This window comes from Chroicocephalus ridibundus, chromosome 5 (genome assembly GCF_963924245.1).
Source record: "Chroicocephalus ridibundus chromosome 5, bChrRid1.1, whole genome shotgun sequence".
Classification (NCBI taxonomy): Eukaryota; Metazoa; Chordata; class Aves; order Charadriiformes; family Laridae; genus Chroicocephalus; species Chroicocephalus ridibundus.
In genome coordinates this window covers 13,556,736-13,700,914 of record NC_086288.1, presented here as the reverse complement: position 1 = coordinate 13,700,914, position 144,179 = coordinate 13,556,736, and the positions used below count along the sequence as shown (strand labels likewise).

At 42.2% G+C, this 144,179-nt stretch overlaps 1 protein-coding gene across 1 annotated transcript; it reads right to left on the bottom strand.

Moving 5' to 3' along the window:
- Window positions 1-46,906: 46,906 nt before the first annotated feature.
- Window positions 46,907-109,856, bottom strand: SLC7A11 (solute carrier family 7 member 11). The gene is made up of 12 exons (XM_063336858.1): window positions 109,580-109,856; window positions 106,412-106,538; window positions 102,005-102,120; window positions 93,422-93,547; window positions 91,107-91,206; window positions 87,966-88,010; window positions 61,600-61,723; window positions 60,301-60,404; window positions 59,706-59,802; window positions 56,436-56,585; window positions 54,533-54,710; window positions 46,907-48,870 (listed from the first exon to the last, which is right to left on the bottom strand). Exons 1-12 carry the CDS (start codon window positions 109,854-109,856, stop codon window positions 48,803-48,805), a joined length of 1,512 nt encoding a protein of 503 aa, XP_063192928.1. The 3' UTR covers window positions 46,907-48,802.
- Between the last annotated feature and the right edge of the window lie 34,323 nt (window positions 109,857-144,179).

Below are 144,179 nucleotides of genomic sequence, written 5' to 3'. Positions count from 1 at the left end.
TATGAATTGCCGTTTCTGAAGCACCAGGTCACTGTTCTCACGTGCTCCCACATTAACTTGTAAGATAACCCTGGGTGATCTGAAGACATCAGACATGCTCTTCTCCATGACCTTGTCCTTCCCTGTCGCTCAGTATGCGACAGCGCAGCTCTTTTCAAAAGTTTGGTAGAAAGAACTCATGGATGTGTGGGCAGAAGGGCAGGTACTGTCTTCCGGGACAAGTATAATATAGGCTGAATTTCTTGCTTTTCTAACAGAAATGGTCTTTCAGAGCTGGCACCAGCAACATTTTTTTCCCCCAAAATCAAAAAGCTCAAAGTATTACGAAAATATGAGTAAGAATGAAAAGCCAGTCCTCTTCCCTGAAACTTAAGATATCCTCCAAAGCAAAGAAAGCTTTTCTACTCTTTAGCTGCGTTTGTAAAAGGCTTAGGGAATACAGAGTATCCAGGCTCACAAAACAGCTGCATCAGTTCTCTTCATCTAGTTGAGTCGTTACTCAGCCCCCCTCAGCACAGCAATGGCCAGCCTGACAGGTGCTCCAGGCGGGGAGATATCTAACTGCTGAACACAGAAACGTACCTTCAGCTTTGTAAGTGAATTCAGCCTAGGTCAAGTTTCGTTTCCTGGGGTTGTTGGAGCACAAAAGGACTTAATAAATGTATTTGAGAAAATGAATGGAGTGTGAGGAAGAGTCTGGGCTTTTTACTCTTGCTAAATTGCTTCCCCCCCCCCCCGTCTATTTGAAAGACAGTTTGTACTTTTTCAATCTTTTGACTTGCCAGTTTGGACACCATTGGTGCAATATTAATCCATCATAATTAGCAACACTCGTCCTGTTGGAGCATCTCTTGAATTGCGAGTAACAGGAGGAGTCAGTGTATTATTCATCTCGCTATTAACAAGAAAGATTAAAACAGTTACACAGCAGAAGTTTGAGAGCCAGAATTTCGCCGTTCCACCCTCAGTTCTGTGACAACTCATTACAAAAAACTCACGTGGGTCAATTATTTCCCCCCACCCACCCTTTTTTAAACTGTTCAGAGGAAGAGGATGCAACACTAAGCTCAGCTATTTATGCATAATTTTGGGCCATTCTGCTCAAGTTTCATAACTGTAAAATGGTAAATATAGTAAATGCCATTAAATAACATTGGACATCTGTTAAGGGTAGTAACCAGTGATGTGCATACGACAAGTGAATTTCTAAGTAGGCAGTATCATGAGATTGCAATTCATGCATTTTATAATAATAAAATTACTCATCTAGGTTTTTGTAGTTTAGGATAGGCAATATCCTCTGAGCTAGCCTACTATGCATGGGAGAAAGTTAAAATTTGAAGAGAGCTCCCTAGGAGCAATACTTTACATTTTTATCTGGGCTGACACTTACTGATGGGGGTGAAATCCAGAGAAATAGCAGCAAAAGGAAAGATGCAATGAGCTTTTAAAAATCTAGCTGGACATTGAAAAGATAGAGACAGACAGAAAGCCTATCGGTCTGTTTGATATTTACAAACAGCACTAGGCAATATTTTTCTGAAGTTATTTTACTTCAGAAATAGTTTTACAACTCACGTGTCTACTATAATCAATGTAATTAGTTAATGTTTGTCATCAGTATTTTAAAGTTCATGACTAGAACTGCACATTCGATTTCTTAGCTGGAAGTAGAAGGTAAACTGTACGAGATAAGGGTGTGCAAAGACGATTTGACAAAAGCCAGTGAAAAACTAAAGGAGACAAACACCTCCTTCTCCAGTTCCTTCTCTCCCTGGAAAAAAAAAAAAGGAGGAACTTGTCAGGAAAGCACAGGAAGACACTTCCCTAGGACTGGATACATGGGATACACCTCCAACAAAACTTCTCTGCTGAGACTTCCATTTCAGGTTCCCTTTCCCTTACACCTCAGTCGGGGGAGGGGGGGAATCAAAGTCTGGTAAGAGAAATAGAACATGCTGTTTCCCTGATCTAGCAGTGTGTGTGTGTGTGTGTGTCTCTGTTAGTCACATCAGGATGATTCATTTCTTGCTCACTGAATAGCAAGGGTGAAGTTTTCAGCACTCCATTACTTGGCAGCACTGCTTTAAACTCTCCCACCTGTACAAAGCTTCCCCCAGTTTCACCACCTGGAGGTCTGAGAACAGGTATTATGCACAAAAATAGTCAGACATAATCACATATCTCTCGATTCAGAAAACAAGGATGTTGCTATGGAATATGTCAGCGACCTCCTGTTCTGCTGTTTGCCCTACAATAGTGGCCATCACATCCATATGATAAAGCCCTCAAACAAGAGCCAAGAGAAATAGAACTTAAAGAAAGCGACCACTCTCAGTAGTGTCATCGCTCCTTGTTCCTAGGCAATGTCCTAAATCATCTGGACACTGAGCACGTACTCAAGAACATCCCTACACATCTTAACATTTAAATATATACCACGAAGGACCTTCAACTTAAGTCTGAAGGTAATACAAGATGCCAGTTTAGTGCTTTTAAGATGAAACAACATTATCACTATATAATCAATCAGAATTATAATAGTTCACACCCATAACCTTATACTAGCACCTTCCAAACACTGCCAGTTTAGATCCTCCAAAAGATCCCTATCTTGATCCTCCAAGAGGTTAAAAAAAAGGCAAAGGTCTTAGATTAATTAACACTGTTGTCTGAATGTCTACATTAAGCCCAAGATAAGGGCAGTTCAACAGAGTGCAACTACTTAAGTGAGCACCAATTTTGTTTTAAATCAATACTCAATTAAATATTTCCTGCAGTCTTAGCCATTAATTGCTTCACAGTAGAACAAATAACACTTTAGCTGCCTGTAGGCCAGTAACAAACCAGTTTCCTTATTTTTGTAATTGTTTCTCTTCCTTGCACCCTCACACTTCTTCCTTGCTCCTGTCCAAACACATTCAAGGAATGAGGGGATGATACCATAATGTACTTATAGAGGTAGAAAACGCATCTTTTGAGCGCAAAAAGTGTATTGGGATAAATAATAGCCAATAGAAAAAGCATATCTGAAAAGGGGATAATTTTGATCAAAAACCACGTCTCATGTTGTGAGGTTTTTTTCTTTATCTGTGAAAGTATCTCAATCTCTTTCTTCTTTTCCTCAAAATTAGGAAGAAAGTTATCCAGTTTTCATAACCAGCAGATTTTCTTTTTTTTTTTTTACTATTTAATCTTTATAGATATAGTTTGTAATTAAACCAGGATATCGGTATTATTAACCTCAAAATATTTGAGGGAGTAACACACATCTATCATCAGCCATAAAGTAAATGCTTTGTATCTAAAGTTTCCCATACCCAAATCAGGAAAGAAACTGCTTGTTGGCACATTATTCCTGCAGCTCACAGAACGGCAGAAGCCAATACATGATGCTGCACTTCACGCACATCATACGAGAAGCATTACAATGGTTGTGACCAGCAGATTGTCCCCCCGTACTCAGCACTGGTGAGGCCACACCTTGAGTATTGTGTCCAGTTCTGGGCACCTCAATATGAGAGAGAGATCGAGGTGCTGGAGCAAGTGCAGAGGAGGGCAACGAAGCTGGTGAAGGGCCTGGAGAATAAATCTTACGAGGAGCGATTGAAGGAGCCGGGACTGTTTAGCTTGAGGAAGAGGAGGCTGAGTGGAGACCTTATCACTCTCTACAACTACTTGAAAGGACTTTGTAGAGAGGTTGGTGCTGGTCTCTTCTCACAGGTAATTAGCAATAGAACAAGAGGGAATGGGTTCAAGCTGCAGCAGGGTAGGTTTAGGCTGGACATTAGGAAAAAATTCTTCACAGAAAGAGTGGTCAGACACTGGAATAGGCTGCCCAGGGAGGTGGTGGAGTCACCATCCCTGGATGTGTTGAAGACTTGTTTAGATGTGGTGTTAAGGGATATGGTGTAAGGGAGAACTTTGTAGAGTGGAATTGATGGTTGAACTCGATGATCCCAAAGGTCTTTTCCAACCTAAATGATTCTATGATCTGCTCTTCACAGAATCACAGAATCTTAGTGGTTGGAAGGGACCTCTGAGATCATCGAGTCCAACCACAAAAAAAAACCCCAAAACAACAACAACAAAAAAAAAACCACCCACCTACTAAACTCCACACCCACAACCCCACACATAACACCCCACCACAAACAATAATCTTGGGCACTAGAGCATGCCCTGAAGAGCCATGTCTACACTTTTCTTAAATACCTCCAAGGATGGTGACTCCACCACCTCCCTGGGCAGGCTGTTCCTCAAATGAAAAGGACTCGTTCTTCATTTAGAAGCTTCATGCGCTCCCCGTGCCAGAATATCACCTGCACAAGCCTCTGCCATCACTTCACTGCTGCAGAAGGCTCGCATGGATGCTTTCATTTCCTCTTTCCCGGCGTGGTGGAACACCCTTCTCTGGTGCCTTCTCTATCCCAACTGCCCAGGCTTCAGAAACATGTGGGCTAGAGGACCACATCAGCCCTCACTTCCAGGCATCTCCATTGCCCCCCGCCATTTGTTGAGATTGGTTTGCTCGCAGGTTGTAAAGCCTGAATAGTCTCGTTTGCAAGGACAACGGCTTCTGTGCTTAATCCCTTACCTACCCCACACTCCCCGAAAATCTGCCTACGTGGCATTCTGCAACCCTTGTCGGGAAGAGCCTTTCCACAAGTCTTCACTTGACTTAATTACATTGATAAAGGAGTTGCAAACTGCCTTTCAAAAACACACCACCACACACTACTGCTGTTCCTTCACTTAAGTAGCCCATAAAAAGGTAGGAAGAAACAGATGATTAGAGCTGATGGCACGATTCTACATTACAAAGGGTAACTAACTCTGGTAATGCTGAGTGCAGTATGCTATTTAAATCGGTTTTATTAGAAACCATGATAAACAAATCAGGGACCTTAATCTGATGCTCAAGACCAGGACTTCAACAGGTAAACTGTGACCAATACTCTCAGAACCCCAGCAAAGACTGAGAACTCTGAAAACACAGTTTATACTATTTAATTAATTAAAAATGGGCTACAAGTGGTCACACTGTTGCAAGTGCAAGCTGCAGCACATGTGAAATTCTTCTGTCTTCAAGCACTCCTAATTAGGACTTTGTAAGTCTTCCCTGCATCTGACATTCTTAAAAATAAAAGTTCTACGTATCTACAAAACATTCTTCCATTAGTAACCACCAAGTAATTTCCACACAAACATGTAAAGAGAACTCACTGAGACTGCTCTCAGAAAGATGACCAAACCTAACTATTTTTCCCGACCAGCCTAACTTAATTTGCTTAAATCAATTTTTATGCGGTTACCCAAACCTCTCCTGTGCCCTGCCCCAGCCCCAATCACATCCAAGATGAGAAAGGAAGATTTGAGATCAAAACACACTTGTTGGGAAAACAGAACATTTTCGGTAACTGAAGAAAAGAGAATTCAAATTTAAATTGGAACCTCAGACTTTCTCACACTTTCCAAGACCATAAGCAAGCATTCTATTTAACCATCTGACCTGTAAAATGCAGCTAGCTCTTCATAACTCTTAGTTCAGGCAGCTTTGAAAATACTGTTATAGAATAGAAATTTTATAGAACTATTTAAGCCATTTCAGAGAATGGAAAAATTGTTTTTAAATCACCACCATAAGCACATCGTGTACTACGCCATTTAAAATAAAAATGACGGGCTGAAATATAACAAAACATAAGACTGACACCTAGCACAAAGCGCACACAAGTTGCTTTAAAAGTAGTTACAAGTAGGTATTTTGCAAAGATGTTTTACCTTTTCATTTTTAGGGCTATTTTCCAATTATTATGCATGAGAAATACGCACACATGTACACAGTGCAAAAGAAGAATAATTATAGTAAATCTGGAAAGAGGCTTCCGTATAAAGCGACTACAAAGAAGAAAGTTTTACCTGGAATGCTTCAAGTGAAAACAATGATTTCAACACAACTTCATAGCTGCTAAGTGAATGTGTCCTTGTGTAAAATTTAACTGGACAGACATTCGGACTGGAGCTCTCTGAAGCCGAGCAGGAGGGACAGCTCGGGCAGAAAAAGCTTCCCATCAGGACAATTCAAGCTCCTTCTTGGGAAAGCCCGGACAACGTGCCATACAGGCGGATCTCTTCCGACCAGAACAGAGGGGCAGACGCTTCTTTCCTCTGGAAGATTATGGATCAAAATTCTTACACAAATACTTCACATTCAAATGTGTTAGAATTTTGTTTCCGGTAATATACATATAATTCCAAATAAAGTTAATTTCCCTCAAAGGTTCTCAAAACCTATTAAAAAGTATTCTCAATAAGCTGTTACTGAGAACATTTATAAGTTCCTTCTATGCTATTTGTTTTGACAATCATTAAAAAACCAAACAGTACATTATCATGTAACTACCTGGCTATCCTACTGAAGTATCAAGAACTGAAAGATTGAGTCACTGCATTCCAGTCACCTTAAAAGAATGCTTCTGAAACAATCTAATTGTACTGAAGGAAAACTTAAATACTGGGGGCTTTGTTTCTTTGGTTTGGTTGTTGTGGTTTTTTCTACATGAAAAAAAGAATCTAAAAGTCCTGAAGTTAAAGAAAAACGTTTTTGTTATTTCAGCCTAAACAGGCATCTTAATTTTCATTGTCAAAACACGTCCTTTCGATATGAACTGCCACAGAAAGCTTTATTTCAGTACTTTCCACATTTTTGTGGTGCAGCGGTGCCCCATGGGAGCTGTGGGCTGGAAGCCCTGCGCTTTGCTTGCACCACATCTCCCACAAAACATTTTCTACTTCGCAGCCCCCCACAAACTAACAGCTTTGCTCCAAGGCCGGAGCTGCAATAAAGGGCCCAGCTTAGATGAGAGGGACCCTCCCATTACGTCCCAGCGTTAAGATGGGCATCACAGAGCATAGCTTAACTCTGTTTTGCAGGCATGTTCTCCTGGGAGAAAAAGAAATAAAAATCATTCAAAGTGAAAATTGCCAAGCACTTTCGTTGGCTGAAAAAGATATTTTTCATGTGTCACCTGTACTATATTTACGCACTTCTCCCTCGGGATAAACACACCTGCAGCTTGAACATCATAGCCACCTTGTAAAGAACATCTTCTATTTAAGAGTTATGCAAGTGAAAACTTTTCATCGTAAAATAATTTAACTTGTGGTTCTTTGAGACAGAAGAAAAATATTCTGATTAAATCGTACGCATCACATGTGTAGGCCCAAGCACTGCTCGGAAGACAATCTAGATAACTGTAAATAATATACAAGCTAAAGCAAAAAGTTTTCCTGATAATCACTGTCCTGGTCCCATTGCCTTTCTCTGGCCCTCCACAGGAAGGCAAATTAAAATTCCTTTTGGTATAAAACTTGCTGGATATCCTGCTGGTGTCACATTAGCTCCCTTCTAGTCTATCAGATCCCCTGTGATACATTAGAGATGAGCTTCCTTCACCCTTTGCCACCCCTTCCAGCAAACTGACCACATGAAATTAAGTATTTTTGCTTCCTCAGAACTTGGCTCATCATTTCAGTCCTTCTCACCTAGTGTTTGTAAAGCATGTCCATCCCACCTTCCAGCACGCCTGATTCTGTTCAGTGATGGTCCTTAACGGTTTGTCTGTCAGTATTAGTTAGCTACACGCTGGATCTTTAGACAATGGGTTCAGCTGACAGTAGGATGCATATATTGTCGTCACACATAACACAATGGCTTTTACTTCCAGGACAGAAAGGTGATTTTTCCCAAGAGATTCTCCAGCCCAACACAACTGCCCAGCCCGTGTGACTCTGCTCTGCAGCAAGAGTGTGACAGCTCTGCTGTGGGACAGAGACACACCACTTCCGTTCTCTTCACGCTTGCCTCACGGGTATAATTGAGGGACAGGGCCCTCTGACACACTCCCTCTGATCAAGGGCCTGGTTTAATTGTGTTTTACAGCAAGCTTTCATAGATAAAGGAGGACCAGGCTGTTTTGCAATACATTTTACCCAGTTAGAACAAAGGGACAATAAGAAAAGTTAGGACAGATTTGCCATCAACACCAAGTTAAGAACAAGGCATACAATCTTTCTATTAAGAAACTAGACTTGAGGGTTCGAAAATCAGCAACATTTACACACAGTGTAAGAATTTCCATGTAAATAGCCATCGGACCAGTTACCACTTCATCTTCAGAAGGAACAGTTATCACTCCAACTTCAAAAGCCACAGTGTGTTCCTACAACATGCCACTCATTGAGATAAATTTATTAGGGAGAAACACCTCCAGTATCTTTCTAGATGGTCCCACAAGGGACAGCCATCACACTGTGTTATTACAGAGTATGTCCACAAAGCACAAGCAGCACCATGCACAAGACTTGATCCAAAAAAGCCAAGCAATACTTAGAAGTCAACATTCTGGCTGTCTTTGCATTGACAGGTCTTAAAAGTCCCTCAGATCAGACAATTCTGCCTCATGCTGAATACCACAAACCTGAAAGCCTGCCACTCATAATTAGCCTTGACTCTGGACACTAGAATAAGTTGACAAGATCAAATGAAGGTTATATTCACATCCCAACTTCTCACAAGTTAATAGAAATAGATAAATGCTAAGTTACACAATATATTAAAGCGACTGAAATCAATGAGGATACACACTTTAAAATCCTGCCCAAGCTTGATACCAAGTCCAGCCTTAAGGCATCACCAGCACCTAACGGTTACTAAATGTTAGCAGATAAGAGCTTTTCAGCTATCATCACTCTGGGGAGCAGTGGCTACAGTTTCATATGGCCCCAGTTTGATGCCTTGCCTGGTGACCTTCCAAGAACTTGGGAACTCTCTCAAAGATTTTTTTTTCCTTAACAGAACTAACATTACAACAAGCCTAAGAAACAGCCCAGTGATCTTCTACTCCCCCTCCTGCTTGCAACGCTGGTGAAATCTATTCCATAACATTACTCACCTCTGCCCATCATCTTGCCACGTGGCCTAAAAACAAGGATCTGCAGCTCCCACAGGTTACTTCTTCTGTCTGGAACAGCAACACACCACCCAAGCAGAGCGGCTTCCTCTGAAGTTTTATGAACTCCTTCATTTACATCAACAGCCAGGAACCATCCACCAAGTTTACTGATCATTTCACCTAACCAATTAAAAAGCAAAGAACATGTACCCTTTTAATTACTTAAAGCTGTGCAGGTGGACCAGGCTGGTGGATTTAGTCATTTCAGCTGTGGATGGGGGAGGATAATTAGCCTACAGCTGATCAGCAGAGTCCGCCACTGCTGCTAGAGAACGCGCAGGAATCACTGATTTAGCTTAATTATGCTAGGAATCTTACTACTGATGGAAAACTTTTAATGAAACTTAAAGAAAAAGAAAAAGAAAAAGAAAAAGAAAAAGAAAAAGAAAAAGAAAAAGAAAAAGAAAAAGAAAAAGAAAAAGAAAAAGGGATGTTTCCATGTTCTGTCTGAACTTCTGGTCAGCTGTGTTCCTGCTTTTCAAATAGCAAAATTCAAGCAAAGTGCTAAAACATAAAATCACTGATTTCAGTCCCCTATGTCACTGTTCATCCTCACAACTCCATAAAGTTCTGATCAAAAACTTACAGGAAACCAGTGTTTAGCCTGCAGATTGTCCCAGGAAGGGGCACACAGAGGAAGTGACCTCCTCGACCACCATTATAGTCATTACCCCTTAAAGCTCACAAGTCTCAGAACATATTAGCTCCCTCTGGAGTGACAGACAAGCTCTGTCAGCTTGTTGACACCTTGACGTTGCCTGCAAATACCCCAGGTTCTGGCTGTCAGTGGTTATTTGTTAGAGCTGGCAGTTATCCTGCCGTTTTTTGGATGGGATACTCTGTTTGGATACTCTTCTCAGTAACCTTTCACCAGTACATTCACAATTACTCCTTCAGAAGAACAGTGGCATCTGCTCCTCACGGAAAGCAAGAGTAGATTGGGCAATGCTGTAAAGGCTCAGCAATTTTTTCTTCACTGATTGCTAAAACAAATTGTTTTAAAAGACAATTTAAAGATAAAGGGGAACAAGAATAATTCCTAAAATAGTGGGCACAACACCAGTTTGGAAACCCCACCTTTGCTCTATTCTTTCGTTCACTGCTTTAAAGTTCATTGATTTCGCAATTACATGGAGAGTCAAATTAGGAAACATATTCCTAATGGAAACATTTCACTTGTTCTTGTAACCTATGCCACCTAGTGTAACTAAAATAGAGAAAAAATAATAAGAAAAGGAAAAAAAGTAGTTCCCCCTCCCCACTTTGTATAGGCTTCATATTTTTAAAATGTTTGCACCGTGTCCTTCAAGCTTCAACTTTTCCACTAATGTGGATTTCTCACATAGTTAAATTTCAGGTTACATGTATGAGGACAGTTAGTTGTCATCAGTGAACTTTTGCTAAGTAAGTGTCTTGCTTTTCAGTGGTGAATGCAACAATTTCAAGATTTCTGTTATTTTTTGAGCATTGATAAGCCATTGATTGCATTCTCTTTACCTAATCTGAGAAAAATCCATCTGTGTTTTGCAGACATGGTGAAGTGAAAGAAGACCTTTCTCTTTTCCAAATAATTTTTTTAATGATAAGAAGCAATCTCAGAATTGTTATGGACCCTTTTCTTTTTCCACCCCCATGGAAAAATCCATTGAGGATGTTCCCATGTTCTTTCTTCTAGACGTCCTATTTGTTCCGTTCTGGATGGAAGCCACCTATTCACCAGGACAGCACTTAGGATCCAGCCGACATTGAACTTTGTTTACCCACAAAAGCATGAGAATAAACTACATATAAATAAATCTAGACTGCATGGTGACAAAAAGCACTCAGTATGGATCAGTTAAGAGCAAATACGTCCAAATAAAGGTTAAAATAAATTTTTGCTTGTGAAGAAGCTGCAGACAACAAATAATAAATGTATCTGCTAGGCTGAAAATAAATAAATCTGAGTGGAAGATAATGGGAAGGAAGGTTTCCTACAGGCAGGCTGAGGAATGTTAGTGTCAATAAATAGTAACGTATTTCCATTCTGTAACATCTATTAATACTCTCCCAGGAAGTTAGGCATGATAAATTAATATTCCCCTTTTTCTAGAAAACTCTGAGAGGAATCAGTGAAACTCAGATCATCTGAACCCAGTCTTTTTAATTCAAACAGGAACTGTTATGCAGTTACACAGTCCCTGTTTGAATTCAAATAAAAACAATACTTAAGTCTGGACTTTTACTAAATGCATTAATCCTTTTTTTTTTTTAGGTGATTAGGTCACATGAAAGGATAATGGCTGAGAAATACAATGTATATTAAAGAACACAAAAAGCCTAAAATGATGGTGTTTATGGCACAAAGGAACCAAGCAAACCAAAACACAATAAATACATAACAATAAATAAAAATAAAATAAAAAAACCAAACCAAAGTTGTATCACTCTTCATTACGAAAAAGAGTTTTCTAGGATAAAATGGGACTCTGGCTTCTTTGACTGTGTATTAGTTTGGGTAATTACGTACTGCCTCACTATAGCCCCTAGAATCTATATTCACTAGGTGGTCATTCACTTTTGTACTGAAGAGTTGTCATGTTTTACCCTGCAGAAGGCCACATTTCAACAGGGATGAACGCTACTTGTGTGTTGCTTGCAAATCATTTTGAGTTTTCAAAGCTTCACAGGGCTACTTGGTCATTTGTTCCTCACAAAAGACATAAGGAACCGATATAAGGAAAGATACACTTTCTTTGCTCAGGGATCATGTGGGAAATGTTCCCTCTACCACGATGACCACTGCTATATAATGGTAAAATAACAGGTTAGTTATTCATTCTTATGAAGAACTAATGTTAAAGCTGCCAATTGAACCCTAAAATCCCCCAAATGGGAAAGGTTTGGAAACTGTCCAATGCTCTTTGTTTTTTTTAAAAAATCATTTCCTCAACAACCTTTCTAATATAACTTGTGGTAAATTAATACAAATAATATAGCCTTAGGATTCGAGTAGTTTCATAACAGTCCATGCCACATCAGATCACCTGCAGCGAGAGCAAACACATCATCGCAATTTTATTTTTTAAATAAGCCCTTACTGCTCAACAACAAAAACAGCAAAAATTTTGCTATCCCGCATTTTGCAGAAAGATCAAATTCTGACGCTCTGACTCCTGCCAAGAGCTCCTTCCTCCACAAACATTTACTCTGACTTAAATGTGGCTATGCAAATCCTTGAACCAGCAGGCAAACTTGAACTCTGGCATGTAAAGAAACCCCACTCAAGTCAATTGCCATTCATAAATGTAAGCAGAGGCATAAATTGCCTGTTGAATTTTCCTTCAGATGGTAGTCAGGACTGAAGAAATCCATTAGAATTTTATTTGGACGGATCTAACCAGCCAGAAGGAAAAATATCTTACTCTATCACTGTGTTTCAGATGAATAATTTGGTATCCAAGGACAATGCGCCTGCACCTGGTTCTGACAAAATCCTGTGATATAGATATGAAACTCATTCCCCATCTCTTAACTATCCTTTGAAAATATCATTGTAATTCCAAATTTACACAGAATCACAGAATGGTTTAGGTTGGAAGGGACCTTAGAGATTACCTAGTTCCAACCCCTTGCCACCGGCAGGGACACCTCCCACTAGGCCTGGCTGCTCAAAGCCCCATCCAGCCTGGCCTTGAACACTTCCAGTTCCAGTGCCTCACCACCCTCACAATAAAGAATTTCTTCCTAATACCTAATCTAAATCTCCTCTCTTTCAGTTTAAAACTGTTACCCCTCATCCTATCTCTACACTCCCTGATAAAGAGTCCCTCCCCATCTTTCCTGTAGGCCGTCTTCAGGTACTGGAAGGCCGCTATAAGCTCTCCCTGGAGCCTTCTTTTCTCCAGGCTGAACAACCCCAACTCTCTCAGCCTGTCCTCATAGGAGAGGTGCTCCAGCCCTCTCATCATCTTTGTGGCCCTCCACTGGACCCGTTCCAACAGGTCCATGTCCTTCTTGTACACTGAGGGCTCCAGAGCGGGACACAGTACTCCAGGTGGGGTCTGACGAGAACAAAGGGCAGAATCACCTCTCTCAATATGCTGGCCACGCTTCTTTTGATGCAGTTGAAGAGGTACTTCAACTACTACAACTTTTAAAATGAAGCCATCACATCCTCCAGCCTTGGTACCTAACCCAACGGTTTGCTTTTCTTTACAGCCAGAGCACCCTGCTTCTTATCCCCTTAATGCCTTAAATACTCCTCCATCAACCAGCACGTACCAAAGGCTCCTAAATTTCCACAATGCCTCTACTAGCAGCGATAGCAGAACCAAGGGTGATAGCGTATGTACTCCGTTTCAGAGTCACACACTGTTTCTTTCTCTGAGTTTTGACCTTCAGGCTCCCCATTAAAACTGTTGCTTTTGGCAGAAGCAAAAGCTCTTGACCACAAAATAAGGAGGAGGAGGGAGAGGAGGGAGCAGTGATGAAATGGAAAAAAATCGGGCATCTGACCAGAATTCAGACTGTTGGAAGAATAATATTTCCAAGTCATTTTTCCCACCAGAAATAAGGGAGAGAAAGGCCGTGGCAGCTTTTGAAACTGTAAGCTGCAGGAATGGTGGGATTTGTGGTTAAAAAAAAAAAAAAAAAGGAATGAGCAGTACTCATATTTTGTCCAATGCTTTCTAAACTTTGTATAAAATGGAGAAGTGCTACCATTCCCTTGGGTTTGCTGAGGGGACGAAGTGGTATCATGAAATGAGTCTTCCAGGCAATTTTCCTTTATGCTTTCCCCTTTCTCTCTTGGTCCTGCCACCCACCTCCAGCTCTTCTGGCAGCCAGGTGAGCTCATCCAGGGAGCCAGCACAGGTCCCTTACCCCTGCATGGAGTCTTCCCTTCTCACCAGGGTCTCCCCCAGCAGGAGGGCTGCCTTCTGCAAGAAAAAAACATAGCTCTAAGTAATACCTTATTCCAGCCTTGTCGTTTCTTGACTGCGTCTGATTCAACAGCAAGAGTCTCGAGGATGATCTTGTAAAGATTGTATTTTACCTATTGTGGCCCAAATACGAAGGGGGACATCAGTCAGCACCTGGTTGGTGTAGTCAGATGGGTTTGTACCTCTCAGAGGAGAAAGTGGGGAAAGATGGAGGGAGGGAGGGAGGGAGGGAGGGAAGGAGAGAATACAAGCGTGATTTTAAAAGGCTGCCGGTTTGCCGTCGCAGTCATTATTAGCCTGTTTCGCTAACCTCCTCTGACTGCTGCTGCGGTGGGCTTCCAGCCAGTTTCTTCTCAGCTTGTGCCCTGCCGGGGCAGACCTACTGCTTGGGATGGGACGGGAGCGTGTCTGCGTGTGTCCACACGTGTGTGCCCGTGTGTGATGGGTGTGCACGTGTGTGTGCATGTAGCTTCGCCTTTTGCGCCATCGGGGCAAGCCACCAGGGCAGAAATCCGTTCTCTCATTTTCAAGCGGCGTGGGGCTGGGATACTTAGCAAATAATAGTAGTAGTAGTAGTAATAATAATAATAACAACAACAACAACAATAGTAATAAGGTACCCGCTAAGGAGGTGCATCAGAAAGAACAGCTTTGGAAAGGAACGGGCCATGCGCTTCCTTGAGTCTGACGCTGCCTGAAGTTAATAGCTCACGTAAGAAGAAAAAACTGGCGGTGCTGTAATTGAATTTTTATGGAAATAAACAGGTGGCAGATTTACTACGGCTGCGGGGATAGCAGGGGGTGAAATGCTGCAGCCACATTAACCTGTTTAATTTAATAGCCTCTCTACTCCAGGAGAAAAAAAAAAAAAGAAAAAGAAAAAGCTGATACTGTGCAGTTAGTTCAGTCAGCTGGATGCCAAATGTAAATAACTACAATTACCCTACTATGCCCGTGTGCTGGATGGGAAAGGGGCTTTGTGCCAACTCTCACTTAGTTGTCATGTTTATTAATTAAGCTCCGGGAAGTTGAAAAAGCCCAAAAGTTTTCGTGCAAAAATCAAGACGCGGGGGAGGAAGGAGGCTTAGGGCAGCGAGCGCGTGGTTTACCTGGGTCCTCTCTGCAGTGTCTCCTACCTGAGCCCGCCACCGTGACCCAGTCGATAGCTTTGTGCCAGGCTACCGCCTACCGGGCTATTGAAAGCCGGTCGGCATTTAGCAGCAAATTTTAATGCTCACAGGGAGCCTGCATCAAATTAGCACATGGAATCCAAAACCATTATGTATTTATAATCAAGGTAATTGTATGGGGAGGGCTGGAAACGTTAGATTTAGCTTCTTTCCCCTTAACCGCTGTTGCGAAACAAAAATAGGCTGAGGCATTAGTAGCGCTATATTTGCATCCTGGCATGTACGAGGTGTATGAAAGAAATGCTGCAATAATATTGGAAGAGGGCTCCAGGGCAGCCCTATAAAATTACATGTGAAGGGAATGGGGAGGCTGCACAGCTAGGCAGCCGCCAGCCAAAAATGAGTTCCAGGGCTCTGCCCTTGCTGCATACGGATGATGATACAGTCTTTAAGTATATGATCAGTCTTTAATGGTGAAATATAATAAAAACACATCTCCCAGTGCGCTGCTCTCGGTAAGTTTGTGTAACCCTCTGCACAAAGTAGCCATTAAAATATTTTACGCGTAGCACTTCTTTTAATTCGAGCAAATGAATGTACTTCTCCAGGAAATTGCTCTGTTCAAGAAAGGGAGTCACATTCTCCGTTAGTGTATACTGGTCTTAATAAAGCCACAGCCATTTATATGCATTGAAGACCTGGTCCAAGTGATCATGTAATTAAAAACTGCAATGCAATTGCATCTCATTAGTATGGCTGAGATTAAGCTTTAATTTTGTGACTACCTGCCTTCTGAGCAAAATACCTGGGTTTTTAACATAGTCTCACTATTAGTCTTCATGGAATTTCCTAGCTATCTTCAGAAAAGTATAACTGAAAACAAGAAGATCCCCTAATTTGAAACACTTCAGCGAGACATGACTGGGAAAATGCACGTTGGCCCATACCCATTCGCTATGCTCTGTGCAATATACAAGCTGTGCACACAAGAATCATTCCTTATTCTTCACTAATCTTCAGTAAATTATTGCCTTTTCTCATTTATTCATGGACAAGAAAAGCCTCAAACAACCCTGCCTTCCCCTCTGAACATTTAACAGCTGCTGCTCAACTTAGTAGACATCTTCAAAACCCTTCTCGTCATACTGTTTTGCTATACCTGCCACTCTAAATGACCTAAAAAGGCTGGGAGGAAGGACAGCAAAAATGGAAAGGAGTTCTGAAAGAAAAATGTCTTTTGAAACACAGCAGGTAACGTTTGGCTTGGGAAACTGCAGTCCATTTTTCTTTTGTTCTAGGTATTCTCCAAATCCAAAAAAAAGAAAAGCAGGAGCTTGAACTCCTTGCTCCATTTTAAAATTGTGCTTTCTGAAAGAACACTGATTTTGAGTATTTATGGTGATAAAAGTATAAACCAAACGCAGAACAAGGGTCAGGTTTTCTATCCGCAATGATGCATCTAAGCAAACAGTAAATTTAAACGCCAGTAAGGGTTGCAAGTTGCAAACCATTAATTGCTAAAATACGACTCTTTCTGAGACATTATTAATGACCCTGCTCTTAGCTGTGATCTACCTTAAATATCGCAATACACAGTTAGGGTATGCTGAAGATACAAGGTAGTGAATCTGTGAACCGAGGGTAAAAATAATAATAATCTGTTGGAGAGATAATTCTTCTCTCTTTTACTTCTCTCAACCCGATCCGCGTGAAGTCACTGTGGGTGCATCCTTCGTCCTGAGAACCAGTTCACCCCCTAATAAAAGCTAATATCACCTTTCATGGTGAGACACATACACACACCGCAGCGAAAAAAGGCAAATGACCACCTTAGCGACATTTTGAAGGCACACCCGGGAATGACCAGGGGAGCTGGGATTTGCAGCTGGGTTGATGCTACCACCTAGTGGGTGTTGCTGGGGAAGGAAAAGCAGCTCCGATGAGACCAGCTGAGCAGCAAATCAGTGCAACTCTCTAACAAGGCAGCGATTTGACTGAGAACACAGCGAGAAGGGTGTGAAAAAAAATAAATTGGGCTCCCGATTAGCAGTCTCCTGGTGTTTGCTCCTTCTCAGAGAGGTCTGCAACCCAACAGTAAGACTTGCTAGAAAATGTTTTCTTTGAGGAAAAAAAAATAAGCAAGTCAGGACTCTTTAAAAGCAGTCAGTGCTCCGTCATCCGCTGACAGCAAAGGATGCTCCATGCTCTGTGTCTTTGGACTAGAAGAAACAGCCCCAGGTCTCCAAGCTGAAAACTCGGTATTTCTTGGTATTGAAGCTACCACTAAAATTCTGAAATGTTATCGCTACAATTGCAAATGAAAACAATATAAAATCACCTTATTGGCATAAAATCTGAAATATTTTTTAAAATAAATGAATAAATAAATAAACAAAGTGTTTCTCCTTTTTTTTTCCCTAAAGTTCTGTTAAACTTCGGGAGTTCCGTTAAACTTCTGGAGGGTTGCTGTTCTGGAAGAAGTATCTTCAGGCTCCCCAGTCCTTCACAACACTGGGATTTAGCACGCAGGGAGAAGACATTTTTACGGGCAAAATATGCAAAATATAGCTCTAAGGGGGATCTTCTTCCTCAGAAACCTGTGCCTAAACTGGCCACTACAAGCCATAAATGCAGGAAAATTATGTTGCTCCTCACAGTGGTACAGGCTAATGAAAGTGTTGAAACTAGAAAAATATGATACAGGTATATAAGTGTCTTGGGAGTCTGAAGATACCATAAACCACTCACGCTTTTCTCTTTTTACTATCAGAACCCCATAACGCCTACATAGTGTTTTATCACCAGTTTTTCCTCAGTTGCTTCTTTACATGTAATGGATACAAATAACTCCTATAGGTAGCCGAGGTGTGTTCAGTTATGTAGTACTGGTAACTGAAATACTCTCATTTTATTTCTTCTTCAGGGGAACAGTTTTTTCTTTAATCCAGGTTGCTCTTTGGCACACCTGCGTGAGAAGTTAATATTCCTTTGAATGAACAAAAAAATTGAAGTAAATCAAATAGCTATGAAAATAAATTTGAAAGATTTCCCCCTCCCAGGGTGATAAATATCCCAAGGAACGTGGTTCAACAAACGTACAGGAATTTTACAGCTGTTCCGATATGCATTCAACAATCTAAGTGTAAAAAAAACACTGTTAAAACAAAGGCCAAAGAATTTTTTTGTGTAGATCTGCTTATGAAATTCCCCATATCTTTTTCCATCTTTTGTGCTGTTGACTATTCTTTTTCTGGCTGTCTTTTTTGTTGTTTCTGTGTTTGGTTATTGTCACTCAAGCGGTTCATGTTTATTTCCCAGAGCAGTATTTTCAACCCAGAATAATCTGTGCAACTTATATTTAGATCTTTTGATACTGATTCTTGCTCTGTTTGTGGGGTTTGGGTTTTTATTTTATTACCTCCACAGTGGCTTCTTTACAGCATTATGCTGCGATCTCACTTTTAGAAATACATCATCTTGTTTACATTTTTATGGCTGCATGAGCTCCATGGAATAGTCTTCATTCTTCCATTGCAGGAGCGCTAAAAAAGCCCTTGCTTTTGGTTTCACAGAGCTTTGGTTTGGTTTCACAGTTTTACATAAACTATTCCTTCAACTCTTACCTGAATGAGCGTGATATCCTTGATTTTCACTGTTCGCAAGCACCTAAGTTAAATTCTATCCGAACGTGAGTTTAATCTGAATTCACATCACCTCTATGCAAACTCTTTTTTTTTTCCCCAGATATAGTTGTCCAAATTTTAAGGCCAGAATAAGTCCCATGCTTCTGAAACTTATTTCACGGTCCAAGTCTGAACCATCACAATTGAAGCACCGCTGCAATTTGCATGTTTCCATTTGTTTGCAAATACATCCCATTCTATTAAACCAGCCCAGATGTGTGAATACGAACATGTGAACTCAAAGGGCCCAGCATCCCTGCTTATGAAAAATCAGTTGACATCAGTGGTATTGGTTAATTTACACCATTTAGCCATCTGACCTTCCGGCACTTTCTATCAAAGACAGCTAGAATAACAGCCGAGTAGCTAAGCATAAACTAACAGATAGTGACCGTATGCAAAACAGTTGTACATTTTGTAGTCGGAAAGTAAGAAATATATTTTCCTGATGAGACTCAGCTCTCTGTCTGGCGCTGAAAGTGCCCTCATCTGAAATTTAGATGCTGAAAATACTGAGCTAGACTCTGCCTGTTGGTAATACACAGGCTGGACGCACACGGACCTACCCAGTGTCTGTGCCATGGCAAATCCCCTGGAGCACTCATGAGGAGGCGCTTCCCTCACACAGAATCACAGAATGGTTCGGGCTGGAAGAGACCTTAAAGATCACCTAGTTCCAACCCCCTGCCATGGGCAGGGACACCTCCCACTAAACCAGGCTGCTCAAAGCCCCATCCAGCCTGGCCTTGAGCACCTCCAGGGATGGGGCAGCCACAACTTCCCTGGGCAACCTGTTCCAGTGCCACCACCTAGGGACATGCTGAATTTTTCCTGATGAAGTGGCTCTGCTTGCAAAAAATGTTACAATATTAAATCGATGATGGACCCCAGCCCTGTGTTCAGAGAGTTAGCATCTCTCTTTTTCATGGTAGTGGTAGAAACCAAAATCCCCTCAAGCCCTCAGAGAGCTTGGAGGGACACTGGTGGCTGAATGTTCATTGGATGTTCTTTGATATTAATTTGATGGTTTTGATGTGCAGTTGACTTCTCCGTTCATTTGCTTGTTTGGAGGGGGAGGCGTTGTCCAGCCTTCGCCCTTATCTCCTCGCCAGCCTTCACACTTGTGCGCCCTGAGCGTACACAGAGACCTTTCCCTCCCTCATTTCAGGATAAGGTGTCTAAAACCTCCTCTTCCTTTTTGCTGGTATGGCTAAACAGCTCCATGGTCAACATGCCGGCTTTCGCAAACCCTCGTCTTCGTCCTTTAAGGTGTATCTACAAAGCCGGGCAGTGGTGTCAAAGGCTCCGTCTATGTCAGCGCAGCCCCCATCGGTAACTGGGCTGTGCTGTGTGTGCCTGGGTAGATCTCTGCCTCCACTGCTCCATCCAGCTCGCAGAGCAAGGCAAACTGTCCCTCCCTCGGCATCACCCCCGGGCCTGCAAGTTCCATATCGCAGCACTAAGGCAATCTAATCTCATTTTTTTCCGGGAATTATTTGGCTGTTGACTTGGCAGTAATAAAACTGGAATTTTTTTTTTTCTGTTCTCTTTTGGGGATCCGAATCCAGACCTAAAAACTTTCCTCATACTCCGATCACCCCCTAAAATCCGTTCCACGTGTCTGCCGAAGCTGTTTTTCTCTGCTTCAACAATGACACCAAAATAATGCAGTCGTTGCCCAAACGCCAGTCACTGCCGTCTCCTCAGTAGGGAAAAAAAAAAAAGGATCTTTGATCTGAGCTAGTTATTCATCCTGCCCCACACCTACTACTACTGTTAAAAAGCATAACACACTGGAGGGAGATTGTGCTATATTTCATGAACATTCATTGCTGGCGCTAAGGGACATACCCATCTGTTATTTGCTCTCAGCTTCGCTTACTGATAAAACAGGAAAGACAGCTTGCTGATGGGCTCTTTGAAGCAAAAGGCTTCTCTCTTTTTTACAATTAAAGTCCATAAATTATTTTTTCAGTAAACGATATGCAGCTTACCTCAAATTAAAATAACTTCTACTAAAGTAAAATTAAATATTCTCTACATTTTTTTTGTATCACGTGACTTTGAATGATGAAACCCTGCAGCAGTGTGATGGTTCTTAAAACACATTGAATTGGACTTTTTCCCAGCACAATCTAGCTTTGTGTTATCTGGGTTTCAAACATACCCTCTAGTGTGGTTTCCAGCTATGCTGGCATATAAAAATGTGTGAGGGGTTTAGCGCGTTCTGGCTCAGCGACCCAAGAGGGAATGAAGGGCAGGGGCAGGCAGGAGGACATAGCTGCCTGTAGGACAGAGGCTGTGGCAGATAGTGCGCTATGTCCTTTCAGGGGTTCCCTCTGCTCGTTTTTATGGCCATCATAGATCTCAAGAACATCCCGGTACTGAAGACAGCCAGCCTGCTATCACACTGGGAGTGACCTTAGCTGTTGGACACACCATCTAACTCCACTCCAGTGGTTACTGCATCCACCAGAACCATTGGAAGTCATCCTCCGCTTTGGGCTCTCTCAATGCAGCCAGGGGCACTGGGGTAGAGAAGGTCCTGTCAGAGAAGGTCTGTGCAGGGACTTGGGTCTTGCCATGATGAGCAGGCACTGCTATCAGTCCGTATCTAGGCATCTTGCTGACCTTTCCCGTGCCAAGTTTCTTCTCATAAGGGTGTAGATCCCTACTGTGCAGAGAACAAACATAAAGGCATAAAACTGATGCCAGGAATACACCTCCAAAAAAATCCATTAAAAAACACCCTTGTTGTTGTTGTGCTTCTACTCTTTGCTTGCTCAAACACTTCAGTTACTCATGCTTTTTCAAAAGGGCAGTATCTGAAGATTCCAGCATTTAAACAGGGATGGTTTTCACCTCCAGGAGCATGTAATCAGGGATAAAGCACACATTACGCACATGGGAATTGCGTTTTCAGAATGAGAACTGGTCCCTCATTCTTGTTACTCAGAGTAATCACAGCACTGCCAACCACCATCAATCAGTGCATCAGCTCAGATTTAACATCTAAAAGTATTAAAAGTCCCCATGAGAGCTTCCAGTTTTGCCAAACCAACCCATAACCTAGCAGCAACCCATCTAACACATGGTAACCTGTGCCACCCTTCAAGCCCCGTGGGTGGACCACTGGCCAGGCCCTGGGTTCCTCTTTGTTCAGCACAGGAACATTTGGCCGTGACAGCTCTGAGGAACGGGAGCTGCTCGATGGAAAGGAACACCAGTGACAAGTGATATACAGTTTCTTTTGATATATAGTTCAAAGCAACATTTAAAGCTTTGTGATGGAATGTTAATTTTCTGACATTATAATGCCTGCTGGTATTATACAACCAGGAAGCATAGGAAGAGCGATCCTCTATGATTCACAGTCGATGAGTTCTGAGCTTTCCAGATTTAGATGCACTATCTAATGAAGTGCAACAGTTAGCAGCATACACTTCTCAAGATATCTGAGAACAACTCATTGTTCTGACAAGGTCATTTCTATTGCTTGGACCAATTAAAGCTCTTAAAGAGAAAAAAATAGGTTGCCTGTTAGCACAGAAAATTCAGCTGTAGATTCAAGATTTTTCAAAGTGCCTGCATAGTTCAGAATAAAAAAACCCACCCTTATAATATTGGAGCAACTTTGTTAACACAAACATCTCTGCACATCCATTTTCACTTTGCTAAATGTGATGAACATACAAATGCCCATAATGGAGTCCTATGGGTGTGCAACCCCTACGTACGAGATGATACCCAAATAACTAGACCAGCAATCTTGCCCCATTCTTCTTCCCCACGTATCTCCCCATTGTTCACAGGAGTGAAATCTGAGGAGGAGTGTTGACTGGTGAATCCCTATTGCTTTGGGAGGCTGCAGCTCTGCGTAAGCTGACCTACTGTGCCACACGTGTCATCTTAAAATATCCTAGGAAATCATTTAGGGAAGAATAACATTGGTGTCTGGTTGGATTGCTATTCTACCTTTCCTATATCAACAAGCCCTCAGAGAACGCTGGCAAGTGCTAACACCAGTTGAGGGTTTTGAGATCCTCGATGGAAGGCATTGCTGCAGTGCAAGCCTCACCAGCAGCGAGAGGCTTGAGCCACCAGAGGTTGGCCACCAAGCGCAGCAGAGCAAGTCCAACCCCCGAGCACAGCTGGCGTCCATCGAGGAACTTTGTGTGCTTCATGGAGGGGCAGGCATCACAGCTGCAGTGTGAAGACTCACCTGGTTTATGCTTAAGAGGCGATTTAAGATGGAAAGCAAATGCCATGCCAAGTGCAATCACCCCCTTGTGTGCCTCAGTCTACTTGAAACAAACCTGGTTTGCCCGAGACATGCTGTATTGGTGGGTCACTTGGGCTCAGCTGGACTTTGGGGGATCCATCGGTATGTGCAAAGTCAGGGTAACCTCACAGTGGAAAAAAATCTCAACTGTGTTACTGCTTTGCCTGCAACAATCGCTGTTATCTCTTCCGTAAGCATATCTGTCACTGTTGCAGCTGAACATAATTACAATCGCAATTTGCCTACACTTTGAAAAAAATGCGTACTTTGCAGTGCTCTGAGCCCTCTGTCATGGACCATCTTGGCTCTGTTGTTCTCCTCCATACAGCATGTTTGCCTTGTGTTTTTTGGGGGTTTTTTTCCCCTCTTGGGAAGAATAAACAAAAAAAAGCATGTAACAAAACCTCCGCCAGTCCTGAGGCCCTTAGTCTTTACTCAAGCAAACATGCCTTTAAAGCTCAACTGATATCTGCCTCTCTCAGAGGGACCATCCCCAAAAGGGCAGGTCTGGTTTCTCCCCATAGACTTCCCCATTCAGGCCTTCACCTGGGAGCACCGGAAGAACAGCATGGGTATGCTCGCTCATTATGAAGAAGATTGTCACCATTGACCAGGAGGTCTCCTTTCCTGCTCCAGGCAATGAGGACCCTCCTCTTGAGACTTTTTGGGACTACAGTACACAGTTCCTCTCCCCAGAGGTAGAAAGGACCATCTCTCTCTCGCAGTCCTGCAGCATTTCTGAGGCACCTGAACAGACAAAGGACTTAAGAAGCATCAGGTCATGAAACCTGGTGCCATGTAGAAAGGGCGGTCTCCTATGCCCTTTTCCTTGCTTAAGAAAATTAAAGAAGGGAAAGAAGGAAGGACATACACAATGGAAGTGAAAAAACGTAGGTTAAAAAGTAGGCAGGAATACCTGTGCTTGTGCATTATTTATGATAGATTAACAAATGCTTTTAATCTCCGGTCATCTAATACATCCAATCCTTGAAATATACCTACATGCGTGTATGTATATATATATATTTGCTAGCATAATGAGGTCATTTATTAGTCTGTATTTATGCTGTCGAGAGCCTTCTGGAAGAAATACTGGGGATTTCATGGGTAGTCTGAACTTTTCATTCTTTCCTTTCAAACGAGGTCTATGGATTATTTATCCGTTCCCTTCGAGTGTGAACACATTCTGCCATACATTATTACATGAACCTCCTTAGGGACTATATAATGCAATTAGATCCCCTTCTGTCACCTTCTTTCTAGGCCTGGAGATATTGTGCTTTCCAAACCTCTTCTCATCCATAACACATTCATTTAGTTCCCCGCAGTACGCCTTTTGCCCTTCTCTGCATTTCCTACAGTATTTAAGTGCCATCTTCAAACTTTTGTTCTGAGCCCAGACAACAAAACAGCGCACAGAAATTAGTCCAATTTTTTGGAGATGCTGTGGAGATGTTTTCTTTTCTCTGACTCATAACAGCACTCTTCCTGGTCTTCTGGCGGCTCAATCCTTTGAGAGGAGGAGCCTCAAAAGCAAGCCATTTCTAAAAGTGAGCTGCAGCTTCTTGCTTTCTCTGGTGCACTTCAGTCATTTTCAGGGCTGCGCTGAGTATCCTGGGTTATATGATTTCCTTCTGCTCAAGCGTGTCATCAGCATCTCCAGTCTGTTCTGGTGGTGTTACAGCCAGCACACAAACAGTGCAAGCAAGGAATTTCAAAATAGATACGCTGGGAGCTAAAGGGCATTTTCTTTAGTGTTCAAAGTGTTGTCACAACGTGCTAAAGCCTTGAATACCCATCAGAAAGAATGAAACGTCTGCTTAGGAAAGGAAGGTTATAATTTGTAACAGCAAGAGTTTCTATTCTAAAAAAAAAAAAAAAAACAAACAAAAAAACCTGAGAGAACCAAATACCAATCCCTCATCAAGCGCCCCTCTGGAGAAATCAGCTATCTCCTTACACGCAATACCACTTACGAGCAAAGCATTCTCCGTGTTTCTTCCTCAAACGAACTTTGTGTTCAATAAAAGCACGAAGGTGTGATTACATTATGCTTCTTACAGTTGCCAGTGCCTAACTATATTTAGCCTGCTTCTAAAGCCAGTCAAGTTTACACTTTCCCTATTGTTAAATGGACTATTTTGTGTCGTTTGCTTCTTCTGCACAATAGCGAGCAGACTGGTATGTGTCACTCTTGTACTGTCTTTAACAGCGGACTGGAACGTGGCCATACCTTGCTGGAGCAAAGCCAGACCAGAGAATTGTCTTAATAAATGCCAAAGCTTGTCCGAGAGAATACTCCGAACAGAGCGAGCCAGAAAATTTCCAGGAAAACAAGCTTTCATTGAAAGGCATCCGGTTCCTCAAACACAAAATACTAAAGAGAAACACGCTGATTTCAGTGAGAGGGACCCTGAGAAGTGTGACTGGTTTCCAACCAGGTGGAGCAACCCTCCGGAACACCAGGATCTGTCCTGGAAGCGTCTTTGCTGTCAAGAGCCCAGCAGTTATTCCACGATTCATAGCCCAGGAGCAGATCCCGCTTGGAGGCTGCCACAGGTAAGGGGTTCCATGAATTTCTCAAGGAGGGTTTTTTCTCTTATTTTGTTTCATTGGAAGTTTCACACATATACTTCTCTTTTCCCTAAAAATTTAAATAAATAAATAAATAAAATAAAAAAATAAATAAAATCCCAAGCTCCAGGGCTTCTGAATACCTCATGACTGTGAAAAGAAATCAGTTTTCCACTAGCCCTGTTCTCCGATATTGAGTTCTTCAGAGAACGCATAGTAAGTTTGAAATGCAGGTCCACACAATGCAACACTTGGGATGAGCATATGCTTTAAAATGTAATTGCTTTGGTTTCCCTACAGGTAGAGGAAAAACACACTAGTAATGGTGTAGTGTTGCCCGCTCTTATATGCTTCTCATATTTCTTTCTCTTTTGGTGGGGCACGCTATATTTCAGATTTTTCACCGGAGTCATCAGCAACGCTGTACAGCCTCATCGTATGGGAATTAGGCTCCTTGAAGAGTTAGCTTGGATTTTATGGTGGGTTTAATGGTCGAGCTAGTGTGCTTCCGCTCTTAATCCAAGTGTTGTTACAACTCACCTGTGTGAAAAAACATGAAGATCCAAACCAGATGAATCGGTACTACGTCTGCAAAATGAATATAGCATTGAACTCTGGTCTTCTCGCTAGTGTAGTGCAGCGCGACTGTAGAGATGACTTATGAGGCAATTCCTCTATATTAATTTAGATGACATGCTCTTCCCCTCAAAAATAACTTAGGCATTCTTCTGCCCGTGCCGCGAGTACATTTTGCTGAGTCAGCCTTTAGCTAGCTCTTTATTTCAATGCCATAAATTTCAACAACTGGTGATAAAATACACACTTTTTTCTTGCTGAGGAGCACCAGAAGTTTAAGGTCTACATTTCTGTAACCCTGGAGCTGGGTTTGGTCATTATGGTGGTGCCTGTGCTTAAAAGTAATTAATTGTTCCTGACCAATACTTCTCCATAGAAACAATTCACCATTTGTGTAGGTAAACATACATGTATCTGTGTTGGAAAAAAGCTCTTAAACAAGGGAAAAACTCAAGTGATGTGAAAATTTGTCTTATAGTTGGGGGCAGGGGTGGTGCTGCTGACAGCCATATTTACAAATAAAACTACGCTTTTTTGTGTGTAAGACCCAAACTTGCCTTAACTATTCCATTAGCAGCAGCACCTTTTTTTTTTTTTTTAGAAGATCACTTTTACATGCCAAATCCTAAAAGTCAGGTTTTATTTCGCTATCATCCTGAATCTGATAGAGGTCTGGTTTGCTATTGCTGCCATTTTAATCCTCTTATTTGCTGGCCATGTTTGCCTGGCACATGTGGTGTCATGCCACGTGGTGGGGGAGAGATTTGCTTTCCCCTGGAGTTCTGCAAACACTGTCTAAAGGTCCACAGACTCCTAGCGGCAATAATTCCTACCGTCCCCAGTTCCCTGTCCTGCTCACACGCTCAGGATCAGCCTGTAAGCCAGATTTCATGTCTAGACAGATTTTATATCCTTGGCAAGGACAAAAAGATGAGGGCTTTAGGTCTCTATTGTGTGGAGTACAAAGTGATCCCCAGGCTCAGATGGGGCATTCTACCTGGCAAAATGTTGTGCCATAAGACCTAGGACAGTGGTCCATATATACACATACACGTGCATAGAACCTACCCTCAGTCTTCCTCTGTTTTTGTCTCTGGCTTCTCTCCGGTGCCGCTTCCTGTGGTTTGTTATTATTTTTGCCTTTAGTTCACTTGCTGCAAGTCTTACGTTGATTATTGTGTATCATCAGAGTGATTTGCGACCTGTGGAGGCTGGTGACAAGTGGAATAGATGTTTTGCAGAGCCTTCTAACCCAGACATCAGTAGTATGGCTGTCTGTGATAGCGATCAGATGATTCCCACGTTTCTAACATATTGGAGCAAATGTTAAATGCATCCTGCCCCTTCCTTGCCGTTGTTTTTCCTCTTAAAGTGTCATTTGTAGAGTTAGACTTGTGAGACAGAAAAATATCTGAAATCTGATTTAAGGCTAAATTTACCTTTGCTCATGAATATCTACCCTGTGGAGGAAAGGACTGTAGCACCTTTGGAGGAAACACAGGAGTGCCTTGGAGGAAAGAGAGAGCATCAAAACACACATTTTGAAGAAAATACACACCCAGTTTCACGTAAAATATGTGAAGGTGCTGATGGGTATGTTGAATCTCACATTTGACTTAAGAAGGAGAGGTTACTTTGTTTTGCCTGTAAATACTATGAAGGACCAAGCCCAAAGGCACAGATTCAGCTCAAAGGTTGCAGATGCCCCTCTATATTGTATCTCAAGCCCTATAGGGGAGGTGGCTTGCTTGTTCTGAACCCCACCACTGGAAAAAACACCTAAGCGTAGAAGTCTATAGTTAGTGTCTAAAGTTAATCTTTATGAGCATTCAAAGGCTTCAGCCTAAAGTAGAAACTTCAAACAATTGCAGAAGTTGAAATTAATTGAATTGAAAAGCTGAAATTAGGATATTGTACTGGAAACCATTCTTTTCTTCAGCATTATGTTTCTTTCTCTCTAGTAGTTCCAATTTAATTTATCTCTAAAGTATTAATTTCTTCTCTTCCAATGCGAGTTATCAGTATGCTCTTGTGGTGACCACAAACTGGGCTGTACTGGTAAGACTGGAGGCAGCAACTCAAGGAAATGATTATTCTCTGTTTAGCACTTCTGAGACCACAGCTGGAGTAACATGCCCAGTTTCGGGCTTCCCAGTGCCATCAGGCCATGGACATCCTGGAGCAAGTCCAGCAAAGGGCTACGAAGGTGGTTGGGGATCTGTGAGGAGAGGCCAAGGGAGCCACTCAGGGTGGAGAAGTCCTCAGCTGTCCAGTGAGTGGCTTTATGGAAGAGAAAGCCAGATGCTTCCTGAAGAAAGAACAGTGAAAGGACAAGACACCAGTTGAGACAAGGAACAGAATTTCACCATGGGAGTGGTCAAACACTGGAGCAGGCTGCCCAGAAAGGCTGTGCCACCTCCATCCTTAGAGGCATTCAAGTCTCCACTGGGCATGGCCCTGAGTAGCCTAGTCCAGTGTAGAAGTTTCCCAGCTCAGATAAGGAGGCTAGACCAAAAAATCTGTGGAGGTCCCTTCCAACCCAATTTTTTTCTGTGATTCTGGTCTGCAAATCTAAAAGTCCTACAAAGACATGGAGCAACATGCAAATCGACAGGCAGAGATATAACGAAAGAGAGGAAAAGAGGGCAATTTTAATCCTGAGCTGAATTCCTCTGTCATTTGAGATGGTAAATTATTTCATAAACGTAACTAGGAAAATGTCCAGATCCTGAGGCCCCTTTATAAAATGCGCTGACATTGAAAGAAGTCTTCCAGAACAACGTCCTTCCCCCTCTCTCAAAATGTGCTGGGATTTTTGATGACATTTCGCAGAGGGACAGCCAGCCCTGAGAGAGCTGATTCATTCCACTCCCTGTTCATCGGGGGTAGGTTAAAAGCTGGAATGCAGACATCTAGCCTAGCAATACCAATTATAATAGTAAGATGACTAATGAGATGAGTAATGGAGGATATCATGGCTTAAAATTTCACCTTTCCCAGAGATGAAAGGTTGAGGGACATAGTTGTATTTATATTCTAATTCCTCCCATATAGGGACCAGATGGCTTTTAGAATTGATTCCGTTGATTTTCTTTTTTTTTTTTCATTTGCTATTCCAGCAAGAGAGCTCTTCTTTCATAGCAGCTGTGTGACTTATCTTTGCATAGTCCTACAACAGTTCTTCCTTCCCTTTCCTTTTCCTAATCTGTGCTTTTTTTCAATAACCAAAAAGCCAATTTTGCAAAGTTTAAATGCGGCAGCAGTGCAAGACGGACACATTATTCTCTTGCTTGTTATTAACATGGTTTGTCACTTATGCTAAACAAAAATTCTGTCCTCAGAAAAAAGGTTACATGCAAGAGAGATAAATGGTGGCTTACTGTACAGCATGTTAAAGTGTTTTGCCCTCTTCTAGGCCCGCGCTTTGTACAATGTTGTGTGTCTAACTCACACCTGGAAAAGCACAAAAGCACGTACCTATTTGTAGGTGGCAGAAGTCATTTGCGAACTGGGAATGGACTACTCAGCTGGGGACCTGCATTTGCAAATTGCACATTTATCAGCAAATCTGAGTAAATATTAGAAGAGGAACCGTCTGAATAGCACTCACAGGGTACAGAAATTGCCGTACCACCAGAAAAGAAATATACAACGTGGCAATGATAATCACTATTATTAGTATTTTAATCAATGGAAATGATGTGTAACTAGTAACTATGTGCCCCAGCGTTTTGATTTGGAAGTTTTTTTCTGAGCGTAGGAGTTTCACAAAAGTTTGTGCTATGAAGCAGGCAGGCTTCTATTTTAAGAAAGAAGGCAGGCTTAATGCCATGTTTAAAGAGCTCTGAACATCAGGATATTTCACCAGTTCAGGTTCATCCAAGCCTGATTTGGCAGGGCATCATGAGGTGGCACTGCTAGATCCCAAGTCAGGAGGTCCCCTGCTCCCTGTGAATCCTTGACTGGTCATAGAATCATAGAATCATTCACATTGGAAAAGACCCTTGGGATCATCAAGTCCAACCATCAACCCCACTCTGCAGAATTCTCCCCTACACCATATCCCCCAACACCACATCTAAATGACTCTTAAACACATTCAGGGATGGTGACTCAACCACCTCCTCACTGCGCTCAGGTCTGCTATTCAGGGTCTGTCCAAGTGGAATGCAGGTGTTGGAAAATCATGTTATTTCAAGCTCTGCTTTAGACTCTTCGTCTACTGACAGCTATCGAGGTTAGTCAGTAGCTTCCAAAGAATTTAGCGTCTCCATCAGCGTCAGGCCCTGCTGAAAAGGGAGGAATCCGTACATTGTTTTACAAGCTTTGCAGTGGAGATTGGAGTAATAAACAAGTTCGTTTCACAAGGAAACTCTGGCCTTTATATCCCCAACTTCCGTCTGACGAGAAGACAACTTGCAAGACTGTAACATCTGCTACCTCTTAGAAACAGGATGATGGTATTAGCTCAGCCATGTTGCAAGGGCAGGATACTTGCATTCACGGAAATGCTGAGAGCGGACCACAGGGAGTGCACTGACCTCCCGAGTCATTTAGAAACTTTTGACAGTCTTGCACATAGGCTCAGATCCACCAGTCCCACCACTCGCCTTTTGCCCCAGTGGAAATGGTGACAAATGTGTTCACAGTTTTTACTTCACAACGCGAGACCATGCATGGAGAGTGCCAGTTGCCTTTGCTAGGTGACTCAGAATCTTCAAGCACCTGGTCCAGAAGTCTGTCTCTCAATTTGGAAGGGGTTTTTTTTATGTTTTCAATTTATTACTCTGAGTTACTTTCAGTTGAATGGGAGATACTTGGTTTAATGACCTGAATTTATAGGTCTTCTGCTAATAACTTAATCTGACTATGGAGTGCAAACAACAATGGTAAAGACACAGAGTAGTCTTATAGCAAAATAGCTTTTGACAAACTGAAGTTGAATTTATGCTAATATAGCTATAAATAAATGGAAATAGTCTATGACATCTCTATGGAGAAAAATAATGCAGTGGGGGTACTTCTTACGGCCTTTCTCACACCTCTTTTTGCGATTATTCAATGACTTCAACTTCATGCAGTTCAGAGAAGTGCAGCGATGCCTAGTTGCCATGGCAGTACTAAAAAACTGTTTCAGATTCACCATGAGGGCAGTCTCTTGCCTGTGCAGTTTTTTTCTCGTGGTATTGGCAGCCACAAGAGGCCCAGTACTGATGAACGTATTGCCCATGGGAAATGGGGGGTATTTACCCCATATGAGTGCGAGAGGTGAACCTCCATGTGGGCCAAGATCTTGTCTCTATTCCACACCTCCAGGAGCCATTTCTGTTTTCACAGGTGTAACCACTGGCAAGATACTTTGGAGAAAGGGACTTTTCTCACAGCCCTTCCTTCCCCATTCCCCTCACTTGTGGGCGTTGCCTAACATACCTGGTAAAAATCGTATAATCGTAGAGCAGTTTGAGCTGGAAGGGACCTTTAAAGGTCATTTAGTCCAACTCCCCTGCAACGAGCAGGGACACCTTCCACAAGATCACGTTGCTCAGAGCCCCGTCCAACCTGACCTTGAATGTTTCCAGGGATGGGGCCTCCACAACTTCTCTGGGCAACCTGTTCATTGTAAAAAATTTCTTCCTTCTATCTAGTCTGAATCTACCCTCTTTCAGTTTAAAACCATTACCCCTTGTCTTATTGCTTCAGGCCCTACTGTAAGGTTTGTCCCCATCTTTCCTGTAGGCCCTTTTAAGTACTGAAAGGCCGCAATAAGGTCTTCTTGGTGTCTTCTCTTCTCCAGGCTGAACAACTCCACCTGTCCTCACAGGAGAGGTGCACCATCCCTCTGATCAGTTCTGTATAGAAAAGAAGAAAACATCCTCCTTCCTGACAGCAATGACTTTACTTACAGTTGACATCAGACCTCACACCTACCTGTCGCCTTCTCCAGCCACCCTCCGCTCTCTTTTGGAAACATTAAACCTTTCACTTGCACTGCCCTTTCTGACTTGCAGAAGGAGCTTTGACTGCAGCTGGACTTAGAAAAGTCTCTGTTACCCACTACTTCTCCCTTTCCATACCTATATTGCAGTTCAGCCACCAAAGTCTGATCCAACTACAGCATCAGGAACGGAAGAACCAAGAGGGGAAACACAAAGCATCATAGAATCATAGAACCATAGAATCGGTAGGGTTGGAAGGGACTTTAAAGATCATCTAGTTCCAACCCCCTGCCATGGGCAGGGACACCTCCCACTAGATCAGGTTGCTCAGAGCCCCATCCAGCCTGGCCTTAAAAACTTCCAGGGATGGGGCTTCCACCACCTCTCTGGGCAACCTGTTCCAGTGTCTCACCACCCTCATGGTGAAGAACTTCTTCCTAACGTCCAGTCTGAATCGACCCGTATCTAGTTTTAATCCATTCCCTCTAGTCTACCATTACCTGACATCCTAAAAAAGTCCCTCCCCAGCTTTCTTGTAGGCCCCCTTAAGATACTGGTAGGCCACTATAAGGTCTCCTCGGAGTCTTCTTTTCTCCAGGCAGCTGCACTACATAAATATGTATGTGTGCATAAGTGAGAGAGTGAACACACACACACACCCCCCAATTGCTAAATCGTACTTTTTTCATAACTTCAGTCCGAGACAAATGAAATTCCCCCCCCAAAAAAATAATGAAAGCCAAATTGATCTCCTAAGTGGATCAATAGAAGCTTAACTGAAATAGATAGGGGAGTTTATCAGACCTGATGTAGCAAAACACTAATAAGATCACTTCCAATTCACACATATAGGACTAAATTTTCATCACAAATTGATCTCATTGCCAAGGATGAATGGGAACCTTTAGTAATGGATTAGGGCTGTAGAGCATTCCTTTTCTATACAAACAGTAGATTTTCACCTTATCCTTACCGATCACATGTTGTTAGTGCTGCCTTTCTTCTGCACAAAACAGTAGATTTCTCTCTGAAGTGCTTATTTGCTTCAGCAAACAAACTATGGGGTCAGCGTCTGCACCGTTTTGCACCAGGTGGTGCCCGGGAGAAAGGCGATAGGAGTCAAAACCCACTTCTGGCCACGAATGCAAAAGCGTCCCCCCCAGAGCGACCCCCTCCTGCAGTCCCCACCGCAGGGGTCTGGGTGGAGCGGAGCAGCCTCAGGAGAAGGGAGGGGGTGTCCCAGCAGCTCTGCAGAAGAGGGACGGTTGGAACCGGAGTCTCCCATGGCTGGTGCTGACCACTGGGTATTCGGCACCTTCTCCTTTAAATTTTCGGTTTTGAGGTTGCCTGCAAGAAGGAAAAAAATGACTTTTTCCCTAATTCCTTGGCTATGAGATCTGCAAAAGCGGGTCACTCCCTCTGCCCCAGGGACAGGCACCAAGCCACTTTTTAAAGTGGGGCTGCAGCCCCCCAGCCTTCTCTGCATCCCCCCCACCCCGGCTACCGCGATGCTTTCCTCCCTCAGCACGTTATCTGCTCACCCAGGCGTACGTCCTGCTGGTTGGATGGATCAGCTCATTGGGTTTATCGCTTCTACTTCAAAGAGGGGGCTTTACCTCATCTATTTGCAGCTGCCCTGGAGTCCGAGGTGCAGCTTAGATTCTTCTGTAGCCTAAGGCTGTTCCTCCATGGTCAACGGGGAAAAACAGACTCCTCCAGAGGGAGGGATAAGAAAACCCACCGTTCTCGAATGGCCGTGAGCCAAGATGCCTCAAGGAGTATCAGTGTGAAGGGCGGCAAAGTCCAACAGTGCCGGAGACACACGAAAGTACAACTCCACTAAAAGCAGAAGGCAGGCGGATAGAAATCCATCCCGCATATGCCAGAACAGCTCAAATCGCCCCCTGGACGGACCAGTTTCTCTCCAGTGGCTGCAGACATCTTCAACACCAGCACCGACTAAATGCTTAGTTTTCAGATGGTTAGAGGCAAAGGAAACGAATACAGCTTTGAAGATCCAGCATCCACAGCTGTCAAGTTAGCTCTTAATCTCATCCTAATTTTTTTTCCTGAAGGCTGTTCCTGCAGCTGCGATATAACTTTTTTTTTTTGCTGCAGGTTGATTCATTTAAAGGGGAAAAAAATATTGGGCAAGAGTAAGCACTCCCCTTCCCATTTTTAGTTATATATGTAAATAAATGTATTAAAAAGGAGACAACCTTGCACAGCTTCACCTTTGTCTGTCTGTCTCCTAAAATATAAAGAGAGAAAATAAAAGGAATATTATTTTTTTTTTAGCCAAGAGAAATCTTCTTGTGCTATAGGAGATAAAAAAAGAAAAAAAAAAAAAGACAATAAAGTATGTAGATGAAAAAACAAACCTGAGTTTTGACCATGTAAAGTTTTGGTAATGTTAAGTGTCACTCTCCGTACCAGCAATTTCTGACCCACTGTGTGTGGGTTACAGAGTTCTGACGTAATCCAGCCTGAAGCTGTCGTACCGTCGGTGAAGTGATACCAATCATTGCGATATGGAGACATTCAGTAAGGAGTTTGGTATGCTCCGGGATCAGAGGATCCAGAAGACTTCCAGCACCCCAGAGGGAAGATGGCTGAGTATTTATATCCCAAGGTATCACATTTAGAATAACTTTGAGGAAAAATAAAGGGATGAAATTATAACACAGCATAATAACAGGGCTTTCCTAATGTTGTTATACAGAGCAATATTTAACAGGATCATTCATGCTTTATAATTGTAGAATCACTGATATATCATTAAAAAAAAAAAAAGGAATTCATAGATAAATGCATTTAGAAAAGTATTATACCAAGGAAATAATCTCTTTGCAAGGAAACCCTGGAGCAGTGAACAAGAACAAACACTGTCTACCAAGGAAAGAAGAAAGATACTGAAGATTTCTGACAGTAGGACAACCGGAGAGCAAATGCAGGACTCTCAGCATTACCAATTACTACCAATAAACTTAATGAAAACCAGAGAGAACTGAAGAAAGATAAGGTTTCCTGGACCAGAACTTCTGAACGTGAATTGTTGTCTGAAAGAAGCATGCTGGAGGTGGCATATTGTAATAGATGGGCAAACCAACTAAAGTGGAGTTACAATCAATTTTTGAAATAACAGAAACATAAATAAAAGAGCAGCAGTATCATGATACCCATCGGACCTGAGTTTTGTTAATGAGGAGAAAAGGATTTCTGCAAAATAGGCTGTTAATGTAAAATCCATAACTGTGCCTAGGCTTCAGATAGCTGTCTCTGGAATGATAACTCCGGGTCTGCTCCTACCATTGCCAAGAATATAAACTGTATCCAGAGTGCAGACAATAAAAAAGCACTTTTTTTTTTCTTTTTTTTTTATGAACAAAGTCTTTTAGTAATGGACTTGAAATGCAGGCTTTGCAGGCAAAAAATTTCCAAGCACTTTTAGAACCCAATGAACAATATACACATTGTTCAGAGGAAAAAAAAAAGCAAATTTACTACTCCAAATAGAGTCCACAACTTCTAAATTAAGGCTTTGGAAGTTCCTCTTAAGTCTGAAAATTAAGTTCAAAATATATCAAATTAGATGCTTCAAAACACCCACAACCAAAATCTGTTGCTGTCTTTTAATATTATTTTTTTTATTACTTCAAAGGCATAATTGTAACTGAAGCACTTTGTGCGTTCCCTGTCCATTATCATTTGAACCCAAATGTTTGGAATAGGTGCCCTAGCACAACAGAAACAATATTGTGTGCCTCTCTTAATCAATTATCACAACTGTTTTATAGATACAATTCCTCAGTTGTAGACTAAAGAATTCAAAACAGTATTTCTCGGATACACTTGACTCTCAGGGAGCCACAATCTGTTAGTAGACACAATATCAGCAAAAAATAAAAAAACGAGATGCAGCTGTCAAAACAATCATTGAAAAAATGCTTTGACCATGTATTAGTAACAAACCGCATCAAGAAATTAAATTGTATTAGATGCACGAGTGCTGGGGACAGGATGGGGAGCCACAGATCTTACCAGGCGAAATCTTTATGGTGAAGAAAGGCAGGAGAGAAGCACCTTCAAACAAGGAAGGCGCTTTTACAAGTGAAGAGAGAGGCGATTTGCGTGCCTCTTCGGAAGCAGCTGCAGAGGAAGGTGGTCTTGGGCCATGTGTCACCTTTGTCATCGGAACTCGGCAGGACGGGATTTGTGCTGTTGCCTGCTGAGGGTTCATGTCCACCTGTGAGGGCTTCTTTCTTCAGCTCTTGCCTGAACGTTTCACAGGATGAAGCGACCGGCTCCGGTCACAGCTGTGGGCAGAGTGACCTGCTGTGGACCGACACATCGTGAAGTTCTGCTCAGCCATTTCGGAGTCTGAATAAGAACGTTTTGGTGGGAAGGTTTTAGTGGGAACCCGTTAACACTTGGTTATTTCTTTGAAGTGCTTCGCATATGGCAGAGCTATCTGTTAGTCGTCTCTCCCTTAGCCAGGGCCAAACTCGCATCTATTACACAAGGTATTAAAAAGTATTGCTGCTTCTCGTTGGAAATATGTGGTGAGTCCTAATGATTTGTTCCGACCTGGAAGAAAATTAAAGTGAAAGAAACCAAAACGGAAACAAAAACCAACCCCAAACCCCCAAACTACTATTCTTTAAACTACAGAGTCACAGCGTAAGCAAGAATGACTATCTAACTTTCTTCCTACATAGGTTCAAAAAGGGAGAGAGAGCACATTTTTTGAGGCTGTTTTCCTCACACCCTAGTCCAGATGCTGTTGCTGGCTCAAGGACTCTCATTTCCCCCTCCAGTCACGGGGAGGTGAGCCAGGGAAGCTCACTTTCTCCCTCTTTCTGGTACTTTTTTGTTCCCAGAAGAAAAGCCACAGGCAGGGACAGGACACTGCATTATATGGACCTTTGTTCTCAGCCGATACAGCAACTTCTATATTCATAGACCTCTATCATCTACTCAGATTATTGAGAGGGGGAAAAAAAGGAAAAAAAAAAAGAGTTTAGGTTGCACAGAACACACAGAAACCCCTGGGTCTCAACTTCTGGCTTGTTTTGGGCCCATCTGGTGGCTGGAGGCTCTTGGGACACACACATAGAGCCGAACCAGGCCTCATAGTGGAAGTTGCCGAAACTCAAATACACTTGTTGCCTGAACATAAATAGGGGAAAAATACAGAAGGTAAATCAGAGAACTTGAAAGGTTTATATGCATCTTCATTCTATATTCGTACAAATGAATGCCAGAACAGCTTCGACCTCATTTCAGCTCTGTCCTAGGCAATATAACTTGTCCCAGGCATCTTTGACCTGCCCTCAGGTTTCATCCATCAGCCATCGCTTTTCTCTGCCAAGAAGAGATATGTCTGTCTCTCTGGCACCCTCCTTTAAGAGGACTTGAAGCCTACAGTTGCCTCTTCAAGTCACCGTGACTTGAAATTCACGGGGACAAAACTCTGCCCGTTCTTTCTTACAGGCAATGACTCCATCAGCATATTGCCCTGATCCTCAATTTAGCCTGTCTCCCTACTGTTAACTTTCTTCTTTTCTCCAGCCTCCTAAAATAAGCCAACTTTTGCAACTGCCCTCAGGAAACGAGGCTGGTTGGGTTTGGTGGGTTTTTTTGAGGTGTGCTTGCCTCTCCAGGGAGTTGAATTAATTATCCCCCACGGAGACAGGAGCACAGAAAATACGCACAACACTGGCAGCACTGATATGTTCAGGATTGGGGCCTATTTCTTTTATACGGCCTATTGTAACTCGATATAAAAAGACTTTGTGGTTTGCAAGCTTCCAGTAGCTTACTTTTGTCACAAACGCTGGTTTCTGGGTGGGCTCTCAAAAGCCACCTGTTTCCCCCTGGAATTTGTTCTCATTAAATTGAGTGATCCCCCCTGGGCACCGCAAGAGCCAAGCGCCGCGGGTCATGGCCACCACTCCGCAGGGGCTGGTGGCTTTACCAGCCGCCTTCCTTCTTGCCGCTGATGCTCTGCAACTCATCCCTCCCGGTTCCTCCACCCAGCCAGGAAAAAAAACCAATCCAGCCAAATTTCCCCATGGTGGCAGCACCTGAAAGGCTGGTGCTCGGGACATGGCCGGGGGCCAACAGCTCAGCCTTGGTACATAGGGCACCGCTCTTCTGCGCAGCTTCCACCCGTAATGCTTTATTCCCTCTCTCTCACACACACACCTCTCCGCTTTTATTAGAGCGAAAAGGTTTTTATATAAGTCTGGAGGATTGGGTTTTACTTTTAAAATGTTTGCGGTAGTACTTCTGAAGCATCCCTATCATCTGGCGAAAAAGGGGAATTTAATGCAAAACCATATTTCAGTCGCTCTCCCCACGCTGCTGCTTCCCCTACAGAAATTGTTTTATTGAATCTGATTTTTTTGGAAATGAATTTGGTATTCATGAAAGATTGATAGCTTGGAAAGCGATGGCCAGGTTTCCACGCAGAACCCAGGTAGCACAAGTGATTTCAGACCCGGCAATAACTGCTGGAAGAAGCTCAGGTTTTAAAGGGGTTCAGCTGAGGTTCTGGTTCTAATCCTCAGAGAAAGGTTTCACCCATGCGCACAATGTCATGCTAGGCAGTCTTCCCGCCGACTCCCAGATTTCTTCCCAGGCTCATTTTAAAGGCTTGCCACCGGGATTGGGCTCTGTCAGCAGCAGGCTCCGCGTTTGGGGCCTTTGGGAGGCAGCGTGGTGACGGACAGTGACCAATAATATGGTCAAACAGTGGTTCAAGTAGCTGATCCAACATCAAAAAGCTGATTTATTACCTGACAGAGTCCATCTCCTCTCTCATCAGTTTAGTTAGAAAGAAAGGAAACGGCTGTATTTTAAGAGCAATGTTGAAAAATATGGTACGGATGAAATATGAAATAGAAAACTTATTTCTTTCTTAGAGCATCAGAAAAGCCTACCTGAAGCCTTACAGTAGCACTTAATCCTCCAAAGGACTTCAAAGTTTGCAGCAGCGTTTGTATCTACCCAAGAGCTGTGCTCACACGGCCCGATGGGCACAGCCACTTTGATAGGAGTAAACACAGGTGCAAATTTGCATCAGTCAAAAAAAAAAAAATTAAAAAAAAATAATCTGTGTTATGTTCTTCCAGTAGCTCCCTTTTATTATCTTTTCCATTTCCATCTAGCTTTGTTCCAAGTTCAAAATAACAAGCCTTCACTTCATGCACAGTTGCAGTGTTTGGCAAAGCGGGGGCTGGTACGATCCCTTACCAATATAGATGTTCCACATGTAAGGAAAAGAGGGTCCGTCTTATTTTGTCTCATTTATACTGGGGGTGTGTGTGTGTGTGTGGAGGGAAGAGATCCTGAAGTACTGCAGATTTATTACAGGGAGCTTGAAAGAACCTCCTAATTATTATTCACTGCTTTATAGATCATTGTTAAAAGTGTTAATTTCAATTACCTAAATGTTTTTCTGGCTTGTATGTCATGTGCAATAAAATTACTAGGGCCAGATTTACTGGTGTACACCATTTGCTGTGTGCAATTCCAGCCTCGGGTTTACGACTGCTTTGTGTTGCTGGAGTGGTGCGCTGAGCTTCCTAATGATTCTGGCTTATTGCCTTTTCCTCACACATTCTATAGCAATTTATTATTCCATGGTGGATGGTTATATGCTTTCTGCAATTTACTTTAGAAATAGTATTAAAAATGAAGTCGACATGCATTAAATAATACTTTATTGATTTTCTTAAACTCGCAACACAGGAATGCGCACCTCTGCATCGCTAGCCCTAAACCATACATACATATGTATGTATATACAGAAAACCACGTGTGTAATATGAGAGAAAGCCAGATGAAAGCCACACAAGATGAATATAAATACATCTCAAATGACACCTTGAAAAATAGCGAGGGGGAAAAAAACCACCCCAACATCATGCTGCACCAGGCTGCGTTTTGTACACAGGCACATTCATAACATGAACAAAACACAATTTCTCCAAACGAGCCGCGCTGCTACGACGGCCACACAACCCGCTCCCCAGCGAGCCCAGGAAGGGGGGACGGCCACATGCTGCCCCCGCTCTGCCCAGGGAGGTTGTTGGGCTTCAGACCCTGTTTGAAGCACCGAGTTTTGGTGCAGATGTCCATCGTCCAGAGCCAAACAGCAACAAATCAAACCCGAATCTGTGGGACTAGATTGCCTCTGATACCTGATTAGGCAGAATTTTTTCCGAAACAGGGATGAGGGGAGCATTTGGGTGACCGCCTAACCTTTTGACTAACGTATAATTATTTCATTTCTAAAAGCAGCAACCCTAAGTGGGCGCGGAGACTAGGTATTTTATTACCCACACGTGTCAGCTTTAGATAAAGGCTTCACATATCCATTTTGGACAGGATTTTGAAAACAATTTTTGTTTAAAATATGGGTAAAGGAAAAAAAATGGGTCAAGGTGGATTCAACACAAGAGATAATTATGAGCATGAGCTACAGCCTGAAGCATTTTTTAGAGTACACATGCCGCTAGATAAATATGACACTGGTGCAGCGCTGTGTGCTACCTTCTGAGCTAGCGTGCTTTTCATCATCCAGATGCCTTTGTAGGATCTAAAGTAGGGCTGCATGAGACTTGCAGTCAAATGCAGTGCTGTCAGAAAGGCATGATCAATCATCTCTGCCGAGCTGACAGCACAGGATCTGATTTATCCCGCCTCTGACTCTTATATTTATTATAGAATCAAAGGTAGCTAGAGTTTAGCATCAGTACAAAGTGCTGGAGGTTTGTTCAATCGGGAGCTATCGCATGTGGAACAAGCATCAAATCTCCTGACATTTAATGATTCATTTTAAATATATCTGGCACACGAATTAGCAAACAGAGCTGTGAAATACTAACAGCAGCCAAAAGTAATTTATGAATATTGAATCGCACTGTGCCGTATGTCAAGTAAAAATACAGCGAGAGCTCCCTTAAAAGCTTCTTTGCCTGTCCCAGCTTTCTGGTAATCAGAACACCTGAGAGAGCTATGCCGAATGCAATGCTTCAAACATGGAAGAAAAATAAAAAATTAAAAAAAAAAAAAAAAAAGAAAAGAGAAAACAAATCCAGAAAACACAAACCGTCCCCCTGGAAATGGATAGCAGAAGCTGTTGGTAGTTGAAAACATGCAAGTAATTAAGTATATATAGATGGCTAATCAAAAATTTCACTGCTGTGCACATAGTCTTTCAGTTTGTCCAAATCTATCAATAACCCCACGGAGCCTTCATAACCCTCCGGCAGGGTTTGTCGTGTGCCCACATTTCCTAGCACAAGTTGGCCGTGTCAGGACCTCTAACGGGGCGTTGGAGCGCAAGTGCAAGGATTCTATCAGAACACTGCAGCGCAACCGAGATACCCCAGAGGAGGCGAGTATTTGATGTGATAAGCTTTAAGATCCTCCGGCTGCAATCCGCAAACAAAACTATACGAGCCTGTAAGGGAGGAGCTGTTTGGAAAGGCTTTAGATCCTTACGTGACCATAACTCGCAATCGTGTTACTTTTAAAAAGTAGTTACAGCCTGGAAAACTGGTTTTCTATGACATGACAGTTTTCAGATGAGGAAAAATATGAGGCTTAAAAAAAAAAATTGAAAGTGGATGGTCAAGAATAGCACCCAGCTTAAAATTAAATACAGATGTCTCAAAAAGCTGGCTTGCAGAAGAGACACTGGAAGGAAATGCTTTCAGTGAAAAGCTATTTGTAACCTTCAGTCAGGGTGAATGTAGGAGAAAGCACCTGGGAAACGCTGAGAATCATCATCTGCCTAGGAGTTCGTATTTATGCCTCTAAGGTTTTTCCCATTTTCGCCCAGAAATTTTGCCAAGTGCGGCAAAACGCACGCATACACACAGCCTAAAACACCTCAGGCTTTGCAGATGATGTTTCCCGGCTGCGTCACAAGCCCTTTTGAAAGCCCCCTTCCACTGGAAGCCAGAGATCCTGCCTTGATGCTTCTAAACAGCTTGATACGCAGGCACCGTGAAAGCCCAAGTTCTCATGAAGACTTACTCGTCTGAACAAGTCTGTCCACTATGCTATGCATATTCATTGATTAGTATCCTTAGAAATCAGCTGGATGTCATAATTAAGACAAGCCAGCATTGCTAGCAGCAAATTATACATGTCCTTTAGATCCAATTACGCCGTAATGACCGAGTGGCAAAGAGATATTGGCAGCTAAAACTGCCTCAAATGGCTTTCTTGAGGCAGAGCCAGCGGTACGGGGCAAAATTGGAAAACTGTCCCGTAACATTTAAACTCCTCATAACAAACAAGGAGGGGGAAAAAAATAAATAATAACCCAAACCCAACAAAATTCTGGGTAACATTTTTATAAAACATTGTAAATACAAAGGGTGATGGCAAAAGCCAGATATTTTATAAAACCTGGGACTCCATCGTCCCTGGAACAGAAGCAGCTCCGGGCCCAGCGAGGCACCTGCCTGCGGCTACAGACACTTGTTAACATCCAAAGCACTGGCTCCGGGGGGTGAGGTGTACCCCAAAGGAAGGGATGGCATTTCCCTTTCCAAGGAGAATTCCTGGGAGCAGAAAAAGGCCTGCAGAAAAACTTAGCAGCGGGAAAGTTTTGTAGCTCTGCGTTGTGAGAAGGGAAAGACCTACAGAAGCCTCGAACCGATTGTAGCCACGGCGCTTTTATGACCATGTTGGATCATCACCAATATGATACTTAGAAAAATATCAAAGCTTTGGTTTAGATCACAACACCGCAGACATTCTTGTTACAGGGAATGTAAAGAGGATCCAAACTCCCTCTTTATAAAGTCAAGCCTTTGTTGAAAAAGGTGTTTTATCCATTCGGGTCCTTGCACTTCAAGGAAAAAAATATTTCAAAAGTTCCTCTGAATAAAAAGGAAACAAGAAAGCAAATGTAAACAGAATTGGCGTGTCAATTGCAGACATGGTCCCCAGCAGTTCCTTGGCAAAAAGACAATAACAGAAATCAAATTAAACATGGACTAACATGCAAGAAAAACACAGGCTTCTGAAGACTAGCAGGAAATTCGACAGGTTGCCAAATTTCAATGGGTCACCAGTAGGTGTTTAAAGGCAAGGAGACTTTCCTGAGTTACTCCAGATTTACCACTGCAGAGAACTGGATAAAAGAGTGCAGGGGGGACGCCCGAGGGGAAAAAAAACCCCACAACAGCCATCTTCTGCAGACAAGAGCTCTTCTCTGGGCACAGGGATACCTCCACTCTGCCATCTCCCTTTGGCAGCACCCGCCTTCCCTGGGGACTGATCCTGCCAGGGGGGACAGCCAGGCTGAGGGCAGTCCGTAGCACCTCAGGTGGAACACAAGCTGGCACGGGCACAAGCAGACTTTCTCAGGATGGTTGTCCTCACTCCTGTTATGAGATTTGCACAAAAACACCTTTACGGACTATATATAGAGCATGACTCAGCTTAAGAGAGCAAGCCGGTTCGTATGTCTGAAGGTCCAGTGATGCCCCTGAACTGGCGCTTGGTACTGGCCCTATCTGTGCCCACAGCCATACAGACGTGGCCGTCACTGCGGAAAAGCCCCCAGCGTTGGGAAACAGGCCTATAACCAAAGAGGGGTTATCACACATTGTCCTGCATGTCCCCCTGACCACTCCTTCCTGCGTTCAAAATGCCAAACTTTGTCATTCACACCCTTCCCAGAGATAAATACAAGACTTTCTGCACCGGATTTCAGTGTGTTCCCTGCTACTGGCTCTGCTATACGAGCCATCTGGGCTCTGCTGGTCATTAAACACAACATTTGATAGCCATATATACGGTAAAAAACAAATATCTGCTTCCTCCTGAAGAAAGAGCAACATTCATTTTTCTAAGACCTATACTGATTAAAATCTGTTGGGATCCTGATATACGTCTAACGCTTCAACCAAAAATTCTGGAAGTACTGAACATTATGGAAAGTCCTTTCCACCTTCTTGCATCAACACAATTCGCTACCTACCTTGTGGATATAGGTAACTTCTATCTTTTTCCATAGAATAATGTTTGAAAAATATTCTTAAATTGAAGGCTGATTTTCCTCTGAAAACCAAAAAGCGGGAGCATTCACATTCAGCCAAAGTGTTATATTTATATATGCTTGAAAGCAAAGATTTTCGGTTTGGTTTGGTTTGAATTCAGATGGGTAAATCTGGAAAAACGCAGTGTGTTCTAGTCAAAATAAAAGTCTATTATAGTTGAAATTAAGTAATTCTTAGAGGGTAATTTTGATCCTCAGTGTCAATCAGTGCAGAACATAAGGGCTATCAGTGATTTTTTTTATACTGTCCGCAGTAACTTACGGCTCATTTCACCCCCGCTCAGCTATCTAACAGGTTAAGCATGCCTGAACTAGTCCTTCAAGAAAAACAGAGCTGTGAGCAATTCCAGAGATCAGTTCATCTCGCCTACCTTAAATACCTGTCTTAACACGGGAGGCATCACATCCTGGGGCAGCTTAGTTTTCTCAGGCTTGTCTTTCTCTAAGCCAGCTTGGCCCTTGGTTTATGATGTCAATCAGATGCGTGTTTATATCAAATCAGGCTAAATGCCTTTGTTACAGTACAAGACAACTTTTGAAATGCACAAGCCAGAGTAAAAATAAGCACGAATTTCTAAGTCAAGTGAAAAACGTACTGAAAATTGAAAATTGTGGCATAAAAGTTATAAGAGTTGCTTCATTTTTGAATGGCTTTTCCAAAAATACTTAGACATTTTCTCATAAAAACATAATTTTAACACATTATGGCAATATATACAAATGCATAAATATACAAACTCCCATAAGATATTAGATGTTTGACTGATGAAGCGGCAGCTCTGAGCTACCTACCTCTCTCCGCTGCGGCGAGGCTCCCAAGCCAGCTCCTCAAACACCGTGATTGATGGCGCGGTATTTTAAGGCAGACCCAAATCAATGCAGGTTAACTTAAAACACTACACAGCAAACTGCCGCAGGCCTGGGAGCAGATTGACAAGGCAAGGAGCTGGGGACAGGCATGGCACTAAAGCATCTCTGCTCCCCGGCCACAGCTGGAGGCCACCGTGTCCCTGGGAAGGTGCTGCCCGTCGGCAGCGTATTGGCACTACTGCTTCACAAACCCCACGCCGTCGCGACAAAAAGCACCCCTAAAAACTTTGCAGCTGCCAGTCACATCAAAGACCTCCGTGTATTTTGTCTTATATCAAAAATGTCCGCATACAAGGGTGCCCAAAGAGCACGATACCTGTGAAAAGCTCCGTAGGGTGGATCTGGCAGTACTTCACACAACATACACAATCCAGATTTTATCAGACCACAGGCACCTTGTTTAAAAAATGAGATTCTCTCTCACAAGCTTTGATTCCTGTGTATAAAAGAGGAGCAGAAACGAATCGTGAAAACCCCAGGTCATGACAAGGAACGTATTGCTCGTGTAGGGAAGGAAGAAGGGACCCTCTGGCTCCCATCCGATAGCCCCTTGAGAGCCACGGCACACTCCTGGGCTGGGAGGGGACGGCAGGGACAGACCTGCAGCAGGTAGCACCAGAGAAAAGGTTGGCCACGCTGTGCCCATGCTGAGCTGGGAGCAGACTTCAGATATCAAAACGTGCCCCTTTGATAAAATTATGCCTTAGGCCACACAGCAGCCCAGATCAGGAGGCTCAAAGACAGGTCAGCATCTCTGGAGGCTTCAGATGCTGAGCTGTTTCTCTAAGAGGGGTTGTACTGTGCCTTGTCAGGATTTGCTACTCACATAAAATGTTCATTTCTCTTGCCTTTGCTGACACTTCTGCCTACGGCCCGGAAGACCAACAAGGTCAAAGAAGAAAAACAGCAGCACCCACCTAAAGAGAAAGAAATAAATGTTTTGACAGAGTCTAGTTGATAAAAAGGTCCAATGGGGGAGGGAAGACAAAAACATTAAGGATCACTAAAATTCTCCACAGAAGATTCTCTCATTGGTCTGACTACTACAGGACCTACTAAGAAAAATTACTTATAAAGTTTATCCTTTATTCTAGAATTATTTCCTTCATGACTCGGAAGACAATAATTTTAAAAAGTCTCAAAAAATAACACAATGCTTTTAAAAAAATTTTTTGTAACCTGTTTTTCCTCCATTTGTGAGGATGTGCATCACTTCCAGGTGCAACAAAAGTCCTTAATACTGACTTTTATAACACACTGGAAACCCAATTACAGTGTTTTGCGTCGTGATTGTATGTGCTAAAGAAACCCAGCCTGAAATTAGAATCCCTGTGCGTTTTCCAAAAAACCAGGTTTTTATTTTGCAGGTACTTTTTTTTTTCTTTTCCTTCCTAAAATATACAACTTCACAGTCAATAAGTCACAGTATTACCCTTGGGACAGATGAACCCTTTACATGAAATAAGCCTAGTAAAATGTGGTCATTGAAACAGGTTTCAGAAACATTTCTAAACTTTAAAGTCCACGACGGGAAAATAAAACAACATGCAGTTATATTTACAGATCCCATTTATTTCCACAAGTTAACACTGCTTACATTTAAACTTTGGAGGAATGTGGCACAATAGGAGTGAATTCATGGAATGAAACGGTTGGTGCTGAAAACCTGGCATCCGCACCATCAGTGTTCCGGAGGTTTTGCACCCATGCACCGAGCATCCATTAGCACAGGAGCGCCTTAGGTGCACTCCTGGAGGGCGCCAGGCAATTTATTTTTATCAGAGGAAAAAAAAAAAAAAAAAAAAAAAAAGGAGTTTGTGTACTCTGCAGATGCTCCACGATGACACAGGCCAAACCCTGGTGAACTGGGATGGCAGGAGGTGGCCTCAAAAGCAGAGCTCTGACCCAAATGTAAACACTAATTAAACACATGCACTGTCAACGTAAGTGTCTCCCTCAAAACGTTTGCCTCAAAGAGTTTCAAATAACACTTTGCTACTGTAAACAGAAAACACTTAAAGAAGAAAAATTGTTTGCAAAATGTTTTCTGTGTCTTAAATTATTGCTCTTCTACATAATGAGTTACTCACGTTTCCCTACTTCTATGAAATCCCACCGTAGAAATAAAAGAAAGAAAAACATGTATAAATTTAAGACATTTTACCGTACACCCTTGAAAGGGTAGACATTCTGGATATATACAACACATATACAACACACAGTCTCCCTTTACCATAGTGGTCTGGCTACTAGTTGTGCTTCTCTCCCAATTTAGGAAGTTTAACGTTGCTTAGTTCCATAAAAGTTTTCATGAAACACATGACTTGCTGATAGCAAACAGCTCAAAAAGTAGTGCATTCAATAGTTAAGCATTGTATTCTTAACGGAGTCATAACAAACCTTAATCTTAAGGTTGAGTAGTCTTACACTAAAAATATAAAACTGAACTTCCAAGCGTTAAAAAATTTATCTACAACTATCTTTAAAAAAAGGGCAAAACTTCAGCTCATATTTGAGCCAAATCTCAGCTCAAACATCATTCTGAAGATGAATTTCATTTGATTTTACCAATTTTGATGGCCTTTCTCTGTTTCTGCTGAAATAAAACCGGGAAGAAGACATTGGCAGAGCACCTTTTCCTTGGTGTTTCAAAGCCCAGTTAATTGGAGAGTGCTCGAATGAAAAGCCCACAGATTAGGCACATATCCTACCCAAATCAACAAATCTGTTGTAGCTTGCCTTATACCTTATTCATAAAAAGGTATTGCATTTATTGCCACGTCTATACAGTATTCCCACCAGTGACTATTTTTCATTTCTGCCCGCCAGCAATGATATAAAACTTTAAAATCAGGAATTGCCTGACTGGTAACTGCAGGTCCGTATTCTTCCAGATAGAAAATATTCACACAGCAACGGAGGTCGCATTCAAACATTTTGACTCATTTGAAGGTGATTACTCAGTTGCTGTATAGCCTATAAATATGTACACAGAGAAACATCCGTAAAAAACAGTAATCATTTCCAGACTGGTAGAAATTTTAACATGTATGAAATCACTGCTCCCAGGGTAAAATCCTCCTGCCCTGCTGGCAGAAATGTTAATTCTCAGAAGATGTTTCTATCGGCTATAGTACAATAACTCTGGAATGAAGAAACCTTGAACTTGCCACCACAAAGGTGTGGAAAACACATTGTGCTTCTGCATCCCTGTGCTGGTGCTCCCAGCGAGCCAAAAGAAGTCAAATCTGGCTGCCAAACGGAGTGACGGGAAGAACATTAGTAAGTGAAACTCAGCAGCTTTATCTCACCCTTTCTCTGGTGAGAGTTGGGTCCTTCAGGGACAGCAAGCAGGATACATTCTTCACAGTACACCCGACTATTACTTACGCATCGCTTAAACCTATTCGCAGTGAAAACGCAACCAAAAATCCTAGTTTGACAAATCTACAGTTTGTTAAAATATGACACTGGAACAAAAGAGATAGTGAAGAGATGAGTTCCCTCATAGCACAAGTTCTGGCTTTCTACACATAAACCATCCACATTAAAACAAAAATTTTGTAACGTCGTAAAATACAGTTCTGGTAACTGACTCGCTCGGTATCCATCTCAGCTGTGACTTGTTCCTCCGGTTCGCAGAACGTTAGGTAGGGGGAGAAGTCTCCCTACGCTTCTTGCTCAGGTTGAAATGAAACACCAAGCCAAAAGCTGTACGTGAAGATCATGATTTCTGGTCTTCCTCTGATGGGACGACTTCCAAGAGGATTTGCAATGTTACAGTTACCCTGTCTGCAAAGATAAAAGCATACACATGGGAAATTTTGGTGGGGATGGAGAAGGCAGAAGCAGCCAGGAAAATTATCTTAGCTGCTACACAGCCTGCTCACACACAAGGTTCACAGCGGTCATATACACCAGGTGCATGTATCATTTAAATATCTGAGTCAATTTTATTTTTTTTAACTATGTTTTCTTTGTCTGTGATCCAAGGCTATGCATATACAACAATAACGGAAGGGTATGGAGGTACAAACGTGTTCAATAAAGGTCTGCATGCATTTAAAGGCTACCTTAAAGCATGACTACTTTGCTCAACTGCTTAGTTTTAATGAAGTTGCAACAATGTTGAAATAAAAGCCTGAAAGAATTCAAAGAAGTTAATTCAGCTGTGCCAAGATCTGCCTAAGGAAACAGGGGAAAAAAAAAAAAAAAGGAAAGAACGATTACAAAGCTTCACAGGTCTAAGAATGTCACACATCCAAAGGAACTTCACACTGTCTTTTTGTCACTCTGGACATTTATTTCCTCCTGGTGTTTTTGCTGGTTTTCTTTTTACGGTACTGTTTCATAAATGGCAGAGTTAATTTACATATAGAATAGTAAAAGAACATTCTCTTACCACTGCTTTCGCTTGTCACTTTTTTTCTTCGTAACCCACTTTAAACAAGCAGGAGTTGTTGTAAGAGAAAGTTCTGATTTTCCTTGTCTAGCACAACATGTCGGCATCTACAGCAGCGCAAAGCGAGGAGGGTAAAACAGTGCAACTCACAGAAGAGATGAACCAAAACTATTTTCCTGCTCTCCTGTCTAAGGCAGACTCTGCCAGCTTTTGCTCTTCTCTCTGGAGTTCACCAGTTCAGCCCAAAGCTAGGTTGCCCTTAGACTATAAACTGATGGGGTCAGAGAGGCTGAGAGTCAACAGGGACTGCGTTTTCCCCCGCTACCCGCAGCGGGGACTTCAGAGCTGGGCTCAGCATGGCCGGGGTGAAGGGCAGGAGGAAAACCAGCAGGAGAAAGCCAGCAGGGCTTCGCCCCTGCCATCCCTTCCCTTCCAGGTTGGAGGCTGAGCAAAGGAAGAAGAAATAAAGCAGACTTTCTGTCAAGCTGAGCTGTGGTGTAACGGCTCTTGGAAAAAGGCAGGGCTTCAGAGGGAAAGCCTGGGCATCTTGAGAGCTGGCTGTGATTTTAATATTTTAATAAGTGGAGAGAGCCGCCTGCAGCAAGCCCGTGCCCTCGCTGTGGCAGGGGATGGCTGTCACCCTTCCATTTCCACAGGGTAGTTTTGCTCAGTGCTGGGATGAAGCCATGGAGGAGTAATCAGAGAAGCTGGGCGGGGCTGGGGTGCTTGCTTGGGTTTTGTGGTTGCAGTATCCTCAGGATAAGACAGCAAAAGGAGTATTTTCCCCCAAAAAATGTTCCAGGCTGCCTCCACTGAGTATCTACATTGTCTGCTCTGAGCAGTACCTGGAGCTACAGGACTAGCTTCACATTTGTAACGAGACACTTAACACATCATGACTGTAAAGACGACTTACACACACACACACTTTAAACTCTAGTTTTCCCTTTCAAGAGAAGAATTCACTGTAAATAAGTCCCAGAGGACAACCTTTATAAAAAACCTGGTATCTGTATAAGCACCACATAAAGTCTCGGTGTGGAAAGCAAGCTGTAATTTACTGCATATTTATAAGACCGAACATGAAACCTGCAACAGCAAAATGCTGATTTCCTGCGGATGCCAACATCACAAACTCAACAAAGAGAAGCAAACTGAGCATTTAACTCTATGTCCTGAGTGAGCAAGTGTCATCCTCTGGTGTTTGTAAATAACCCTGAAAGAGACATTTTGGTATACAAACAGCTCTCTTTTCCAGCATGGGCTCAGGCTATGAAGAAAGCAGGATTCAGCTTTTCAGCTCCTCGCAATTCAACCCACTGTAAAAGAATAGATGTTTTAAATATGAGTCTGAGGCTGGGTTTTCAACTGAGGAAGCCCAAATGGAAGCGTTCTGGTGCTGGTGCCGCATGCTTTTATACACTGATCTGCTTTGTAGGATTTGCTAGGCTTGACTTTTCTCATTTTCACATTAGCTCTACAAAAAGCAAGAAAGGAGAGGTCAAATGAAGCCTGCACTAGCTGAAAATGATTTGTCCCACCACATCTGGTGCTACAGCAAAATTTCTTCGGAAGAGGAGAGAACAAAATGTTAGTCTCACTGCAAAATACCACCCACACCCCATTAACCCCACAAACTGTGAAGTTGCCTTTTGTTCAACACAGTGATTTGGTAAGGGCAACGTAAATGCCATTAAGGACAGTCAAAACGTACAGAACTACGAAGTTCAGCATTGGAGAGGATTTCATATAATCAGAGAATCGTTTTGGTTGGAATTGACCTTTAAGACAGTCAAGTCCATCTCTTAATCTAGCATTGCCAAATTACCACTAAACCATGTCCCTCAGCACTACATCTACATGTCTTTTAAATACCTCCAGGGATGGCGATTCTACCACTTCCCGGGGCAGCCTGTTCCAACTCTTGGTAACCCTTTCAGTGAAGAAATTTCTCCTAATATCCAATCTAAACCTCCCCTGGAGCAACCTGGGGACATTTCTTCTCGTCCTATCCCTTGTTATTTGGGAGAAGAGACCGACCCCCACCTACAACCTCCTTTCAGGTAGTTATGGAGAGTGATAAGGTCTCCCCTCAGCCTCCTTTTCTCCAGACTAAACACCCCCAGCTCCCTCAGCTGCTCCTCACAGGACTTGTTCTCCAGATCCCTCACCAGCTTCGTTCCCCTTCTCTGGACCCGCTCCAGCACCTCAGTGTCTTTCTTGTCATGAGGGGCCCAAAACTGAACACAGTCTCCAGGTGGGGCCTCACAAGTGCTGAGTACAGGGGGACAATCACTTCCCTAGTCCTGCTGGCCGCTCTGTTTCTGAGGTAATCCATTTGAGGGCTCTGCTACGGTAACCAGCTTGAAACCCCTTTCATAAACGTACTCATCTTCAGGCTGGCTCTTTTATCCCACTGCTCATTATGGCTGTTTAACATCCCTCTCCTCCGATCCTTACAAAACCAATTCTGAATATCCAGTCTAACGTCCCGTGGGGCTGGTCTGTACCCATGTGGTTTTGCACCAGTGCTGTCCTTTACTGAAACAGCATATGTCCCACGTGGGGTTTATGAGCAGCAGCCATCTCTCACCTCCGAAGCGCGTCTGGGGAGCTGAACAAGTCAGGTTCCCCAACAAGGTGGCTTTGCAAAATGGGTAAAGAGAGCCCCGCACCACTCTGTCGGTGCGCTGAGCTGCGCAGACGAAGCAGCCTGGGAATAGTCTTGTTCGCGGGGTGCTGTGCTCAGCCTAACAGGCCCTGACTCCCCCTGTGGTACTACACGAAATGCTTTGTTGAAGTCTAAGCAGCTTGGATCTGTCGCGTTCTCCTTTGTCTAGGAAAATCAGTTATCTTCTCAAAGAAAGTTGCCCAGTTAATCCGGCAAAAGTCTGCCTCTTGAATGACAATCCCATTTTTTCACGTTGTCCATTTACCGCCTGTCTGGAATGACTCTTTCATGCCTATGGTACACCTAATGCATATTGTTTCAAGGTTGGAACATCAAGCTTGCAGCTGCCCAATGACTATTCTTTTCTATATCTCACAGAGGTATCTTAAGTGAATTTATCCTCTTCAACGCCTTTGAAAAATGCTCTCAGGCTATACAGTGGGGCTCCCTTAACGCTCACAAAATAATGCCAGTTTAATGACTCCACACAGAAGGTTTATTGCTTCTTCTGAGGAGAAAAAAAAAAAAAAATAAAAAAATCTTTATATTTAACAAGTAAATCTCCACTCTGCTCTACCCCAAAACTGTCAGAGTCAGTTTTCTGTCACTACCATTGTTATTTTGGGAATAATAATTACAAAGCAAACAAGCTGTTTCACCCATGGACTGGCGGCTGCTGCTTTCCCCTCGCAACCGGCACACTGTGTCCATCCATAGCTATTACACAGGCACCAGGCCTTCTTTCTGGGAGGAGAATTTTGTGTTATCTGGAAAGCTGGAAAATTCACCTTCGTTGTCACAGCTGGCAGAATAAGCTTCACATCTACCCAGTCTACCTTAAAGAGAATATTTTTTTTTCTCTCACTCACGTAATGTAGTTCAACACTGGCATCCTGTGGCCAGAGATTCAAGTAACTGTATTCCAAAACCTCTGAGACTTCACAGAAAATGCGAAAAATCTCCTGGGTTTGATAACGGAAAATTTCCTAGTCCTTAAATGTCTAGGCTGAGAAATTTATAAACAGAGAAAACCCCAACTATTTAACAGAATGTCCTTTTGCATATAATTGTTTTTATTTGCACTGGAGCTTTCTACACATTCCCAGCACGTTGCAAGTAATTTACAACTTTATGAAGATAAAAGTAAGAAGACTAAAGTGTGCCAGCCTTAAACTAACATCTTTTTTCTGGAAATACTTTCTGCCCTATTGTCTATGGACTTCCCAGATTGAATTGAGAGGGAAATTCATAGATCCTGCAACAGATAGGATAATAACTATATAACCTGTATTTATATAGTGAAAATACAGAGAAAAGGTTATAGTATAATAACATACACATAAACCCTACATTTTTTTTATTGTGAGAAGCTCATTTTAAATCATCTTTTAAGGCTGAAGCACAGAAGACAATATGCATTTTTGATTCAGCACTTATGCAAATAAACTGCTTTTAGTTGAAAACTTTCATGGGTTGAGGTTTTCTTTTGCAGCAGATTTTCTTTTAGTTTCCTTTAATAAATTATCCATTATTCCTCAAATATTTTGCTTATATTCTTGTTTCACGTTTTTAAAATTTCCTCCATTTTGGAAACCTATCATGCTCAGTAACAAAAAAGAGAAGAATGGGGAGCTGTAATAAGTGATACTGACTTCTTTCTAAATTAAATGCTCCAAATAACCCTTCTCCAACATATCAGAACTTCCACGAATGCTTTCAAAAACTTTCCGAAATGGTATAAAAATGATTCTCAGTGTATTTTAGGTGTGAAATACTACAGGCACGTCACTTCGAAGTCATTTTTCATGAAGCACAGAAACAATTTCCACAGAGGTGTGTCAGGCACAGTATATTTTGCTATCGTTTTTTTGGGAGCCACCACTAAGGACAATATTCCCACACCAAGCCCGACGGAGACTGTCCCATTCCAAATATCCCACAGACGCGTGGTCTCAGCAGGGGGCACGGAGCCCATCCTGTCATCACAGCTGTGACATTTAAGTTTCCAAACTGATTCTCCCAGGAGCGAAACACTTCCTCCATTAGCGTAGGCCAATGGCAAGGGGAGGGAGATGGGTGATTTAAAAGGAATCAGATGTTTGTAGGGGAGGGAGGAGAAAAGGGGACATGGGGAGAGGCATCCAGTCATTTAAAGTCAATCGCTAGCTGAAGAACAGGCTTGCTGCAAACATATCTCGTTAGTTAGCAGGCATTGATTGTAACTGGCAGAGCAATGCTATAGCATGCGCCGAAAAGAAACTTGCACTGTCATCCCCAGCTCAGAGCAGCCGAGAGGATCGATCGGAAGGATGTCACAACATGGGGAGCCCTGAGAAATTCCCGGGATCAGCACGAAGGAGAGGAGTCCCACCGGGACTTACCTAGGAGCTTTCTGAACCACTTTGGCTTCTTGTCCCACACAATAAAGAGGTAGTAGGCAGGAACTCCAGTCAGAGTTATTGCGAATCCAATCCCTGTATTCACTGGATCAGAGTAAAGTGACAGTGCAACCATGAAGAGGCAGGTGAAGGAAAACAACGCTGGAATAAATAGCGGCACCTGAAACATAACCACACAAAGAACCATTACTTTACATTGACCTTGCTGTTGAACGACTATGGCATTTAATGTTCCATGAAACGTAAATTGGATAAAACCCAGCAGAGGACAGGATAGTTCTGGGGAAATATGGGTATCTAGAACACGTACGCAAAATGTCAGTGACTGCAGAAACCAAGCTATGCAGGGTGCTGCGCAGTGAGTACCACAGAAGTCTTTTAATTACATACTAAAACACTACAGTGTTTTACGTCCTTTAAAATGTAAGGGCTGTAAATAAGTTACATTGCAAAAGTCCTTTCTCTAATTCCCCAGTAGATTAGTAAGGAGCACTAACCGCAGTAAAGATTTCCTCTTTGATAATTACCTATTAGAAAACATTTTAAAACACAACCAGGAGCTCAAGTCACCTTTTAAAACTATTAAGACCATATCGATTTTCTTCCTAAGGTAAAAATCAAAATCTAGCAGGAAGAGAGCAAATTAAACACCAATTTGACTAGTGATAAAGATATTTGATAGCATTATGCAACTGATAGCTACTGAAAAAGCACTTTCTGACTGTATGACTGATAACATTATCAGTGTCACTGCTGAAAGTACAAAAAACAACAATACCATATTAATTCCCTCAATTTTCAAGAACACCACTACAATCACTATGTTAGCACCTCTCTGACGGAAACGCCTACAGGCATGGCTTGTGAGATGTTCAGTGTAACGGAGAAGGGGAGAATTCCTTGGAGATCGTTCTCTTCCGTTCATGTCTTGAAGCGTTACTGCGTTCCTCTTTTGTGCACTGTCAAAGCACTTTTTTTAATCAAACCAAAATAGGTTGTGCTGTTGACTTTCTTATTTACAGATATACCTACAAGAATGTAACAGCACACACCCTTAGTTCTTCACAAAATAGGCTTCTTGGCAATATATAAACAGGGATAGATTCCTCCATTTTTTTTCATGATGGACCTTATCTTTCTGGATACAAAATGGGACAACTTACTTTGTAAGATGTTACTTAAAACAACAAAGAAGAATGGCAGAACCAAGGCCAAAACAGCCACTGTTTAACGGGCCAGACTACTAACGTTTTCCTCCCGGGTTCGCAATAACTGAGTCTGCAAATCCGTTGCGCGACCCAGATATCATAAGAATAACACTACCAACTTATGTGCACATCAAATTGGCATATTCAACACTGGATAGGCAATTAAATAAATGTTTAATAGTAATGCTTACGCTTGACATGAATTCCCGTTGCAAAACGATTCAGGCCTTTATCAAAGGAGACATTAAATAGAGGACTGGCTGAAGAATCGGGTTGGCACACGTAACCCCAATATTTGCAGTTTGAACCCTACGTGAGCACACAGGACTAGAGATATTTTCACCCAGCCTGCATCCCACACTGCCTCCATGCAACAGATGGGCAAAACTGAGCAAACGCCTTCATTTTGGCACAGCAGCTTCAGTCGCTGCCCCCCAAGCAGCAGGGAACAGGCAGGAATTATCATTCAGAAGGGAACACAGCTGGGGTGGTGCTGGGGAGCTTGTAGGAAAACACTCGGGAGACCCTTCAGTGCAAACAGCTATTTCCTATTAACTCCATTTTTCAGGAAAAAAGAGGTTAGGCTTTCCACATCAGAAAATGCTCCTTTACTGTCTGACTAAACGATAGATAGGAAGGAGAAGGATTCACGTAAAACAGTAGAGAGCGGAGGTTACCTTGAAAGGACGAGGCATATCAGGACGTTTATATCTGAGATAAATCAGCCCAGCAACTACTAGCCCAATAAAAAGCCACCTGGCAAAACTGAGGAAATTCAGGAGGCTGTAGAGATCCCCGTTGAATAACATTATCATTGTGAGAGGATGCTGCAAAAGAAATTCAGAGCATAAGAGGGGTTTAGTGGATTGATCTCTATTATTTTACAGCAGCGATGTCAAATTTTTCCACGGGGACAAGCAGCGCAGCCTTTCCCTGAGACACCTGTGGGCCACAGACTTTGGCTCTGCCTTTCTCGTGCTATTCAGGTGTGTGATTGATACCTAGCCATCCCCTGAGATCACGTTTGGTCAATATATATCTGTCCCAGGTGGCCACACGTGATCAGCACATATCTGTCCCCTGTGACCCGGACAAACAGACAGGCACACAGCCTACTGCATCATCAAAATGCTCGAGCATCTTGGGCACCATTCTCATGGAACCTGAGAAATGCATTACCCCACTGCAGTTTTACTTGCTCATCACGGATGCAAATGATAAGAGCAGTTAAATTTTGGTCGCATCTGATCACATGAAAGCGGAGTTTTCTAGGCATCTTGTGGAAGGAAAAAGTCTTATGGTCCCCCAGGCTGCAACAGGGGATCTCAGCAGAGCGGGCATGGTCAGGGGTAGCTACACACCATGGGACGCCAGCTGGGCACACTGGGTTGCCTCCAGCTTGTGTTTGCAGCACGCCTTTCAGGCTTGCAGGGTGTAGACACATCGCACATCGCAAATGCAAACATTTCTAAGCAGAGAGAAGCATTTAGCTGTCATTCAGGTGGCTACTGAACAGCAAGAAGGAGAGAGGACGCTAGAATAAATACATTTCCTCATTAAAAAGCTGTTCTGAGACACAAGGCTTCTGTGAGGCAGGCAAAAGCTTATGTATAACCTGGAGTGTTGCACCTTGTGTTAGGTGATTAGTGTGGGCTACAGGGATTTATTTCAGGGTAATCTCTGGACAAAAGCAGGAGGTTTGTAGCTTGAATCCACTCCGCAGGGTAGTCCCCGCTTCCTGCATGAGACACCCTGTGCCCACAATGACACAGCCCTTGCGTTCGAGGATGAAGGAATGGGTCAACTTCACTGGTCAACTTAAGGTCAACTTCCTTATTGTTCAGCAAGAGGGAACATCCTGGCAGCAATGGCTTCTCTGTGTTTATAATGAGGCAACAAGGTGAAATCAACTGCAGGTGCAGTGAAACGCAGGGCTAAATCTTTATGTAAGGAAAACTAACTTGTATTATTTATCAAGACTCACAGCCTCTCTATTTTTTTTTTTTTTTTTTTTTTTAAAAGCAGTGAAGACAGCATGGATTTGAATGAGAAGGATCAATATTTCAAATATGGGTCTCTGGCTTCCAACCTCTAATGACTTACAAAGTGCTTCGTTCTTTACACACAGATATTAAGCAAACTCCTTCCCTGCAAAGGTCAAAGGAAATTTTACCATGGAATTATATTTTCTTCTATATAGACTCAGCCCCTAAAAGTTAAAAATCTTAGTTATAAGCATGATAATGCAAGAGAGGGCCATGGACAGTGAAGGGGAGCCATGAAGAAAAAAAAATAAAATAGGATTACAAGCAGATTGTACACACACATCTGTGTTTTTTTTCATCTAGGCTTTGAGCAGCCTGGTCTAGTGGGAGGTGTCCCTGCCCATGGCAGGGGCTTGGAACTAGATGATCTTTAAGGTCCCATCCAACCTGAACCATTCTATGGTTCTACGATCTGTCAAATACCAGGACATACATCCATAAACAAATTTCTTAATTCCTTAAAATGCTTTTTTTTGTTTACCAAGGCTCAAACACTAAACATGCTCATTTTCTCATTTTCTCCACAAGAGCTCTTTCCTTTCTTACGGTGTGTAGGCCTTGGGAGGAGAAATAAAATAAGAAAAAGCTAAAATGCAGGCTATCGATGCAGAATATATCCTGCAACTACTCTAATTGCAATAAGGTAAGAAAAAAATTACAATCTCTGAAGGAAAGCCATCTTCATGTGAGAATCTGATTTTTTCAAAGGAAATCAATGCACTGGTGTAACAGGACCAGATGCAAGAGCAGAAAATGTCCTTCGGAAAAAAAATAATATATTAATATATTTTGTGTGTTTCATTCCACGGAAAACAGTCAATGCAATTTACTCAAAAGGTATGAATACTTCAGCCCAAAAAAATAAAATGCAAAGCAAATGCTTATGTAAAATAAATCTCATTAGAACTTTTCACGGTAATTACATTGCCTAATTTTCAAAATTTGGATGGCCACAGTTGTATGTGCACGTGTAAAATTCCACACTTCAGCTAGCACTTCAGAAGTGAGCTTATAGGCATCTATAGCAAAAACTGATTTAACTTCCCGTACAAGCATCTGCTCTGACTAGCGCACGCCCCCAGATGCACACGTGTCTTCTGCTGCGGCTAGAACCCCCCACGGAGGCAGAGGTCTGTCCAGATACATTACAGTCATTGGTCCCAAAAGAGGGGCCGAACACCCACGGTTACAAAGACTGCCAGTTAAGTGGAAATCTTCTTGGCACTATGCAAACTGAGGTTTGAGGTCAGTATTTTGACATTTTGTCCTAACATTTTACTATACAAATTAGTCTGCAATGCAAACACATGGCCAACATTTAGCTCTGCCGCTATTTTAGAAGTCAGTAATAGGATTTCCACTATAATACTGGTGGTTTTCCTTTGACAATTCACAGACTATTGCCCAGGCACACGTTCTCTCATTTTTTAATCACCGCTACACTGCACTGCTGAGGGTTCCCCTTCCATTATCTTAGTGCATAATTGTTTGCATTTTTCACTATAAGGTGGTATAACGAGCCTTTGGGGTGCTCCCAGATGCTGGTGTTTAGCTGCACTTTCAGTTAAACGAACCCCTTTTTTGTTTGTTTGTTTAAACGGAATTTGCTTCTCTGAAAGGGAACTAGCTCATCACTAGCAGGTCCTTAGAAATAAAGGGCAGTAAGACATGAATTAGGCTGCGGCAATAGGCAGTCGTGTGCTACCGACAAGATGGCAAGAAGATGAAAGAATAAGAACAACTCCCAAATCTCATTCTTCTCTTTACTGTCCTCTGCCCTGCCCAAAGCCCACGTACACGTTAATAAATGAGACTTAAGCAGTGCCCAAATTCTGTTCGAATCCTCCAGAGCGAGCCCGTAATATGAATTCTTGTGCGGGAACATTTGTTTGTATGATTTACCAAAACAATGACAGCTGGCAGAGGAGTGTGCTTGCGGACATGAATCATGGAGAGAATTTCCGGAAGGTGACCCTCGCGGGATGCAACGAAGAACATCCTGGTGGGAAATAAATGTGGACAGACTTTAAATGTGCTCATTACTGTGACTAGGCAAAGCGGCTCATGAAAGTCACAGAGCACAGCATCACTTCTTAGGCTTGTTTGAGGTATTCTGAATGAAATGTCTAGCAGGAGAAGCCCATACGCAGAAATCAAAGTCATTTCTGAACGTGTCCCCTCCTTACCTTACACTATGATCAGTGTTAGGAATTAGTTAATGTTTTCCCTCCAATTTCCCTCCTTCGCATGAAACAAAGCAGCCGTTAATTAAGTGCTACGCTCAGAGGGATCCATTTCCAAACCATTCAAAGGGTTTTAACAATAAGACAGTAAATTCAAAGGGAAAAAAGTGAGAAAAAGTCCCACACCTGGTAAACTTCAGAGTAATTTTTCATTTCCTGCTAAAGGAACGAATCCTACTCTCCCTTCCCATTGCTTCCTCACTTTCAGGATATATCCCATGCCCTCTACCCCCAGTAATGTTAGCAATGCTCACCTGGAGACTGCAAAAATGCCCCCATTCATAGATCCAAAGCAGGAGAGAGCAACAAATACTGGTACAGCTAAAGAAAAGCTTCCCATTAGTCGTTCGGCGAAAGTCTGTTAGAGGAGAGAGAAACACACAGTGATTTTTCATAAAACAGGAAAGTAATTTTACTCTATTAACCAGTTATTAGTAAGTATGGTGTGTTTTATTTATACCCCTTTTCTGCCTCCCTCACCAAAAGCTGTGCTGTGCGTTTGTTATCTCTCGTTTTGTGGCACCGAGGCTACCGTGGACGAGGTCTCCCACCCTCACTCCTGATTGCGCCTGGAAGATCGCCAGCGGAGGCAATGCTGTGGAGGTGGCATCAGGCCCTGGTTTATGTCAGTTTAGACCGTCATGACTCCCAAAAAGACGACCCAGTCTGAATGGATCAAGGTCTGACCTGCATGACCAATTTATTTTATTTTTTTTCTACAGCCTTCATTTTACTTAGCTGATGCTTGCCAGTGGAACAGTCCAGCCATTCACACTTTATTGTCCTAGGTTACTGGAAGAGCCTTAATTGGGGTTTTGCGCACCACAGGAGACATGCACAATTTTCTTCAAGTTTGCAAAACGTTTTTATTTCTAAGTCTGCCATGAACTACAGAATTTGGTCATTTTTTAAATGCCACATCAATTGAAATAGCCACAGGCAGTGTCACTACTGAAAAGTAAACAGAAATTTTTATTTCCTCATTGCGAGTCAGATACCATAAATATAAAAATCAGTGTCATCACTACAATTCAGCAAGAACAATCAAAGCAGTATATCCGAGCCAGGTTGCCTTGCAATTCCTTCCCAAATGAACTCCAGTTTTCACAGCAACCCCTTTCATAAGTACTCAGGTCGCTCATTGTGCGGAGACAGCGTTACCGCTTCTTGCTACAAAAAAATAGTTCAGAGCTCCCACTTCCACAAATATCTGTGTTTTCTGCTTCCCAGGAGTTCGGCCTACAATTTAGCAAAGAATTTTTCAAGCATGTACTTGGCTATAGAATTTAAGTCCTACTGACTTTGTTATATCAGGTCAATAAATACGGTCTAACATTACGTTTACAAATGCTATTGATGGCCCTAAATGCAATCCCACTCATCAGCCAAAAATCAGACTAAGTTCACCGGGACGTTAACATGTGGTGTAAAAGAAGAGCCACAGAAAAGCCTGATTGGATGCATCCCCCCCGATTTTTTTCCCCTGGAAATAATATATCAACAAACACGACTGCAGCAGGGATATAGCTTTGTATTTTTCTTCTGTAACTTACCACTGCTACAGCTTTTGAAAGCAGCAATTCCCCAGCACTGATTGTAGTGAAATAAGCCACGTTTGTTAACACATAGCCAACTGTGACGATAATCATTGAAATGCATATTGCGAGGGGTATGTTTCTGAAATACACAAGGTAGCTCATTATTTTGCAATCTGGTAGCTATTCCCTGAACATGAAACAAATAACATGAGAAGAAGCCACTAATGATGGCGAATACACATTTGGTGATCCTGAAATATCATCATTAGAAACTACCAGTAAAAAAAATAACTCATCTAAACAAAACCATCTACACAAAGCAAATAGGTTCATAATGAACAGGTGAGAAACCATTTGAAGGAGGAGTCCTTTGGGGAGGCCAAGAGGTTGTGGTCCCCATGTTTCCCATTCCAGAAGTATGGCCCATTTGAGCTGCCTACCCATGTTGACTTTCAAGCTGAGCCCACCAGGAAGGCAGCAGGTATCAGTGCTTGAACCAGCAATAAGGCAGATGACAGTTCAGGTGGTTCAGCTCTCTGTCTATCAGGAGAGCAATCACAGTGGCACCTCCAACACAGAGGGACATTGAAGCGCTGGAGCGTGTCCAGAGGAGAGCTACCAGGCTGGTGAGGGGTCTGGAGACCAGGGCATATGAGGAGAGGCTGAGGGAGCTGGGCATGTTTAGCTTGGAGAAGAGGAGGCTGAGGGGAGACCTCATTGCCCTCTACAACTACCTGAAAGGAGGTTGTAGAGAGGTGGGTGTTGGCCTCTTCTCCCAGGTGAATAATGACAGGACCAGAGGAAATGGTCTGAAGTTGTGGCAGGGGAGGTTTAGATTAGATATTAGGAAGAATTACTTTAGTGAAAGAGTGGTCAGGCACTGGAACAGCCTGCCCAGGGAGGTGTTGAGTCACCATCCCTAGAGGTGTTTAAGAAACGTCTAGATGTGGCACTTCAGGGCATGCTCTAGTGGCAGAGATTGTAGGGGGTTTTTTGTGTGTGTGTATGGTTGGACTCGATGATCTCAAAGGTCCCTTCCAACCATGAAGATTCTATGACTCTATACTCACTGGCACTCAATGATTGCCAAAATGTCGAACACATGAAATTCTGCCCTTTCCTCCTCTGTGCAGTTCTTCCCCTGCACGCCTTACCATATTCCAACTATCTCACTCGCTATTCAGGGGTATGTGAGGGCAGAATATGACACAGAAATAGGCACAGCACAAATCTGCACTGTTAGCACAGCACAAATAGCACTGAATGGTACAAACCCCCTGACATCTTAGCCAGAAGACAGAACAATTACACACAAATAAATAATAACTTCAAACTTTTACGTAGCACGCCCTCCCAGTCAGCAAAGTAGAAAGGCAGAATTATTTCTATTTTAAAGAAGAGGAACAGAGGTACAATGAATTTATCTGAAGCAACACTGCAGGCAATTGTTCCATTTAGGAACAAAATCCTGATGCTTCAAGGGTTACTCTTGTATCCTTCCACTTCATATCATTGCTTGATTTCATTGACATCTGCATCACACCCAGAGGAGACTCAGATCTGAAAACAATGTTTAGTCCTTTAAGTCCAAGGCCAAGAGTCACAGTTGGAAAAACGCAGTACGTGCGCTCCCTCTGAGGAGAGCTGAGAGCTCCTGCTTCATGGCCGGTTCCCTCCAGCTGTCTATATTGAGGTTGCTTTTGAAGAGATGCAAAGATTGACACGTTTAGAGAACTTTGTTGTGAAGGTCACCCCATCAGATGGGAGAAAGGAGAGACAGAATGAGGAATTCTGGTGTCTCAGAAGAGAACAAAAGCACAGTCCTAAAGGACTATTGCACGTACCTCAAAGGAAAAAATGTTTTGAAAATCAACACAAAGTTTCATCATTTTCTGATTTCTCTCTCAAAGAAACACAACTGGGTCAGAATTTAAGGATCCCCTTCACTACCAGTCCTTATTTCTCAAAGAAATCCTTGACATCACTATGCCTGTATATAGAGCTGAAAAGAACCTCTAAACTGAGACTAAGTAAATAAAGCAGGACAGTAACGCTGCTGCACATCTTGCCTACCTTAGAAGCCATGGTGTCAAACACTGTCATTAACCCAGGCACACGGGTAGGTAAGAGGATCACGCTGTATTGCAGCACCAAATCTGGGTAGACATGATTATTTTGCATTAACCCACTGCTACCTCACACACACGGTCTAAGGTGAAGAAGCTGGAAGGAAGGGAGTCAGTCCGCTTGGAGGATGTGCTGGTTGACGGAGAAGGTGAGGACCAGACCAAGCAACCCAGAATACAAGTGCTGTATTGCTGGAAAAACCACAAAGTTACTGGCTCAAGAAATACTGCAGAACTGTATGTTGATAATATGCCTGTGAAAAAATGTTTTTGTAGGTCAGTTGCGAGATATTTTGCAACCAGTTTGGCTAAGCTTCTTACCTGACCTGGGTGTAAACTGAATCCGATCCACTTAACACCTGATTCAAAGTAGGGATACATAGTTTCAAAGTCTCTCAGAAAACAAATTTTAATTATGTCTTCTGCATCATCCATGAATGCTTCAACCACCAAGCTATTGGATAAATCAGCACTTACTCCAACCTTAAAAAAAAAGTTTCCAGCCAAAGATAGCAAATTTGCGCTATTTTCATAAATACTATTTGAATGACTGAAACCACATTGTTAAATTTAACAACCATCTTTGTCCACTCTAACTCCTACCAAATACCTGCTTGCCGTGTTTGCTTCTAATTTAAATCCCAGTCTAATTTCCTCTAAAACAAAACGGCAGTGCAAAACTAAGAGGCAAAAAAAAAATAAAAATCACACTTCCAAACATCACCATTTTCTTAGCACCACAGGTCCTGCCTTGTTATGATGAAGAGCACTAGCTCCCTTGGATAGTAATACCAAAACAACATTAAACAAGCAAACAAACAAACCAACCAACCCAAACCACAAAACAAAACCTCAGGAGAAGACTAAAACCCAAAAAACAAGCCAGAACCAGTCAGGAAGCACTATTCATTAAAAAGCCTACAGATCATGACTCACGCCTGGAGCAGCACAAGGGATGCTGTGACTTCTAAGCTCCCGAGTCCTCATCTTCTGAGGGAAGCGAGCGCTCAGGTTGCACCTCCTTTTGTCTCCCGGCAGGAGTGGACATTCACACAGCCCCTCCGAGTGCTGCTTATTAGCCACTGCTTTCGGTGACAGATTTAGGTAAAAAGGAAAGGCCAGTTTCAAGATTTCAGGGATGAGTAATATGGTATGGTTCATTTCTCACTGACACCTCAGTTCAGATTTACACTTGGTCCTTGAATCATCTGAAAGCACAGACAGACAGGTACGAACCATATGTAAAACCACTAAGTGAAAGTTTTAATCATGTCTTTTGTATTCACCCAATTTAAGAGGCAGTTCCTGATTTGCAACACGATTCCATTATCAAACTCTCTGCTATGAACTACTGGCACTGCACTGGAATAAAAACTGTAATGCCATTAGCATTAAAGATTACCTCCTTTCCTTAGAGGCTCACTGTACCAATTTTCTTGTATTTTAGATATTCCCCTAGACTTCCAAATCCTTTCTCTAAATCAGTAAAAATCATACCTAAGTCCTATTCTCTGTTAAATTGCCTCTACTGATTTGCCTCTAAAGATTTCACCTTTTCACTTCTGCATCCTATGAATCAAACACAACACACAAGTTGTTAGCACACCGATAAGCCATGGTTCTGATATAATGCGTGTTCACAACCGCCACACAGTTAGCTGAAAGCTTTGGACTAGAGGGAGTCAGAAAATTAAAAAAAAAAATAAATATATGTTTCACTTTAAGACTTTGATTCATTGACGTTAAAGCCTCTGGTGGGAAACTTGATCATTTCCGTATGACATGTCTTAGGAAAAAAATCTCAGAACAAAGACAGAAATCTTGTCCAACCAGTAAAGACCTCAGAATGGCCAACAGCTTAAAAACTATAGCATTGTGTGTGCTCAGAGACAATATTTTAGTTACTTCAAGTAGACCCAGGACTTGAACTTGCATTAAAGTGGCTACTGGTTAGTGTAGGGCAGTGCTTTTCCTTTTGCGTTTCATCTCAGAGTGAAATCTCAACGGATTTCAAGAATCAAGAAAAACTATTTTCAAATCAGTGTTTTTCTGAGTAGACCTTCAGGTGCTGATGTTAGCCCCAAACCTATACAATGATCGGGAAGTATCTTTTGCGTTACTGTTAAGATGATATTCAAGCAGGCTGCTCCTTGGGTAGAAGGAGAAGTTGCTGCCAGCAAAGTCTTTTGCAATATTCATCTCTTCTCCCAGAACTTTGAAGAAAAACAGTATAAAAAGGGGGGGAAAAAAAAAAATCTGAGGAAACCCGCCTCAGGAAAATATTAACAATATAATTAAAAAGTCTTTATAAACTCAGATGAGACACAATTAGGATAGCTTCTAAGCATCTGATGATGAAATGTTTTAAGATTTACCCATCCCTAGCTACTATTCAAAGCCAAATCTTCCCCTTCTGCCCTATATACAAAGCAATTGTAACGAAGAATCACAGCGGCTTAAATGAAGAGCACATCTACCTTGAGCTCCCCAGAAAGAAAGATGCTGAGGAATCTACCGTCGCAGAGAAATTCAGCATTAGGAACGCTCTACAGGGCTGAAATGCACTGCCAAGCTGTGCTGTATAGGGCTTGGAAGAAAATTTCCTCCTCCTAGAAGGAGGAGGAGGCCCTTTCCTCCCGTAAAGGGCCCCGGAGCCAGGGCACGGGGTTCAGTTAATCACGATATCCACTGGGTTTTGGATTTGACCTTCAGTATTGCAGAATCGTAGATCTTCTGATAATCTGCTCCGGTGCCGCGCTACCTCCTACAAATATTTTTGAGAGAAAAAACACAGAGCAGACTGAGTAAAAGGGAGGGGAAAAAAATAGTAAAAAAGGGGAAAAGAAAAAGAAAGCCAGAGAGAGAACCTGGGGATAAGACGAACAATGTCAATAAATCAGCCGAGGAACATTCCCAGAAGTCTACAGCTCATATCCCAGCTTAATGACAACTTTTATAACAACAAACAGCGAGCGCGAAGAGCTGTGACCACTGCAGGCTGTTCTTCCTATGAAACAACAAGCACAGTCAAATATGCCCCACTGGGTCAGCCGAGTTCACAAGCATGAAACACATTGTCACCACATCCTTTGCTGTCAAAAGGCCGTGCCAAAATAATTTCCTTGCGTCCATTGCAAATCCAGGTTTTACAAATGCTCAGTCTGAGTCAGCTGTCCTGGAAAAGGCTGTGCCAGAGGCACCCAGCCAGGAAACATATATAAGGAGGTCTAAAAAAATCAATTAATTACTGGTAAAGTTAGGTAAGATAAACCCCATCTTTATTGTGCTGTAGAAATTGTGAAAGATGCTTTCTGTAACATTACATTTAAAAAAGAAAAAAAAAAAAAAAAAAGAGAGAGGAGAGAAAGAAAACGGAGAGAGGAAAAGTCCTAATTCCTTCACATGGTTTCCAGGCAAGGATTTGTTTGGTTTCATGAGCATGAGCCTGTATACATTATATTTCTTGAGTTGAAAAATTACCACCACCAGGAGTTTCAAGATCCTTTTCAAAAGATCCCTTGCGCAATAATTTATTCACCATTTGCAATCTGTTAAGCAATTTTGCAAATGAACTGTTTCCAGATTTTGGCACTCTTAAAAAAAAAATCTAATCATCCATTGCACTGTCCATAGGGCTAAAACTTCGCAAAAGAAGTCATAAGCGCAGATTTATCCAAATAACTTGACACTGGAAAAAAATAACCAAATACAATACAGAAACCGGCAAAAGAGCCCTGGTAATTTGATATTCGCAGGATTTCAGTGCAAGACCAGAAGACGTATAGGCTTGGTTTAGTAAGTGCCATGTTCCAGAGCCCAACCCACATCTCTCGCCACTCCTGGGTAGCCATTCCGGGAGCTGTGGCAATGCCAAACCCTAGACAAGAAAGCAATATGCTTTGATGTAAATTTACTTAGTTCCGATGCATGCTTTTCATGCAAAAAGCAGCCTACAAGACATCCCCTTACACTGAAGGGATCAAATGGTTCTCACCATGTCAACGTGTGAAAAAATTACACTCACGCCCATCTGTCAGGAGAAAAGGAGGACACAAAACTTAAAAGCAGGCCACCTCCCAGGACAGAATCAAAGCCAGGAACAGAGAGACAAAAGGGATGGGAATCATCACAGCACCTCTCAAATCCACGTATTTGTAAATGCTAATACGGATCTCAGCAACGGCTGACTTTAGCAACGAGCTATTATTATTTTGTTTATTGTCACGAAGGTTCTCCTCAGCAGATCACCGCTTCTCCCCCTCCACTGCCTCCCAATATGTTCCAGCCTTATGTTCCAGACTGGAGCTGCTGTTTGTGGGCTTGCAGCTCAGACGCTACTGAATTAATGTGACTCCTCTTCATCTTCTTTTGATTGTGATTTTCCAGGGGAGAGGTGGAAAAAAGGAAAGACTAGCTAGTAAGCTGCGCTCTCTTTGACACCACCACGTGCTCCATGAATGTTACTGCTGGAGCGAGCGTTAAAGGGCTCCCTTCTCCATCTCGACGCGTTGGTTCTGTACCTCTGACATCTGCGCAGACACAGCGGCACGACACCGGGATAACAGAGGGATGAATCAGGCCGCAGCCTGCATTTAAAAACCTTCCTGCTTTCTGTCACCTAGCAAGAGAGGAAAAGAGCTTCTGCTGTGCCTAATTACTTGCTTGCTTCCTGGTGTTTGACTTCACTGGTTTGGATTATAATTGGTTACCGTTCATAAAAGGGGTCTTCTGCGACCAACTGACTTTAAAGGGTCAAACCGCCCTACAAGTGTGCTGGGAAGGGCAGAAGACTTCCTTAACTTCTCAAACGTTTTCAATACACTTTCCAGCAGACTTTCCTAAAAAGTGAAATCAGCATAAATATTTTCTTGGCTAAAACGTAGGACTTAGAAAGATACTAATTGCACAGGGTAACGCTGTTCTCCACAACATCTCCTTCCAAGCATGCCCTCCCAGCTGAATCCCGAGCAGAAGCAAGAGCCCCGCCAAGAGCCCTGGAGAGACAAAGGATCGCTGTTAGGCTCGCAAGGCGATTTGTTTTGTTTTAATAGAGGGTTGAACCCGGCTGCGGTCACATCGTGTACCGACTCAGGTTGGCAAGCCAGATCTCACCAGAGCGCCGTATTCATTCACACCACGGCCCCAAGCCCTAACTTGTCAAGCCAATGCCTTTTGCGAAACACCTTTCTTTGAAAAGCAGAATGGATTCCTCTGAAACTTGGACTACCCGCTAGAGAGACCTCTCCCGTTCAAGCGGGATCCTGTATCTTTTCACGGTCCTGGCATTCCCAAAGAAAACTAAGCCCAGACGGCAGATAGCAAAGATGACAGCTAAATCCACAAAGGTGTTTCGAGGTGACAACACTAAATATTAGTCACACTGTCTCTGCTTAGCAGTGCGTGTTTCTTGTACAGCAAGCGCGTGAGCACTGTTAGAAGCCAGAAAGCGAGCGCAAGAGGCAGCACACAGAGCTGCTGAAATAGTATGAAATGCAAGTAAAGAGGGGGCTTAATTTTTAAAAATATCTCTTCAAAAAAAAAAAAAAAGAAATGTAACACAGACTTGAAACATAAGATACAGATCATCCCCCGTGACTTCTCGGTCAACTCTTTGGTAAACCATTTCCATATGTCCATCGAAGTGCCAGTATCCAATATCTTCAACGTTACCTCCTTTGCAAACTTACTGTACAAATTTTATGACTGTTTCCAAGAGATATATGAGTAATCAGACCTGGCTTTTATTTTCCAGTATAACTTGACCTCAAGTCACACCCCTCCCGAGGACCTAAAGGTCCCAAGGACTTAAGCTGGCCATTCTTTCCCACTGTAATAGTCAAGCTGAGCCACCCCTGCACGGAGCTAGGCTTGCCCTGGAAACCCAGGCACGCGTGTCCTCAGAGAGCCTGGGAGGCTTAACTGGAGAAAAATGAGGTGCCCAGAAATGTGGGCAGCAGCCAAGCAGGTTCTATAGCAAAGGAGCTGCGTTTTGCATTTCAGAACCTAAAATGACAGTGAAGACGCTTGGATGGAGATGCTCATTCATCTAGGGTATTGCAATTCAGGTGTGGGTTTGGTTGGACCTGTAATTAAAACAGCGTCCGCCACCCTCTTTCACAAAAGCTTGCCGTTTAAAAAGCAGCATAGTCTAAATTCAGAGGATTGAAATACAAATATATTGTCCCTCCTGGGTTTGATGAATGACTTCCATGCTTCTACCTAACATTAGCGCTTTGACATCCTCCCTTTGTTTCATTTGTAGGAAACTTTCATGTACTCCAGGAAGTTTGTGACCTTTTCCACCAGAGACGCAAAACCTCAGATTTGACTTTTATTGCCTAGCTCCCGCTCAACCAGGAGATGAAGGGAGCACCTCTGCTCTTTCACAAGCTCCAGCATTTCATTTCCTTCTGAGGCCTGTTTGCTGAAAGCGCCTACAGCACTGCCAGTAGCGTAGATTACGGTGAGAAGCGATAGTAAATCATGGTGCTCGCTTGGAGGCAAGGAAGCTATAACCACAAACCTGACACGGGGGTTGTAAAAACAAACCAGCTGCCTGCACCAAGCTCGTGTATGGAACCGAAGGGGAGTGAGTGGGGCAGAGGCACAACTCAGAGCACTTCTCCCAGCCGCCTTATCCAGCACGGGATCGCAGGTCGAACTTCCCCTTCACTGCTCCGCACAGGCACGGCCCTCACCGCCAGGCTTAAAATAAGTGTAAGAGGAAGGCTGTGACCTAATTGTGTATTAAAAGTAGTTCTATTTATTACAGAAGGCCTTCCTGGGAATTTGAAATTATTAATCCCCTGAACACCTGATGTATGAACAGGGTCTACTTTCCCCAGGCAGAATCACTTTTTGTAGGGAAGACAGAATGTCCTGAAGTTCCCTGCAGATTTACAAGCACCGCCACTTTCCCAGGAAGCACAAGGACAGCAGTCGACAGGGCGCCGGCAGTAGTCACGGGGAACATTTAGCAGTATAAACAAGGGAACCCGAGGTGGGAAACGAGCGGATCAGGCCTCACAGCCGGGAAGCCTAAGCCAGCAAGACAGCGGCTACCACCTAACAATAATGTCACGGCCAGGGAAAGAGATTACGGTGGTTACAAAAGGAATCCCACTAAAAACCACACTGCCTGTCACAGCACCCTTCCCACGTTACCGCAGGAACCTGAGCATTGGCAGGCAGCAGGGTTTGGGGCGGGGGGAAGCAGAGCCCCGCCACGATCTGTATGTATTTCTATTGTCTCTGCTGAGGACATACGTTTCTGATTTATGGCATGGCAAAAGGCAAAGCGAGACTTTGAGCAATGCAAGAGAGCCGGCTGGCGAGGCTGCTATCATTCCCCAAATGAGCCGCTCGTGTTCAGAGCCCGGGAACCAGCAGCCTGAATACCAAACACCTCGCTCAGCTCCAGCGGAGGGAACGCCGCCCCTCGGCCCCGCAGCCAAACTTTTTAGGAAGCATCGCTGGGAGCATATTAATGACTCCTTATGGTACCAAGGGAAGACAAATGTTTAGGTGCATAGAGGGATGGAGGGAGGAGCGTGTGCCTCTGTGCATGTGTGCATAAAAGGAGTCAGATTTTTCATACTTGTTAAATTCCTTGACATTTAATTTTGAGCAGGAGAGTTTCTACAATGCCAAGGATCATAAAGGAACAATTTGCTGCTGTATGTTACCATTGATATTTCGGCATGAATGAAAATTGCACCGTTCGGTGATGAAAAGAGCAGCTACTTGTAATAAGAAGCACCATGGAAACTGAAATATCGTTTACCAAGAAAGGCTCTTCTTCTGAAGGAATTCAAAATGAGAAAAATGGTAACTGCAGGTGCCTTGAAGCATTAGCATTTTAAAAGATATAAAAGGGTTTAAACGAAATTAAAAGGAGATGTCTTAACAATACTGCACCGCCATGAAGGGGGCTGTCTGGCAGATAAATAGTTTTCTCCGCAGAAAGCAAGGAAACGAGGCTCGTGGTAAGGACAGCCTAGCAGCCTGGCTACAGATGGGGGACAGCCCATAGAGCACACTGAAATAACTCTGTAAGGAATGACTAAGTTCTGACACAGAAGAGAAATCCAGAAACCTCCAAGTGTGAGCTAAAATATGCCTTTGTAGCACAGTAACTGGAGGCACTTGAATAGAGTTCAAATGGGAATATCAACTTTTTCTATTTTATTACCTTCAGTGCTTTGAGAAAGGAAATACCAGTAAGTTGAAATCCTCTCTTGCTAAACCTTCAGAATACTTGAACTACAATCACATGCATAGGAGAAGAACATATCTTTTTTTTTTAAGAAGTAATGAAGTGATGTCACGAAGAGAAACATACAAAATTTTCAAAATTAATAGTAAGGCTAGATTTTCCTTTTTCTGTGTCCAAACTGAGAGATCTTAAACATAACCCTTAGAGTGTTAGTACTGAAGCCCTTCTGCAGATCAAGTTCCTTCCGGTTTGGATAGTGATGTGAAATAGCCAGAATTGTTCATCTTTTTCAATGATCTTGGACCATATGGTCAATGAGACTTAGGATTGTAAGGCTGGCTCACCTTTGCAATTGCACGCTGTTCAGTGTACCCTCTGTCAATGATGCCCTGCCCTTCCATGCTAAAATCTTAAAATGAAAGCGATAATGAGGGTTTATACAGAATTTACTGCACTACCTCTTCTTCTGACTCAAAATCAACTTATTAAAACCCACGTACTGGTGCCATCAAAAAGCCCTACAGCCTGGCACTTGGTAGCACACTGTCCAGTACCAGCCTCCCTGACATCTACACCTGAAAGTAAGCCCAGAGAAAACACCGGCTCTGCGGAACAGGACAAATTTACGTGCTAGTTTAGCAAAAGTGCTTGCAAGGCTTGTTTCAGTGAGCAAAACAAGCACAAAGCAGATGGAAGGATTTGGGCCGCTGTGGGGGAAATGGTTTACTTAGGAGCAGAGAAAAATATGTGATTCAATATGCTCCAGGGTAGTTCCTCTAGAACAGCATCCTGACTCGGACAACGGTCAACACCGTGCCCAGGTGGCCTACAGCTCGGAACCTACTTGTGTCTGGGAGACCCTTCGACTTAAGAAAAAGGCTCTCCTCGTGGCCTTCACAAGCAGCAAGCAAGAATCCTAAAGTGATTCTGCTTATTTTTCACATCTGTAGAAACATTTTGTCCTTAGACCCACAAGATGCTCATCCGCTAATGGTGTTTTGCCCAAGGGGAAGGAATTTCATGGTTTTCTATGCTCTTTGTGGATAAATCTTTACTTTTGTCTGGTTTTGCTTAGCAGCTGTTTTTCCCCTGTAATAAACAGATATGGAAATATAGAAGCGCCTGTCATTCCTTCACTATAGGATGAATCTAATTCTTCTTTTCTCTAAAATAACCCCACACAGAAGTTAAACTTCTTGTCATACTAGAGTGCTCCTATTTTCTATCGCTTCTCTTGATCTATGGAGGGGTCTCTCCATTGCTGTTAGATCTTTTCAAATGATGATATCAAAACTACTCTTCTAAGGGATGTTTCATTCCATCATACTTCAAAAAATTAAATACTATTATTATATAGTCCATGTTTTGGCAATGAACAAAACATAATGACAAGGTGAAGATGCAAATAACAGTATTTGCTCAACAACAAGTGTTACAAATGAATGAGGATTGACATAATAGACCACAGCAGTGCAACTTGTAACATGCAGATTACTCACTTCACAGCTCCTCTGGAGCCATTATAATCTCATATAAATCCTCTTAGTTTACAGTTCATGGATATAGGCTGTACTGTAATTTAAATGATTGAAAACCCTTATGGGTTGTTAGTTAAGAATATTCTTTTCTTAAATAAACTATCACCGTCACTGTATATTCAAAAATCTGACACGCTCACAGCCAAATATCAAAATATAAACTACACCGTAGGTGATCCGCTTCCAGAACGTCAGTAAACCCATAAGCGCGCACGTAAACCAGTTGCCATGTAGGGAAGGGCTGTGCAGGGGAACAGCAATCTGAGCGCTCGCTGGCTAACAACAACCTACAGCCTCTGATGGGAATTCTGCCGTCACACAGAAAGGGATATGCTCATCTGCAGGAAAGATGCACAAAGCCAAACTGTCTCATTTCAATACGATATTACATATCTTAAATACAAGTTAGCAATTTCACCGCTTATGAAAGCTGAACAATCAAATAAGACAACCCCACTAAATGTCTCCTCCAAAAAGATGGTGTAAAAGTCAAGTAAGTTATTCTGCTAGCTGAACCAAGCGGGATACATCCCTGTTATTGTGTATAATACCATTGCTATTGATATTTTGACCATGCTATTCTAAAGGATAAGTACTCTTGATGACATGGCATGTGTTAATAACTGTTTGCGCAGTTATAAAACTCTGATCTGATGCACGTGAGTATAATAAAGAACGTAGTACCCTTGCAACTTTAGTAGCCTGTTCCTCTATTTGTATTCTGTTCTCCCATTTTGTATTTTTATACCAGTAAAAAATGCTGTCTTGCTTTCTCTGTCAGTTAGTTGCCAGCATCAGCCTGGGGAAGTTTTAGATGTTGCTCTGGCAAAAGGTTACTGTTAGTGGCACGCAAGGTGCTGCTACCATTTCTGGTGTAACACCACGCTCACCTGACACTGGCTTAGCGCTCTGCACTTTGTCATTTTGGAGGCTCAGCATTAAAGGGGAAAAAAAACCAAACCAAAAGGGGCACAAAGAGGCTCTTGCTCCTCTGCAGCCAGGAAAGGATGCACCACGGTACAGACCGGAACATCACACTGGGAATTCAACCAGCGGTCTCTGCCATATATACCTACCCATACGTAGGGGGTGTTGGCTTGCTTTTACAAATAGAAGGGAAAATGGCTGTGAGGCTCCCCTTTTTAATACGTGCAGGATGTAACCCCCACTGGCAGTACCCGTCAAAGACTGATCTACACCTATGCAATTTCGTAAGGAATTTATTGGCTTCTGCTGTGTTTTACAATGAGATTTCAGTGCTATTTGAAACCCAGATTTAAATCTCAGACTGAAACATTAAGCTGAGTGCTCAAGAATCGCCTCTCCCACAGCTAATGCCATGGGTAAATAAGGATATAAAGGCACCAGCGTCAGAGGAAACCAAGCTCCTGTTTCGAAGTGGGAAGGGGAAAACCCAGGAGAGGTTTGCCTAAAGTGCGGAGCAGCATCAACACCAAAAGTTGTATAAACCACCTTTGCTCTCTTGCACAAAGCGTGTAACCCCCCCAGGGCCCAAGGTGGTAAATGTGGAGACCACAGGGGAACCGCGGTGACCGTGCTCTGTATCCAAAGACAACCTCTGAACCACCTCACCTGGGCACACGCTTTGTCACCTTCCCCAGCTGTTAGCCCAAAGCAGAGTCTGATAGCCATTATCAGCCAGTGCAGTTGGGGTTTGCAGGCATTGCGTTAGCATACAAAGAGGCGATACATCACGGTTAAATGAAAAACTGCTTCTCAAGCCAGCAATTCTTACGTAGACAAAATGTTTGCTGATTTGGCCTGATATGTTTGGCAGAAGGAACTCAGTGCCGTGGCTGACATTGTAAGTGTTTAGACACAGATTTATCTGATCCCTGCTTGGGCAATTTTGTTATTTTTTTTCCCCCCTCATCCGGTTATAACTGATCTGGTGAGTTTACTCCCTTTTCTATCTACCACAGATGCACTGCTGTCTCACCTCTTTTTCTCATAACTTCAGTCAGGCCACCTGCTTATGAACCACCGAAAAAGAATGAAAAGGTCTAATGAGAGCCTGGGACCTTCACTGCGGCCAAGAGAAGAGCTAGCTTAGCCCTGAGAGACCCGTGATCTCTCCAGGAAAATACACTATGTTTTACAGCTCCGGACCTTTAGCAGTACATCAGTCTTGCAAGAGATTTTTATTCCTGCAATGAATATTCTGCTGAGCAGCTCAGGGTTCCCATAAAGAGGATACTGTCACCCTTCTGTACAGGTCCTGCGATGTCCCTCAGTGCAAGAGAAATAGATGTTAAAATAGTCTCCCACGTCTTTCAGGTGGTGAAAATGAAGGAAAAGGCAGGGCAGTGGAAACTTCAAAGGTTACATTGTTCTCCTGTTACATTACATTAGCCTGCTGCTAAAGCAGATTAGGATTTTGCCAACTACCCCGGGGGAGACTGAGAATAAATGTTTGTTTTTACTTCCTTAGCAGGGCTGATTCATAGTAACAACGATTCACATAAACAAACAAAAAAAAAAAAAGGGAAAGGAAAAAAAAAATAAAAGGAAAGCAAACACACCTTGCACTCAGCAGGTTATCGCATCAGCCAGCAAACCAGCAGGGCTGGAGAGGAGCGAGCGATGCTGCGCAACACAAGCCGAAGAGCCACCACAGAGACAGCCGGGGTGGCCACAACCCCAAGACCAAGCCATCACGCAGGCTTATCACATCCCTGACGCCTCAGAGCCACCTCCAAGCTCTGTGAAACTCCGAGCCGGAGGTGCTGCAGGACTGTCCTGCAGAGCTGCGGGGCGCTCGGCACCCCCAGGAGACACCTCCACCACTGGGGAGGAGGAAGGGAGGGCAGGAAGCTCCAGCTAAGTTCCCTGAACTTTGCTTCCTCGAAAGACGTGCCATGGGCTTGGCAGAGGATGAGAAACCTGGTTAAGGCTTTGCCTTTTAACTGTTCCCTTCTGTGTAGATATTTGCCTCTTCCATGTACGCTCCAGGCAATAACCACCTGTACCCGGTCATGACACCTTACATCACCAGCGTTAAATTGACAAAGGCAGTCACTTGTAAAAATCAAAACGTTGAAATATCTTCATCCCCTGCGGAAGAGATTAGCCCATAGCCCCTTTTTCCACAGCTCTTGGATCCGAAAAAATAAGGCCATGCATCACGGCAGCCCACGCACCTGCTTGCCCACTCCTCCCACCAGCTAGCCCACAGGAACCTCTCCCCTCCAGCAGACGTCTCTCCTTCAGTCAGGGCCTGCCCGAACGACGCTTTTTCAGAACTACTGGTAATCTTCAAAAAGTTTCGAGTGTTTCCAGAATTCTGAGAGATTTCGTTCAGTCATTTTCATTTCAACTAGGGCCTTTTATCTTAAATCCCAGAATCTACGTAAACAGCAACAAACCTATCAAAGCAATGGCTTCTGAAGCCTTGCCGTGGTGTAGACACTGCCTTAGTGGGGAGATCATCATGCGGGGAGCCTGGTCTCCCATCCACCCTTACCCTCCTCCCTCCAGACAGCCCGCATGAGAGCGGAACCACTACTAACCCTCTGTCCTGTCATATATCAGCATGATATTATGGCCTCTGCAATTTATATTTTCCCCTTCTCTTTTTCCTTCCTTCCTCCAACTATGTTTGCTGAACATCTTTGATTTTTCAGGTAGCTGACTACCTTCACGATTTCTGCACTAACATCTTTGCGAGATCTTTATTACATTCTTGAGACATAAAAGGAATTGGAGTCAGATCCTATATCAGAAAATTAGGAAAAAAAGAATAGTGATAGCACTATTAATTTCAATACAGATCTCCACGGTTAAAACCCAGCACAGCAATACTGATCTAACCCTGCATCTGTAGCATTCATTCTTGTTCCGTTTTTCCACTCGCTCTTCCCTAAACACCTGTGCCAGGCATGTGCTATGAGTTAACTTTGACTGGTTGAAATAATAAATGATACTACAAAAAAAAAAATCAAACAGAACAAATAGATAGAGACAACTACACTTTTTTTTTTTTTTTTTAGCTTGCCCGCAAAGCTCAGGTATGAAATCTGCATTTCCCAGTCCTGAACATTTCCACAGCCATCAGCGTGACTTTTGTGTGAGTGGGAGCGTTTTATACAAGGAATATAAATGTTAGAATAGGTAATTAAACAAGTGACCTTGCCTTTCTTCATTCAATAGTGAATTATTAGTCTCCTCAACTGTAATTTTATGAGACATCCTTATTGTCTTAATTAACGATCAAGGTACATCTCTGAAACCTTTACAGAGACTATAGATTACATCAGTCTCTTTCCTAATTTACACATATTGACTGGCATATCAGTTTAAACCCTGTCACAGGTAGCTCTTCACTGCAGTCAATTTTTAAACAGAACATCACTTTTTTTTTTTTTTTTTTTTTACATTAAAGTAGAAAGATAATAAAGTGGACGCAGGAGATAGAAAGTCTGGAAGTCAACTGAACCAATTCAAATGCTAAATTGGTGTTTAGAAAGCAGCTACCAATGACAAAGATACTAGTGCCTGAAAAAACGGCGCCTAAAGATCGCCTCTCTCTCTCGTGGTGTGGGATTGCACCACAGGACTCAGCACTGCTATAAGCACCAAAAAACATGGAGTGGGGGAAAAAAAGGGGTGGGGGAAAGGGCAAGGGGACAAGGGAAAAAGCAAAAAGAAATAATAACCTATGTTAAATGTGTGCCTCATACACTTTCCTGGACATTATACATTGTTATATCCATTGTTATGTCCCTAACGAATTGCGTGAGGAAAACACGCAGCCCCTGGAAAGCCACACAGCAGCTACCTGCGAGGGTCTGCAGAGGGACGGCAGAGCAATAGCGCCCAAGGAAATCTGCAGCCTTTTTGTTCTCCCTGCTGCTGAAGCCTGTGCTCTCTGTGATCCCTATTCCAGATGACAGGTGAATTCATGCAGCGAGTCATCTTCCCAGCCCCTCTGCCGTCTGCGTGTATTGCTCCGGTGAATTCAAAGCACGGCTCAGACACAAAGTGCACGTGTCAAAGACGAGGCAGGAGATTCAGGTTTGCAGTGTCTCTCTGCACTGATCTGGATCACTCCAGTCTCAAACTGCACGGCACGCTGTGCTCCCCGTTTCCACTATCTTCTGACCCGTGAGGCAAGGGACACCCAGCTGGGGTAGGAGGAATTTGTGTTCAACAGCCTAGAACAGGGAAAATAAGAACTAAAGGACTGAGTCCACATCTTCAGTTAATTATGAGATATTCCATGTCACAGCCAGCATGCTGGAACTCTTGGAAATTGCAGGGACAAAGAGTCTGCGCTACAAGAGTATGGGATAATCCACATTATTAAATCCAAAATCCAGTTCAATGTAACTGATGTTAAAAAAAAAGAAAAGAAAAAAGAACCCAGCTACTTGAATTTAATTTGTCTTACCAATTTCAATTCCATCCTGACCTTTTCCCTTTTTCAGCTCAAGCTGCCAACAGAGTTAAAAACACAGTTTCCCTCGTCCACTCCAGCTGGTTGGGAAAATTCTGTGGATTCAGTGACTCTCACACCAAATCTTATCAGAGCCAGGCCCCAAAGTATGGCTCACAAGCCAGTTGAAACCTTTGCATGTCTCACATGTGGCTCGCTTAATTGCGTCCATCCTCAGCAGAACCAACAGACTGTCAGGGTTAGGACCTTTACAGCACATCTCGCAGGGGGTGGGACGGAGGAGGGAGAGAGAAGGAGGAGCCAGAACTCAGCTGGAGCTGCCACAGCATCTGCTGCTCCAACACGGACTTTTCCTTCAAGATCCTCTAACCTGTGACTCTCAAATTTCCACTCATTGATGTGCAGGACAGGGCAGCAGCAAAAGCCATATGTCCTGAAGGAAGCCTGGTGGCTTTTTGTAAAAGTTTATAATGCCTTATTGATTTACTGGCATCCCCATCAGGAATTCGGAAGCATTGCAAGAAAATCCGACGGCAATACTACTATGTTTAAGCTGAGATCGTAGCTGGCCAAACAGTATTCTCAACACTTCGCCCCCGCCCCGCCCCGCAACAAGCTTTGTAATTGGTTTTGAATCCAAGCTGCCTCAAACTATCAGCAAAAATTTGCCGAGATCAGGTGCAAAATTAAGTAATAATTACTCGTTCCTACCAGCAAGTTGTATTTATGAAGCATATCATCTCACAGCTAATGCCTCTGTTCCCTCCCACATAATACTTTGCCAAGCAATTCTCAGCCTGATGTTGTGCCCATGGTCTTCAACTGGTACAGTTTGGGAAACCTCTGTGAACCAAACCATAGGACAATTAGAGTCTCCCAAACTAGGAGTTTTAGTGAAAAAAGATTATAAATAAGAGCAAAGCAACTCAGAACGTTTGGATCCCGCTCATAGGAGAATTTCCAGCTTGCAGCAAGAGAAGCAGCAGCAGCCTTTAATTAAAAAAAAAAAAATAAATAAAAAATTTCATGAAGTGCAAAAAATTAGTTCCTATACTGAGATATCAGAAATCCGAACCCATCAAAAAACTTGCACCCAAGACTGAAACACTTCATTTCTGAAATGCATTATCAGTCATTTATAAAAAAAACTATAATGAATGAGTTGATGATGTGAGGCATGTAAGCAGTAAGTAGTTAAGAAGGTTAGTGAGAGAGCAAAACTCAAGGAAAGTTCATTTTGTCCAGAACAGTTTCAGGCTGGCGAGCCAGCTCCCCTGTGTGCTAGTAAATTGCTTATTTCTTCCTCTCAAACACAAACGAATACTACTGAATTACGTTCTAAATGAAATGCTTTTTCTCATACAATTTAGAAATAGCAAAACACATGGTCGGCTTTGTTTAAATATATTTGATCTAGTACATTGATTTGTTTTCTTTATCTGGCAGAAGACATGATTGTGAATCTATCATTTCATCCCTCGCACAGGGCGCTATTAACACGTGGAAAGGGATGTTGGTTCCACCAGTGTTTGGACACCTCATCTTCTGAGATGCTTAGTGGATAAAGAAAGGGAGTTTAGGTAGCCTGTTACGCTGTTAGCTACAGTAAAACTTAGAAAGAATAAGATTTCTATTGAAGTGACACATAAGAATAGCTGAGGGGAGGGTAATTAGAGTTCTATCTATGAATTCTATTAGAATTCTATCTCGAATTCTATTAGAGTCTATCTAGAATCTATCTATTAGAATCCTATCTATAAATTCTATTAGAATTCTATCAAGAATTCTATTAAAATCCTCATTCTATGATGGAGAATAAGTATTCAAATGGAAAAATAACCCAAGACACAAATAATATATTGAAGAAAAAATGCAAATGCTTACTTAACTGACCTGGCTTCCCCTTTAAGGTAATCTGATGAATCCACATGAGCAAATGGGCTTTGCAAAATATTTGAAAGATTAGCATTTGTCTCTTTTGATTAGCTTCAGATAAAATATCACAACGTAATCCTATAAGTTTCCTGCACGGAATATTTGGCACTGTAGCCTGACATGAAGAAAATGGAGTCAAATGTGTCTTTTACAAGTAAATGGAACAGAATAACGCAAGAGAGAGTTCAAGCACCAGGGTACCGAAGCTCTTCTGCTTCTGTCTAGGCAGCGTCAGACTTAAGGAACTGTTTTTATGCCCAGCCCCTTTGTGAGAAAGGCTTGTCCAAAGTTTATTTACAAATAAGATTGCATCCCCTTGGGTAACACCCCCAGGTGCTAGCCTACTCGCGCAGGGACCTACACAGGCGTCCTCGTTCCACTGACACCATGTGAGACTTCACAGGACTGGGCCCTACGGAAGCCACACCTAGGGTTTAATAAATCTGCTGAAGCCTTCAGTTCAAGGAGTAGGCAAGTAGATTTTTACGTCCAGATAAACTTATTCTGGTTCCTTGAAACCCACGGCTTATCCCCGTCCTCGGAAGGACGGAAATACTCCAAAAATGAAGCCAGGAGGTGATACCTCCCACTCCACTAAATGGATAGAGAAAAGGAGAGGAGAGAAAGGACGAAGTGACGCACCCTCCATTTTCACAGCAAGTTTGTGCCTGAGCCAGACCTCCTGAGTCCCAGTTCAGTGCTTCAACTGCATCACCTGTCTTTCCTAAATAAAAAGCAGTCATGAGGTGTGGTTGAAATGACAGACAGCATAGCTGCAGGGAGATAAACTCCTGAATATATTCCTTTTCTGGTGCCTAAGATAATCAATATCAATATTAATATTCCTCTTCAGAGTAGAGCTTGTCATTAAATGAAAAAATAACAAAAATGAACAAAGAAGCAGAGAGCTGGAAATGGCAAAGGTTTGCATCCTCTCAATTAATATTAAAAATATTTTTTATGCTATGATTACTAGGACGACTATTACTATGATTACGAGGAATAACTATTCAGGGTGTGGATTGGTACCAGCAACAGTGCAATTCAAGTTTCTGAGTGATTTCGGAAGTGGGGTGCATCCTAATGTGAAGTGCCAAAATGCAGAGGGCTACAAACAACTAGGAAGCTGGAAGAGTTTTAGTGTCTTAGCCACCATTCCCCTCCCATCCATCTGCATCTCTGTGATGCTTAGACGCCCTGAAAAAAAAAACCTCTAAAACCACATTCCTCTCACTCAGTCCTCATAGATGCAAAGTGTGACTTTAAACTTTAATTAATATAAATGGGTGGTACATATCAGATTAATTAGACATGACACTCATATTATTTAAACCCAATATAAAATCAGATTATATCAAACATTTTGATACCCTGATTTTACAAAATGTCTGATGACATCGAGCCTTGGTGACTTGCTATACATCGACTGCTTCTCAGTTCCTTCGAAACGAAGGAATAAATGAAGTGAGAAGAACACTGGAAAAATCTAATAGACAAACTGACTAATCTCAGACCCCAAGGTCATAGCAAAGCAATTCATTTCTTGGCTTTTCAACAGCACAAGATGTGATTTATCAATCTGAGACCAGGCTTATAAACACTATACATCTCAATAATATGTTCTTTGCACTGTGTAACTTTTTAAACAATGATAGATTGCCTGGGCTGGACCAAAGTTATTTTACAAACAGAAACAGAATATTTGCAAATGAAATGACCCAATAAGGGGGGGGGGGGGGAGGCGGAGGGGAGAAAAAAAGGATTATGTCAAATAGCATCTACACTTCACTGCAACTGCAAAGGAATTTAACTTTATGCTGTAATATATTTTCAGAATCCACGCCCTTTAAAAATCTCCTATCATTTTATACAACCGAAATTGAAGACCGATAAAGGAAAAATATTTCCTAAGTTCAACAACACTAACAAAAACTTACACTGCCGAAGAAATAATACAATTTTGAGTTAAAGGAGGACTGTGAATCAATACCTCTAGCTGCCCACTTGATCACAGACTTCCTTGAAGTCATTAAGGAATTCAAGTTTTAGTTTCCCTTCCCTTAAAGTGAAATAACATTTTCTTTCTCTTCCAAAAAGAGCCTAATCTTATAACATGAAGTGTTTGGGCTCATCATCTGCTGATACTGAGGACACAGAACCTAACTTTTTTTAAAGCAGGGTTCTCTTTGGCCAGCATCTGGCACAATCTGGCCCTGACTTTGTTGAGGCTCTGAAGACATTGCTGTAATGTAAAATCAACTCCTGTGTTATTTTCTCATCTGCAGCCCGTCAAAATTCCTGACCAACTAGAGCGCTGATCCTGGACTCTGCTCTGCCTGGGCAGGGGGGAGGGAAGTGCCATTCAGGCACCAGCTGCTTTTAGGGTCTGGATTGAAAAAGCTTGGTCTGTTTCTTGAGAGCACAGAGTGGGTGCTCAAGAATACAGATGAGCTCAAAGACTATGTATAAGAAATGAGTTTGAAAGTTCAACACGCTTGATTTCCAGTCCTCTAAATTTACTGCTCCAGGCAACACGGCTCCTGTCAATTTTCAGGTGACAAATTCTCTCTCGGAGACCCGGCCATTCCTTCATTCACTTATTATTTAGAGAATACAATATGACCTCAGTTTGAGTAGGGCTGATCCTTATAATGTAAGAAAATCAGAGAGATCAAAGCTGCACATGACGTGGCTGCATGAGGTTATTTTGGTGAAGCTCTGCTTCAAGGATTATTCAGATATTTCATTTCAAACAGCAATCGCTAGTGACCCAGCACACGTAGGTGAAGGAAAATTTTCAACAGTAGAAGAAATTTATTATTACACTTCCCCATTGTTCCCCATATTCTTGATAATAAAATTATTTCAGACTCTTTTAAAAAAAAAATTTGTACGTTAAAGGAGCTGAATGCTGCAGCCACAGCTCCTTGTAAAACAAACATCAACTTTGTGTTGCTTCAGGTCCTACTAATGCTGTATGAGGGAAGCACTTTAACAAAGAGGAATAAAGAAATGAGTCCAGGCTTAAAAATGAGACATCAAAAGCGGGTTTAGCAGGAGACAGAAACAGCTTCTTTTACATCTCGTGATAACTGGGGTTATAATAATGTCCTTTTTCTAATACAAAAGAAGGGACTGTGACATTTCCAAAGCGAGAATTCAGCACTACTTCCAAAAATCTGTTCAAAAAGTAATGGCATTCACTTTCAGGGTTTTTTTTGTTTGGTTGGTTGGGTTTTTTTTCCCCCTTTTCCATTCTGCCTTCTACAATTTAAAGGGCACTTCCTCTCCACTTGGCTCATTTCCACCGTCTCTGGGTCAGCTCTCTCTATCTAGGATTTCATATTGCTTAGATATCTCACTGCCTCAGGCCCATAGTATTTATCCTATTTATAGATCTAAATCTGCAATTTATTGCAGATTTTATTGCAGCTGGGCAGACTGCTGCCCCTGCACAGACTCCCACAGCCGTCAGGAGCCCTTTCTGCCATACAAACAGCCACTCCACTGGAGCGCATTGGTGGCTTTCAGCTGGGCAAGGTCACAAGCGTCCTCCCTTCTCCTGCCTCCCTCCTACATTTCCAATGCAATAGCCGTACTCCAGCAAGCTTTCCTCATGCTGCACACACCACAGCCAACAAAGCAATCCCTACCTGGAAAACTTTAATGTCCAAAAGTAGATGTTTCTACCTTACTGTGCATTTCAGGATATATTCTAGGGCTCTGATCCATCTCTCTCATCCTCTGCAATACTACAAGAATCACAGAACGGTTCGGGTTGGAAGGGGCCTTAAAGATCATCTAGTTCCAACCCCCCTGCCCTGGGCAGGGACACCTCCCACTAGACCAGGCTGCTCAAAGCCCCATCCAGCCTGGCCTTGGACACCTCCAGGGATGGGGCATCCACAGCTTCTCTGGGCAACCTGTGCCAGTGCCTCACCACCCTCACGGTGAAAGCGGAGAGGGAGTCCAGGACTCACCAGTTAAAAAGGGGCTTAAAGCCCGGTCTCCATAAACCTGGGCTCTTGGCAGCTCTGCTGCAACTCCTCTCAGCAAGAATATTCCCGCATTCTCCCTGCTGTAACTATGCTTCCCTCCCCGCAACCCCTTCGGTACACTTCACTGCGGGCTGGCAGCAGGCCGGTTAATGTGGGGACGGTGCTGATCATTCACCTCGGCACCAGCTGCCAGTTACTTTAAAAGCTGCCACACACCTGGAAACACGCAACTGTGACTGATTCTCAGACAAACATTTACCTTGGCAGGCACGGTGCAGAAGGCATCACCGTGCTCACCTCTGTCGCTGTAAGTAATTTGCATCCCTAACCATTGGCAAACATTACAAATTGCACACCTGGAGCTGTTACAGACTCTAAGTGGTTCAAGCCAGTACTTCCCGCTTCCCTTTTAAAAACAGCGGCGTAATACCTCTGCAGCTCTATACGCAACCTTCAATGTAAAACGTACAACAAGAATGAAGGGAAAGACAGCATTTTAGGTTAAAAAAAAGATAAAATAAAATAAAAAAGCTGTTGACTTCTAATAAATGCCTACAACAGCAGCACGGTTAGCAGCTCACCTAATGCCTGTGCTGTCTTGGTGGAAGCTGAGACGGTTGCCCCTGGGATTAGTCCACACTATACCCTAGCCCTGCATCTTTGGGAACAGTGGTGGAGCAGGTCCCGGTTCAGCAGGATGCCTTTCCAACAGAACCATTCACAGGTGGCAGCCGGATACAAAAATATGCTTGTTTTGGGTTAACAGAATCCAGCATCCCCACTTACAGGTGGCGCAGAGGGCTCTGTCAGCACAACCGGCAGCAATCCACTTGCCCTGCCATCACCTGCCGCTTCTTTGGCAATGCTTAAAATCCCGCTCTCTTCTACTGTATATTTGTACCTGTGCGTGGAGATTGTGACCCCAGGCACCCTGCTATAAACACTGGGCATCTTCCCTTCTTGTCTGCTCAAAGTGTGACCCCAAGAAGAAGAGCGATGCCGGGAAGCTTTAACAGCTTTGAGACAACATTGCACATGTAACATTGAGCTGGTTTTTCCGGCGTTGTCCTGGAATACACCGAACCAGCCAGGCTGTGTGGCTTGCCCCCTGGTCCTGCATCCCCACTAGCAGCACAATTAACCTCAGCATCTTTCCAAAGGTAACCTGGAGAACAGAGCAGCTCTCCTAAGATGGGGGCAGAAAAGACAGCGTCTCCCTCCCTCACATCCCAGCTGCAACGAAGAAAACCCCAAAATCTGACCCACGCCGCTTTGCTTAGATGTGATACAACATGAGTTGTTACAAAAAACAAACAAACAAAAACCACAAACAAAAAAAGGAACTATGACTTTCTGTCCTACGCAGCAGAGGGCAACATGTTCAAAAATATGCACTCCTCTGACTAAGACCACAAGAAAAAAAAAAAGAGTCAACATAAAACAAAATAGCTGTAATGAAGATTACCAATAATTTCAGTTAATCACCATACAGTTGAGGACTGCAGAGACACAGAAGTGTATGAAAAGTCCCACAGGGTGGTAGGCATGTGCACGTTGAAAAGCATCACGCAGTATTAATGGTAACCACATGATAATTTACAAATTATATTGCTTCTAGCAAATGCTTTTGATCGCATCACCAAGGCTCTGGCTCCTAACCCATCCCCAGAATTCCCTGAAGCAGTAGAAGTCTTGGACCAGAATCACCTCACTCCTTTATTTAGTTTTACGTTTCTTTTCAAGTCAGTCTGCCATACAACAATTTTTCAAAGGTGAAGAAGTAGTGTGGCTTGCTTTCTTAAATGTCTGCCTTCCCTGACTTCATAAAGCACACAGATCCTTGGTCGTTAAACCCAGATTTGCTACTAGATCATTTAGCCTGAGTTCCTGTGTGTCCCAGGCCTGGGAAGCATTAGCCAGCTGCTCTTCACTGAGCCAAAGGACTTGTGTTTTACTAAAGCATGGCTTCTACAAGGGCGTTCTGTCTGAACTGAAGACTACCAATGAAAACCACGATTTTGCATAGGTACCTGTGCTAATGATTAGTCAACCTCCTTGTTAAACATTAATGCTGTATTTTCTACCTGCATTTGTCTGGTTTCAGCTTCCAGACGTACATTCCTCGATACACATATCCTGATCCTCGTGTCTTATCATCAATTTCTTTATAATTATTTTCAAGTCTCTGAAGAAAACACCAAACAGCACCAGGCTTGGTTCAAGGCTTTGAAGAAACTAGCTAAAAACCTTCTACATGCTTCCCATCAATGGCCGTTTGGGGTTGTTTTGGGTTTTTTTTATTTCTCTACTTGTCTAAGGTACGTAGCTTCGTATTCCCTGAGTGTACAATGCTGGGGGTCTTTTTAAACAGCAAGTTATTTGGTACTCAGTCAGGTATCTTATTTCAAAAACCTAAGAAAAAGATATCTACCCATTAATTTTTAATCAAGTAAATTGTTAATTTCCCCAAAGAACAAAATTTGATTTGACAAGGTATGTTTTCTGTAATTTTTAGAAAAAGTGATTATTGTTTTATTACTGGCTGCGTGTACCAAAACGTATCAACCAAAATAGATCTGCTAAATCAAACTCTCCCTAACAGGACAGCTTTTCTTTCCATATTTCACAGACAGGCGCTGTGAGAGTATTCGTCTCTGGTTTGAAACAGACTCCCACCAATATCCCCTGTTCGGCTTAATTGGATCGGATGCTGTGCTATGTGTATTCAAGATCCTGCAACTCCGAGACATCTGAAACAAGTAGAACTAAGTATTTGATTAATATTTAAACATAGCAAAACTGCCAAATATTGCAGCAGATAAGTTTCTTGGGCAAGATTTCCCTGACAGGATACCAGTAACTTCCACTGAAAGGAGCCACTGATAGTTACTTGTATCCTGAGGGGGAGAGTCGGAGCCCTGGAGATCTACTTAAGTTTTCTGCTTTCTGTGCACATAAAGGCAGAATACATAACAAGGTCACGACAGGCCAAAAATAGCAAATCTTCAAGCAGTTGCAATTCAAATAGATACCAGATCTGCTGGAAAGCCAGCAACTTGACCAGCATGCAGAATTTCTGGACATCGCTACTTTTATAGCATTTTAAATGTTACGACCGTTTTTCAAAAGTCGAGAAAAATAACAGGTACGTACTTTTCAGGGTTTTCCACTTCTTCAGTAACAAAATTGAGGTAAAACCTAGAAGAGAGTTATAAAATGTATTATAAGGGCTTGGTAGATTTTGATTCTGTATTTCTTTCCCAAAGAACCAGGAAGATGATTTTAGTTAAGGACTGTTGTTAATTATAGTAGACTTCGCAGACTCATGTTTGGATTAAGGAGAGTGTAAGATTTAACCTTCCTTCATCCCCACAGTGAGGAAGGGAAATCTCAGAAGAGGCAGCAAAGCAGATAAAAGACAAAAGCTATATAATATCTGTGCAGAATTAAATAAATTTTTTTTCCCCAGCATACTAGGCAAATCATGGTTTACCCTAGTCCTGTACACAAACACACATGCACCCTCAAGCCTCATATTCCATTTGGGGCTGCAGCCTTTTACAATATCAGGTTATATTGGCAAAATTTCTCATCAGGGTACTCAGCGAGGACTTTTTAACAATAAAATTAATAAAGCTTCAAAAAGACCCCTCCTAAAACCAGGATTTTGACAACAGCGTGTCATACAGGATCACAAACCCCGGCTGCTAATCCTGCGTGTTCTTGCACATCCTCCAGTACAGGTTGCACTCCGGTCGTATTCCAGCAGCGTGCAAGAGACAGCTACGTATGGGAATTCATAGGAACTACTCGCCGGGCACAGCCCTGCATACAAAGCAACTGTAAGCCTCAAGGTCACTGAACCCTCTGTTCTGCATTTATTAGCACTTGGTCCGTGCATCGCTGGATCACACAGATGTGCCTGGCTCAGATACGGGCACAAAGTCACATCCTGGCTAATTAAACAGAGCAGTCAATACAGCGCTTATGCTGGCTTTCTGCCTTTATACGGGAAGACAAACGATATCTGACCCAACAGTGCTGCGGTGAATAAACAAATGGTACCTGATCTGGCAGAAAGTCTGGGAGCTTTTCTCCATCACAGGCCTTGGACCAGATCTGGGTTAGCAGAAGGAGTTAGCGCTGGCTCACAGTTTAAAAAAAATGTGATTTTGTGACCGAGCATGACAGTCTGTAAAACTAGATTTGCCATCTTGTACAACCACCTCAGTACTTGTTTCTAAACTTGCCAGTGCACAGAGCACAGAAGAAGAGATTGGGGTAGTTCAAAGGAGAGGCGGCTTCTGCCAAGTAAGGCGTTCAGCTGCTTCTCTCTGGTCTTAGTCCTGCTTCTACGCAGAAGTGATTTGACAGCCCTGCGTCTGTCCTTTTATTGATGCAAAGGCATGCTTCCTTGCTTTCTTTTCTCTGCTTGTCCTTTTTCATCCAGCATTTTACATACCCAGGTAGTCTCCATTTGCGCTTCGCAGGATGAACCCACACCCACAAGAAATGCTACTTTTGTTTTATTCTTTAAAGCCGTATCATTAAAAGTTAATAGTCTCATCGGCTATGCATAACGCTCTGCCCGCGTCCTGGGACACGACACCACCACTTGCAGCACTCCTTCACATTCGCCTTATTGGATTGATTTAGCCCCACGAAACTGATAGTGCAAGGGTATTGACACTCCACTTAATGGCCTGCTCTTCTCCGCTCCGAGGCAATCAATTCGAGCTGGTGACAAAGACAAATAGGCAGCTGGGAAGAACCACTAGCCAAATTAGATCTTTTCCTGCTAATTTCTTTTATAAGTGGCAAATAAGGACCTTGAAATAAAAGTCAGAAGGTGTAAAGGAAAAAAAGAGCTGATTTTTATGGTACGGGTTTGGAACATTAGGTGGCAAATGGCAAGAAATGGGAAGGAAGCAACAGAAGAACAGGTGGTTTTGGTGTAGCATTTTACAGTAAACAAACTCTGCCTCGGTGATGAATAATTTTAAGAGCTTTTAAAATTGCCCTCATACAAAAACCTACAGTTAGGTTAATGTTTTAAAAGTGAGAAACCATCACATGTACGGAGAGGACTGAGACAGAGGCAGTTATATGAGAGAGAGGGAAGAAGGCAGAGACTGTCTCTAAAATGAGTTCAATTTCTTTGAGGCTTCAAAATGCCAGGCTTCTTTCTTATATATCTATCACAGAGAAAGGCTTTGGACTCTCTTGAGATTCCCACCACCATTTAATAGAAAAGTTCTGTTCAATACTTCAGTGTGCATGTTTATAATGCTCCTGCAACCGGGGAGTTACAGACAGGCAGAGAACCCATTGTCCCTCCGAATTAAATAAATAAAACCCTTATCTCTCAGCCCTCGCCTTTTGTGCGAGGTAAAGTACGCGGCTGCCTGTGAGGCTATGGAAAGGAAAGGGAAGACCTGCAGACAAAGCTATCTCGAAATAAGCCCACTCTGTGCATTGTAGTCTCCCCCCTCTGCCCCCCCCCGCTGCTGTAAAAGCACGCTGGCACTGTGCGATGTGGAGCCCTCGCTAAGCATGAATAAATCGTAAGGCAGATTCGAAGAGCGGCGGCACCTTTCAAACCAGCTGCTACGTACTTTGGTGGGGGAGAGGGAAAGAACTTGAAAGAAAATTCGGAGCAGGATACTTGAAGGCAGATTCTCCTACCTTTGCTCACAGTCAATAGCGCTTGACTTCTTCGGAAGCCAGTTGCACTTCTTGTTAAGTGAGGTCCAATTCTCTTGGAGCAAGAGGCATAAGAATCTAGGGGTTTTACCTCGTTTTGTGGTCTATACTGGTGTTATTGTGCTTCACTGCTTATTCTTTAAATGCTGCTTTTACAAAGCAGAGGCTGAGGTCCACGCAACTTTGTCACAGTTCCTAGATTTGTTTTTCATGCAATTATTGACTTGTTCAACACAAATTAAAGCTTTGTTATCCCTTTTATCAAAACACCTAATGAAAAATTGAGAACGTTCCTTTTCCTTTCTTGTTGCCTTTATTTCTAGTCTTGAGAACAGAAATAAGTCTGTTTTTTTCAGCGTTCAGTGCATGTTTACCTATTGTACACTGAGGAAGAAAGATCTTTCCTTTGTAGAACTGCTTGCAGAGTAACTACTGAGCATAAGGAACAGGGGTGAGATCTACCCTTACCACATGATGTAGTTTGGCAAAAGATGTAGAACACGCTACTCTTTTCTTCATATATATAAATGTCTTTTGTTAGAGCATATTAGTGTTTCTTTTCAAGACAAATACTTATAGGTGTCAACTTACCAGCCTGAATAGGCATACATTCCTGAATAGAAAGCAAGTGGTAATCCCATTACACTGGCATCATTCCCCGCAAAGGCATTTTTAAAGTGCTGTGTTTCTCCTGCAACATCAACAAAACCAATATTGAAAAATAAGCTCTTTGGTCACCTACTACTTTAAAACAAATAAATATATCACACCATGGAACATTTAATCACCCAGCGGTTCACTGACTTCAGGTTCTGCCCTTGACCTTAATTTGTGGCCCAACCCTTGCAGCTGTAATCTGCCAGCAATTGTAAAAAGTTTTGTGGCATCCCTAGTCATGCCATAGCAGAATTTGACCTATTAGTTTTTTGGGGTTTTTTTTCAAAGCATTCTGAGCTGGATGACACTCACTGCACTGTCATCTCCAGCAGTGACTTACATCAACACGAAAGAGCAGAATGAGCTCAGTAGGTTTTGCTGTGGAAAATTTCACTTCTTTAACATTTTAATCAGAGGGAACTTTTCTAGCATTTCACTCACAAGCAACGTTTTTAAGGTAAAAAACCCCAATAACTTAAACATTTCAACCACTGAAAAAAATTTAGTAACTCCCTGCCACGTTACAGTCAGTATTGTATTAACATTACATTAAGAATTACATATCTATAAAAGCAAACATGTAAGAGCTGTGTTATGCTCTTATTCATTTAAAAGGTGTTCTCTGGTTTGTAAGACCTCCCTACAATATCCCAGATTTCCTGAGAAGCAATGATCCTCCATAGAACAGGAGCAGGAAGAAGCAGAATTCATTCAGGCTTAAATTAGCAATGGGTCAAATCCTCTACCTTTTACTTGGTTTTTATCGAGCCCTCAGTCAAAATTCCCACAGAAGAGGAGGCTTTTTGGGTAAGGGAAGAGCTGTGGCCAGAGGAAGGTCCCAGTGGGGAATCGGGGACTCTGTCTGGGCTACTTAAGGGCAGCAATCCCCACCCAAACCTGGGTCTGGACCGTTCCAAAAGTCTAGGAAAAATGGGGCGAATGGGAACAGAGAGAAATTTTGCACACAAAAGGAGGTGAGGGAAGAGGCATTCCAACTGCCAGCAAGGAAGTGAAAAACATGAAAACAGAAAGAGTGAATCAGCAGAGCGCTACACAGGAAAACTTTTATTTCAGAGCCTATTGCTAACCACGGCCTGCCCCTGAGAAACTGAGCTCACCGCAGCGCCTCACGCGGTGCCGTTGACTCAGATGGGAGGCCTTGTGGAGCATCGTAAAAGAGCATATCCCCGGGGACAGAGCCAACGACTGCGATAATTTTTGTTAGATAAAATCTGCCACCGATTCATTATAAAGTGCTCCCCGTTCTGACCCTCTGCGCCGAATGGCTCCCTGTGCTTTGGGTAGTTATTGTCTAGCGTTACTGTAACGCGAGCGAGCTGGGGCTTGCCACCATCTCGCTCCCCGCTGCTGTTAGGGCAGTAATGGAAAAGCCTCTTCAGGTAGCCGAGCATACGTCAGTGAAAAGAGTTTCCCTGCCAGCATGGCTTTACCCAAACGACTTCCAGAGAGACAAGGAAAGGCCTGCGCAGCCATGTCCATGCTGGGTGCTGCTGGGGAGAACAAAGGTGTGTTTTCACGTTCCTTGCTTATGCAGCAACATTGATAAAGTCGGTAGAGTAATTCTGGCCCTGCAAACACTTCTGCTTTCCCTTCCTATTCTTGGGTTACCCCCAGACTACTGCCTTTAGCCATACGCTTTAGTGTGTCACTTGGACGAAGTAAAGCATGCATGCAGCATGAGCATCCAGTACTTGCAGGCAGAAAGCCCCTGAAAGCAATAGCTAACTACAGCTTCTCTGGCCAGTACAGCACCATTAACTTCACAATTTACACCACCAAAGCAGCAGAATGGCATCCACGATACTGTTTCTTTCATATATTCCCCAATTCCGAGGCCCCTCGGCCACCACGTACCCAGTACCGAACAGGACTAGGCACTCGCCCAGTTAAAGGACACTGGCACCTGCTTTGGGGAGGGGTGTGCCCATCCTGCCCCTTTCACAAAGTTCACGCCAGAGGCAAATTACAGAGAAGAGCAATCCTGTCGCTCGTTTGAAAAGCGAGCCTGATCGGAACAGACTCATTGGCATGCTGAAGGAAATACCAGTTCATCCCAGTGTAGTTCCACTTCTAATCAATTACATGACAGTACTGAGCTTCAGTTAAACAAGCACAGGCTAATTAAGAGATTTTGCTGCTATAAGCATTATTTGGTGGAGGCAGGTGGGGAAAGACTTGGGAGGGTAAAGATAAAAGCACTTTAAAAGCATTTACTTTTCATTTCATACCTTTAATTAGCTGGATAACTCCAGGGACTATAATTATCAGAATTGCTACAAGCTTGCAAAAGGTAAGGAAAATCTGAATGCGGGCACTCCAGCTGACACTCGTGCTATTCAGGACCATCACCAGCGCTGCAAGGGGAAAAAGAAAAGTCAGAAAGAAATACTCGTGTCGCTGAAATTGCCAAAAAATCTCTTTGCCAGCAGAGAGGCCACACACACAATAGATCCTGGTGCGTTAAAGGCAATACACCCTGATAACCTTCTCCAGGCTGCTGCCCTCCTACTTCTCACGTTCCCCTTCCAGACGCCGCACAAAAAGCTCAAGCTGAGCCCCTCTGTGTGACCCACTGCATGGCCCATCTGTCTCTCCGGTCCCTGCCTGGCTCCCTCCGCACGAAATTACCGCTTTGTTTACCCAGAATCATTAGCTGTTGGTTGGTCATCAGCTGGCAGGACTCTGCCTTGGATAAAAGAAATTAATTGCCCAACCCTTGTCACTCCAGGTTTTTGTATCACTGACGGTTTGAGTAGAGATTTGTGTTTTCAGAAAACAGTAACAATTAATAATCATATCAAATTTTCTGACCCCCTTTTAGGCCCCACATAAATTCGTCACCCACTACATTATTTACCCCCGCTCCTCTTTTCCAGTCTTTCTTCTCTATTATTGCCGTACCGCCAGGGATGCAGGAGGGCCAGAGTGCAAGTAACATGCCCATCTTTGTTGGGAATTGGTGAAAAAATGGAGACTTTTTGTTTCTTGAGAACAAAGCACAGGTCTGCTCCTCACCAACACACGGAGAGATAAGTGAGGAGGGTTTTTATGTCCTGCCTGCTCTGTTCGCATCTCCTTCTGGCTCAGGGAGGGCATCTTCGGGCCTTTACTACAGCACCGACTGTCAGGAGGATGGGAGGTCTTATCATTTGAGTGCCAGTTATTCTAGCTTATTTAAACAATTACCCTAGCGAAACAGAATCAATAAAGGAGTTTAGATATTTCAAAAAAAAACAAAAAAACCAAAAAAACCAAACCACCAAAACCAACAAACCCCATATTTAGCTAAAGAACAGAAAACGTGAGTCATTTCACTAGATAAAAAGTCCCTTTCCCCCTCTGCTGCAGGGAAAGGCAAACACAGTCAAACAAGCCTGCTCGCTCATCTTCTCTTTCTTGCCATTGTACGGGGCTTATGAATTAGCTCCTCATCACAGTAGTTCTATACTTCAAACTCTCTCAAGAGCACTGGTCTCTATCGTCAGCCATATCACGCATCTTGGGACGCATAAAAACACAAGTTGCTATCTCCCGCCAGAGTCCAGGAGCTAGTTTGTATGAGCTAGCATTGTAAATCTGGCAGGGCACAAGCTTTCTGGCAGCAAAACCCACTGATTTATCCCAAGTCTTTTATACAGGTTCTGCCCACCAGGCAAGGCCAAGAAATATATCATAAAAATTCTTCCTAGATTAAATCAAAAGTAGTTCTGTTTTAATAGAAAACGGAGAAAATTCCAAGTGATCTTGATTCCAAAGTATTATTTAGATATTTTTAACAAAACAAAAACTCCAGAAAATAAAAAAGTATTTTCTGAAATTTTTATTTGGGAGAGGACCCCGTGCTCAAATGAACAATTTACCAAAGTCAACATGAACTCACAACATCACTTAATGTGAATATTTCACCAAAAAAGAACTTAAAGGTCAAAATGTTTTTCCAGTTCTGTATTTCACCTTATTTCAGAACTGAGACGTTCTCTTCTAAGTCACAAAGAAATCACTTAGACTTCTGCAAAGTATCAATTGAGATCCAAATACTTAGTTTTTGCTTCATTACTTCCGTGTATGCCTATACTTGTCAGGAACCAGAAAAATCTCAGGGGCCTGATTCATTACTGTATTGTCTCAATACTGCCCTGACGTATCTTCACTTATTTAAGTGTTGAAAGATCCCTTTAAGATTGCTACTGACTATTAGCGCTGATTGAGGCGCCCCCTCTTTTCCTAGGACTCGATTACCAGGAAGGTTAACACCTGTCATTTAAGCAAAATACATATAAAATATTCATTTGATGTTTAAGTTGTGAAGACAATCCAGTGCCATAACGAAGCACTGGTGCATTTCAAATTTCCTAGAAAGTTCAGGATATCGTGCTTTTCTTTCCCAGAAGATGAAGCCCAGGCAGGGACCAGGCCACGAGAAAGTGTCAAGTGAGAGTTTTATGTGTAAGAAAAGATCTGCAATTTGACATCCAGCTTATTCAGAGTTCAAGCTGCCTGCAGCAATCGGTCTGTTACCTTACACAGGTCAGAATAGGTAACATGAGCGTCCTCCCTGCAGAGAGCCCTCCTTGAGGTTTTCTAATGCCTTGGTTTCATCCTTCTGATACACATATGAGAATGTCACTGGATGGCAAACTAGTACAAACACTAATGTCAACTCACACGGAAACTTATAACCTTCCTTGCTGGCCAGCCGCACACGAATCACAAGACTCAAATCTGAGCTACCCTGGCTTGAAAGAAAAAAAAATGCAGGCTGCTATTTTCATGATGACAGCCTGCTTGTGAGCAGGTTCTGTTAAAACCTTCTCCATCCCCAACTGTGAGTCCAAGCCAGCCAAACGTTTCAGCTGAGGCTTTCTAATCAAGTAGCAAAAGCAAAACGGACGCTGCGAGGACCTTCATTTAATTGGGAAGCTGAAGGGACGCTACACCCACAGTCAGTCCAGTGTACGTGCTGTTAGTTTTGATGCTCCTCTATAAGATAAAGTCCCTTGCAGAGCTGGACGACTGCACAAATAGAGTAGTTCAGGTTGCAGGGCTGAGACTCAAGCTCTTAGATTTTAATTTTATTGGACTTAATAGGCTATAAAAATTTAAAGTCTTGTTACAATGTTTACTCTTAACAGTTTTGTGTACATAGAAGACATATAGGAATGTGAAGCTTATCATAGAATCATAGAATGGTTAGAGTCGGAAGGGGATGTTAAAAATCATCTAGTTCCAACCCCCCTGCCCTGGGCAGGGACACCTCCCACTAGACCAGGCTGCTCAAAGCCCCATCCAGCCTGGCCTTGGACACCTCCAGGGATGGGGCAGCCACAGCTTCCCTAGGCAACCTGTTCCAGCGCCTCACCACCCTCACAGGAAAGAATTTCTTCCTCATATCTAATCTAAATCAACCCTCTTCCTGTTTAAAACCATTACTCCTTGTCTTATAATATAGGAATATTTATAGAGGTAAACAGTCCCTCCCCATCTTTCCTGTAGCCCCCTTTAGGTACTGAAAGGCCGCTATAAAGTCTCCCCAGAGCCTTCTCTTCCCCAGGCTGAACAACCCCAGCTCTCAGCCTGTCTTCATAGCAGAGGTGCTCCAGCCCTCTCATCATCTTTGTGGCCCTCCTCTGGACTCGATCCAACAGGTGCATGACCTTCTTATGTTGGGCCTTACACTGCTATCACATATCAGCATCATACTAGTTGTGTGAGCGACTGGATAGTGAAAGGCAACGGGGAAAAGGAGTCATGAAGAAAGTTGCTAAAGAGCAGGAAAAGAATGTGATATCTGTGGTAGGATTCAAGAGGGAAATTATATCTTGGGACTACGGTCTTTATTCAACACCTCTCTTCTATGAATAGGGCCTTATGGAGATACTTCAAGAAACTGATTGCAGGCGCTTTGATACGAGATCACAGCAAGGATCAGAAGGAAGCAGCAACCCCCTGGAAAAAAGGACAGTGAAAGGAGGACTCATCTCTAACGTTGCCAACTAAAAATCAGGCATCTAGCATGGCTGCATCCTCAATGAAGAGATAGTTACCTCCAGAGAATGAATAATAGCACCTCTTTCACATGCCTATCTCAAATGAGATGTGTTGCCTTCAGGAAGCGTCGCATTCCCTCTTTCCCCGCTAACTCTACGGGGAGCATAGACAATTACCTTAAACTAAACACCTAAGTAAAAGCGAGATGAATCCTAACCAAGGGGAGTGTGGAGGGAGAATAAAATGGTGTTCACGAACAATCAACCACAATGGTAGCACCGATCATGTTGCTTTTCACAATCTCTTTCCTTCACGCAGCCGCAGCTATAGACGGTTAATGAAATCTAATGGGAGAAACAGCAGTAAGCATTACATCCTGGCCTACTTTTCAAGAATATATGTACGTATGTATATTGCCTCAGCAGGAAACCAAGGAAACTACCCTCCCCTAACTTGTCAGGTCAAGGCATTCACATAAAACAAAAAATACCCTCAATTTGCGGATCCTAGTGCATCAACTAAAATGAAGTCACGGGAGGCACAAAAGCACCCATCAGAGCAGATTTTGCTATCCCTGCAAGCAAAAGATGTCTTAAACTGCTTGTCTGAAAACCACCAGCAGTAGATAGCAACATCTGTAATATCTGCCATGATAGGGGGGAAAAAAAAAAGCAACTAACTATAGACTCACATACACACTAAATTTATACCAATAAAGCTTTTGACTGGACTATTTGCCAGCAAGCACTGATAGATCTGTAGAGCTCACCTTGGTTTTCAAGCATAATTTTGCCTCTAACATCCATAGTTCAGGGTATTTGAGTCTTTTTGGCAGACCTCCAAATAAAAGAGGTGGAAATTTTACATTATTGCAGTGAAAAATGCCCCAAATACGCATGAATGAGTGTAAAAACTTTGAAAACAGGTGTGAGTTGGTAACCTGCTTTCAGTCTCACAGTTTTTAATAGCTGAAACCTGTTTATCTGCTTTCTGATATGGAGGCCAAGTGAAAAGATTAGAACAGGCTCAGTTAAGATTGCTTATCTATTCGGGTTACATATTGATAGTATGATTCAATACCTTTGCACAGCATAATTTATCCCTTCCTGTTTTACCAATATATTCAAGCTTACTGTTAGGAGAAAAACTAAAAAATATAAATAAAGCGATACATGAATATAGGGTTTTTTTGCCCTGTCTGTTGCCATGCTTTGCAATGGTCATAGGCAGGGAGGTAGGATGTTCCTTCACTAGAATAAACAAAAAATACAGCGGAGTCTACCAGCTTTCACTTAAAGAGAGAAATTAATTTTTAACTCTTTCTCCTAAAAAGACCGTCTTCAGCATCAGAATAAAGGCGGATGGCATCACTTCTGCTTTGTGTCCTGAGACTGTTGTGTCCAACCCAAGCCAAGCTGGGCATTTAGAAGACCTCATTCTCCTGTTTGCATTTTCTTCAGCTGTCCTTCCCTATGCTGGGACACATCCAGGTTCTCCCTCCTCTACTTGGCCACTTATTTTCATAAAAATTTTAGGAGTTAGATATCTTTGAGATGTCTGCTCTGCTCTCAGGTACAGTTAAATTGACTGAGTTTAGAAAAAGTTTATGGCAGACTTACAGATGGACTGAGATATGCACGTCTTGTATTTGCCTAGGTTTTTCTCCTCATGGAGATTTGCTTGAGAAATACCAAGTGAATTAAAGTGATTTCTAAGTCTGAAAAGAACAGGCAACCTTTACTTCAGAGGTTCAGAAAGCTGGGGTATCTGAAGAGAACCTCCAACACAAGCATCCTTCTCTCTATGAGCCATTGAAACGTCCGGACCTTTTGGTTGGTTGTTTTTATCTCAAAAAATAAAAAATAAAAATGAAAGCACCATATTGTGGAACAGAAAATTTCGTTCTACAGATTGCTCAAAATTGCTCAGAACAGATGTGATTTTGAGGGGAATTTTTTGCCCAGCACATGCTTTTCTCCTATAAATAATAAACCAAGAATGAGGGGTTTTTTTTAAAGGTCACCATCTCCAGTAGTTCCATTTTAGCTTTCATCTGGTCTCCATCTTCTCTGCAGCACTGTCGTTCTTTTTTCACTGCAGAGACACTGAGGTGGAATGATGGAGAGCAGAATGGGCTGTAGCCCCTCTACAAGAAAGACTTTTTTGCAGTTGGTAGAGGAGCAACAGTATCTGCCACTCCCCATCATAATCCTGGTTGCATCCATCTCAGGCAACCTTTTAATAATAGGCTTAAATTGCAGAAAAGGAGGTTTAGCTGGGGAAAAAAAAAATAATGAGAAAAGCTGTCTTGTGACAACTATAGAAGAGAGCAGGCTACAGTATTATTAGGTGAAACTATAGAAACTCCCTCTCTGGAGGTTTTAAGAATGTTTTAGAACAGTCTTAAACATCCATCAGAAGTGGTTTATATATGCTGATTGTGTTTGGGGGCAGGAAATCAGCTGGAGATTTTTCAAAACCTCTTCCTGCCCCTTCTAGCTTGGTCAGAAATGACAACGTAAAACTACAGAACAAAGTCTCATCCAAGGACAGCATTTGATGGTGCTTCCCACTACCTTTCCCTCATGGAATAAAGACAGATAAGCAGCACGCACTCTGTCATCACACACAGGAGGGAAGAGGGACCAGGAGTGGATAAGAAGACAAAAGGCACATCGGTTCACTTTCTGATTAACTTAAAATTTTCAATGGAAGCAAACACTACCTTTGGCACCATTGAATTGGATTATAAGATCTTCAGGGCTCCAATGTGTCTGTTCAGCTCAACAACCCCTTAATCTTACCTATCGCCCCGCCAACACGCGCAATACAAAACATTCACAGCAATTACCACCACAACAGCTCATTCTTACCATACGGGAATAACAGTCACACGCTCTGGGATCCCTGAGCTTAAGTATAACATATGATCAACGACTACTACAGATGAAACTCCACTGTAGAGTATAACACAAAGAATATAGGTAAAGCCTTAGCCTGAAATGTCACTGTTTTCCTCAGTGTTGTCCCATTCACCGTCACAAACTTCCCAGAGGAATCCCTTCTTTGGGTGAAATGACAGCTCATCCTACCTGCGCTGTACAGCCCCGTGCTCGCCATAGGAGCAGTGTGCTGTGAACTCCTCTCTCCCTTTAGGCTGTAATTATTTCAGCATAACTCCACACACACCCCCTGCAGTGCTACTTCTTTGTTTAATTACTTTGCGAAGCCCTGGCTTACCACACAGATTTTCAATTAAATTAAACACAATAAAAACCTATTTCAAATTGTTCACTTATTGTGCTTGAATCACTTGCACTTAACAAAATGCTTTGATGGAGTCCTCACTTAACATTCCTTCTGTCTCAGTGACCTTGAAGTTACCGAACATCTGTTTCACCCTTACCTTGCACTGAAATATTTTAGACAGATGTAGCTATAAAAAGTCATTGACCTCAAAATTCAAGCCCTTAATTCAATTATTCCTATGAAACCTATAGTTTGTGCATAATTAAGTTAGAAAGAAACGTGGTCACATACTGATTTTTTTAACACTCCTGGCAGAAGGGAACTCTTATCAAGAGAGCTCCTACAAAAAGCCACAGTAACCTGGAGACTGGAAATTTGAATGTCAATTGAACTCCCTACCCCAAAGAAAGAAAAAGTCATCTGATCCTATTATTGTGCAAAACCGAAGGGGTCTCCTGTGTGCCTTTGATCATTTTGCATGTCTTAATTCCTTTTTTCGGTCCTTTTGTTTCTGATACGTGCACTGACCAAATTGAAAGGAACAATCTGTTACCAATTACTCAGGTCTACTCTGCACTCTCCTCCCAGCACAGCTGAATGTGAAAGTGTGCAAGGAGCATCGTCACCAGTGACCAGAGAGAACTGGAACCAAGCTTCTGGCGCTACAGGCACACGGCTCGAGAGTCCCATTCGCATCACGATTTGTACCCTCCCATTTCATAGAATCATCATAGAATGGTTCGGGTTAGAAGGAACCTTAAAGATGATCTAGTTCCAACCCCCCTGCCATGGGCGGGGGCACTTCCCACTAGAGCGGGTGCAGCCTCCCACACCAGCCCAGATACACCGTAAAGCTCCCGGTCTCAGGGTAGCCTCCCTTCTTCTGCTGGCTATTATTGTTTCTCCGTAGCCCTAAATGGTCCCTTTTACACTAATTGCAAAGTTAGCAAGGGTAGGATAAGCTGCTGGTAACAGACACGCATTTTCATCAAGCTGTACGCCCTGCTCCCAAAGTCATCAGTTGGGTTCCTGCTTCCTGAACCGCAAGCGCCTCGATAAATTTTATTGCTATGAAGGACAGAGTGGGACTAGGGAAGATGATCTCATGTTGCCTGTGCTCCACTCAAGAGAACTACATTTCTTCATGGCATCATACTTGGCAGTCAATTGCCTCCTAAAACAGAGGTAGAGCAAAGCACTTAAAATCAGGTAATCATTCTTCCATATCTCTGGCACGGGCTCACCATCTCTTAGGGACAGAAATTGCTTCCACAAAAGTAAAGAGAGTTCTGCCATTAATTAAAATGGCAACAGAATCAGCCTAGCAATAGATTTTCCCTGTCGTTAATAAAGCCTGCTATTTTTTTTACTACTGCATATGTTCACAAACACACATACCCAGGCAAAAAGTCATGCTGATGCCCTTGGCACTGGATGCACAGTCATTCTGTAATGATTCACATCAGACAATTACTTGTTCAGCATACAATTACTTTTTTGTCCTTTTTTTTGATTTTTTTTTTTTAATTTACATCATCTTTACCCTTTCCTAAACGATAAAATTGGCTACTTACTGATGCCAACAGCTGTAATAAGTTTAATCGCAAGTTCTGGGATTTCACACTGCATAAAGAAAGGTTCCAAAATATAGCGTCCAAATGCCAACGATATCACCGCTGTGGCAGCAGGGCTAGAGAGAAAACAACAACAAAAGTCATGAAATAAAGCTGCAATAGCGCACAGACAACATTCATACAGGATCATACTGTAACTTCACCGTCGCGGAACCGTGAACCGTACTTAATTGTGGTGCGGTGCCTGCTTGCAACTATGCTGCTGCGTACCATCATTTCTGAACGGAGCAGGAAACCAAGAGCAGTTTCGCTTCGCTCAGCGGTTCTGATCTTGACAGCATCACTTCTCGCCAGGATTGCTCTTACAACGGCCATGTTGTGAAGCAGCCGTAGACAGAAGGGGGAGGTATCGATACAAATCTTCATTCGCTCACTTGAAGTGCACGTGGCCAGAATTAGATTACGTGGGCAAAACCGTGAGAAAAAGTCGTTGAGGACCGAATGTTAGTGGCCAGGTGCATCTCACCCCTCAGAGACACAAGGAAATGAATTTCAATCAAGCTGAAATTCAGCTTTACTGAAAATAAGTATCCAAAACCTACCCAAAAGTCTGCTACTACAATCTCAGACAATGCAAAAAATGAATGAAAACAGGATTTCCTAAAATGCAAATAGAATTTGTTCCTTTTATTGACTAACAACTTTCTAGCACCGCAAGTGAGAGCAAAAATCCTTGAAGTACAGAAAGCACCTACCATGGAACAGAGAAATGCGAAGAAAGGTATGCAGTTGTTGCATTGACAAATCTGAAATGCGCATGATATTCATACAGCCGTTCTCTTTGAGACAAGCTAAATGTTTGCCAGAAGCCTTAGCACTGACACATTTAATGGCGAATTACCGTATGCCTCACATCAGACACCGTCAGCATATTACAGTTCCAGTGGTCTGTTCGGGTTGGGTTTGGGAGGACACTTTCACCCTTCCTAGGACAACTGGTGGCATCTGGGCTTCATCACGCACTCACACGCAATAAGGACAAAAGGGCATATGCTTCTGCCTCAAAGGATTTTTGAGTTAAACAAGAATCCAAGAAAATTTCTTGGGGAAAAAAAAAAAAAACTACGGCATTTAATAAAACAACACCTCACCCGGCAGAATTTTAATAAAAATATAGTTGCTAAAAACACTATGGACCAGTGTAAAAATTCTGCAGAGAAGTTGTTATCCTTCGTCGAACGATAAAGGAATTTTCCACAAGGGAGTTTCGCTTGTGAAACAAAACTCACTTTCTTAGCATTATGACTCAACCAAAACGTCACGCACTGTGTTGGACCAAACTGCAGAGCAGCAAAGAACAGAAGTATCTTCCTTGGAAAGTCTCTGCGTGGACATGTGAGGGCTGCTGCTTGTGCATCACCCACACATGAGGACCTGTTCCTTTTACTGGCCAACAACTGGCTTTGCAACATTTGCCTTTGCTCAGGGACCAAGTGTCCTCAGCGCTGGATTCACACAGGCATTTACTGACTTCACCTCAGTGCAATATCTCCAATTTACATAAGAAGATCACCAAGCTTCCGGCTTTGAAGCACTGCAGCCTGCCAAAAGTAGTTTGAAATGTCCTAGATCAGATGAAAGATCAGATCTTTGTAACTTTCCCAGACTTTTTTTTTCTCAGTCCCAGCTCCTTTTTCCAGAACTTGGATTTTTCATTCTCATTTTAAGAAAGGTCTTTTTAAAGAGTTCTCTTAAATGCTGCTATCCATACCAGTATATTTTTAAAAACATAGCTTCTAAATTATACCTCTAATAAATAGCTGTGTCTCTCGGATTCCTGTGTTTGGGGGAACATGCCCCATCCCTGGAGGTGCCCAAGGCCAGGCTGGATGGGGCTTTGAGCAGCCTGGTCTAGTGGGAGGTGTCCCTGCCCAGGGCAGGGGGTTGGAACTAGATGATCTTTAAGGTCCCTTCCAACCCGAACCATTCTGTGATTCTGTGATGTTGCTGGCAGTGTAGTGAAGCCATGGAGGAGAAAGTTGAAGGAATGGGGAATTGATTGCAGTCGATTCCTTTTGACTGCAGTCCTAAAGACAGATTGGCAGCCCCCTAACAACTGTCTGTTCAGGAGCGGACAGAAAGGGCATTGCCACCTTTTGTTGAAGGACAAGGAGCGCAGAAAGCTACCAGGAAAGGAGCAGGTATAGCGCCCCAGCACATACGGCAGGGGAGTGAGTCACTTGGCAGCACACTTTCACCCGACCTGTGTTTAGCAACCACCATCATTAAGCACTACAGGCAATGCGTTCGCACAGTCTGGCTTCATTTGTTTGAAAAACTACCTTTTTTTTTTTTTTTTTTTTTAAAAAAAAAAAAAAAAAGAGGCATGTAGTATACCCACAACCTGACTTTTGGGGAGGAAAAAAGTTCCTACTTGTCCTGGGCGAGGAGCAGTGCAGTGTAAGGCACATCTAAACAGCAGGTGATGCTGGCACCGTTTAATCAGAATGTGGGCGGAGTTTAAGTGTGTCCTAGACTGTAAAATAGTGGCTGAAAAGATATACAAGAACAGGAAATATTTATTTTGGTTGCGGCTGCTCCACCAGCCCGTGGGTGTGATAATCCTCCGATCTTCCAGAGGAAAAAACGGCTTAGCTGAGAAGTGTGTGTGCAACTTCATCTACCGAAAAAAAACCCAGATACGCATTAGGTCTCAACTTTTTTAATAGCAGCAGCCAATTAGTTTACCAACGCAGGAGTCAGATATAAAACTCTACACAGAGTTTCGGCAGCGCTGCCCTGATCATCACAAGTTATAACAAGCACACCTCCCTTGCTGCCTCTCAGATTTGATGATTAAAGGATCCACTGATGTTCCTTCCCATGCAAGATGATTATTTTCTGGGTGTGGGGCAGATCACGATGACTAAGAGTGTTTTCATGACACTCCTGAGACACTGTCATATGTAAAAAAAAAAATAAGTTTACAAGGAGAGGAGTTTATGAAGCCTGGTTTCTTGTGGGTATTTGTGCCTAGGTTAATAAGGTCCCCCTGCCTAGTAAGGTGCGGGTGAAGAGGGGGATTTCTAACACTGCTGTCTTTTGTTGATTCTATGATGTGCAATGACATAACTACGTTCACAGCACTGTGCTGCTCACCGTGAAAACATAGGTCTGTTTCCTCCGTCTGGTTTTCCTTTTTGGCAAAAAGTTACTACAGTTAAGACATCTGCTCTTTCACCACGTTTGATGGAAACTATGCAGTTAATTCAAAGGTTACGTATGGGTGGGGAGGATGGAAGGGACCGTCTGACATACACAATGATTTCCTCCGGAAACAAGATAAGGATTTATAGATTCATAATGACTCAGCACTGTCAGTGCTCAACTCAACAGTCTATGCTAGAACTTGTCAATATTATGTAAACATAGCTGTGATTTGAAACGGGGCTTGCACTTTTGTCACTAATTTGCTGATTGCGGAAGAGAGGGAAGAGGAGTGCTAACTAGCCTGAGGCAGGAATGCAGCATTCCTAAACTCATTTTGCATAAGTGAGTTGCCCTGTTCTACATGTAACAAGCTCTCCAGCCTCAGAAATACTGTAAAAAAAAAAATTAAAAAAATAAAAAATTCAAAGAGCCACATTTGTGTTTGATACAAAGATCCATTTACATTATGCAAATTTATTTTATATGATTCAACGATTTGGCACCTTCATATTGCAATTCACCTATACAATGTCATGGGCTGCATGAGTCACAGGCTTAGACACCAAGACAAGACTTTAGACATTTTAGATATATAAGGACTAGATGTTGCTTTATTTAGCCAGTCAGTGCTTTTCATAGTAAACAAGAGTTAAGTTCTCCAACGCCCCATAAAAAACAAAAAAAAGGGGACCTGAACTGACATATAAAGAATACATGGTGGCCCCAAATCTGAAAACTACTGGTCAGTAGCTTCACCAGGGATTATTTCTGTATCCACAAATAACAGCAACAGCACCAAAAGCTAGTGCCAAGACTGAGAAAATGTAAAGGTGACTTCCCTCTTCCACTATACTATAAATAGGCACGGGCATTAGAATTACTAGTGACAGTAATGGATACAGTAAGCTTAGCAAAATTAAAGCAGGTAGCTGAACTTGTGCCAGGAAGTTGTCTTCGAATCTTCCCCCCCTCCCCTCCCCTCCCCATACGCGCACATATGTCTTTTTGAATGTTTCAAGGCTGACAAGCAAAATAGCGTTGTTAAATTCTCTGAAGCAACCATACTAGAAGAACACAGCTCATTGATCGAGACATATTTGATTTGCCTTGCCCATCGTGTATTGGAGATTTTTTCTTTATGACTGGAAAGCGTATTGCCATCAGAAAAGAAACGCAGAAAAGCCACGATAGACTTACCGAATGATGAGCAATTCAACCCAGACTCTCACAAAAGCTGGTAATGGGCCAAAGGCCTCCAGGATATAGGTGTAGTGACCACCAGATTTCTTAATGCATGTTCCTAGTTCAGCATAGCAGAGGGCACCTGTGAGAATTAAAGTGTGGCATCACAAGAGATATCCAGAAACACCTTTCTAAACATTAATGAGCTAAACAACAGAGCTGCTGTGATACCACAGCTACTTTGGATATATTTTAATCATTTTTTTCAAGCAATTTTGCAAGTTTTAATGAATTCAGACAGACTTGCAGTTAACCAAACTGTATATATATCCTGTTACATTTACGTATAAAGCCACGGAACAACCTATTTACTATCAACACATTTCATTACTCATCTTGATCTCTTGAAGAGGGACAACAAAACGCTGTGTCATGCCAGCTATGCAGCTCCCCACCCAGCCTGACTGCACCGCCAAGTGAAAGCCTTCTGACACGTTTTCTTGTTATCAAATGATGATCAGCTCCTTTCAGCGCCAGAGATGCCTGGCTCAGCCTCTGAAGAAAAGACCTGTGGAACTGGGGAAACCGTATTCCCGCTCCTCAGCCACAGGCGAAGAAATCGACTGGCCAAAATTTGGAAGAAGGAGTTGCAGGTTAAGAATTTTCCTTAATAGCTCTCCCAACATCTTATATACAAAATTTAGGGGACGGCTTAGCCCTGGTTTTTCAACGCTGGTGCAGTGTTGTGTACTACTAATGCAATGAAAGCTCAGTTCATTTCTGCACTGCCTTAAACACAGACCACTTCATGTCTTCATAGCAGGAGGTTCACTTCATCCTTTGATGCATTTACACTGACTAAAATAAAACCCAGGTCATCTTCATATTGCTGCATCAGTTCATGCAGAAGTGGTCCAGGCCCCTTCGGAGCAAGTGCTAGTGGCAATCCCATCAAGGAGCAGCTCTCAGAGAGCTCCTCGAGGCTGCTGCTGGCACAAGGCGCTGCCTCTGCCATTACAGAGCAGGCAAGAACTATGAGGACCTGAGGCTTTAAGCAACCTGGTCTAGTGGGAGGTGTCCCTACCCATGGCAGCGGGGTTGGAACTAAGTGATCTTTAAGGTCCCTTCCAACCCAAACTGTTCTGTGATTCTGTGGCCTGCCTGAAGCCTTCTTCACCCATGCACCGTCTGCTACTGTTGCTCAATGAGCCATCACCCAGTCATAAAGCCAGTGGATTCTCAGCTCCACGGGTGGACCGCATCAGTGGAGAAGTGTCCCACCTCTGATAAATGTAGGCAGCCCTTTTAGAAGAGTCTGACAAGGCAGATGCAAACAGTAATAAAATTTGTAAACACCGCATCACATAGAGTTAAGATCAGCATCATATATGAACTCAATTTCGGCTCTGTTCTCCACATGCTTTTATGCTGCAGCACTTTAAGATGAAAACTACAGTTGTCAAAACCACATAACATGTACACATTATGACAAATTCAATCCTTGTTCATCGACTTTGTTTGGGGCTTTGCAAGAATGTGGCAGCTTTTATCTGCTGTTCTTCATCTTACCTGAAAATATACTTAAAGGAATTCTTACAGCCACACTAAAAAAACGAAAGCTATGGATGGGTTTTCTCTTGGCAACCTCTTCTGTTGAGGTTCAGGGTGAAATGAAATTGTGTTTTGATACATGTTATACACACAGCTGCAGCAAGACCTTAAGTGGTCCTTGCATGTGATTCTACTATATGAAAAAAAATATGAAAAAATAACTGTAGCAGGTCCAATAAGAGAAAGAGATAGTATCTTTTGCTGGGACAAATCGCACAGTTCTTCATACCCTGAGATCTGGAAAATGGCCTAGAAAAATCCATCTGATAAGAGTTTGGGGTTGGTTTTTTTGTTTTGGTGGGGTTTTTTGTACAGACTTCACTTCATAGCCAGAAAATTACTGCTATTAAAATTAAAGCCAAAAATGCAATGCTTAAGCAAATTCTGCTTTGACTAAATCAAGAGCAAGGTCTTCTGACAGGGTTACAAACTGTATCTGTGGCCTTTCTTTATAGGGGAATTTTGGTTACAGGCAGGACCTTCCACATTTGTACAACAGATCACGCTGCACGTTGTACCAACACACTTAACATTTGACCAAAATGGGTCCTTACTCGCTTGCACCGTCTGTTTGACTTGGGTGGGCTTAGCCTTGTAAACAGCCCATGTTTCTTTTAAGCTCAGAGCCAGTTTACACAGGGTGGCATTTGCATGTTCCACCTATTAAGCAGACACGTGTTAGTCCGTGTTTGTCCTCTTTACCTCCTGCCAGAAAACAAGTCGTTTCTGTTTTAAATAAAGCCAATATTCATGTTAGTTCTTCAGCTTCTTTGAGATTAACTCATTAAGTATGTCAATGGACCCTCTGTCCCGCTGAGGCCAGAGTGGGGTTTTCCACTCTGAACGGGGGTTTTGTGTACAGAACAAATAAACTGGCATTCTTCAGAATTTAATACTCTTCAAAAATACATAAAATGAGTAAAAAAACTGTCGTGATAGGCAGGCCAGCAATAAAACTCGCATTACAAATTTGTTTCCATCACACTGCTTTTTGCAGCGCAGTCTTTCAAAGCAGTATCATGAGCGAGGAACGAAGTAAAGAGCAGTAATACGAGACTGGGGAGAAGGGTTATTAGTGTTATTTCCTTGCTCCCTTTTGTGCCAATACAGCTTATGTCCGGTAGGAATTATTCCTCTCAGACCTTGCTCCAGCCTCTAGGGAACTAAGTCGAGTTGTCTAAACATTTCGCCGGTGTTCGAGGGGAGCGACCCACATCCCCGGCTGCCGGGGGCCTTACAAGCAAACCGTAAACTACCTCTAACAGCCAGAAGAAAAACACTATACATACAGCACGTTGTATGGCATGAAATGGACGTTTACTTTCCCCTTTAGGGACCCGTAAGAAACAATAATTTATGCTTCTGATCTTTACGGGGCAGGCGCCGGGGGGACAGGAGCTGCATACCTCTGTGCCCTCCACGCAACCTATCACGCAGCAAAAACCTTCTGTAGCCCTATTGGTCCTCGAGCTCCGCACTCTGCCACACTATCCAATGGCAAAATCAGGCAAACGACAGCAATAATCCACCGACCGCCCCTCTGGACCAATTAGAAACTTTTAAGGGACTTACCGAAGAGCGAGAGGATACCACACACTGTCCAGACAGTCAAGGACATGCCCACGCTGCCAGTGTTCTTCAGGATGCCTTTGGGAGAGATGAAGATGCCAGCTCCGATGATAGTGCCAATTATGATGGATATGCCCCTCAAAAGCGTCACTTTCTTCTTCAGCACAACTTTTCCCTCCTGGGCTGGCTGTCCGCTGTCCATAGAGGGCAACCTGCCATTAGTTTGCCCCTGCAAGTAGTTTCCATTAGAGACGGTGGTTACAGCAGCTTTCCTAAACATGCTCCGGTGCCACCAGCACACCGACGGCAAGCAGAGGCAAAAAAAGTTTGCAGCAGAAACTCAGGGTGGTTTTTTTTTTCTTCTTCCTCTCTGCGTAGCCAACTACTTAGTCTCTTCCTCTGCCCTCTCTTATCTTTCCAGCTGCTCCTCCGCACAGGTAGCGAGCTCCTAGAGCGTACTGGAGCCTTCCCTGCGATCTGAGCAGTGCTGGGGAACACCTGCGCTTTCACACTGCGAGCTGGTACTGCCCTATCATTGGAAAGTAGCTCAGCTTCCGCGTGGACTTGTATTTAAGCTCTTGTCATACCAAGTTACTCCAGCTGAATGATGATGCAAATTCTCCAGGTTTGCATCAGCCATTTGAGAAACCTCTGGCATTACTCAGCATTTCTTCTTTTTTTTTTTTTTTTTCCCCTTTTTTAATGGTAGGGCATGTTGCACAACTGACCTGAGGGTGGTGGGAAGAACAAAGCACTCGCAAGCAAACCGAGCCAATCAAGCTAAGCACATCACCCTCGACACCCCGAGACACACTCCCAAATTTTTTTAAAGCAAGCCAGAGCCAGGAACAAAGCCTGCCTAAACACAAAGCTCGTCAGAGCGCAAGGGGAAAAGAAATCAAACAGGATACGTCATCCCTGGGTCTAATCCAATTTCTTTCTCGAAAAAACACCTCTTAACGAAAGTTAAGTTTGCGGGGCTTAACTTCTTGTGTCGCAGTAGATCAGCCTCTCTCACATCTATGTTACTTACCTGGAAATCTCTATAGGGACCTGCACCCACCCAAAGAACACACACTACCCCCTTGTTGCCCCGAGTTGCCTAGCAACACACCCAAATCAGCCTAACGAAAACCCAGGGTTATTTCCACAGCACAGTAATTTTCACACATGCAGCGTGTTTCGGGGATGTCGGTAAGCAGCGCCGCAACAACACTTCCCCTTAAGAAGTACTATTAACGTTTATGGCCACCTGGTGTGGGTGATCTGGCAGGAGGAGGACAACACCCCAGAGCACGGGATCTCCAGCGGCTCAAGGATGAGAAAGGGGATTTTGTGTTATCATAGAGCTTCCCTGACCAGATAAACAGGCAATTAGATGCGTAAATACCTCTGTTTCACAACCCGATCATTCAAAATTCAAACCCGAGAAATGAAACTGTTAAAAAGAGGAGTATTCTCATAAAACAGAGCAAGAATCAATAGCCTTCAAGCACTTGTAACCTAATCGAGGGACAGCCTGTGCAACATATGCCAAAGGGGAAAAATCCTTCGTAGCATAAGTATTGCAGCTGCTCGTGGCTTCAGATTAGATCAGTGCAAAGAGAAACGATTACTGCAGTTACTGCTCTTATAGTTACTACTTAATTAGGACCTAGGATTGAGGGGAAAAAGAAAAAAAGATAGCAGTTACAACATTTTATCATTTGAAAAGCGGGCGCTGAGCTCAGGGCACTGCTGTGCTTTCAAATTTATGTGAGAAAGAGGAGGTCCTCCAGTATCAACACACTGCAGCTGCAAAACTTCAGTATTTTTAAAGCCTTGTTATTTTCAGTTATAACTCGCCTGTGATAATTTGCACTGAGATAAAAGAAAGCATAAAAAAAAAAGCTTATCTGGCTTAAGTGCACGCAGGTAAGAACCAAAGTGACTGCAGCTTTTGGCTGCACGCTGGTAGCGCTTGCCTATTTTCTGAACGCATCCTACTTCTCCCTCCATCCGCTGCTGCGCGCAGCTCAGACTCCCCTTGTCACTGCACCCTGTGCCCGACCTTTCAGGGAAGCCACTGCCCCCCCAGCCCGTGCCACAGGTGACTGCACAGACCGACGGCGGGCAGGACCTCCGCTGGTCACCGCGCAGTCCAAAGCGAGCCCATTTTCACAGCACCGGTTACGCGCAAAGCCACGAGTAGGTGCTGTGCTACGCAGAATTGTTTTCCTCCGATGTAGAGTTCATACGCTGTCCCCCAATAAGACTATAACTGCCTGAAGTAAGCAACCAGATCAAATCAAACCAGGAAAAAGCGTTAACCACACAACTGGGTTGGGCTGATGACCTTTATTTTAATTTTCAAAGGCTGTTTAATGAAGAAACACATGACATCTTAAAGCATCTAATACTTTAAGGTAATCATTCTTAACTAGTGCTTATCCTTCATTTGCACAGGAAGATGGTTCCAAGATCAAACCGAAAGCTCAATAACCTCCCAGACAATCCCGAGGCAGCTGTCTGCATTCAGTAAAAACACCGGACTTCAAATTTCATTTGACCGCTAGCCAGAAGGACGCATGTTTGCCCGTTGGACATAGCTATTAACGCTCTCCCACGCAGGGAAAAGGGTGCTTGCTTTTTCTGTGGTATAGGGATAACACATGTGCAAAGCTTAGGACCACGTGAACGTCCCCATGAAATTCCTAAGGTGGGAATTAAAAGGAAGGCTGGATGCAGAAAACTCCTTTTCCTAAATACTGGCAGCTTGCTAGTGATCATGCTATTTGTAGCCTTCCCAGTGAGTACTGTTGCTACACCGCTTCTCAATGCTACCCACTAAAAATAAACAAAAAAATAAGAGCACTCTTTCTCCTTCGAGTTCAAGCCTCACTTCCAACTATCAGTTCTACCCAGGATAGGGAATACTTATTTGGTGTTTGGGGACTATTTGTTATATTTTGGAAATTTGACGAGAATTCTCTATCACCCAGTCTCGAGGAGGGCACAAAGCTGGAAAAGGCCCATTACTGCCCGCTGCCCCCCATTATACAGTACACTCACAAAATCTGTTCCAATTATTTGTAGTCCACCAGCCCTTTTTGTTTGAATTATTCATCACAGAGCAAAGACCGTGGTATCGCTATGCAACTGCAACACATGATGCTCAACGTCTTTCCAGAGAGCTTTTCCGAAAGTGCAGTGCTTAACCTGCCCAACACTAAGAACAGCCCTGTTCTTCCATAAAAATCCACTCTGAAAACAGAACAAAAAGGTATAAGGTGCAATTTTCTTTAGACTGATGAAATTATTCAAAGCAATGTTTCTAAAAATGATGCTTTCAAAATAAAGCTCCAGCCTATAATGGCAGCTGGCATCGTACGTAGCCTTTTATTGTTTCTCTCTGGTTGTTTTTTTTCCCCCCCAATTCATAGACATTTTCCCTTGAACAAACGTTGTAAAGCATAACCGAGATCATCACTGTGAAATGGTTTGCTTTTGAATCTCACCATCAGCCCTGAACTACCTATCTAATGTCTGCTCGAAACAGAAATCCTTACTGGCAGAGCCCCCAAGTCCTCCTACACCTACACCCTGCAAAAAGCCAGCCACCATGCCGGGTGCCTGCTGCCATCGGTGGGCTCTGGTCACCAGGACCAACCGCGCTGCTGGGACCTTTCGGTGTGTATAACGTAACCTTTCTGCCAGCTGCGCCGCACTGCTCCAGCAAATTAAATACTTGAGCATCACGGGGAAAAACAATACTACAGCGTTTCACAGGATGAACGCGCCTGATACAGGAGCACCCCCATTTTTCACACCAGTAGAGCTTGTGCCATATTCCCAGACACAGCTGTACCTCCAATTCCAAAGAAGCTACAATTTTGATATTTCCCCTGGGGAATGCTACAAAACACACACACACAGAGCATTCCCCTTTACGGGAACACTACAACGCACACACAGCAAAATGAAGGACCTAACATTCAAGCCTGGACTTGAGTTTCCACTTCTCAAGCCCACAAAATCTGCTTATTTTCTAGGTGTAGCGAGCATACCTCGTCAATCCTTCCGGGCATGTGTATATCAGCATATTGCATCGAGCAAATCCAGAGAGTCACAAGCCAAACCTCCAGGCCACACATTGTACACTGACTAGAGACACGGGAATCAAAAAGGAAGTATATCAAGACTGAAGAGGCGAGGAAAGCCCCAAAGTCTTTCGTGTGGGTGGCGTGGCATGAAAAAGTTGTTTAGAAAACCGAGCTGAGTCTTCTCTGTATAATGCCAAGCTGTTTGTGAGCCTCAGAAAGCAGCCCTGTAGGAAGGCGGTAGTCTGGTTTCAAATGTCAAAGGAAGGCAAAATACCTAAAAGTATTTGTTTCATGTAGATAATCTAGTATTGAAAAGTTTCGACTGGGGATTTTCCGCTCCTTTTGTAGTGTTGAGAAATACTTTGATAGCATTGAGGGGAAAAAAATAATCTAAAGTAATTTCAAAACTAAGGTGTCATTGCCAATTAAGTGAGAATAGTATCATCACAAAGCATACAAAAATCTCAGTAGATTGGGATGGGTTTTTAAGTTATAATGCAAAACTAGAACTGTGAGAAGACAAAAACAATTTGTTATTGCCTCTACTACAGGTCAAAGCTAAAAATGGAATTACTGAGAATGTTGGGGGGAGTGTTATTTTGAAGTCAGAGACTCACAAATTACTTGCTTAATTATTTTGCATTCCACTTTGTGCCGGATACAAAGAAGATATTTAGAAGAAAAACAATATGAGAAGGAATGAAACACGCATGCAGCTCAGAGGATTAAAAAATAAGACAAAATCCTATAAGAAATCCAAGAGCAATTCAAATGTTATTTCTTGTATTTTCAGCGAAAAGCTTCCAACAAAATGCCTATGCAGCCAGCAAATAGAAGTCTGGTTCCAAGACGACTGCAGACAACGATAGCATTTTAGAAGGCAAATACTTCTGAAAGTTTCCTTGTCTCCAATTTGCTGATAGCTGCCAGTCAACTTTCAGCTGGAAAAGAAAAAAAAAAAAAGGGGGGGGGGAATTCCAGAAATGCCTCCTATTTTTCTCACTATTAAAGCTTTATTCCAAGAAGCATGATGATTTCGGATGACAGTTTGACACTTTAATGATTTATTTTTATTTTTTTTTAAAGCAGACAAGAATCATTAGCACCTGCTACCAAGCAAGAAAGCTCCACATGAGAGAAAGCCAATTCTTACTGAAGACCTGTGTATCTGAAAACGTTACTGTGTTTTACACCATCTTATTTTTCATGTTCAGGATACATGCAGTTAGAACCTAAGCAATGCTGTACATAAATATTATTCTTGAGTTTTCTGTGTTTGCGTTTCTCATCATCAGAACAAGACAAAAATTTTCAGAGTCCCTATGTTATCGTTCCTCAGCTTTTAGATGCAAACATTGAATACCCCACAGCTTTCAAGAAATCAAGACCTCGGGGTAAATTTCTGTCAAAACTGCCTGTGCCAGATACCTGGCACAATGGTGAGATTGCTGTCGGCTTCAGGGAGTCGGGATTTTACTTGAGCTGTCTAAGGCTAGGCTGGGCATGTGAACAGAATTAATCAGTACTTCTGAAAAAAAAAAAATAGGATTTCTAAAAAAAAAATAATAAAAAAATCAAGATAGAGACAGACAGCACAGCGAACATTTTTTCCTAGCTTATTCTCCATTTTCCTGATGAGAATTCTTCACACTAGATAAAAAGCTTATAACGTGAAGAAATAATACAACTACCTAGATTATCAAATTTAGGCTTGGCTGTTTAATTACTCCCTGTTTGCTTTTATTGTATTTTTCATACAGTTTATACAGTATCATGTATACAAGAAACAGGATCCTGGGGCATTTGTCGACTCCTCTACTTGGCCAGGCCCTGCACTTTACGTGAATCATGTTTTTCTGCTATGAAACAAATCATTCTTTTTTTAAAAGGGCTAATGATACTTATCCCAAATCACAGGTGTGACGGACAGATTCAGCCAATGAATTTTGTTACCAACATAATCTTTCCAAAATCTTGGAAAGGGGAATGTCACAAATTTAAGCAAAGTTTTAATTTACCGACCACTCTATGTGGAAATCTTTCAGATCACTTGTCTTAATCTGAACTCCAGTTCCTTACTCTCACCTGTAACAGAAGGTCACCCTTCTTTTCTGGCAGGTTTAGCAAGCTCATTCCCCTCCAGTAGCATACAACTTAGGCTAGATGGAGCATACATTCAAAGTTATTTGATTTTTTCTGAAGCAGAAAACTACGCTCTTACCCAAGAATAATTGTAATGGGATTTTTATTTCCCTTTTCATTCCTCTCTCAATTGCCAGCCGCAGCAATAGCTGCATCTATGGATTTCTCTTTTGGTTCATTCTATGTAGCTTTTTGTCTGGAGACCAAAACAAGTCTTGGCTGCGGCCTCTTGCAGGTCACGAACGCAATAAGGTCAGGCTCCAGTCAATAAACTGCCAGGTGGTTAGGGCTTCTTTAGCATCAGCAGCAACGGTACAGCACGTGCATCGAGAGAGACGGACGGAAGAGTCTCAATCAAGGGTTGAAGCGGTGACAGAGTTTACCACAAGAAGGGATTAAACTGCAGAAAACCAAAAGCACATGTGTGCAGAAATGCTTCGCTGGTGATTGATGGTCAATCATTCACGCTGTCATCGTAAATTAGCATTGAAATGCGGTCTATGGATCCTACAGGGAATCATTTTATTGGCATCTAAATGCGCATACTATGTCTTCTTGAAGTATTAAAAACTCCATCAGAAAGAGCACTCGTTTGGAGCACTGCCAAGGCGCTTCAGCAGTTTGTGCTAGTGCAGCTCCATATATTATTCCCGCATTTCAATAGAAAGAAGGATCTTAGTGCTGAGCTCAGCCTCTGTTTCCTCTTTGAAAGCGAAGTTCCTCTTTTCGACACTCACAATATATTCTTCAGAGACACTGCCTATTCAAGCTTCGTAATTTTATCATGTTTTGTAATACTAGTAAGGAGATTATGAAGCCAATGTAAAGCAGACACACGCATTGTGTGGGCATGAGAAGGGGATCTCTCTCTTGTCTACCCCAGACTTTAACATTTTGTGTGAATCAGTTACCATGTCAGAAATCTGCCCGCTCCCTCCTCACCGCATCTGCAGGGAGGTTACAGGTTATCCAGAGCCTTAAAAGTCTCCAGGACAACAAAAAGTAGTGACATGGATTTCTAACTTCATTTCAAATTCATGCTTCACGTATAAGCTTACAAACGACCAACAGCTCAACCCCCTCCCGTGTACCAAATTCTAGCCTTTTTCCATCCCTCCCACATTTAATCTAGTCCAAAGACTAAAACAGAAAGCTCTTCTACCAAATGCCCCCACTTCTATCATAGGCTCTTTTACATCAAATCAGACACTAATTTCAGCGGTTTTTCTTCTTTGTTAGTATCTTGTTTGCACTTCAAGGAGGAGAGTTGAGAGGACTCTATAACAGAACCCTTTGAGGACTTTTGCCTTAAAAAAAAAAAAAATTGATATAAGCAATACTGCTTTTCCAGAGGGTCCAGAATGCTTGCCACAGAGAGGGGTTCAATGGGACAAGAGATTCCTGCTCCTCTCCTGCATACGTTCCACTGAAATTTGGAGCCAATCCATAGAGTAGAAAATGTATATAGTCAGCTGTCTCTACAGCAAAAGCAAATCCTGCCCAGTGCATAACCTGTCACACACAGAGGGGACCTTCCCCTTAAGTATACAATCCTGAGTATATAAACATCTCCATTACAGGGTACCCCGTCAGCTTTATGGGCCAAAGTACAAACTGTACTCGAGTAAAAACAGTACATGAAGTTAACTATCGTCATTTTCCAGTAGCACAATATCTCCCTGTAAAAGGTACTCCTCCTGCAGACAGAAGGCTCAAAGAGGGACTACAGAAAGGTGCTGCACCGTAAGTCATGTGAACGCTTACCAGAGAATAGGTCCAAGTGCCACAGAAATTTAAGTCAGGGGGCTCCCTGTATCGATTCCTATTCAAGTTACACAATGCAAGCTTTTACTTATTCTTAATTGAAACAAAAAATTGGAATAAATGTTTATTTGGAGAGGCATATAGTCTAAGCAGAGAGATGATGCTTATCGTCTGGGTATATTTTTTTATTAATAATTAACTAACTTCCATTTATTAAACCCTTTCAGAGAAACTAGGGAAAATACCCCAATTCAGTTTTCTGAAAACAACATAGATTTAAAGGGACTTCCTCAGACATGACAGTAATGAGTTTGGTACTTGAGGGATATCTTGCCATTAGATATTGCTTTATTTTCATTTTTCATCTTTATTTCTCACCTTTTCTCTCACTAAAAGCACACTTTCTAAATTCTGAGCTAAAGTAGGAATCATTCAGAATTTCCTCTTATTTTTCCATATTTTTCCATGCCCCTTTCCAGGGGGCAATGAACTCCCATGTCTCAGTGAATCTCGATGAATAACGTAGAACTCACTCTTTGATCCAGGTACCAGATAGTTTGGGTAAACCTACACTAAGCAAAGCAGTTTAATCCAGAGATTTTTATTCTTCTGCTATGGGAATGGCTTCATTGCTCCTTTTATCATCAAGGAACAACAGAAGAGGCACTAACAGTCAAAGTACCAAAAAGTACCAACAGATCCTGTAGCCAGAGTAGAGAGTTTTTTGATGGGCTCTCCTCTTCGTACGGACAGCCTTGCTAATCTTCACAGAATGGAGGATATCACCATGAAGCACAGTGCAAAGGACTGAAAGGTCAATGTAGTAAAGAATTTTATTTTACAGAATGTATTTCACATTATATTTCTAATATTGCTTCTCCTGACAAAAGCTATTCTGAACGCACTGGGGGACAAAATAGAAATTTATCCTCCTGACAATTACTCTGTCAGAGAACTGGAAATGAGAAATGATGCTGTGAGCCACTGTCCGTCTTCCAAACTCTCCCTTCATCTCCCCATGAAGGGTACAAAGTCCAGTTTTCCTGGAACGGTTCCTGTTCCTCTTGTCTTCTGCATGGCACGCACGTGCAACCATGTATTTTGGAACTTCTGCATCAATACAGCGGAGCCACAGTGACAGATGGCTTTCCCCAAGATTTGGGAGAGCTTTTTAATTTCATCTAGTGAACTTACCCCACCCTAACATTATCTACCCACATATACGAAATCTACCTCTATAAGCTTCAGGATCTCCTAATAAGCGAATTCATCTTGTTCAATCTGAAAATGAAGTAATCTTCCCACTCCAAGCAGTGCAATGTATTATCTGCTTGGTCCGTACATTTTCTTTTGATTTAAACAAACAATACAAATGCCATTTTCAATCACTTAGGCTAAAGATTGAAGCTAAAACTCCTCACCTCACATACACCAGGGGCAGAACTTCTCCCATAACCTCTTATGCTACACTGAGCATAATAAATTCATATAACATGAAATCACAATATGCCAATATGTCTTGTCAAAGAAAGCTGCAACTCCTTGGGGTAAAAGACCCATACATTTTTATTTTCTCTCGCATGGCCTTGCATTTGCTTCCTCTTCTCCAATTCTGATAATCACTGACTTGGGAGGGTGGAGAGCAGAGAGAAAGGTGGGGAGAAAAGCCAGGAATTGTGTCAACCTCTGATTTGAAAAAGTTGTTTTCTTCTCTATTTTGGCAGTAAATTTTTGCATTAGCTTTCTTGCATTCCATAACCGTAGCTATCACTGACTTGGTTTGTAAGGGGAAATTGTCAGAGTATGCAAAAGTAATTCCAAAGCTAAAAAGCAGGAGTGATTCAGCCTCTATATTCTGGATTCTCATATGTCTGTTGGCAGTTTCTGTAATTGAAGCAGCAGATTCAAAACTCAGCACCACAAAATACATAATGAGGTGTAACAGTACAAAAGTTTACTGGGTTAAAAGGAAACCTGCAACTATTTTGTTCAGCATATAAAGCCTGAAAGTAAAAAATAAAAAAATAAAAATCTGGGAACAAAATCAAATATGCATCGGTTCGTTTTTTCCTTGAAAATAAAATGTCCAGGTGCTTAGCTATCACCCAGAAAGTGAACATTTTGGCACACCAGGGAGTACGCAAGCATGAATGAAGGGACTATCATCTCCTTTCTCTGCAACCGGTTGACAGGCTACTCCCTGTGTGTATTTTAGCAGGGCCTAGGAATTGCCCTTGTCCCTATTCAGATATGAAAAGAGCTAGCCATACCCGAGGCGTTGCTCTCAGGACTGCAAGAGAGAAAGAGCAGCCAAAATGGCAGGCAGGTACCAGCCCCACTCCAGCACGATCAGCACAGAATTAAAAAAATCCCTCTATTTCAGTGGCCACCTTGTAGCGTAGCCTATCAACTTCAGGTTCAGAATCTGCCCCTACGTAGACTTTGACCTATTGGCAACATCTATCAAGTTAAGAAACGGATGCTTCTTTCCTCTAGAGAAGACAGATGTGCAATTTAAACCTCTTGGTAACCAAAATCTCTTTCCTACCTAGCTGCCAGTCAGCTTTGCACAGTAACCTGATAACATGAAGTGCAGTACAACATCTCTGGTATTTAAAAATTAAGATGCTGGTTACATTTATGCTCAGTACTTAACTTTATCTGCATGGCTTTTCTGCTTCCATACTCCTCTTCTGATTTGAAATTACAGAAATTTATCTGCATTCAGGGCTCCTCAATATATTCCTTTTGGTTCTTTTTCTGTTCATCAGAAGGATATTTGCATCTTCTAGAATCTGACAGCATCCTGAAGAGCAAAACATTATAAACAGATTACAAGCAGTGTGCATTCAAATAAATTACATGTTTAAATGTGTCAGTTAAATTATAATGCTCAATTAGACAGCTAATTATGTTGAAAATGCAGTTGTGTGCATAAATTGATGGCCACTCCCCCAGCCTGCCTGGCTGCTTCCATTCATGTGTTGTCCCTTTAAAGTTTTGTCTTTCAAATGTCACCTGGTGTGAGGTTTATCTAAGTGCGGTTATACACTGCTTTACTGTTCCTTCATTTTAAAAAAATTATTTCAAATACAATTCAACATTCACACTGAGTTTTACTACCTGCCATCAGAATTTTAGTGGCAGTAGGATTTGTGGACCAGATTCCCAGGCTTCTCGGGGTCCCATCCCCAAAGGGCTTTCCCTCTGCTTATGTCGTCTCAGTTTCCAGGATGCTTTTTAATCATTCTCACTGTATCATTTTACAAGGAAAAAAAATACCTTTGAAATTAACATGCACATGTGAATTTTACAGATGACCTTTTGAGTTAACAAAGAAGCTGTGTATGAAACCATAACTGACACATTTATATTTATAAAACGCGGTATTAAGATTTCCATTGCACTCATTAATACTAGCTAGGACCTGGAAACCAAGTAGGAAGAAGAGTCTGTCAGCATCAATTAATCAAAATTTGATTTAAGGATAATACCTTGGTATGGTAAAATACATCCTCACACATATTCGTGATATCTCATCCCACAATCATCATGCAAAATACAGCTTTTCAGATATATTCTCCATGTTTCACCCTTCATTCCATTTCTATAGATTTACAACATTTATTGGCAACAAATCTAACCGAAGCATTTATACACAGCAAATCCAAGCTCTCATAATTGATGAGATCTGTGAAGAGCCGAATGACTTGTTTGGTGTTTCCAGACAGTTACATATCTCATTTCTTACAATATCAAAGGAATCATCAGTAAAGTTCATCAGTATCCCTGTGTTAAAAATTTAGGCAAAATAAAGACAGTATGATACCACCAAAGAGAAAAATAAACTCCAGTCGAGCACAGCGTACAGTAGCATTTCAGGCAGTCAGCTCTTCTTTTCAGTTTTTATGTTTAGATAATAGAGAAAAATTAATGGTGGGGGGGGGGAAACCCAAACCTGACCATTTTCTTTCTTTTCTAGCATTTTGATCTTTCTTCTGGGTTGTCAGAGCTTTTATTTTAAGGTCTAAAACCGTTGTCATATAGTTTCTCCATACTGTCAAGCCTTATGAGCTATAATTGTTGGTGAAAGTGTTCTCAGTAAGCACATATTTCCTGATAATCCATTTAAGATACCTCCCCGTAAAGAAAAAACAACTGAAATAACCTCATGTCTGTAGCTCTGGGCATATATGGTAGTAAAATCCAGCTCCTTGAGACATCTAAAATTAATCTGCATAAGTACTGCAAATGGCAATGTATGAACCTACTCCAACTTTGACAGCACGAGAGACAAAATGATTTATTGTACTACTTTTTTCTTTTTTTTTTAATTTATTACCTCTACGGTCATTTGAGAGGGCGAGCCTTCATAATTATGCTCTGCTTTGTCCTTTCAGGACTTGTAGGACCTTCTCTGAAATATCTTGCCATCTGAAATCAGGGAATTCCAGGGCATGTTTTTTGTGGCACATGCTACAAATTATTAAATTCCACTTTGGAACTAAAAACCTGTTTAAGTCTCTTTTCAAAAATGGCATTAAAATCCACACATCAATTTCTGACATGTCATTTTGAACCATGGTACAACAGACTATTTGAAATATATAGAAGCAGGGTTAGTATTTATCATTTGGTCCTAGGTCTCTGAGCAGTACCAGTCTGCCAGCCAAAGAGTCTGAGAGTGACACCGAGAGGGCTAGAAACTGCTTAGAGGTTTTCAAATGTTCTTATGACTGTCACTAAGCTCACTGCTCCACAACAGATTGAAAAATGCGAGAGGTTTTCCAGCTGAAGTCACGTGTGTGTTAAAGAGGATTAACATGAACAGCCAACTAGCAAATACCGGTTTCTTTCTTTCCATTTTTTTAATCCTCCTTTCTTTCTATTCTGCAATAAAACCTTTTTCTTTTTTTATCCTATTCTGTGTATTTTTCTCCTTTTGGAATAATGCATAAAGGAAGCTGGAAGTATTTAACAGATGCATCTAGCACAATGAAATTCTGTGCTACAGACTCTGAGGATGCAGACTGCGTAGTAAATCTCACTCGAAGCAGAGAGTACTAAATCACAGAACCCCTGGAACAACTCAGGGGCACAACTGTTCATTTACACAATTTGGTTGTTGCGCGCTTATCTCTGCATTCTCTCCCATCCCCAGTGTGCGTATATCAACAAAACCTGTTCGGTCAGAAAAACCCCTTTGGCTTAGCTTCCAAGGCCATTGCAAACAGAAGTACAAGAGAAACGCTTTGGGTGAATCACACTAATACGCAGCCTTCAGAGTGACACACCTCCACCAAGGCACAACGCAGCACCTCTGCTCTGGGACATGGTGCAGCCTCGTCCCACCAGCTGGCCAGCTTTCACCTTCATCTACATCTCCAAAACATTAATGACATCACGGTTTGGCCCAATTCTGTTCACACGCAGTAAGTTGGCTGAGTATGGCAAGAAAATTGGAAAAACAAACATTGTAACTAACGTATCTCACCGGTTTTCCAGGTTTGGATAATTTAATCAATTAGTTACATACTTCTTCATGTTGAAAGCCTTTCCGTGATAACCTGACATGTTCCCTTGGTGCGCTCCCAACTAAAAGTTACGGGAAAGAAAAAACACAAAGTCTTTTTCTAGCAGAAAAAAGTGAGAATAGAGGTCTGTGGTTAGTACCGAGTCAGTATAATTCACCTTTCTCTTCTAGGAACATTTCTTTTCACAACAAAGTAGTCATTCCTGTTACCTCATTAACTGCTGTATACCACCAGCTCAATGCCACCACCACAGCAGTTCTCCACGGTTCCCCAACAAACACCATCCGCTTGCAGGCCACGAAGCGTCAACTACAGCTCCAGTCCCGAGGTTTCTTGACACAAAAGTTGCATCTGAATTATCACCATTTGAATTGCCAGAACACATCTCCACCATGAGTTTGCATAAGCCCTTTTCAGACATACTTAACTCTGGAGAGAAAAAAGTTGTTTTCTTTATTTTTGCTTTAAATTTTTTCTTTTGTTTTAGAACACCCACTCATATTAAAAAAAAAAAACAAACCACAACAACAACAAAAAAATAAAGACAAAAGGCCACATTGTGCTCCGTAAATTCCCTGCTTTCAGATTAGAGGGAAGTTTTCTAAGATGTGTTTTTCAACAACTTTCAGGAAAACATATGAAAAAAGAAAAAACACCAACCAATCTCATTCTTCACTGATTTCTATCCTAGGATTTTTTGTTTTCCACTAACATTGTTGAATATCATTCACAAAGCAATTTGACATCTGCATGCACTTAAACTATGAACATCTCAACATTTCCCTTTTAAATTCCTCAGGAAGTAGTGGTCAAATTTAAATGCCAAAGATGAGGAAGATAAATTTCTGAATGGGACCTCTGAGAGACAGGTTATAGCACATTGTAACTATTACACTAAGTTTTCTCCAGGTGGAAAAAAAGCCAAAGGTAAAAGAGACCCCTGAGTCTCTTACACCATTCATTTAGGTCAGAAACCTTTGTAGTGCTTAAGTATTTCAAACTAATTCCCCCAGAAAACCTCACACAAGTAGCATTTCACATTTTCAGTAAAACTCTCTCGAAGCACAAAGCTGGCTGAGCCAGTCTGAGCTGTAGATAGGAAGAAGTGATACGTTAGTACAGCGAGAGACTGATCTCGCTAGACTAACACTTTAGTGAAATATCTTCTTCTTCTGCGCTTTTGTGAGTGAACTCGATTTGAGCCAACTCCGCTCTCAGATATGTCTCCAAAAATGGGGTAATTTGCATGTCAGAATAAAATAAGCAGGATTTTTTCCACCACTGTTGTGTCATTTCTTTTAATTTATATATTCTTCGCTCAGTTACCTTACACCAGAGAGTCTATCTATGTTTCAGAGCTTAATGAGCAGGTAATATACCCTTTAAGAGATACCTGTTTGCTGCGTTTAAGGCATCAACTATTGGATTGCTATTCAGTTCTCACAGAGCTCTTAAACTCCTGCTTATTCGGGTAGAGTTTTCTAGACATATAAAGCACCACTTCAGCAGACTATCAGTCATGAATTTTTTCAATATACATCCAATAGCAAATAAAAAAACCCAACCCAACATTCAGACAGATTTCATGGATCAAAATTTAGCAGATCCTCATTTTGAAGCAAATAACTTGTGTACACTGAAATTGGTAACTCTACTGTTACTCCCAGTACGTAGATTACGTGTGAAAAACAGAGAAACCAAATTAAAAGGAAAAAAAATTCATCTTCATGTTCTCTTGGGAGGAGACAGGGATGAAGGTCCATAAGCAGCCTCTTGCATCCAGCTCTTCAAAAAACAAGTGAGTTGGCTGCACTACAACCTCTGTCACGAACCATCAAGAAAATGCTGAACCTTATAATATAAAACACTTCCACTGCGAAAGTAACTCTACCAGGTGGCAGCAGTAATCAGGAACACAGTAAATTTATTTATCATACTACACAAGCTGCATGAAAGAAAAAGGGAAGCAATCGTTACATTTACTTTCTGCACAGCAGTGCAGAATGAAATGCATGGCTGAGCCTATGTGATTTAACTATGCTTATTCCAGAATCTTGTCCAATGAAATTATCACTGACTAATCTCAGCATGTAACCGCAGAGATGCTGATGGCACCGATTATTTTATTTTTACACGGCTATCAAGCAATTTGTTTTGTTTTCAGTAGCAAGCAGTCCACCCTCCCTTTGTCTGTTGGGTTCAGTATAGCCCTTATTAGTATGTAATTTGCTTCTACTATTTTTGGGTTTTTTTCATAACTTTCTTCATAATCCTGTGCTTGTGGCATCACTGTTTCTTTTGAAAACCATTACAGTTTAATGAATTATAAACATCAAAATGGGCTAATTTAAAGCACACCTCAGGTTTCTAACCCAAAATTGTGGTAATTTTCTCAAAACTCCCCCCATATGAGTAACAAACGAGGGAATTTTTCACTCTGCTTTTGAAATGAGGAAAATAATTTATAGCCTCCAATTGACTGGGGACTATGGGAGGATCCTGGGACTTCAGTTTTCACCATCTGCCACTTCCCCTTTCTTGTATTCACAGCTAACATCACAAGTCCCACTGCCTTCCCAGTGACTCCTCTGCTTAACATAAACCTGCTAAGTAGTTCTATGTATTTCAGTAGCATTTAGGCTGCAAACCGTTTAAAGGCAGGCATTAGGTCTTTAATTTACAAATGTAAATCAACCTACACAACAGAAATTCCTCAGACCACTGTGTACACAGGCACACACAGGCATCTCCTCACCCCAGGTATCCATGCTGCTGTGGCTACTCCAGTGCCACTGTGCATCCACACCGGTTCATTGCCGTGTCAGGCTTCTCTCACACGTTCATTGAGGTGGCATACATCTCTCCCATCTGTAATATAAACACATCAACAAGACTCGGTCAGTTCTCAAAACTCATCTGGACCCAACGCTATGGAAAATAAAGCCACGTGGTACAACATGCTTCCTTTTCCAGCTCTACTGATGGACCAAAACCAAAGACTTCCTCATAACACATGAAGATGAGCAAGATCCACACGGCTTCACTGAAATTGTTGCGATCAGCCATGTAAAGATGGGTGTCTACTAAAGCTCGTGTGAGCCTCTGTCTCGTTCCCCAAATATTGGATGTGCAAAAGCATCTCTTTAGATTTTCTATTCTTTTGAGAGGAATTCCGATTCTTTTGAGAGGACACTGTCTATACAAGTTTTACCATTACAACTACACCTGTTGGCGGTGGAGAGGAGAATAAATCACTTTGTCAAACCCAAAGACAGCAAAATCCTTGATGTAGAAACAGATTCCCTGACAGCTGAGTACTCCTGCAGGCTTAGGTTATGCCATTTGTCATTTTTTGTACTATGCAAATACTCTGTACCTCTGCCAGACAGTGTTATCCACCTTCACCATGTTAACATCATGACATATGCTAACGTATGTTACCATAGCCATTCCAGTGCTGGCAAGGTCAGCACGAATTCTCAGCAACTCCGACATATTTTTTTCATTTGCATCTTTTCTATGAGGAATAGAAACCTTGCCTGGAGAAGGTGGATTCATTACAATACTTCTCCTTTTCTTCTTTCAGGTATGGGTCATCAGAAGCAGACAGAGGTTAGACTGGGCTCATAAAAAGACACAGAACATGCAGAGCGTGCTGCAAGAACTGTCTCGTTTTCAACCCTTGCCCCGTTCTAAGTTAATATGAAAACTATGCGTGATTAATTTTTTAAAAATTGGAAAAAGTTGATGCCTAAGGCATCTCTAATCAACTTGCTGGCGAGGTACATAACAATTCTGCTGCAGTCCTGCACAGCAAATAAGCTACATAGAATTTTAATACAGCAATTACCGCCTGCCACTTCAAGATAATGATTACCTACCAACCCGTTTAAGACGCGTGTGTATGTGCATCAACAAGAGGGATAAATCGTAAGCTCCTTCAGAAGAGGAGGCAGCAAAATGAACTTTTTACCAGATGAACTACCCCATAACACTCAAGGAGGGTAAAAGGAGTCATCTAGGTGAGGTAAACTTACAGCAGAGCGTATCTGCTCCAAGGCCCCTTTACAATGTTCTAGGGTCAGATAACGGTGACATAACAACAAGAAACAGGACCACCCATCCGCATAACAACATCCAGCATTAAAGTAAAGCCAGTAGTCTGCCCAATATACTGGCAGGGACACATCATTGGGCAGAGAAAATGTTGATAACTGAGGAAACAACACTGGGAAAAGTGGAAAAGATGGTTTGGAGGGCACATCTATCACTGGAACAAGAGGAACTTGAAAGAATTGCATCATTTCCCCCTCCTGTGCTCGTCTTTCTAACCTGTCCCTGAGCTCTTCTGCTTTTCAGACACATCCATATAATCCATCTGGGCCATAAAAGGCTCTCACAACAAAAGGTGGTGTAGTTCCTCTGCTTATCTAGCGTTACACAGCCCAGCTTTAAACCAAGTGCAGCCAGATGGAGAGTCAGAGGTCATTGGTTATTTTTAAGCTCCATCTCTCTAGGAAGAGCTTTTCCCATGGATTTTGAAGTTGTGTGTACTCTAGTGTATGTCAAGACATCATTATGCTAGATCCAATCTATGGCGAGTTTCTCTCTAGCCACACAAAAGTAACACTATGTATTATTATGACATAGCGATGGACAAAGTTTGGCAGAAAATGTTGTTTAAGGAAGAAAAATACAAGTAGCATTGCAAAAAGCAATATCGTTACCCATACAAGCAGGGCTAGGCACAATTTGTTCATACTTGGGACTAGCAGACCCTGGGAATATAAAAGGAATCACAAAAGAAACAACTTACTGCTGCACTCCTCTGCCCCAGTCAAGCAAGGGAGCAGCTGGCTTTGAAAAACAGCCCAGCTTTCTAATGAGTTTCACAATAGTGCATAGGTGTCCTCAGAAAAACAAGAGGTGACAGTGAGAAACATTCTCATGTATCAAAAAACTGCAGGGTTTTTACCCCTGTGGGTAGATGCAGAGATAATAAACCTGTTGCAGTTAGTCTCCTCTGTGTTATGTTTTTAGACCATGAACCCAATGTGTGCACAAAGTTCTACTAAAACATCCAAGTCTTGGTACTTTATATAGGAGAGAGATATATAAATTTTTATATATATATATATATATATATATATAAAACCACACTACTCTACACTACTTTAGATTAGTGGGAAGACAACGATTTGAGACGTAGACAACATGAAAATGCCTACATGAGAATTTTCACTAGAAATTTCTGAGCATGAGATTTGTCCTCCTCCTCTAGAGAACTGCAAGGAATTCCTAAAACAGAAACAGAAGGTAGAAGGTAGATTCAGAGTTTCAGAAAGACTTTTTACAGATTTTTCACATTCAATGCAATAAAGTAAATTCAGTAATTAAGAAAATAAAAGGAAAGTTCTGTTACAGACTAAAAACTGAAAGAGTGCGCTTTTTAAGGCAGAAGATCATTGACTTACAATATACTCAATGGAATTGTAACAACACTAATGCTTTTTGCTGGGTTTGTTGGCGAAGTGGGAAATGGGGTAAAATGGGAAATATGCTGATGGCATAGAAGTAGTAAGACTTATGAGAAAAAAAGTTCTAAAATCATAATAATACTGAATTATTGGGCAATACGGTGCCAGATGAAACTGAGTCTAAGAAAAGGGCATCTATGAACAAAGATGTCTTATTAATTACTACAGTTGCAACATCTCTGGACAAAACACATGAGAAACATTACGCAGTTACTGAGGAAGCAATAGTGGGGACTTTGCCTCAATGCATAAGAGGTCAGAAGAATATTCAATGACATGCTTTAGAATATCCCTCCTGAACATCTCCAAAAATACACTTTTTATTACCATTTGCAGCTTCATGAAGACCCGGAGCTCCATTTCTACTCTAGATCTGATGTTTTGATCTCATATACACAATCACACATTGCCCGGCTCCCAGCTTTGCAAAGTCCTCGGCCCTGTTTCTTTCAACAGCTCTGCACTCACCAGCCCATTGCCCTCAGAGCGCGTCACCAATTACATCAGCAGTCAACGCAAACGTCACTGACTTTGGAGGAGTAACACAAGTACCCACAGGATCTGAGACAACAGTGGTACGTGGACAGCAAGTAGCACTCAGTTAATAAACCTGTTGACCGTTTTGACCATACAACACAGCACATCTTCCTGAGTCCTGTCACTTGTGCAGGGGTAGCAGGATTTTATGTTAAAAGTGGAATTCTGTTTCATTTTCCCCTAAGGACAGCACGTATGACTCCAAATACCTAACAGATGCTCAGACAACTCTAGCATCTTATTCCTCAGGCTTTTACAGAATTAGTTTGCAGAATAGATCCTCTGCTTAAAGCTCGGTTCTTCCTGTGTTTAAAGTCCACTTTAACAACAACGCATAAAACAGGCCAGCAGACAACATTGTCCATTTAAAGCCTAGAGTTCAATGCACAGCTTCTGTACTGCTCCTCTGCTGATAACTCTCTCTATGAATGAGTATGGGAGATGGACATTTTATAAGGTTGGAGCGTAACACGATACACAGCTGCATTCCTCACTCTCCCCTGACAGCTGCCTCATACTCAGGTCTTCTTTCTGGAAATTCCGTATCACCGCATGTCATGAGTGTCAGGTCAAAAATATTTGAGGTCCATGAGAAAGCATTTCTTCCTGTTCTGACTTTGCTGTTAGCACCTCTTTCTCCATCACACACTTGATCATATTTAAAATCAAAAAGAAGATGTTGCAGAATTATCCATCATCTTTGTAGGTAATGAAACAATACTGTACATTTTTGTTGTTGTTGTGTTGCCTCCACTTCATTTTCTTTAAGATTAATATTTGCTTTTTCGTAGAAACCTCTTCACTAATTTGTAGCGTAGCAGGAGAAAATCTTAAGAATATTTACTTGTGACGGTCACATTCCCAGCTCTTGATCTTTTGGTACTTAAAATTGTCTCCCCAAACCCAGCAGCAGTATGCCAAAAGAAGAGGAAAACAATATCAGAACAGAATACAAAGAAAGAGGATCCATTTAGTCTGCAATTGAGGTTGAAACATTCAGCAACTCTAAAACTGCAGTAAGTACAGTAAGAAAAGATATGGAAAAATCCATCGTGCAAGGGAATCTTTAGCCATATATAAATGACCAAAGCAAAAGACTAAGCTGTGCCGTCGCCCTGCTGCTATGGCAGGGGACGCCAACCCTTTTTTTTTTTTGCTGAATAGGAAACTACTAAAGCAGAACCTCTGCGATGAGGACATGGCAGTAAGTACTTCTAATCTTGTGTCCTGTGGATAGCTTTCGACATTGAAGTCTCTAATATGTTTGGCTGCACTTTTTTTAAAAAAAAAAATTATTATTTTTACTATGGCAGACAGTGATTTTTTTTGTGTTAACAGTGATACCGGGCAATACTGCCACCAGTACTTCTAGCTGTAGGACAACAGAAGACTGTAAAGCCATCTACATCCTGCTTCAATGTAGTGTTGACATTAGCACCAGACAGTTGACACCAGCAGCAGCTTCATCAAAGCCAAATAATTACACAGTTAGCTTTCCTTTCAAATACATTCCATAGCTTCTATAACCTGTTAATAACTTCCTGCAATGCGTGAAGTATCTCTGGAAGTCACACGCTAGCCAAAAATAGGTCTGGTCTCCCTTTAATCCCACTGATAAATTTCCAAAATGATGTTATGGTTCAATTACATTATTCTTCTGGTAATGTAGCAGGAGATGAGGGTGGGTATTAAGTCATTACTCAAGCCTGCAGTTGCACCTCAGTTATAACATGCTTTTTCAGTTCTGATGCAAGGGAAAGAGGGTGTCACTTTTAAAAGCCAATAGAGAAAGCTAGAAAAATTCCAATTATTCCCAAATGCACAAAAATAGAGGAGGCTGTACAGGTCTGAAGTTTCTATTAGCAGGCTTATAATAGAAGACAAAAATTTTAAAACTTATAAACCAAAATGTAGCTTTAGGCAAGTAAAAATTACTGCATAAATATAACAAAATCCCTGGGGAGAATAAGAATTTTCCTAAAAAAAAAAAGTCTCTCACTGGTCTAAATGGATGTGCTAGTCTCATACCCGCAAAAAAAAAAAAAAGCAACCTCCATATATATTCTTTGAAGGGTTGATTTAACAAGCGAATCCCCTAGAGTTTTTGTGGTGCCCAGAGATAGTAATTTGGGCCCAGCAAGACTTCTGTTCTTATCGTAAAAATGAAAGCCTGTTGAAGATGAACACCTTCTTTCATTTCACAAGGTCACAAACATGCTGATTCCAGCACAGGAGCAGTTTTTGAAAAAATACTGCCTGCATACCGAAGGGATGTGGTGAGCCAAGAGATAACCTTCCTGCATTCCCGCAACCTTTGGTAGAGTTACCAACAACTTCTCTTCACTATCACAGAGGCAATTTTTTTACCGTGAAAATAAAAGGACAGTATCTTATTAAGAGAAAAAACTGAAGCTGTCTATTGCCTACACAAATGACAAAATCATCATACGCTCCAGGAGCACTTCCCCATCCCAAAGCGACCACCTAGGGTTAGTTGGAAAAGCCCATCACAGGCTTTATATAAAATAGCTGGTCTTTCAAAAGAATAATAAATTCAGAGTCCAGTTAGGATCAATGAAGATTGGGTAACAACTTTATAAAATCAACTGTGTCAGTGACAGCACCCTAATTAAATTTCTACTCAGGTAATTGCGGTTCAATGACCGGCAGCTCCTGCGGGACCCCTGCTCCCCCCTCCCTTCCTACCTTCTCCATTTCCTCCTTGAAATTTGTTGATGCAGTTGCACACTCTTAAGAGACTATTACATTTCAGGGGTGGTCAAAGTTAACTTTGTATAGCTCAGTCCATATGCTGTGGAGGCTCAGTAAGTTAAAATAAGCACATCCATATGAGGTTTTTCTCTCAGAAGATACCATAAACTCTTGAAGGAATGACTTTATTATCTTTAGACTGTGCTGGGGACAACTTTCTCTTTCCAAATTCAAAACTTTTCAATAAAAGAAGAAAAATTCCCAATGGGATAACTTGCATCAAATTTCATTGTATGCTTTTCATAATATTGCTTATCTTATCTTACAAATAGCCTTTCTTGGGCTCCGGGCAGAAGAGCTTATGAGCTTCTAGCACATCCCAGTTCCAGTGGGCTTCACAGATTATTCATGCCTACACACTCCCTCCTTTCTAGCAGCTAAACATCACCATAGACACACTAAAAAAGGTGCATAAAGTGAAAAAGTTTAATTGTAGCACCTAAAATCCAGGCTCACTGATATGCCGTTGTTCTGCAGCTGCTTTCTTTGTATTATACTTGCTTTGGTCTACATAAGAGGCAAATATCCTTTCCTACACAACAGTTATTCTGAAGTAAATCCATGGAAACCTGTGTGCACATAGCACTTCCTGATCTGAAAACGGACTTAGGCCCAAAGTCAGGATTTATAAACCTGGTAGTAAAATTTATGGCAGCACTTGAAAATGACACAGTTTAATTAAAATGAGAGATGTTAGGGTGGATTATTTTTTTTTTCCTTTTTATAGTTTCGTGGCCAGACTGCTGTGGTAATTGAGGACTCATCTTATTATTATGATCTTCATCATAATTATTTTTCTTTGTTTAATGTTCAAACAAAGTTTCTTTTCCATCTTCCATTTCATTTTACAGATTTTGATCTTACTAGCAGCCTGGAGAGCCTTGTACAATTCTCCTACATGTTAGGACCAAAGAAGAGAACTAATTAAAAAGAAAAACTGGGAAGTACAAAGAAGGTTTGGCGGGGGGGGACAGCGGAGGGAAAGCAGCACAACAACAATTGCCAATAAATGCACACCTAATCAGCAAGCAGAATTATTGAGGTATTTTTCCAAGTAGTGTTCTCTTACCTGAGTAGTTCTGCCTTTCCTTACTAGGTCCGTAAGCGAATTTCTAACTGTATTTTCATGAGGGACTCACAATACATATAACTCTAAATTTCCTGCTCGATGACTTTAGGCCACATTGTGCCTTACGGGAGTCCTGGCAATACGAGTTCATCCAAAACCAGGAATTATTTATGTCACAGATTCCCCTCTTTCCCCCATTTTCACTGAAAAATTTCACCCAGCTTGACAGAGTCTTGCAAAATTAAATCCTTACCATTTAAGGCACTGCTGGAAATTAAGTGACACGTTAGCAGCTTATATCTCCCATTCGCTTCTATATATTCATCTTGTCCTAAGGGGGAAACTTTTATTGTATCTAGGGAAGCAATATATTCACTGTTTTTATTTCAATATAAAATAATTAATTTGAAAATAAGCATAAGTTTACACATGTTCTCTCTGAAAATAAAATGGGATGATTTGCTTTGACTACACAAAGGCGTAAATGTGTTGGCCGTGCACTTAAACTACTACCCCTCTGTGGCAGACAGTAGTTCTTGGTCAGTAGTTAACTACTGTATGATGCTAAAGTAACTTATGACCTTTTTTTCTGTAACATCGCTTTTACATTTTTATCATCTGTAGCAGCTGTCATTTTATAAGGCAGATTTGATATACCATGGAACCAAAGAGGCGCTTGTTTAAACAGCTTCTGGAAACCTTACTGTGATGTTTTCCTATTTATTCACTCACACTTATCTTGAGAAAAGCCACAGTGCAATTTAAATAGTGTATAGCCCCTCCTTGTGAACTGAAAACCAATACAACATGAAAATCTTCTATTTATCACAGAAATTATGAGTTCGGAGCATGAATTATGCTACAATTAAAATGTGTCAGCCCAGCTATCCTTCCCTTATAACGGCGAGCCCCAAAATGTCCCCCAAATTTGTCCTTGCTGACTTTTTAAAACAAGTGCTAGCAGACATAAAGTACTACTCTGCCAGCACTGGACGAGGAGATCAGAACTTGTCATATGAAGGAGCTTAATAAAGAGAAGGACCGTGAGGTCACTGTTAAATTCTCACCACTTTGAGAGGAATTCACATGCCTAGACACCGGTGTCTTGTCCATTCGCAATGCTTTCCAGTATCTTCTTGCCTCAGCTGATGTTCCAGACAGGCACGGGTATCCCATCGCTCCTGTATCACATCTGCCAACCATACAGAGGTCATATCAGCAGGTAGAGGTGTCTAGTACAGTTAAGTACCTGAAGCACTTCTCTTTTATCTGTCTTTCCCTGCCTGCAAACTGTATGCTTGTAAAAACATTCCTCGTAGCAGTACTACTCCTGATACCGCATCATCCATCACGCTCCATTCGCACTGGGACACTCAATATTTTATTTTAGAAAAAGGTCAGATTTCCTCTTCTTGCATTTGTATAATGCAATATACCAAAAAGGCAAGCAGCATTTAAGCAGATGGAAGGTAGACCGCCCTTGAGATGGAGTATGTTTAATTCTCAAATTTATGCATCAAACGAAAGAGACTGGAACAGATTGCATTGCAAGGTGCTTCAGAATGAGGCATAATTTGGAGAATCGAATTGCAGCTTCCATGCCCGTGGTCCAACTGCATCGCAACTCCACCAAAAGAAAATCCAGGCATCCGGACTAGACAGAAGCTGTGGCACGTTCCCCCAGGAAAAAGGGGATCCATGACTCCAGGGCATGCTGCAGAATTCACCTGCAAGTTACCTAGATGCCACAGCTTATAACATTCAAATTGCATTTCCTCTCTAAAATTAACCCTGACTCCTGTGTTCAGAAGGAGTAAGAAGAAAGAAAGATTAGAATTTAGAAAACAAACAGAATTATTCTCCCTAACTATTGGGGTTTCAGGAGACTCTGGCAGAAATTACCAGCAAAGACACTTGCTTTGAATTACAAAGAGCAACAGGGAGACAAATTTGTTAAGCTTTCAAAATTGCTTTCGTTCCATTTACACCAAAGAAATCACACAGTGCTCAACACTTCTAATTTTCAATCACAGCTAGCCAACCTTGATCCCATGGTCTCTTATTAATTTTTCCTTCTCACAGTCCCAAGCAGCTGTATTAGTTCACCATTTTAATGTGCTTTCATCCTGCGTGACTTAGATTCCAATGGCCAAACTGGGAACTTCTGTCACAGGTATCACTTAAATTGGATGAAGGGCTTCAGACTGCTCCTGTTAACAGAGAACAGTTGATCGTTTACTAGTGATGTGCTTTTAGTTCGTATTTAGGACGCTGCTGCTGTTTTGCATCTCAGAGGTGGTTCAGCATTTTTAACATTGCCCGGGGCCAAAACGTCAACGCATAAGAGCTGCATTATAACGTAAATGGTATCACACGGATGCAAATCTTATTCCACAGACACATCCTGAAACACATTACCCTTCAGCCTTTTTCTTTAGGTGGAGCTATTTATGACCAATTCCATACACGCACTTTCAAAGAAAGTGAAGAGAAGGAGGTACCAAATATTCTTTTTACAGAATAAGGGTACATTCGGAAATAGCTATTACAGTAATTAATATGCTGTTGTCCTGCAGGTATAGACAGTAACACGTGAAAATCAGGATTAATACGTCAGGTTTTGTAGCAAGTCATTTTTAACGGCCACTGCAAAGAGAGTAAGACTGGCCATACCTCAATGGCCTATTTCATATATGACAGCTGTAAACCTGGTTTACCTTATGGAGAGCACAAAATCATTTGCAATTAAAAAGCAGCATTATACTTTACAAGATGGTAAACTGAGAAAGGCCAACATTTTCAAGCAAGCCTTCACCTCAAGTAGGTGAATGTTCATATTCATGTCTTTCTGCTCCTCAGGATTCTCCTGAGCTCTTCTGCTTCTCCCGGGTTCATGACCATTCTGAATTTCCCCAAGACATATATTTAACTGCCAGCATTTCAGTTCAGATGACTAAGCCTTGACAGGTCATGCAAGGTAGGCTTCATAACTTTCAAGTGTAGATTGCACCATAGGCTCTGTTAATAGCAGTGAAGAGGCATTTTTTGGGCCAGGGTCATCTGACCTGTTTCACATATCTGCCTTCAGAATGAGATCAGTCATGCCCCAGACATTCATCCTTTTTTCCATTGACTGCAAATGGAGTCCAGCAGTTTCCTCAGATGGAGACACACCATAGAGGTCCACATTTGAGCAAACGAATCTCAGACAAAGGTGCAAAGAGCAAACTCCCACTTCTCCAGTGGAGGGCTGTCTGGACATCCCTGAGCCAGTGGTGATTGAGCTGGTGTATGGACAGACAGCAGCAGAGACACACACAGCAAAATCAGTCTGGGACCCAGGAGTGGCAGAGCCCTGCACTCAAAACAGTAAGTTCTGCTTTCCAGACAGCTCTGTTTGCAAAGCCACCTTCACAAGAAATGCTCCTGTATATCAGGAAATAGTATCTTATTCCTTCGTGTTGAATATACACAGTCCAATACTATTCAGCTTCACGTGAGGCCCACTAATGCACTATTTATAATGACTACTTGCTGTCAGAATGCTTTCAGGCATATATTCAAGGTTCAATTATATTTTACATGTCTAGAAAAAAGATATTATTTATAATACTAAAAATAGGCAACAAGAAAATATAAATAAATGCCCCTTTTACTGAAGAATTAGACTTTTTAAAAACTGGTGCAAAGCCTGTATTTCAGTATCTTTGGATAGTTAAGGGTAAACAACAGTTTCATTTTTTTTAAATGCCTAATGGTTGACAGCTTGTTAACTTCACAGCTACAGATCGTTATACCTCACTTCTAAAACAGAGGTCTGCAATCCTACATATCACTTTATGAAGATACACATTAGTTTACAAGATCTCACATTTAAAGTTTTCTGGAAGTGAATAAAAAAAATAATAATAAAAAATCCTACCCCAACAACTAAAATCTTTCCTGCCATAAGGGTCCCTATAAACAAATATTGGAAGACAGCAAATAACCCTCTAACAATACAGAATTAAATAAAGTCTTCCAAATGGAAAAAAAAAGATTACTTAACCTATTGAGAAAGAGATTGCTGTTATGCTTAGGTGTGCTTTAAAAGGGAAACATTTTGTAACTGGTGACTTCAACAGAAAAGGTTTTGCTGATCTCTCTCAGGCACTTATGAGCTTCATTTCTATCTGCTTTAGGTGCTAACGGGGGTAGGAACAACAGTTATTAAGAAGGACTTACTTGAGGATCTTTACTGAAGCAGCATGTGGTTTTCTTTTTAACGAAGTAGTTGAGTTTTGAAGTTAAAGTTATTAATAACTGGTGACCAAAATGTCTGTTCTCTGTATTTGTTTCCTCTAGTTAGAGCGTGTCCATTTTCAGGGAATACGTTTTTGATGTGACATATGTGTAGATGGCATTTACTTTAGGAACGTCCCCAAACTGTAACAAATTCATTGCAAGTTAAAATCTCTTTGGAAGTAACTCAATGGCTCTAGCAGTTGAGGCAAGACTTTACTCAGAAAATTAACTTCAGAAACTGTTGAGCTAGAGATCCACGTCAGCACTTTCCAGAACAAGTCTGATCACTGTACGAACAGCACGACATCTATAGCAACTGTCAGTCCTAGAAATTTAGCCTTGGGCATTAATACTCAAACATAAAAGTCATGTATTTTCTTCCCAACACAACACAAAAAAAGACTGCACGTGCCTGTTGTATCCAGAGGAAGGACAGAATCATACTCCTATTTTATACCCTCAAGGTCTGACACCTCACGTTGGCATAGAACGCTTCACACTTCAGACATCCATTAGGAATCACTACTCGTAAGCGTAAGGACTAAATTTCAAGAAGTAATGAGAAATAAGACTGAGAATAACGGGATGACATGGAGAACAAGAAAACGCATTAAACATCCTGCCCACATGCTCAAGGGGGACTGGGTGACTTCTTAATTTTGCTGAATTTCTTTCACAGAGAAGCTGGGGGTGACCACAGTTACAGACTCACATGCTCTTCTGGAAGTTTGAACCCTCAATATATTAAATATCATAACAAAGAGTAACATCTGCCCTGGAAAACAATCCTCACCTGGCAGAAGGAGTAACTTTACTGCTTTATAGACCTCTTATACTTATAATTACCAGAGCTAGAGGAAACTAACACATGACCTACAACACAAGTTACCAAACATGTCAGTGCTCAGCAAAACACTTTGGGCTGGGAACATCATAAACAAATAAATACATAGTCCTATAGTAGTTTTATCTCAGCTACTTTAGAATTAATATTAGTTGTTTGTTTTGCTTACTTGCTTACTACTCAGTCCTGGCCTTCTCAGGACAGAGTAATTCAGTTTTGGCTGCATTTCTGTGAGCAGCACGAGGAGAGGAATTGGAAGAATACCTTCTATAGAAAAATTAAGCTCATTTAAAACCTGAATTTTTTTTTTATATTACGAGATTTCACTGTATTGCAACTGTTTCACACTTGGGGTTTTCTTTCTTACATGAACAATGTGTGATAGAATAGTTTCCCTAAAAATTAATAAATCCATCACTCTTGTCCGCATTTCTATGCTCTTCTCCATTTCTTTGAAATATGAATGATCAGCCTAGGGTGTGGTTCAAAATGTGCAACATACGGACTGTATTTTGTAACAGGATCCATTCAAACAAAGTAAAACTTTTCTTTAAAAGAAGAAAGCGAACATTGATATATTTTTATTGCTTCTATCTTCATTTCCTGAACTAACCCTTGAAGATTTATGCATATGGAAGGTGAATAGCTAGAAAATACAGCAAGTGACGGTTGGTATTTTTCATTATTATAATAGGAAATATGTCACAGCAAGTTAAGCATTAAGCATTTTCTCGATTTGCTTTTTCCCTGGGGAATGCCTTGCTCTGGAATACACAAAGGATTTTGGTTTGCTTTTATTAAAAAACAATAATGAATTCTGCTGTTTGAATCCAAACATATTACTGATGACATATTACTGAATTTGATAATTTTGTTGTTGCTTATGTATCTGTTATCTGTTCATTAATATCTTCAAGTGAAAAGAGATTAAATAATTTGACCTTTTATCTTAACAGAGAGAAAAAAAGATGGTTGCCCAGTTAGGACTACAGAGATACTTAAGATCTCAGTAAAAAATTTCCAAGTTTCCAAAAGAAGATTAGCTTAGTTTGGAGGGTGATCAGAGTTTTGACAAACTTCTCCTTTTACCAACTTGACCATAATAAGGCACATATCAAGAATGACACATGAACAAGACATTTTTGAGCTAGGCACGATATCTGTGTGCCGAGAAAGCTCTCAGTCACTGAGTGACAGCAGTTATTGCAGCTGCTCATCCTTAAAGAAAACATATTTTCTGGTAATACCTGCAAGTACTCTGCTAACAGGAATTTCCAAAATCTGGATTCTAATGGCTTCAACATACTTTATTGGTCTATTTTATTTCTTTATTGGAGTGTGGCTAGAAGCAAGATAATCTGTTTTATATAACGTCTTGACCTTCCCCTAAGCTTGGCAAAATCTCAGGCGTAGCTGAAAGTATGGAAGTCATGTAAAAAATAGATTTTGAAAAGGCTTTTGAAAAATCATTCTCCAGCTAAAGGTCACTGAACACTAGTTAAATTATATAAGGGGACTGGGAATTAAGATTATGCACCTTTGGCTGTTTTCCTGCTTCACAGAATGTGAGAACAATTAATAATGCAAAGAGCTTACAGTATTTAATGATGCAGAGAGCTTAGAAGAAATACCCATGCTATTTCCGAGACACCACAACAAAGACTGAGCCATCTGAAGGAGGTATGTTTTTCTGCCTGCACAGGATATCGTCTTGTTCCTTCATGACTTTCGAAAGCTCTACCCCACACACAACTTCTTTCCTGAAGAAGAAAACACAAACACAATCCAGATTCCTCCTGCTTAATGAACGTCTCATATAAAGACCCCAAAGGTTTACATTCTGTCCTCAAATTGCAACCGAACTTCCAGTTAACTTCAAAAAAAAAAGTACTCAGAAGAGAAGAAAAGATCCCTTCCTAGATTAATAGCCAGTTAAAAGATACGAAAAGAAAGGTGCAGTTTCTGCAGCAGAGGGTGGCCACCAGTGGGGTCTGTGCTACATCCCATTCTGCATGCCCAGTGGCTGCACAAACCAATAAACTGAGAAGACGGACAACAGCAAAATGCCAAACTCTGTCCATGACACAAGATCGTTCAGGTGATTCAAACCTAAGCTGGCTATAAAGAACGTTAAAAAATTGCATATAACGTATTCTATCCCTGTACTACCTTGGCAAGCGCCTCGTGGTACACGTGGAACAGCAATGCTCTACGCATGTGCGCAGTTGTGGCTCTACGCTAGGTAGTACCACTAGAACATCCCAAAGTCAATGCAGAAAATGCTGGCTTAGCACCACAAGATAGAAAAAACGTTTGAAACCAGGAATTATATTAGGAAGGAAATCGAAAACGTGATGGAAAGGGCTGTCCGAGAGCTGAGGTGAGGCAGAGGCATGTGGGCAGCCACCCAGCAGTGCCTGCGCGCCGGGCACTGGCAAGGCAGGATCCAAGTGCAGGCTCTAGCAGCCACGGTTTAAAGTCAGAGAGGAGAACCCAGCTCAACAGCTGTCAGTGTGACAGCTCCATGCACTCTGCCTTGGTCCCAAACTCGTGTACGTGCTTGTTAGAGAAAGAAGAGAGGCAGGAACTGCAGAAGTCAATACGTTGTTTTAACACTTCCCTAAGGCACATGCTCAGAATAACAGATCTGAATGAGAAAAATGATGGAGCGTAAGAAACAGCAAAGCTTCAAAGGTGATAATGAAAACATTTGGTTGACAACTTCACAAACATCCCCTCAGTAGCAGTTCTTACAGAGGAAGCTGAAAAAATATAAAGCTGAATTTATGAACACAGGAGTCAGGAAAGAGTGGCTAGGAGGAAGAGTGTCAGAAACACCAGGCACTTTGGGACTTGGGACTGGCAACACCTTCCCTCTTCCCTGCTCTCCTTCCAAGGCAGGTTGTACCTGTGGATTTTAATCCCTTGTTACAGTGCAATTAGACACGCTGGGATGCACTGCATAGCAAGGGCTACGTGGAAGAGAGATTTGGGGGAGTCTGCTACGGGTATGGTGCAAGTCTGTCCATGGATGTGGTGCCTTTTCCACCCTAAAACATATGCAAGCCCACAGGAGACATCATCTCTTTTAATTATCTTCCTCCATTAAACTGAGGCAGAGCAAGAGAGAGGGGCCCGGATCGGAAGGAAAGGAGTAAGGAAAGCAATGGAAAAAGTAAGAACACACTCAACACCGTACCTGACTAATGCAACACTAGCACTCACTGCAGAGAGATAGAAACAGATAAAATATCTGATGACCTTCATTCACATCTTGCCTTTTGTACTGAAAAAAAAATACGACCTAAAATAAAATTTGGCACAAACCCATGCCAACTCTCACATTAAACAAATGCTTTCCTGAGCGATACATATTTACCTGATCAAATCTTTCTTACTCACTCTAGAAGTAGAGTGATTCAACAAACTTGGGATAATGAAATAATCTAGTTAATAGTTTCAATTAACTGTAAACAAACAATCCTTCATTCATTTAGGGGATCTGCAAGAGGAAGAAAAGAAAGTGAGAAAATGAAAATATGGAGGGGGAACATTTTGTTTCAGAGAACTAACAACTTCTTTGCGGGGTTTGAACTGATTTTTTTTCTAACTATCACGCAAGTGTATTTAGTGTGTAACTAATCTGAATCTAGCCCTATAATTCTACAGAGCCAAGTCAATCTTGTCTCATTATTCTCAGACTAACAATGAGTTAAGAGATACATTAGGCCTAATAGTTTCCTATTCTAAGGTATGTATCTGATTCGGCATCTTAGAAGAATAATAATCTCAATAACTGTAAAATAATGCGATGTGATCTGGCTATAGGAAAAGCGTATGGTTTTTGTCAGAACAAAGTTTTGAAGAGTATAAGGGTGTGTTTCACTGGCACTGTTCTCCCCATCCCCTCCTCCCCACGCCCCCCCCGCCCCGTTCTGGGCATCTGCATTTTTATTTTTCCAGTGCTCAGAATGAATGGGAGTTGAGAGGAGCTCCATGACAGCTTTGGCACTTCGACAGGGGCTGAGCAACAGCAGTACTACTCTTGTGTTTCTCACTAACTAATACGTATAAATAAAAGGCAATGGCTGGAAGATAATTTAAAAAAAAAATATAAAGAGAACCAAGGAGAAACATTTCTGTTTCTGGTGAAACCTCTTGTGAAATGGCTTGTCCCACTCACCTCTGCTTTCTGATGCTCTCCCTCCTTATTGTCTCTGCTGAATAAGTACTGCCAGAGCATCCTACGCTGCGAATCCTTCTTTCAGCACCACATCCAATGCAACCCATTTCTTCAGCATAAAAGGCAAGAACAAATGTCTGTCTTTTCTTTTTAATGGATTTTGTGCCAAGAAGAAAGGCAGTACTATTTAGCAATACTGTTTTCATCATCATAAGCAGAAACAGAAGAGGTTTGAGCTGTATCTGTATTACCAGGCTTGGCATACACTCCTCTCCAAGGCAGCAGAGCATCCCCTCTTCCAGTTCTGCACCTGCACATGTCCCAAGCGATCTTTTACTCCTGAAATCTAGGTTCTATGCAGACAACACCTGGATACATCATAGTTGACACCAGCGTATACTCTAGGCGTATCGTAGATAAAGTCCTGGAGTACACCACCAGATAAATTTCATCAGGCAAATCAACTCCTTCCACCTCACTTGAATTTGGAAGGTTGGTCAAGAAAGTAAAAGGATAACTGACAACTTTCAGCAACTTCTGCTTTACTAATAAAGACTTTGATGGTGACTAAAATTTCTCAGAGGCTAGCAAGACTTCAGATGATCGGTGTTCCTCAGCCAGTGGTCTGCAAGACATCAGGAAATTGTTGATATGTTACAGCTATCATTTTTAACAAAACCACAGAGAGACGCCTACAGATAAAAGCAAGCTACCAGACAAAGCAGAAAAAAAAATCAAATTACACCCAAATTTTTAACGCTAACTATTTTAGCTACAATGTCCCAGACTGACCATGAGAGGTGGTCCTTAGATTTAGAACAACTGGGATACCTTAAAAGAGAGTATGCTGTTTATCAGGCTAACCCTGTGGTTAGGATGGCTAACTGCTGCCTGCAGCTGAATGAGCACTGTCGTTAAGGTCTGAACAGGGAAAAGATTTCCTGAAACACATTAGAAAACTGCAGTGCAATGTAAGCAGAGAAAATAACTGAGCTTTGAAAAATTAAGTGCAGGTATTGACAGATCCAGTAAGGTGGAGAAGACACCAGAAAAACTGAAAAAGCAGGAGGAAAAGGCTGCTGTTGGAGTTTCAAACTGCAGTCCTCCTTCTCCCAGTGCTGAGGGCCAGAGAGAGCATCGCACAGCTCACACTCATCTGGTGGGAAGAGTTTGCTTTTGCAATAGACCTGTGGCCGTACATCGAGCAAAAGCAAAACCTTTGATCCTGTAAACCTCAGTCCCATTGAGAACAACAAGCAGCAGCTCCCAGCCTGGGAAGGACATTTTAATCAAGGGCAACCTGTGACCGCAGGGCTCCGATAGACATGCAGCAGCAGATGAAAATTGGACAGCTGAAGCTGCTGCCACTCCCTGCCTTCCTCCCCACCTGCCTAACAGATGTTGCTGCCCCCAGGGCAAGGATGTCTGATCCACTCATGAATCAACTCCTAACGCACCCCACTTTTCAGTCCGGCGTCTTAAGGTAACCTGACATCAAAGTTGGTTTACCACCGGCGGGGTGGAGCAGGCAGCTACGGGCAGTAACAGCTTGAGCTGTCTGATGCTAATTCACTGCTGCATTCCTGACAAAGCTGCCAGTCCCGCTGAGCGGACAGCCGTGCCCGAGGAGCAGGATGGTGGTGGTCCCTCCTGGAATCAATCCTGGGCAGAGGGGGTATTTTGGGTCCCTCTGCCCAAGGACCAACTTGTGCCTTATCAGCAAATCTGCTCCAGGCTTCAAAAAGGACAGCGATTTGGGGAAGAATTCACAGAGCCAGAGAGATTTAACCTCTACGCAGTTGCTGAGCCCTTGCTTTTAGCACGAACTCAAGCCTAAACATGTGTCCTTTTTTAT

Coding starts and splice junctions, on each gene's coding strand:
- SLC7A11 (XM_063336858.1), bottom strand. CDS start 109,856: ATGTTTAGGAAAGCTGCTGTAACCACCGTCTCTAATGGAAACTACTTG. Junction 60,405..61,599: donor TTTCAAAAGCTGTAGCAGTG/GTAAGTTACAGA, acceptor CTCCTCTAACAG/ACTTTCGCCGAACGACTAAT. Junction 56,586..59,705: donor TGCCAGCTGTCATTGTTTTG/GTAAATCATACA, acceptor TTTCTTTTGCAG/CATCCTCTCACAATGATAAT.